This window comes from Scleropages formosus, chromosome 8 (assembly GCF_900964775.1).
Source record: "Scleropages formosus chromosome 8, fSclFor1.1, whole genome shotgun sequence".
NCBI lineage: Eukaryota > Metazoa > Chordata > Actinopteri > Osteoglossiformes > Osteoglossidae > Scleropages > Scleropages formosus.
This window is the reverse complement of record NC_041813.1, coordinates 13197598-13341776: the sequence shown is the minus strand read 5'-3', so window position 1 is coordinate 13341776 and position 144179 is coordinate 13197598. Positions and strand designations below refer to the sequence as shown.

Genomic DNA, 144179 nt, shown 5'->3' with positions numbered 1-144179 from the left:
AGGCTAATTCACATCAGCTGAGTCCTAATCAAAATCAACACTACTCCCACAATGGAAACCAAAGCAAACAGATGCCATTTTTGTCGAGTTGACAGAGAAACGCCCACTCCACTAAAAGGGGCATAGTATTTTTATTTTTTAGGTTCCTGGTTGCTGCAGTTGCTGGTATTAAATTTAATAAACTCCCAGTTTCATATTTCAGTTTACATTGTGCAGGGAATTGAAAAGTGTGAAGATGGTGAAAATATTGCCTATAGTGTGGTAAATGCACAGCAGTGACTGATCAGAACAATATTTTTTATACATTGGTAGGCTGCAGAGGATGTGCCAGTATGCGTATCATGTTCACTGCTTGTTTATAATTAAATTTTAATATTAATGAAACACATAATAAAGACAAAGGAATGCACATTTACATTTACTGAATCACAGATGTAATACTACATAATCATCAAATAATTTCTTACAGACTACATAGTAGATGCTGTGGAAGAATTTTGCATAAACCAACTTAACATAGGACAGGAGAAAGTTTTTGCTACTGGTGTCCTTTACTTTGGCCAAACGGAGAGCCCCACTCTCTGGGTAGAAATAAGGAAGTCTCCCTGAACAATAAAAACTCCTACAATTTACAGCAAACGTCATGCATATTTGATTTACACCAATCAGCCACAACATTAAAACCACTGACAGGTGAAGTGAATAATGATTATCTCGTTACAGTGTCATTTGTCAAGGGGTGGGGTATATTAGGCAGCAAGTGAACAGTCAGTTCTTGAATTTGATGTGTTGGAAGCAGGTAAAATAGGAAAGTGTAAGGATCTGAGTGACTTTGACAAGGGCCAAATTGTGATGGCTAGATGACTGGGTCAGAGTATCTCCAAAACAGTAGGTCTTGTGGGGTGTTCATGGTATGCAGTGGTTAGTACCTACCCAAAGTGGTCCAAGGAAGGACAACTGGTGAACCGGCAAGCAGACTAGTGAATAGCTATGACTTTCCCATGTTATTCAGCAGTGATGCACCACCACATAAACAGAAAATAGACAAATATTACCTTACTGGTTCTTCCTGTTGTTTTAAAGATTAAAGGCACAATCACTTTTCCCAAATAGGTGACAATAAAATGGTCAACACTGAAATCTGGGGTTTTGTGAATTGTGAAATGCCCCCCCCCCCTCCCGACTGGTTCTTGACCGCCCCGTGCCACCTCATTGAAAAAAAACCTGGAATTGTCCCTGACAGCAACAGGGTTATAGGTACCTAGGGCTCATTGATGGGTGTGGGGAGCGGAGGCTGGCATGTCTGGTCCAATCCCATAGAAGAGCTACTGTAGCACAAATTGCTGAAAACCTTAATGCTGGCCATAATAGAAAAGTGTCAGAACACATTGTGTATAGCAGCTTGCTGCGAATGAGGCTGTGTAACTGCAGACCGGTCAGAGTGCCCATGCTCACCCATGTCCACAGCTGAAAGTGCTTACAATGGGCACGTGAGCATCAGAACTAGACCATGGAGCAATGGAAAAAGGTGGCCTGGTCTGATGAATCACGTTTTCTTTCAGATCGTTTGGATGGCCGGTGCATGTGCATCATTTACCTGGGGGAGCAGGATGCACTAACTATGGGAAGAAGGCAAGCCAGCAGAGGCGGTGTAATGCTCTAGGCAATGTTCTGCTGTGGGTCCTGGCATTCATGTGGATGTTACTTTCACACATACTCCCTACCTAAAAATTGTTGCAGACCATGTATACCCCTTCATGGCATCAGTATTCATTAATGGCAGTGGCCTCTTTCGGGAGGATAATGCACCCTGTCACATCTGAAAAATTGTTCAGGAATGGCTTGAGGAACAGGGCAAAGAGTTCAAGCTGTTGACTTCACCTTGAAATTTTCCAGATCTCAATCCAAAACGACTTGGTGCCATATACCATAGGACACCTGCAGAGGTCTTGTGGACTCCATGCTTTGACAGGTCAGAGCTGTGTTGACGGCACAGAGGGGACCTACACAATATTAGGCAGGTGGTTTTAATGTTGTGGCTGATTGGTGTATGATCAGCTCATGGTATACATTCCATTGGCTACAAGGTTGTTTACCTTTTGCCGATTTATTACATTTTATTTACACAAGCAGTTCTGGCAATGGAAGTCTCTCCTTTCCTTAGGAATTATCTTATCTCCTAAGGACTGTTCTCATCTCATAACCCTGTAGTCCTTTCTCTATTTTACCAAGCCACCACTTTTCTGGCCTTTGTCTTGCAGGCAGTTATATGGTTTAACAACTGCCTGAGCTTTACAGTTTACAATTTACAACATCCCTGAGTAACAACATTCTGCCCTGTAGCTATATTGCTCAGCACAATTTTCACACTGCACACGCAGTGCTTCTCCATAATGAAAACACATACACAAATGAATTTTTCCTCCACAGTGCTGTAAAAAACATTGCCCTGGCCCATTTCTCTCATTTGGCAATATAAGCTTAATAGGAAAAGAATTGTTAAAGAACTGGATAAAAATGGTGAATGTTGAGTTTCTGCCCAATTTTTATGCAAGTAAATGAAATGTGAGTGTTTTACCAACTGCAGGATGGGGATTCACTACCTGCCAAAGGATCTACAATTAACTGTTAGAATATTTCAAGCCCATCCATTTGGCTGAGCAAATGGCATTACGGGACTTTTCCTCATTCCCTCTGGCTGGATTCAGTTATGGGGTTTGAGAGTAAATTTCTGTCCAAATGGTAGACAAGAGGCCTCTGGTGAATTTCATCGCGCTCACGCACTCACGCACTCACCGCTTGTCCCAAGCACGGTTGCGGCAAACCGGAGCCCAGCACAGGGTTGGAGGGCACCCCAAGGGGGCTCAAACCCAAGACCCAGCAGAGAACAGGAAGAGGCTAAACCCTCTGCACCACCACACCCCTCATGTTATTAATTTGTTTTTAAATATGTAGGCACAGGACAAAGCTGCTGCGCCACCCCACCCCCTCATTGCATTCATTTGTTTTTAAATATGTTCTAATATTTAACTGCAAATGTGCTCACATATCCCAAACGTGGAATAAAAATCATTATTAGTGGAATTAAGATAGCATGCCATATGGAATACTAATTCATAATAGATTTGTTGTGCATCAGCACAATATTTTTCTTTTTGATTTCTCCCTTGGCTTTTTTTCTCTGAATGCCAAATGTCAGATCTGAGGACCCATAGCAGCATCTGAGTTCAATAAAGCTGACTGCTTAATTTTCATAATATGTGTTATGTAACACCATCTGCAGCAGCTGATGGCATAGTGGATAGAGCTACTGTTTTCAGAGGCAAAGCTTGCTGATTCAGTTCCCACCTACTGCTGTAGCAGTACCCTTGATCAATCATCAAGGTAATTACCCCAAAATGCTACAGTAAAATTACCCAGCTCTATAACTGGGTAAATTATTGCCAGTAGTTTAAAACTGTAAGTTTCTTTGGAGACAAGTATAACCCAAATTAATGAAAACTTAGGCAGTGGTGGTTGATATACCTCTGCTTGAACATCATACTGTACACCTACCGAAGGTCCTAACTCAGTGGCCCTCTTGCCTTACTATATACTGTCTCAGAATACCTTATCTACATCAGTATGGGGGAGGGCAAGATGGCTACATGTGCAGACACAGTGGCTCAGGTCTCCCTCAGAACAGCAGTAGCTCGCCGCACATATTACCAGTATACTGACACACCCCATATTCACACAAACACACACACATTGTCTGAAACCGCTCATCCCAAACGGGGTCACAGTGAACCAGAGCCCATCCCAGCAATGCAGGGCAAAAGGCTGGAGGTGCGGGGGGGTCACACACCCAGGATGGGATGCCAGTCCATCACAAGGCACTTCAAGCTGGACCCACCTCAGACCCACCAGAGAACAGCACCCAATCAAACCGGCTGGAAATTCACATTCTGTTTGTGAAGAATGTCACCCAATGGTAACATATAGAGTGAGAACAGTAATGGCCCTAACACAGAGCCCTGTGGGACACCATACTGAACCATAGTTGAAATGGAGGGTGTGCAGTCATCAGATTTCAGTACAAATTGTTCACAGTTAGCTAAATACAAGTCAAACCACTTCAGAACGGTACCTCTTAGTCCATCCAGGTTTTCAAGTCTACTCAGTAGGATATTACGGTCAACAGTATCAAATGCAGCACTCAAGTCAAGTAACATAAGAACAGAGATCTGACCAGCATCAGAAGAGGTGAGAATATCATTAACAACACATGTGAGTCGAGAATATCATTAACAACATGTGCACTGTTTCACAGCAGCTGGGTATCACAGTGTGACAGATTCAGGCTATGTACTTTGTATTGGGACAAATTTTACTTTTTGTCCTGCTGTTCATGTGTAGAAGAGCGTTAAAACAAGAAAAGTGCCACATTTGGCCTCAGCTGGAATGAAATGAAAAGGTATCAGAAAATCAGCTTAACTGCCTCAGCCTTTCAGATATTTAAATGTTAACTAATAGATGGACAATATAATGTTGCCAAGTGAAAATATTAGAATGAGGAAAAAACACTATAATAGAATTGTGCTTGAAATTATGGTAAAGCTTAAGTGTGATTTGTGTAGGTGACCTTAAACTGACCTAGGCAAGAGTAAACACAGCTCAGGTATATGCCCTGTGATGAGGATACGTTTAAACCAGTTTCAATCAAGGGGATCCCTTGAGGGAAATTTTGCCTGTAAAACATAATAGTGGAGTAGTGAGAACAGCACTTGAGGAAGTAGAACCCCAAACTTACGATCCATGTCAAAGTAAGAAACAGGCAGACTATGCAGTAATACCTCGCCCTACATCATTAATTGGTTCCAAAGGGCGCGACTTAAGTCAAAAAACGATGGAAAACGAAAAAACCGCTAAAAAAAACTATTTAGACCCCTTATAAACCCCTAATAAGCATTCCCCTTAAATGTATACACTTCACAAATTTTACATGAGTGATGTCTATGTCCCCCTCCGCGAACCGCCACCTTAACGTGGTGGAGGGGTTTGAGTGCCTGAATGATCTCAGGAGCTATGTTGCCTGGGGCTATATGCCCCTGGTAGGGTCTCCCAAGGCAAACAGGTCCTGGGTGACAGACGAGACAAAGCGCGGTTCAAAATCCCCTTATGACTATTAAATCAAGGATCTCGTTCACCCTGCCCGGTATGGGGTCACCGGGTCCCCACCCTGGAGCCAGGCCTGGGGGGGGGCTTGCATGCGAGGGCTCAGCCCGAAGCCAAGACGTGGAGCTGCTCTTCGGTGGGCTCACCACCTGCCGGAGAGGACATAAGAGGCTGGTGCATTGTGATATGGGCGGTGGTCGGGGCCGAGTGCCCAGCCAACCCAAACCTCGGGCGCCAACTCCGGCTTTTGGGACTTGGAATGTCACCTCACTGGCGGGAAAGGAGCCTGAGCTGGTGCAGGAGGTTGAGAGATACCGTCTAGATATAGGCGGGCTCACTTCCACTCACAGCTTGGGTTCTGGAACCACTCTTCTCAACCAAGAGTGGACTCTCCACTATTCTGGCGTTGCCCAGGATGAGAGGAGGCGGGCGGGTGTGGGCTTATTATTAGCCCGCCAGTTTAGCTGCCATGTGTTGGAGTCTACCCCGGTGAACGAGAGGGTCGTCTCCCTGCGCCTTCGGGTCAGGGAACGGTCTCTCGCTGTCGTTTGTGCTTATGCGCCTAGCGGCAGTGTAGAGTACCCGGCCTTTTTAGAGTCCCTGGGGGGCGTGCTGGAAAGCGCACCCACTGGGGACTCTGTCGTTCTACTGGGGGACTTTAATGCCCACGTGGGCAGCGACAGTGATACCTGGAGGGGCGTGATTGGGAGGAACGGCCTCCCTGATCTGAACCCGAGCGGTGAGCTGTTATTGGATTTCTGTGCTAGTCAGGGTTTGTCCATAACGAACACCATGTTCATGCATAAGGGTGTCCATCAGTGCACTTGGCACCAGGACACCCTAGGTCGGAGGTTGATGATCAACTTTGTAGTCGTTTCTTCTGATCTTCGGCCATATGTCTTGGACACTCGGGTGAAGAGAGGGGCTGAGCTGTCAACTGATTACCACCTGGTGGTGAGTTGGATTCGAGGGCGGGGGAAAAAGCTGGACAGACCTGGCAGGCCCAAATGCATAGTGAGGGTCTGTTGGGAACGTTTGGCGGAGGGCCCTGTCAGAGATGTCTTCAACTCCCACCTCCGACAGAGCTTCAGCCAGATCCCGAGGGAGACTGGGGACATTGAGTCCGAATGGACTATGTTCCACACCTCCATTGTCGGGGCAGTGGTTCGGAGCTGCGGCCATAAAGTCTCCGGTGCCTGTCACTGCGGCAATTCCCGAACACGGTGGTGGACACTGGAGGTAAGGGATGCCGTCAAGCTGAAGAAGGAGTTCTATCGGGCCTGGCTGGCTCATGGGACTCCTGAAGCAGCTGACGGGTACCAGCAGGCCAGACGGAACGCGGCTCTGGCAGTTGCCGCGGCAAAAACTCGGGCCTGGGAGGAGTTCGGTGAGGCCATGGAGGAAGACTTTCAATTGGCCTCAAAGAGATTCTGGCAAACCATCCGGCGACTCAGAAGGGGGAAGTAGTGTTCCACGAACACTGTTTACAGTGGAAGTGGTGCGTTGCTGACCTCAGCTGAGGATGTCCTCGGGCGGTGGAAGGAGTACTTTGAGGATCTCCTCAATCCCTCCGACACGCCTTCCGTAGAGGAAGCTGAGGCCGGGGACTCAGAGGGGGACTCGTCCATTACCCTGGCTGAAGTTGCTGAGGTAGTTAAAAAACTCCTCGGTGGCAAGGCTCCGGGGGTGGATGAGATCCGCCCTGAGTTTCTCAAGTCTCTGGATGTTCTGGGGCTGTCTTGGCTGACACGCCTCTGCAGCATCGCGTGGAGTTCGGGAACGGTGCCTCTGGACTGGCAGACCGGGGTGGTGGTCCCTCTTTTTAGCAGGGGGACCGGAGATTGTGTTCCAACTATAGAGGGATCACACTCCTTAGCCTCCCTGGGAAAGTCTATGCCAGGGTACTGGAGAGGAGAATCCGACCGATAGTCGAACCTCGGATTCAGGAGGAGCAATGCAGTTTTCGCCCTGGCCGTGGAACACTGGACCAGCTCTATACCCTCACTAGGGTGCTGGAGGGTTCATGGGAGTTTGCCCAACCAGTCCACATGTGTTTTGTGGACCTAGAGAAGGCATTCGACCGTGTCCCTCGTGGCATCCTGTGGGAGGTACTTCGGGATTATGGGATTCAGGGTTCGCTGCTACAGGCTGTTCGTTCCCTGTATGACCGGAGTAGGAGATTGGTTCGCATTGCCGGCGGTAAGTCAGACCTGTTCCCGGTGCATGTTGGACTCCGCCAGGGCTGCCCTTTGTCACCGATTCTGTTCATTATCTTCATGGACAGAATTTCTAGGCGCAGCCAGGGAACGGAGGGTGTCTGTTTTGGTGGCCGCAGGATCTCGTCCATGCCTTTTGCGGACGATGTGGTCCTGTTGGCTTCATCGAATCAAGACTTACAGCGTGCACTGGGGAGGTTTGCAGCCGAGTGCGAAGCGGCGGGGATGAGAATCAGCACCTCCAAATCCGAGGCCATGGTTCTCAGTTGGAAAAAGGTGGATTGCCCCCTCCGGGTTACGGGGGAGTTGCTCCCTCAAGTGGAGGAGTTTAAGTATCTCGGGGTCTTGTTCACGAGTGAGGGAAAAATGGAGTGGCAGGTTGACAGACGGATCGGTGCGGCGTCCGCAGTAATGCGGTCATTGTACCGGTCTGTTGTGGTGAAGAGGGAGCTGAGTCGTAAGGCGAAGCTCTCAATTTACCGGTCGATCTACGTTCCTACCCTCACCTATGGTCATGAACTCTGAATCATGACCGAAAGAATGAGATCGCGGATACAAGCGGCAGAAATGAGTTTCCTCCGCAGAGTGGCTGGGCGCACCCTTAGGGATAGGGTGAGGAGCTCAGTCACCCGGGAGGAGCTCGGAGTAGAGCCGCTGCTCCTCCGCATCGAGAGGAGCCAGTTGAGGTGGCTCGGGCATCTGTTCCGGATGCCTCCTGGACGCCTCCCTGGGGAGGTGTTCCGGGCATGTCCCACTGGGAGGAGGCCTCGGGGCAGACCCAGGACACGTTGGAGAGACTATGTCTCCCGGCTGGCCTGGGAACGCCTTGGGGTTCCCCCAGAGGAACTGGAGGAGGTGTGCGGGGAGAGGGAAGTCTGGAGGACTCTGCTCGGACTGCTGCCCCCGCGACCCGGCCCCGGATAAAAGCGGAGGAAGATGGATGGATGGATGGATGGATGGATGAAGAACACATCTGCATTTCTCCTGGAGGCTTACTACAGGAACCTTAACATGTGTACTTGGCATCTAGCAGTACCCCAGCAGCACACAAAGAGTTCTGAAGATTACAAATAAACACTTCAATGTGTGGTTTTTAAAAATTTTTTACTCCCAGATTGCCAGAACAGAAGTTTTCTTTTCTTGAGAATGATGATGCTGTTACACAAATGATCTTGCAGCCCATAGCACGATGGCACACAGTGCTGTATAAATAGAAACACCTGATCCCACTGGTATCGGTAAACCTGGTATGAAACAATGTAGTGAAGGCAAGAGCAATTAGCAGATCAGCTCACTCAGGTCGTCTGTTAAAAGGTGACCATGTGGCATTCCTGTGCAGTGAGGCAACCAGACACACAGGATGGGTGTTCCCCATAGCAGAAGAATTGTCAGAAACCACTTGTCCCGAGCAGGGTTGCGGCGAGCCGGAGCCTAACCCAGCAGCACAGGGCACAGGGCTGGACAGGGAGGGGACACACCCAGGATGGGTGTGAAGGGAGAGGGAAGTCTGGGGGGCTCTGCTTGGACTACTGCCCCCGCGACCCGGTCCCGGATAAGCGGAGGAAGATGGATGGATGGATGATGTCTATGTTGATGGGTGGGGATGACGTGAAAGTTGGATGCTACCTTTCTTTGTAGATCTTGCCTCTTCTCTTGATGATGACGGGGTTCTTCATCCCTGGAGCTTCTTCTGTGGGATAACATTCATGCCTTATCATGCACAATTGATGATACCGTCATCCAACTCAGACCGAAGGCACGAGCTATAGCGGCAACCTTTTGACCGTTTTCATGACGTTTTATCATAGCCACTTTATCTTCCAATGATATAGCATGAGGTTTACAACTACCACTAGCACTAGGAACTTTCTTTGTAGCCATTGGGGGAAAATATTGAAGTCACAAATGCAACGCAAGCGAGAAATTCCGAATAGCACAAACACAAGTTTGAATCGACGCCACGTGGCGGAACTCGACGTTATCGCTGCCGAATGGCAGGTAAATAAGACCTTTTTTTTTATTATTTTTAAGCTTTCAATTGATTTTATAGATTACAGTTTACACACACACATTTTCTGAACCGCTCGTCCCATACAGGGTCGCGGGGAGCCGGAGCCTACCCGGCAACACGGGGCGTAGGGCCGGAGGGGGAGGGGACACACCCAGGACAGGACGCCAGTCCATCGCAAGGCACCCCAAGCGGGACTCGAACCCCAGACCCACTGGAGAGCAGGACCCGGGTCCAACCCACTGCACCACCGCGCCCCCTAGATTACAATATATTATTTTATATCTTTTAACATTGATTTTTATTTGATTTTATACTTTTTTCTTCTTTTTAACAATTTTTAATATTTTCGGCTGACTGACGTAATGTCGCGTCAGCCGACTGAAGACAAATTGTATTTTTCCATATATATTTAACAAAAAGCCAACGTAAAGTCAAAATCAACGCAACACAAAACAACATAGGGCAAGGTATTACTGTAATAGGCGTCACTGTGACTGAAGGACCATTAACCAAAACAGCCATTAAAATAGTGGCCAGATCCAAGGGGGATGTGGACCATGTAAGAAAAAAAAAAAGGAGTGTCTGGTTAATACAATACTGTATCTAGAAGTGTAAGTCAATGTGATGAATAGGGTGTGTGGCTGATAACACTACATAGAGTTCATTGGAAGTTCCTTTGGAGGAAATTGTCTGCTAAATAAATAAATGTAAATCTAAATATTAAGAGAAAGAAGTAGGTGTGTGTGTGAGTAAAAGTTCCAGTGTCAGTGAGGGACAACTGTGCACCTCTCCTGAACTGCTATTTAAGTGTATTTAAGACGTGACCCTCTGCGTTAAAAAAAAAAAAAAGACAGAGTTGAAATAATTCCAGATAATGATAAGGTAGTTTTTAAGCAGCAGGCTTGTGTTGGCTAAAGGATACAAGTAGTAGAAAACATTGTGAACACACACACACACAGTGTCTGAAACTGCTTATCTCAAGTGGGGTTGCAGGGAGCCAGAGCCTAACCTGGCAACACAGGGCACAAGGCTGGAGGGGACACACCCAGGACAGGACACCAGTCCATCACAAGGCACCCCAAGTGGGACTCAAACCCCAGACCCACCAGAGGACAGAAAGAGGCTAAACCCTCTGCACCACAACACCCCTCATGTTGTGAACAGCAGCTGAAATTATTGGTGCCAAAAATCCGTTAATAAAAAAGGACATACTTAGAATATCAGTGAAATGGGAGGCTAAGACTAAGGGAACGGGTACACAATGGCCAAAGGGAGGAACTTTTGTTGAGGGGGTGTGTGAGGAAATGGAGGTACTTATTAAAAATTATCAACCAAAAGATAAAAGTAAAAAGAGGGAAGAAAAGAATGCTAAGGAAAGGGAGGTGTTGAGCCTATTCAGGGCAGAAGGAAAAAAGTACTATAAAACAATAAAATGTGTTAAAAAAATGTTAAACAAAGATAGTGTTAAAGTGGAAGAGAAATTGCAGGAAGCTTTATCCAAGCTTCCACCGTATTCAAAATGCAAATAAAAGGAGAAACAGAGGTAAATGATTGATGGGAAAAGTATGCCTTCAGGTGGAGGAAAAGGGGTTCGACATAGCATGTTCAATTACGGGCTTAGATCTTTAGGAAAAGGAATAGATTGTTAGAGAGCAGAATTGGTGGAAGCAGTTGATCGGGAGATAAGAAAGCTAGCGCAACGTATCAAAAAAGCAAAATGTGAAGAGAAGGAATTAAGAGCTAGGTGCGAGTAGGAATTTAGTAAGAATACAGTAGAAGGGAATTCTGAAAGCGAATATGAGGAAATAGGAAAATCGGGCAGAAGCTAGTTGTAGGAGGCCAAGTAGAATTCGAGACAGATGTGCACAATCAGGACAAGGATGAGAGTGGAGAGGATGAAGGAACAAATGCAGGTAGGATGTAGAGAGATAGATCAGTGTTGAGACGACCAGGAAGATATCAGTGTACCATCCTGATTAACGGGGCCCAGGGGCAGTATGTGTCCTGGCAAACTCAGAACCTGGAGGGGCTTGTCAGGCACCTGTCCAATATCCATGAGGGTGCCAGTAAATGGATTAGAATTTTCGAAGAAGAGACAATGGGAAAACCCCTGGCCATAGGAGATCTCAAAGCTCAAGGGTCAAAGGTGGTTGGGGTCCCCAAGATGGAGGAACTCCTAAGTGACTGTGGGCTAATGAGGGCAGCAACCAGTCAAAGGGCCGATGATGTGGAATTCAACCTTCACTGTCCACAGTTATGGAAGGCTCTGCGAACTGAATACCCTGCTCAGCTTGACCCCACAATGCTGAAAGGTGATCCACTTGGGAATACTGAAAACCCTGCAAACTACATCCACCGACAGCTGAAGAGATGGAAGGAAGAAACAGAAGACCCAGAGGGCAACCCACTGATGACCATGCTGTTTCAATTGTCAGTGATGGAGGTGCTGCCCACACCTGTGAAAAGCAGACTGGAAGATGTGGTGGGTCTGACTTCCAGAGCACGGGGCTGACAGAACTGCCCACAGCTTGGTTGGTGGTTATGGACTCAGAAAATTAAATTAAGATGCAACTGAGCAAGAATGGAATGATCTGAAACTCCCCAAGTGTTTGTGAGGGTTTGGTAGGAAATCACAGGAGGCCACCACACAAACACATGATATATGGAACAAACCAAGTTTAAAACATATGGAAGGTGGGAAAATTGTGATGTTTCACATGTATTTCACATTTGAAAGGCTTCACAGGGAAAACCTTTCTAGAGATTCTCCAAGCCTTCCAGTTATCCCCACTTGCAATGGATTGCTCTCTGTTAACTCAACAAATCCACACTTTGCAGGATTCTGTGAGGCTGGGTAATGTATGACTTAAATGTGGTCAGAAATGAATGCAGAACATAACCAGGTGACAAGAATGAATATTACAACTGAGTACATTTATCCAAAGTGGCATTGACTCTTGACTTCAAGGCAAACTAATTTCTCATTGAGCAGTGGAGTCAAACATTAACATAGAGAAACTCATTGTTTTCCTTCTGGCAAACCCTAATTACCAGCAAGGTTAGTCTTGCTCCACCTACAAGCAGTCAACCATGCTAGTGTCCCAAACTGATCTGTTTTGTGGAAAAAAAAAAATCATACTTATGTTTCCGCAATATACTTAACAATTATTCACGAAACAACCATATACTGAAAGCATACATGCATTTTATAGTTAGTAGAAAAGCACAATGAGTATAGCTTCAGCCTTCCTTGGCCCACTTTTGTACTGTTAGGGTTAGGGTGAGTTTGCTTGCCAAATCATATTCTTATGCACCTCATTTTTAGGAGTATTTGATCTGTCACACTCACTCAGGACATTTCCTAGATTCTGAACGTTTAATTGTCAGTTATGGTGTCTAGCATTACCTTTACAGAAAGCCAATAAGATTCTATCAGATAATGATAGCTCTATATGGTGAATTGATTTTTTTTTTTTTAATTGAAGACTTTATTGTCATTGTACTGCTGTGCAATACAACAAAATTATAGCAGTACTGCCTGAGTTCTTTTGACAACAATATAAAACACAAACACTTAAGTATAAAATAGAAAATTTAGACATCACCGCCTGCCTGTCACAGTGATGCCTCCCTTCCAGATGTGCTGAACAACCATTACACTCGGTCTGAGGCACAGAATGACGTGGCGGCGAGGAAAACCACCTCGACCAGGTGTTGTGTCTTACCACGGCTGATGTGAGGAAAACTATTCGCATTCAAGAGTTGCAAGCATATTCTTCTTAATTTTCCTCCCAGTGTGGGTGAGTTTAGGGGGAAAGATTCTACACACCAGCAAAATGTGGTTGGCTGAATTAAATCAGTCATAACTGGTGTTGCATATGTCAGATTGCAGGGCTCTGAGCCTGGTATACAACATTGCATAACTGGGAGAACCGTAATGCTGTGACATGTACTACTATTAAACTGACTGGCAGTAATATGTAATAATGCGCAGGTGTCACAAACAGAAATTGGGTGTGCTACCCATGGGATTCCTGCACCTACCCTAGGTGCATGGGGCATACACATATTTCTCCCTGGGAACAATGCATTCCTTGACATGTTCATTAAGGAGATAAATACTGTACATTGGCTTTGGAATCAAAACACCCTGCCAGGCTTATGAGGGTCACTAGCATAATCATATTACGTATTGTGTGTTTATCCAGTCCAAGTAGTAGTCTATAATATTCAGATGTGTCCATCCAGTTGTAAGGGTCATGAAGGGCCAGATGTCTTCTTGACTGCCAGCACTGCAGGATTCTTCTGGAGATGCTGCTTTCCTTCCCTTGTGATGGTTCTCCACAAATTTCACTCAGCTGTTTGAAGGAGAGGCAGTGGTGTTGAATTAGGAACCGTTGTGCATGCCCCTGCAACACAAAAAAAAGACAAACAGAACAAAAAAAGAAAACAAAGACAAAAAACAGAACTAGTGTATTCACATCTAGGATGCTATCTTAAAGCTTCTTTTGATCGTACAGTGGTTTTATTATTTTTCCTATTATTGTAATTTCTGACCCTAATCTACAATAATCTGACACCTAGGGACCAGTTAGGTAGGGGTAATCTGTTAAAAAGGGAAAACCTATGAGGGAGTCTTCACCCTAGGGTTGGCCCCCAAAGCCTATTGCACTTCGGTTCTTCCCTGGGCTCCTCACTGGTCCGTGTGCTCTAATCTGTCCCTATACGTGATGGAACTACTTTGCGGTGTGAAACATGAGCCCAAGTCTTTTTTTCCTTGACACAATACTGCTGCAGCAGTAACTAGTAACACCTGGTATGGTCCCTGCCATTTAGGCTCAAGCAGTTTACTTTGAATGATCGTATCATTACCCATTGTCCTGCAATGATAGAATGACCACATTCAGGAGGAGGCTGCCAGCAACCAGTTACCCTGTCTCTAGCGGTCTCCACTGCTTTGGAGAGATTCCCACAATATGCTATCAGAGCATATGAGGCAATGTGTACATTGGCATTTCTAAGATCAATGACTCCTGGCATAGACATGGGTCGCCCGATAATTATTTCATGTGGACTGAGTCCCACAGAATGGTTGGGGATGCTCTTATGCTGGATAATACTGCAGGAAGAGCTTCAAGCAAGGGTATTCCTTCTTGATGGATTTTGCTCAGTCAAGTCTTAATCATCCCATTAGTTCTTTCCACCTGACCTGATGCTTGTGGTCTATATGGACAACGCAAATTCCATTTAACTGTCACGTCCCACGGGGTCACTGCCCCTCCTGGTCAGAGGCGGCACCACTCAGTGCCGCTAGTTAACGCTTACCTATCACCTCACAGTCTCGTAGGACATGGAGGTATAAAAGGAGCCAGCGGAGCAGAACTACTTGCGGATTTTTAATCAGCGGTTCTATTGTGCTCTCTTGGCGATTCGTAGTCTCTTGTTCCCACAATCTGTTTCCTAGGTGTGTATATTCCAGTCCCGAGTGCCCGTCCCATCAGTTCCTGCCTCTTGTTCTTCAGTCCTGGTCCATCATTCCTGTCCGGTATTTCGTCACGTCTCGGGGTTGCGGTCATACTCACAGATTAGCGTTTCACTGTTCACCGTAGTTCAAACACCGTGTGTGTTTCCTGGTCTCGTGTTTCCTGTTTCACTTCCACCGAGTGTCTTACAATACGCACAGTACACTTTTAACATCACACTGCACGTGAAGTCATTTTATATTTCGTCTGTGTTTGGACGTAATAGCAACGCGCGTCCGTGTCGGACTACCGTCCGGACGCTACATTAACTTTGAGCATCTTTGCTACTTCCTGTACTATTTCACCTGTGAAGTGTGTACCTTGATCTGAATTAATAAAATCAGGCAAACCCCATCTAGGGAAAAAAAATCATTGACAAGGCATTTAACGGTATGTGTGGCAGTGGCTCAACCGGTAGGATAGGCCTCTACCCATCTGGAGAATTTATCTACTACTATCAAGACATCAGTCTTTCCTCTACACAGTGTCATTGATATGTAATCCACCTGCAGATGTCAAAAAAGTCCTGGTGGGCCTGGGGTGCGTGCTGCTGCTGTGGCTGTTGCTGGGACGTCATTATTCTGTTGGCATGTGATACATCGCTTTGCTGTCTCTATTTCTACTTCTCTGAAGGCAGGGTTCCACCATTGATTTGTGAAACAGTGGACCATTGCTGATGGGTTAATATGACCTAAGTTATGTAGCTGCTGGGCCAGATATTCTAGCAGCGACTCAGGTGCAACATACTTCCCCCATTGGTCCAGCAGCCTGATGAATCAGCTTCAGCTCCCTTGTCTAGCCATGTCCAAGCTTCATAAAGTGGAACATCTTTGTACAGATTAAGGAGTGAATCTAGGGGGTACAGTTGTGCTATGTGTTGTCATGCCAGCACACACCTGCACAGTGTCATATAAACAGGCTTGTTTAGCAGTCGTGTCAGCAAGAGCAATCCCTTGGGCTTCTTTAGTGTTAATTGCAACATGTGCTTTCACCTTTATCACAGCTAACTGTTTAGGAAGTGTCATAGCAAACAGCAAATCTCTGACTAATTCGGTATGCTTAATAGGAGACCCAGAAAATGTGAGGAACTGACGACTCTGCCAGATAATTCCAAAATCGTGAACCACCCCAAAAGCATATCTAGAGTCAGTATAGATGTTTGCTGTTGAGCCTGAGGCCAGCATGCATGCTATGGTTAATGCTACTAGCGCTGCAGCTTGTGCAGAGAAGTGATCTGGTAACCAGCCAGACACTACTACAGCAGACAAAGAAGCAACAGCATATCCTGCTCGTCTGTTCCCTTCAATGACTTGAGCAGAACCATCAACAAACAATTCAAAATCTGCGTTATTTAGTGGTGTTTCCACAATCGCACTTGGAGATGAGTGCATAATCGTAACACAATCATAAGTCACCTCATTCTCATCCTCTAAAGAAAGATCAGTCATAGCAGACATCATACACGAGGATGGACTGGTGATTGGGGCATGTTGCAAAATAACGTTAGGGGCTGTAAGTGTCACTAACCAGTTTTCCCAGGGTGAGGAGGTGACGGGGTGATTTTAGCCTGATTTATTAGTGCAGTATCATTGTGGTATATAAATGGGGAAAGATAAGCACTCACAGCCCAGACATTTAGTTTTTTGCTGCTCTGTCTGTCCCTGTTGTACCCTCAGAAGTGCCTGAGGCAGTTGCCCCAGGGTTTCAGTGCAAAGGGGAGGAGCCACTCCAGGGTTGTAAGCAGGCTAATTAGGGTTATGCTGGGCATTTCTCCTAGTATCTTCTTGCTTTTTCCTACACTCTTTCACCCAATGGCCAGATTTACCACAGTAATTGCATTTGCCCTCTCTCTTTTGAAATCTCTGATTTTGTCTACTTTCTGTGTTGGAATTACTCATAGATGCAGCTGCAATTTTTACTTTTTCCTTAACATCAGAATCTCTTTCCCAGGTAGCCAGTCTTGCTAAGTTAGTTTGCAGATTTTCATTAGACCATGTGAGGTCTAAGAAAGGCAGTGCATTCCTGTACTCTGATGAAAGTGCATCAAGCCAAATTCTGACTAGTGGTCCCTTATCCTCTAACACAGTTCGGGAGTATTAGAAATACCACTGTATGCTGCAGCTGCTTGACACAATCTCTCCGTATATTCACTTACAGTTTCATCCTTTTTCTGTACACAGCTACTGACCCTTGACCAGTCTACTTTTGGCCCAATGGTATTCTTTAATACACTCAGAACTCCCTCCCGTAGGTTTTCTTTGCTAGCACGTCTAAACTCGGGAGTATCAACAGTTTTTTCAAAATTATTAAACTCTGACTCTCAAGATTTGCGACATTAGCTGATTAATCTCAACTAGAGACATGTCATAAAGATGCATTTTCCTGGACAATGCTCTCCTGAAAGTCAGAAAAGTTCACTCATTCTAAAGGCAAACTCTGAGCAACTCTTTCTATTGCCTCAGGGCCTAGCACTCTGATGACTGTTTGGACCTGGACTGTGGGAGGTGCAGAAGGAATAATGTCAACCCCTTCTACTCCACTTTGAACCCATTTTCTTGCTTCACACACTTCGGCTGCACTAACTGCCTTATCCATCCCTTCAGTGTCACTAATAGACACATCATCACCCTCATGGTTAAATAAGGAATGTAAGTCAGGATAGATATTATCTGACTGTGTGGGTTTTTCAAATCACCTTTTGAAGTCTTCTTGTGACTTGACTTCTTAGTGAAAGATGATACTCAGGCACATAGTTCTTTATTTTGGTCTTCTAATTTAGCAATACACTGAGCTTGTTCTTGTGCTATTACTAAACAAAATTCTCTGTGGCAACACATAATTCCCTTTATATTTTTCTTTCTGATACATGCGCCAAGCACCTTTTTGCATTCTTAAGGGGCCATACTTTATCTGGATGAATGCCATATTTCCGTACCAAATTCTGTCTGAGTGTGTCACTATTGCGTCCATGTGTTCTCCCAGAATTGATTTAACTCGCTATCAGTCCATGAAGGGCTAGTAGATACTTTATCCAAGTATCTACAATTCCAAATCACCTTCGAAGTAGCTAGTCCAATTTTCTTAGTTGTGGGGATCAGTCTAGAATTCTCTCTAAACATTTTGATTAGTGTTTCTCTGATGCAACAAGGAACAAAACTATTACAAAACTGCTCTTTGACTGTCACTAGAGCTTCTCTGACTTAGAAGAGGATAAACCAAACTCATCCCTGGCAAAGCAAAGGATAACTTATTTGTTAATACACAACTGTTGTTAACCTTCCCTGATAAAACAGAGGATAAACCAAATTCTTCCCTGACAAAGCAGAGGATAAACTAAATTCTTCCCAGATGAGGCAAAGGATAAACCAAATTCTTCCCTGGTGAAGCAGAGGATAATCAAATTGTTAACACACCCTGCAAATGTTGTTAACCTTCCCTGCTGAAGCAGAGGATGACCTGTTTGCCAACACACCCTACAACTGTGTTTAACACTTCCCTGGCAAACCAGAGGATAACCTAAAATACTGGTCTGTAACAGTTCTTTGGATAGAGTGACACTCACTAAGTCGTAGATGAGCTGAGTAAGTTCAGTCCAGATCGATGTCAGATGAGCAACTCTATCTGGGTCACGGGACCAGAACTGTTGGGAATTCGCAGAGAAGACCAGGAGACTTGGAAGTATCTTCAGCAGGATTCTTTATTGCAGATGAGAGCATCAGTCTACAACATCAGAATGTGCTGTTTCGCGCTCTAGTCATCAGGTCTAACTAAGGAAGACATACATTGTGGTTTTATATGCATTCAGTGGGGAGTCCTTAAAGGTGTGACCTTACACAAAACTTTAGGGATGATACCTTCAAACAAAGCATCAAAGGCAAAGAAGCCTTCACAGGAATCAACCCCCAACTGCTAGCTACCACAAACTTCCTTATCACCAAATGGTTTGACCACCATCTAGTAACAGGAACTGGATATGTCAACATTCTCACTCAGTTTCATTTAGATACAAATAATCACAAGTAATCACTGTGATCACATAAACAGGCAGAGCCATTCAACTGTAAATTTGATCTAATCATCCAACAGATATTGTCTTGAATGCCCACAAGCAATGTGTATTACTCTGATGTTTTCATATGATAATACGGGATAGACAGACAGTCAATTGACCTTAAAGTGACCCTGAATTGTGGATTCCTATAGTACAACAAGTCAGCATACAGAGAGGAGGTGCAGCGGCTAACGGACTGGTGCAGAGCCAATAACCTGTCCCTGAATGTGGACAAAACGAAAAAGATGGTTGTTGACTTCAGGAAAGCAAGGAGCGACCACTCTACCCCAAATATGAATGGCTCCAAATTTCTAGGTGTTCACCTGGCTGAGAACCTCACCTAGTCCCTCAACACCAGCTCCATAGCCAAGAAAGCCCAGCAGTATCTCTACTTTCTGCGAAGGCTGAGGAAAGCCCATCGACCACCCCCCCATCCTCACCACATTCTACAGAGGGACTATTGAGAGCATCCTGAGCAGCTGCATCACTGTCTGTTTTGGAAATTCTACTGTTTCAGATCACAAGATCCTGCAGCAGACAGTGAGGACAGCTGAGAAGATCAACAAGGTCTTTCTCCCCTCCATCACAGACATTTACATCACACGCTGCATCTGCAAAGCCACCAGCATTGTGGATGATCCCACACACCCCTCAGACAAACTCTGCACCCTCTTGCTGTCTGGCAAAAGGTACCGAAGCATTCAGACTGTGTAACAGTTTCTTCCTGCAAGCCATCAGACTCCTCAATACCCGGGGACTGGACTGACACCAGCCTACATACACATGCACGCATGCACACACACACCCACACTGAACACCATTCCACTCTTGTAATTTTTTCCACTTTTCATCTATTGTACTAACCAACTGTATTTTTGGATGCTAATTAGTTTTTTTATATCTATAGTATTTATCATTATTTTGTAATATTCTCAGTTTTTTACTGTGTTCATTGTTTTGTTTAGTAATAACTGTACTGTATTGTGCTGTTTTGCACACATCTCGCACACATGCACTTTATGTAGGCCTGTGTAAGTAGCTTTGTGTTTAGGGTCTTGGTCCTGGAGGAACTTTGTTTCGTTTCACTGTATACTGTACCAGTTGTATATGGTTGAAATGACAATAAAGCCACTTTGACCTGACTTCACTTGACTTGACTGTCAACCACCGAATTCTACTTTTCTCTCTTGGACAGCTTAGAGTCAAAGGAAACATGCTGAAATGGTCTTAGTCCAACCTGTCAGGTAAAGATTACTAAGTGGTCTGGCGTGGCTCCCAGTCATCCCCTCAGGGTCTCTCAACTGGTGTTCCACATTGTTGGGTCCTGGGCCACCTAGTCTTTTCTATCTACATGTCTTCCCTCTTCCCTTCCCTGCTATACTGATATCGCCAAGTTATTCTTCTTTTTTTCCCCCTGAGTAGGATGTTTCACTGTGCATCATGGCCTGCTTCTCAGACATCTTTGCCTGGATGTCTGATCAACACCTCCAACTCAATCTCTCTAAAACTAAAATACCTACCAGCTGGTCCATCCTCCTGTCAAGAACTCTCTATCAGACTGGACAAGTCAATACTTTCACTTACTTCATAGGTAAGAGCCTAGCAGTAATGATGAACTCAAGTCTGTTCTCTCAACATATCAAAGCCACAACCCAGTCTTGCAGATACATACCACATAACAGCTGCAGTATATGTCTTTTTCTCATAACAAACTCTAAAGAACTTTTGGTCCAGGCCATCTCATCCCAGCAATTAATTGTCTTTAAATCCTAGATGGTAAAATCAACTCAGCATACAATTAACTTTATGCCCAAAGTACAGTCTCTATTTATGAAAGGATATAACGGATTACAAAAGGGCTGAACCATCTGCATTATGGGTGCCCCATATGCAACTAAAATATTCTGGCTTTCTGAGCTCTGAAAATCAAAATGGGGCAGTAAAAAAACAAACCAAATTTGAATCCAAGAACAACAGGTGTGACATTAGGCCCCATTTTCCTGTCAAAACAGAGACCAACAGCCTGGGAGAGAAATGGACTTTGTTGTTTTCACTTGGCTGTCTTCCAGCCTACTGCTCCCTTTCTTTTAGTCATCTTGTCACTGTGCTGTGCACAAGATAGTGTTGGCAAGCCTTATTTAGTAGTGAAGCAAAGCATTCCAAAAGCACCCAGGGACAGCCAGGGTAAGTGATGGTGAGCGACACAGAGAGTTCCTCGCTTGGCAGATGACGACGTGGAATATGTTCCTAAAGTTGTGAATTGACATCAGGAACTGAGCAGTAAGATGAGTGGGAGATGTATGTCTGGGCCAAAGCAATCAGTAAGTGTGGAACAATAACAGGAAGGAGTTTGCATTAATCCAAAGTGGCCTGAATGCTGATTTTGAAACAAACTTTTTTTTTTTCATTATTTTCTCAGGAAAACACCCTGAATATTACTGGGCAGTGGTCATCCTGCCAGTATTCTTTTCTTTTACTTATTTCTGTGATCTGCATGTTATGGTATGATTCAGAATACAGAACGCCTGTGTAACTTTTTTTTTTTATTTTCCACAGGCCAGGAATGTAACACTGAAAGATCTTGACTATTTTTTGTTTTAAGAACATTCTTATAAGTAAGTTTCAGGCTGAATTACAAGACATAGCAGACTTGCTGGGGCTCAAGCTGCAAGCACACCGGAGACAAGCTGGACACACAGGCGCATTAACATCAGCAGCTATACATCCTTTGAGAAGTATGTGCGTACATCTGTGATGGGTAACACCTGCTGAAATTCTTCAGAACACTAATAAAACCTTTATAAAGTTTTAGTGCGACACTCATCAGTGAGACTCCAAGGAACTAAAAATTGTCTAAAAAGGATCACTTCTAAAAGAAACTGTATGTTTCCTTTATGAGAGGTGTGGTGGCGCAGTGGGTTGGACCACGGTCCTGCTCTCTGGTGGGTCTGGGGTTCGAGTCCCGCTTGGGGTGCCTTGCAACGGACTGGCATCCCATCCTGGGTGTGTCCCCTCCCTCTCTGGCCTTATGCCCTGTGTTACTGGGTAGGCTCCGGTTCCCCGCGACCCCGTATGGGACAAGTGGTTCTGAAAATGTGTGTGTGTGTTTCCTTCATCCCTTACATTACACTAGTATATTTGGCTATTTTATTTTTCTAGCATACAACTGAATAAATAAAAGTGCATCCTGCAACAGACCAGAGGGCTTAGATGCGTACAGATGATTACTGATGCACAACTTATTTGTTACTCCTGTTATCATAGTGCACATACTCAGCTCTGTGAAGTTGGCCCCTCTAGAAACAACACAAATGAATATTTATTTATTTCGGAAGTGATGTCACTCCAGCTCCCCTACAATGCTGCAGGAACTGAATTTGGGTTCATTCATTTGTGCTACATTTGTGCCGATTTGTGCCGTTCAAACCGCCGTCCTATCTCTTTTAATAAATGTTAATATCTCAAAAACTGCAAGGGCACAAATTCTAATTTTTACAGCACAAAACGGCATAAATGTAGCACTAATGAATCATACATTTTTTTCATTTGTGCTGTTTGTAGGGGGGCCAACTTCATGGAGCTCACATATTCTAGTATGTGGGTATTGAAGTGACATTCAAATTAGGAAAACAGAGAAAGAAGTTGCAGGTGGTGAAGAACTTTCTTATGAAGGCTTCAGGAGATTATGAAGGAAATGGATCCAAAAAAATCTGTTTTGAGACCCTTCTTGCTGGGATTCAACAGTTCTGAGAGACAGAGTGCATTCATTCCACCACATTAGGCCAAAACTGAAAACCAACTCGCAGACAACAGGGGTGGAGTGTAGCATTCTCACTGGAGTGTAGCAAGAGAAAATGTTCTCTAAGTACTGTGCTGATGGTTCTTTGTTTTGTGGGGTGTAATCAGAGTCTTCAATGTAATGTGGGCAGCTACAGGAAGCCAGCAGAAAGACAAGAAGGGACTTACTTAGGAACACTTTGACAGGTTGAACAGAATTTATGCCACTGTGTTTACATTTACATTTATTCATTTAGCAGACGCTTTTCTCCAAAGCAGCAGACATCAGAGAAAATACAACGTGTGCATTACATTTGCATAAAAAGATACATGGATGCAGACGCGTGATTCTTAAATGTAGTCAGTTTGTTTCTTTCCACCATATGAATCAATGTTCATCAGATGAGTACTTGCATAAAACTTTATCCAAGTATCTAGAATTCCAAATCACCTTCCTAGTAATTTTTTTAATAATATATCTCAAAAATATTTTATAATATATCTCAAAAATATTATAAAAAATATAGACATTTACATTACATTACAGGAGTAGCTTTGTAAAGGTTTATCCAGGCATGATCTTAAAAATTATAGTGCATGTGTCACGCCTTCATCCGCCGGTCCCTTAGTGACACCTGCTGCTGATCAAGACGTGACAGGATAGAAGGGCATCCCAGAAGCTCTTCGATGCAGAACCTCCCAAAGAGAAATCCCAGTGCTTTGTTCCTGTTTACTTCCTTGTTCCCTTTGTTAGTGTTTCCCTGGTTTTTGACTCTTTGTTTTCACTTGTTGATGACAATTCTGGTTATACTCCTTTGGACAACATTTGCACCTCGCCTAACCTTCTGTTCTTTGACCATTCTTTTGCATGACGCTCATTAAAAGCCTTCCGAGCACTGCACTTGAGTTCGTTGCTCAAATCCCGCCAGCTGGCATTACAGCATGAACAAGTGCAGCGTGAACAATGTTATGAAACAGCTGAAGAGGCTTCCTGGCAGAGGCCGAAAGACAAGATTGTAATATTCTAAGTAAGGTATCACGGCCTGGACCAGGAGCAGGGCAGACTGTAATGTGAAGTACTGGCAGATTTAACAGGTTTTAAAGAGGATATGGATGAAATGTTTTTAGAAGCATAGGATAGAGCAAAATTTTTACTCTCATGCTTTGACTCTAGATTGTGTTATGATGAGCAACTTTTCCAATTTGATAAAATAGCTGTTGACAAGGTGAAGAACCAGCAGGGATACAGAGGATATCAGTCTTGTGGAAGTTGAATTCTTCATATGCCTTCTACCTCTCCTTGGGCATAGGCCACTAACCATGGCTCTCCAGTGGTCCCTAAGAGGTGAGATGTCATGAAGTTTCCTTGTTGGTGTTTCTGTAGCTGGCAAGGTTTTTACAGTGTGGGGTAGCTAGCCCCACACCCAACCTTCCTCCTTTCTCAGCCAAGCTTGGGACCATCCATGGTAAAGTTTGGAAGCTGAGTTACAGGTGATTATCATGCTACAGAGATATTTATTCTTTTAACTGACACTTTTTTCCAAAGCCACTTACAAAGTTAAGATTTCAATTATCAATTGAAACTGCAGCCTTTGGATCCAAAGGTAGTAATTGTAACAACTACACCACCAGCTGTCCCATATAGGGAGTATGCTGCAATGTCTGAAGATATATGTGGTTGGTGCAAAGGAATGAAAGAACTATGTGTCATCTAAAGAGCAGTAATTAGACAAGCAGAAGGGGATAATAACTGAACCACAGGAAGTGTCACCTGGAACCGAGGACACGGGGATGGCTGGATCCAAGTGCAGGATCGTTCGTCAGGAACCAAGGGGGTCTGGCAAGTTCTCATTGTCAGGGACGAGCAAAGAGTCAGTTGACTGATGGTCAGAGTGGGAGTGAGTATTCATGGACGTGGTCAGGGGACGAGGTGAATAGTCGTAAGCCGGGGACTGGAGACTAGACGCTAGGGATGCCGCAGACCAAGCCATAGACACATACAGTCCGGTTGTCTCAGTGAGATTCCACAAGTGTGGAGGGGCTGAGGAGGGTCTTTCAAAGGTGAGTGCTCTGATTGCTGTCAGGTGCTGTCGATTGTGGTGCGGGCATGGATGTGACAGGAAGAAACATATACAGAAAATAAATAGCCACGTATTGAGTCTGGTGGGACAACCGTTGACAGAGGATGAAGAGAAGAGAAGACAACAGCACAGATAAACAGCACTGTGGTGCAACATGTAGTGCTGGTGTTTCAGTAGCTGGGCTGTGTAACTGAGTGTAGGTTTCATCTCTGCTCAGGTTGTATATGTTTGCTCCTAAAGACACACACTTCATTTTAATTGGTGACTCTAAATTGCACCCTTTGAAGGAATGTGTTACATTACCTTTCTGTATAATTGGGTAAATGATTGTTTTGTGTATCTAGCATGGAAAGTCACTTTGGATAAAGGTGTCAGTTAAACAGTATGTGGTAATTTTTGTTTTTTGCATGTCTTTCATTGGTTTAACACAAATCACAAACATTTTTTGTATCATTTTGCTAAACACAACAAAGCAAAACTCTGTCATTTGTTCAATGCTCAGTTACACATGGTATGTTCTCAATGAGCCCCAAATTGATATCTGCTGATTTAGTAATACACACAACAAAGGAAATGCAAACTACCTAATTGGTTACACAGTTATCACAAATCCTACAACTATAAAAGGAGAAAAGAAAAAAGACAAAGAATAAGAACAAGAATGAGAAGGGGAAAAGGAAGACATGTAAGAGTGAGAGGTGGTGGAGAGGGTAGAGGAAGATGAAGAGTGGAAGAGGTAGAGGGAGATGAGGGGAGAGGAGGTGAGGATGTAGGAAGAGGAGAAGGGAGAGGAGAAGGGAGAGGAGAAGAGATGGGTAGAGTGGAGGGCAATGGTGTAGTGGAAAGAGCAAGAGAAGAAAATGTAACAAGACATGAGCAGAGAGGAAGGGGACAGCAGGGTAGAAGATGCAGAAGGACAGGGTACAGATGAGTTTCAAATGAAATGAGGGCCACCCTAATTGACCATGTCATAAATCATGGTCTCTCCTTCGGAGAAGCTGGGCAGAGAGTTCAGCCCAGCATAAACAGATACACAGTGGCTTCAATTATCCGCACATTTCAATGAAAACCGGTAAATAACCATACCATTGTACTGCTATAGTTAGACTCTAGTACTCTAGTTCTCTGCTATAAACGTTCATACTCATCCTAACATTTGTCAGAATGGAAGTTTGACAACATTCAGGTGGATGAACAAGACTCTTATCAATTGAACAAGAGCATGCCATTGTTGACATGGTGGTCCAGAACAACACCATCTGCCTCAAAGCAAAGAATAATACAGGACAACCAAGTATTCCAGAATATTCAGCAATGCACTCTTGCCACAACTGATCGTGTTGTAAGGCGAAATGCCATCCGGATGAAGCAGATATACAAAGTGCCCTTTGAGAGGAATTCTATCAGAGTGAAGGAGTTGCGATTCCAGTTTGTTCAATTACGTGTAAGCCACACAATTACTGCACTTTTACCGTAAATACAAAGATATTGTCTATATACTATTCCACTGCAAGTGGAAAAATTCAGGCATCTCTGGGCATAGTGCTGTGTCAAAAGAAGATCACAGATTGTTCTGCAACAGTTACAATATAAACTTTGCAGTCGATGGCATTTCTTTAAAAAACTCTAACATTGTATTGTACCTTGTGTACAATAACAACTACAAAATCTCGATCCATTTGCTTCTGGTCAACCTGCGGGAAGAGGAATTCCTTGAGAACATACCATGTGTAACTGAGCATTGAACAAATGACAGAGTTTTGCTTTGTTGTATTTTGCAAAGTGATAAATAAATGTTTGTGATTTGTGTTAAACCAATGAAAGACATGCAATTGCTTTTTTCCTGATGTATTACAGTTCTGGTTGGCTGTATCAACTGTTGTGCAAACATTGTAGAATTGTGTGCACAGTGTTCTGGGAAAAGTATGCGTGTCATTTGTAAGTAGTATGAGATAGACAAGAACTTACGATCTATTTAGGACAATTACGAAGTGTTCAGATGGCTGTGTTAATTGTTTTGAGAGCAGTGACCAGAGTTTCGAGTAATGTTTCAAATTGATTGAGAATAATTTAATACAGCAAAACTGTTGATTTCTGAATTTGATTGTTTGCTAGCTACTGAGGAAACAAATACCTGACTACTGAATAATCAGATGCAATAAGGGTAACTTTTTTTCCGAGCTAGCTAACAATAAATAATTTCTGAAATGTAAAATCCATTCATTCATTTTTTTAAGTTCTTATATTAGCTGTTACATAAACAATTAACAGACTAAATACAATAAAGCTATTTGCACTTCTATTTATACTGGCCTTTGTCAGCTATTTCATAAAGTAATGAGAATAAATAGGACAAAGTTGTTGATTTTTTCTTTTTTGGTTTGTGTCCCTAAGAGTCCTCAGCTGAGAAGACCTTTGTGGCCTCTCTAATTAGCTGGGATACCCAGCCCAAGGACATGAGGAGAAGGTCTAATTATTGAGTACGACCAGAACTGTCAATAGCACACATCAGAAGAACATGTGCACACGTGTGTGTCTCTGTGTGTATACTTAACAATGAATGATTTGGGGTTGAACAAGTTGAGGAAGCACCACAGAGAATTCAAAATATGTTTAAAGTAAGAATAATTCCACCTCTAGACAGAAACATGGCGCCAGCACGAGGCAACGTGTTGATTGCTTCTCCTCACAGACTTGTTAGTTTAGTGTATATTTTTTTGTTTGTGTCACTATTCCTCCAGCCAGTTTGTTCTCTTATTTCTTATGACCGCCAAACACTTCTGCAAATACATGAAACAGTGCGATTAGATGCAATTCTTAGCGTTAGAGAGCCCAACTCACTACCTTTTGCTCTGCTGTGAACAACATCGTGACCGCATCCCACCTGAGACCACACAGAAGACGTGATTTTGGAAACGGGGCCGCAGGGCCGACGTTCAGGTGAGAGCAAAACGCCGTGGACTACGACCTCCGATGCCCAGCATTTTCCTGTCCAACGTTCAGTCTCTGGACAACAAACTGGATGATCTCATAGGGCAACTTAAATTCCGAAGCGATTTACGGAACTGCTGTGTTTTCTGCTTTACGGAGATGTGGCTCACCGCCAGCACGCCGGACCACGCAGTCCAGCCCAAGGGCTTCTCAATTTACCGTGCAGATCGGACTGATTCATCGGGGAAAAAGAGAGGAGGGGGGCGTATGCTTTCTTATTAACAACGCATGGTGCACGAATGTGGAAGTGATTGCACAGAACTGCACTCTGGACCTTGAATACCTACTGATCAAATGCCGACCGTTCTACCTGCCCAGGGAGTTCCTGGCTGTGCTCGTGGCCACAGTTTACATCCCACACCAAGAGAACACACACAGCGCACTGAACAAACTGTACCATGTCATCACTAAGTATGAGAACAAGCACCCAAATGGACTGTTCATTATCTCTGGGGACTTTCACCAAGCCAATTTCAGGAACGTGTACCCCAAGTACCATCAGCACATCTCCTGCCCCACCAGAGGCTCAAATACCCTCAACCACTGCTATACTTCACACAAAGGTGCGTACCGCTCCCTGCTGCGTCCATACCTCGAGCAGTCAGATCATGCCTCGATCCTGCTGCTCCTGGTCTACAAGCAGAAACTCAAGCGAGAGGAGCCTGTGACCCCCATTGCAATGAAATGCTTTGAGAGGCTGGTGCTGGGACACATTAAGGACACCATCCCAGACACTCTGGACCCACTGCAGTTTGTCTCCCGCCACAACAGATCCACTGAAGACACAATATCACACACACTGCACACCATTCTGTCTCACCTGGATAATAAAAACTGCTATGCAAGGCTATTGTTTGTAGACTATAGCTCAGCATTTAACACTGTCATCCCAACCAAGCTGATCCAGAAACTATTAGTGCTGGGACTGAGTGCCGCATTGTGCAATTGGATCCTGGATTTCCTCACCAACAGACTCCAGCGTGTGCGGATTGGCAGTAATACCTCCTCCCACTGATCCTCAACACTGGCACTCCACAGGGAAGCGTCCTGAGCCCAGTGATATACTCCCTGTTCACATATGACTGTGTGGCCAGTCACAGCTCCAACAGCATCATAAAGTTTGCTGACAATACTACCATTGTGGGTCTGATCACCAACAACGATGAGACGGTCTACAGAGAGGAGGTGAGGCTCCTGGCACTGTGGTGCCGGGACAATAACCTGTCTCTCAATGTCAGTAAAACTAAGAAGTTGGTGATTGACTTCAGGAAACAGGATACGGTTCAGGCACCCATCTACATAGGAGGGGACATGGTAGAGAGGGTCAACAGCTTCAAATTCCTTGGGGTCACCCTCACTGCCAAACTCACATGGACTGAGCACACAGCATCAACCATCAAACAGGCCCATCAATGCCTCCACTTCCTCAGGCGTCTGAAGAAAGCCCGGAAGTCCACTACAGTCCTCATCACTCAGAGGTCCTCAGAGGTGTGCTGTGGAGTCTGTCCTCACAGGGTGTATTACATCCTGGGGTGGCAGCTGCTCCATACAGGACAAGAAAGCCCTACAGAGGGTGGTCAAAACGACTCAGGAAATCATCGGCACACAGCTACCAGTAGTACAAGACACCTACACCACACGCTGCCTCAGAAAGATGATGCGCATCATGAGAGACCATAGTCACCCTGCACGGGCACTTTTCTCTTCCCTACCATCTGCAAAACGGCTTAGGTCTATTCGAACCTGCACAGCTAGGTACATGAACAACTTTTACCCCACTGCTGTAAGAGTGCACAACACTAACCAATGTGCTACCTTTAGCAACTAGAGTTGGACTGCTCCACCCAAGCACATTGGTAAATTACACTGCCACTTTAAGCATTCTCATTCTCTCATTCTGAGTTCTCTGACTGTCAACTGGCATTATTGTTACTACTGTTACCATTATTTATTGCTAATGCTGTTGCACTACTCACTGTCATTGTCATTGTTTGTGCAGTATTTCTATTGTCTTTGTCCATAGTCTGTGGAGAAGCATTCAGGAAGATTTTCATGATACATGTACATGGTACTTGTATCTATGACAATAAACTTGAAACTTATAATGAGACTCGTTAGATCTCCCTGCTGACTGATTTTCTTCCTGAGTAAAAGTCACTGCCATTATGAGGCAGTACAATTTTATTTAGAGAAGGTAATATTCATGACTGTCCAAGCTGAGCTTTCATTATCGGAGGAACTGGTATAAAACCAGAGACACCAGACACAATTTAGTAATTAATTGAAAGGACTCCTTCAATTCAGAAATTAAAATGTTGTATGCTGAACTTCATGTCATAGTAATCTACATAATAGCTCAAGAATCCAAAACCTTGAAGGTAAACTATGTTTCCATTTAGTCACAGGCTTGTCTTTTATCAACACAATTTTATGGTAGTAATATATAAGTCACAGATGCAGACAGGAGATAAGGTTTGGACCCAAATGCAGGTTTTTATTTCGGGACAGGACACCGGAATAGACAGGAAGCAAGGGCTTGGGCAGGCGTGGGTCTTCTGAGGCGCGGACGTCTTTTCAAGGGGTGAGACAAGTATTAAAACCGAGTGGATGGGCAGGAGGTTGAAAGCCAAGAATGAGGGACATGGGATGTAGAGGAGGAAGAAGCCATGCTGACTCACAAGCCAAGCAGATTGGCTCTGTAAAATTCCACAAGCCGGTAAGTTGACAGCACTTCTTTTGTACCTGGTCAGTCTGATCTATGGCAGGTGCGGTCACTTGGCTCGATGGCGTGGGCGTGACAATATAATTGCGTCCATACAGACTGATCATTAAAAATTTGCAAAAACTTAAAATTAGCTTAGAACACTTTTTACACTAATTGTTTGAAAAAAAACAAAAGACTCAATTACAACCCTATCAAAACTAAATACAATGTAAGTTTTTCACATAAAAACCATTTTTGCCATAATTGTTTACTTTACAGAAGTCTCTGCAGATATATCAATAATGCTTATGCAGAAGCAGGGCCTTAAGTGCTTTTCATTAAATACAAGTGCTTCACTTATGTAGGAGTTAATAAAGTTTCCATGGCTTATAGTCACAGTGAAATGGAGAGCAGTGCAGAACAATGTGGAACCATATGGAACAGTGCACTAAGGGTGCAAACCAGAGTTCCACTTTTCACATAATGATTAGCATCTCCAAGGGGGGCACGGTGGTGCAGTGGTGCAGTGGGTTGGACCGGGTCCTGCTCTCCTGTGGGTCTGGGGTTCGAGTCCCGCTTGGGGTGCCTTGTGGCGGACTGGCGTCCTGTCCTGGGTGTGTCCCCTCCCCCTCTGGCCTTACGCCCTGTGTTGCCGGGTAGGCTCTGGTTTCCCGCGACCCTGTCTGGGACAAGCGGTTCAGAAAATGTGTGTGTATTAGCATCTCCATTGCAGGAAGTCACTGTTTCTAAACAAAGGTGTCAAGAAATCTGACTGCATTGAAACAGAAACTACAAATGAATTTTAACAGCATTTCACAGTGCATCACTGTGTTCCTTTTGTTGTTTTTCCCATTATTATTTTTAATGGAATTATTATTGTTGTTATAAATTATAATCATTTTCTGCTGAACTCACAGTACTTTCCCAGGCTACTTTTTTCTTTTTTAAAATAAGAATATTGTATTGATACTGGGGGGCGCAGTGGTGCAGTGGGTTGGATCACAGTCCTGCTCTCCCGTGGGTCTGGGGTTTGAGTCCTACTTGGGGTGCCTTGCGACGGACTGGCGTCCTGTCCTGGGTGTGTCCCCTCCCCCTCCGGCCTTACTCCCTGTGTTGCTGGGTAGGCTCCGGTTCCCCGCGACCCCGTATGGGGCGAGCGGTTCAGAAAATGTGTGTGTGTGTGTGTGTGTGTGTGTGTGTGTGTGTGTGTGTGTGTATTGATACTGGGACAGAGGGGCTTGCTGCTCAGCAGAGTTGCAGTTTCAGGGTTTAGTCTTCTGATACAAAAACAACAAAACCTTCAGGGAACAAACTTATTTGACCTAGATTCCTTCAAAGACATTTCATGGCTTTTTGTGTTCCGAAGTGAAATTCAGAAATAAAAGGGATGTTCGGATGTGCGGAGCACAAACCAGGTCCTTGTTTGACATTTAGTTGCGTATTAGCTAGAGACAGCCGGCACAGTTTAATTGGAACCATTTATTTGGAGATAACTGAAGAGCACTTGTAGTTATCAGCGTAAAAGATAAAAATGAAAATGAGATGTGCTAAAAGGCACAGAAACTAAAGATGTTTTCATTCTGATTCTAAAAGCCAAAAGGTTTTTAGGTATTGCAGATAAGTTAGACCCTCACTTCCTTGGCTGTGTGTCTGTCTGCAGCAGCCTGGAAGCACTGAGATGAGTCCTTTTGCCAATTCTGTTTTCCCATTAAAAAGTCATTATGATTCATTCTGAGCTCATCTACAGACACAGAAGGAACTATAGAAGCTTGTGGCTACCCTGTCAGGACCAGTTCTCCCTTCCTTGCTTTTGAGATGGAGAGCCTTTTGTGGTGTTAAAGTTTAAAAGTTATAGAAATTCAGCATGGTAAATGGAAATATTTTTATGCTGGGTTTAAGGCTGTGCTCTGTGCTGTAGAATGTAAGACCATTGTGTGAAAAGCAGGCTGTACCAGACACCAGGTCAGGGGTTATCTGAGATAGGCATGGACATGAAGAGCATGTCATAAAAGGCTGGTGGTCCTGCCTTGCCTGGAGTGAGATCAGTTTAAGGTAAACTGGATGATGGGGGTTGGATAGTTCAGCTTTAGGGTGAGGAGTTTTAAGCAAACAATGTTCACACAATGGTGAAACAGGTAATAGTGGCACGCTTCATGAACATCCAAACTACAAACACACCTATTGTAACACCCTGTAATGAATTATGTATGAGCTTGGCAAATAAAAGCAGGCAATAAAGACTGATCAAGAGACACCCATCTGAGGCTCTCTCACTGGCTGATGTTGCTGTAAAAAAATCTTTGTTTGTCTGAGTGTTTCTTTCAGTGTCTCCTATGGCTGAAACAGGAAAGGGAACAATTTCTTTCACACTTTTGATAATTAAGAGAGTCCAAGGAACCTTTACAATAAATCCTCATTTTATTTTTCTCTTATGAAACCATTTATTTTTCTCTTACCATAATTATTTTTTCCATTCCCTCCTCACATTATAAAATTCATTTCACCGGGGATTTTTCTATTTAGAATCTGTGTTAGAAAGGTGATCACTCATAATTCAACTTCACATTATGTTATGTTGCTGTACAAACAATCACTTCATTGATTGTTTCCAGTTCTCTGGCAGTCATCCACAAGGATAATTACGTGTGAGGAGGCAAATGACTTTTGAAACACACTGCTGTGAGTCATGTTCCTGTTGTTTTTTGTTTAGTGTGCACCTTCGCACAATAGCACAATTAAGGCACTGGCCACAGTGGATGTTCGCGCTGACCCAGCATTCAGCGCTAAACACAATAAACACCAATAATAAACTCTACGTGACGGAGACAGAAGAAATCCGGTTTATGAATCATGAAGTCTATCATGCAAAATGTGAAACTGCAACGTAAACTTCATTTTACACTGCAGCAGGTAATGCATTACGATAATAAATTGGGACAACTAACTACTGCCGGATTAGCACGGAATTGCTCAATCAATCATCACATAAAACGCCGAAGACACAAATAAAGTGCTCATAATACTGACAAAACAGTATTGAACAAGTTCAATTACAGAAATTGCGTTTCAAACTGCTTTTAAAGATTACATGGAAACTAATAACCACAACCACGTGTTACACATCACTGCTGCAACACAGAATAGGCATTGACAACTTTTTCCTAGAACGGGAAACTCAATCCGCATTATGGGAGTGTCAAAATAAATGTGTCACAATAAAAGTCCCAACTCGAACTAAATTTAAGAGTCCAGCACAAAGGGAGAAATCCTGATCTCGTCAGGCAGAGGTTTTTTTTTTTTTTAAAAAAAAAAAAAAGTACAGTAAGAGTTATTGTTCTTATGCCTACATGCTGTAATCAAGCAATGTTCACACAATGGTGAAACAGGTCATTAGTGGCACGCTTCATGAACATCCAAACTACAAATTTTTGAAAATACAAACATTACAAACACAGGTGCATGGCTGTTATCATGCTTTTTGAAGTTGACAGTGGCCACATGCTGACAAACACCTCTTTATAATGAATCAGTTGCTTCCTCTTGGCCAATAAAATATTTATTTTATTTATTTATTTTTATTTTATAGAGCCAGGATGTTGAGGTAGAACACTTTCTAATACTTTCTCAAACTGATTCCCATTTCTCCACTCTACACTGTTTCATTCTCCTGTGGCACCTGTGGTTAGGTGGTTGTGGACACTGTGTATTTTTTATTTTCATTTTAAAGTAAACAACATTAATGCTGCTTAATGTTAATAAACCAGTCCCTTAGACTTTCTGGCACCATACTTGACATGCTGTAGAGTCTAGAGTGTAGTCTGCATTACAGTTTTTCTCAATTGTTTTGACACATTTCTCCAAATGAATATAATTGCTCTCAAAACAATTAACACAGCTGACAAAACACACTCTTACCTTGACCAAACAGTTCAATTCCACTACATAATGAAGTACTGCCTTTTATTCTACTAATGCATTTACTAAAAATAAATACTAACATCAAAAGTACAAGTGTGTGCTCTGTTGATTGTATAACGTAGTCTGATGTACACACACAAATACATGAATGCAAATACACGTTTATCGTGAAGTTCTCTACTGAGGAGTTCTGTTGTATTACAATGAGTTTCCTGAAAGAATATATATATATATATATATATATATGCACTGCAATCACTGAACTTCATTGATCATGCCTCTCATTCACATTTGGCCAGAGAATTTCATCTACATCACAGCATATATTCTCGTGAGCCATGCATCGTGGGAAAAACGCTGTGAATGTTGAATCCATCTTTGACAAGCTACTGCTTCAACATCTCTACAGGCTTCTTCCATTGCTTGAAGAAGACTTACTTGGCTGTAAGGGTTGCGATTATACACTTTCCATCTCCGACAGGAGAAGAACTCCTCAACTGGATTCAGGAAAGGAGAATATGGTGGAGGGAACACCATCCTGGAATGTGGGTGATGCTCAAACCACTCCCGCACCAACGCCGAATGGTGGAATGGCACATTGTCCCAAACAACTACAAAATCTCGATACATTTGCTTCTGGTCAACCTGTGGGAACAGGATTTCATTGAGGGAGTTCAAAAAAATTTGTATCCTTTCGGTGTTGTATGGCCCCAAGATAGCATTGCGTGCCACAACACCAGTAGCTGAAATTGCAGCAGACATGGTGATGTTGCCTCCCCGCTGTCCTAGGACATTGACTGTGGCACGATGGCCAATCACATTCCTCCCTCTTCACCTTTTTTGTTAAGACTGAAGCCAGCTTCATCAATATATTGGTACGCAAAATGAGTAGCACTGCCATCCAACTCTAAAATCCTCTAGAGTAAGAACAGAAGGTACAATAAGTAATGTTTTTTAAAGAAATGCCATTGATTGCAAAGTTTATATTGTAACTGTTGCAGAACAGTCTGGGTTCCCCCTTTGACACAGCACTATGCCCAGAGATGCCTGAATTTTTCCACTTGCAGTGGAATAGTATATAGACAATATCTTTGTATTTACGGTAAAAGTGCAGTAATTGTGTGGCTTACACGTAATTGAACAAACTGGAATCGCAACTCCTTCACTCTGATAGAATTCCTCTCAAAGGGCACTTTGTATATCTGCTTCATCCGGATGGCATTTCGCCTTACAACACGATCAGTTGTGGCAAGAGTGCATTGCTGAATATTCTGGAATACTTGGTTGTCCTGTATTATTCTTTGCTTTGAGGCAGATGGTGTTGTTCTGGACCACCATGTCAACAATGGCATGCTCTTGTTCAATTGATAAGAGTCTTGTTCATCCACCTGAATGTTGTCAAACTTCCATTCTGACAAATGTTAGGATGAGTATGAACGTTTATAGCAGAGAACTAGAGTACTAGAGTCTAACTATAGCAGTACAATGGTATGGTTATTTACCGGTTTTCATTGAAATGTGCGGATAATTGAAGCCACTGTGTATCTGTTTATGCTGGGCTGAACTCTCTGCCCAGCTTCTCCGAAGGAGAGACCATGATTTATGACATGGTCAATTAGGGTGGCCCTCATTTCATTTGAAACTCATCTGTACCCTGTCCTTCTGCATCTTCTACCCTGCTGTCCCCTTCCTCTCTGCTCATGTCTTGTTACATTTTCTTCTCTTGCTCTTTCCACTACACCATTGCCCTCCACTCTACCCATCTCTTCTCCTCTCCCTTCTCCTCTCCCTTCTCCTCTTCCTACATCCTCACCTCCTCTCCCCTCATCTCCCTCTACCTCTTCCACTCTTCATCTTCCTCTACCCTCTCCACCACCTCTCACTCTTACATGTCTTCCTTTTCCCCTTCTCATTCTTGTTCTTATTCTTTGTCTTTTTTCTTTTCTCCTTTTATAGTTGTAGGATTTGTGATAACTGTGTAACCAATTAGGTAGTTTGCATTTCCTTTGTTGTGTGTATTACTAAATCAGCAGATATCAATTTGGGGCTCATTGAGAACATACCATGTGTAACTGAGCATTGAACAAATGACAGAGTTTTGCTTTGTTGTGTTTAGCAAAATGATACAAAAAATGTTTGTGATTTGTGTTAAACCAATGAAAGACATGCAATTGCTTTTTTCCTGATATATTACAGTTCTGGTTGGCTGTATGAACTGTTGTGCAAACATTGTAGAATTTTGTGCACAATGTTTTGGGAAAAGTATGCATGTCATTTGAAAGTAGCATGAGGTAGAGATGAACTCACAATCTATTTAGGACAATGAATGAAGTGTTCAGATGGCTGTGTTAATTGTTTTGAGAGCAGTGACCGGAGTTTGGAGTAATGTTTCAAATCAGTCGAGAAAAGCTACACTTGTTAACCTCCCTTTTCTCTAAAAACCCCTCAAGTTATGGTAGAAAATACTACCTATAAATGGCAATTATTTTTATCAATTGTATAAGGCCATCTGGAAAGGCTCAATGTGTGAAGGGGGTCACTGATTTCCATTTACATTTACTCTTTTTTTTTTTCAAAATGATGGTGCACATGGACTTGGCTTGGTACTCCCGTAAATCTATAATTTTTTTTGTTTTGCACAGCAGCACAATGACAATAAAGTCTTCAATTCATATAGCAGAATGAATGTTTACTTTCCCTTTACTGATTACTGACATCTGTACTAGAATCATTTAACCATGCATTGGGTGGGGTGTAAGACGTTTATGAAAATTAATGAATTAGTTCACCTTTCTGGGGCCTGGCCTGTATGGACATTGTGACCTGCCTTTCCACTTACTGACTCAAACACATACAGTACACTCTTCCTAGACAATGAAGAGCAGGTGATGCAAGGAGTAAAAACCATAGTAGCTACAATGTCAGTGCTTGCAGAGCTTTTTCAGAGGCAGCCAATAACAGAACACTATGTTAAGATGGCATAATAAGAGTGGCCAAGCTAAACAAATGTTACCCAGTCTTTGTAGATCAGAAGAAATTAAAGGCCGTGCACAGGCATATAACATTTTTTGCATTTACAACAGCTGATCTAAACTCAATAAGTACTTTAAGAACATTATACAGGTGGTCCCCGAATCACAATCGTTTGACTTATGATTTTTTTTACTTTACAGTGGTGAGCTGGTGATAGACATTCAGTAGAAATTGTCCTCCAAATTTTGAATTATGATTTTTTTTCCAGGGCAACCAATATGCAGAGCTATACTCTCTCGCGATACTGGGCAGTGGCAGCGATCAGCATCTCCCAGTCTGCCACACAGAGGTGTGTATTAGGTGTATTAAAGGCATTTTTGGCTTATGATACTTTCAACTCATGATGGGCTTCTCGGAATGTAACCCCATCGTAAATCGGGAACCACATGTATAAATGTATTACATATTCCAAAGTAAAATGTATTTTACTGTAATGTCTTCCACATGTAGCCAAAAACACATAAGCCTAGCTGCTCTGCTGCTGTCACGCCCCAGGTGGTACGCCCATCCTCTGCACCTGGAGGCAATCATCAGCAGGCAATAAAAGGAGCAGCCTGTTTGAGGACAGACTGCAGAACCTCCTTGGACACAGCTCACCACTTGCCTGTGCATTATTGCTAGCATTGCTGCTTTCCCTCTATCCTGCTCCTATCCCCATGTTTACTCTCCCTGGATCCCTGACCTCTGGCTTTCATCTTTCTGGCTTCCAAGTATTGTGATATCCCCTGGACAACGTTCGCCCCTTGATTGACCCTCACTTGTACCCTGACCATTCTCTTGTCTCGGCCTCAATAAAACACAGGCACCTGCACTTGGGTCCAGTCTCCTGTCCTTTGCAGTAATTACAGTTGCTTTGCTTGTTCTATGCATGGATGAAGCAAGACACCCCACCGTAAGAAAAAAGTGATTTCCAGTCATTGTAATCTTATTCTATTATTGTTGTTTCATTTTAACATAAATATGAAATTCAACCTGGGGGGCATGGTGGCGCAGTGGGTTGGAGCAGGTCCTGCTCTCCGGTGGGTCTGGGGTTTGAGTCCTGCTTGGGGTGCCTTGCGACAGACTGGCATCCTGTCCTGGGTGTGTCCCCTCCCCCTCCAACCTTACACCCTGTGTTGCCAGGTTAGGCTCTGGCTCCCTGCAACCCCAAATGGGATGAGAAGTTCAGAAAGTGTGTGTGTGTGAAATTCAACCCTTTGTGTTAGGTTCATTAAATGCAAAGACATCTCAGAAAGAACAAAGAAAAGTGATGGCAGTTCACATCTTTGTTACTTCTTCATGTCACGGTGTTCCTCCGGGACGGATGTGTCAGACCCAAGCGCGGAGCACAGGAAGAATACTCATGGGGCAATCCAAGAGACATGGTCAGGGAAACAAGCAAAATGGTCACCGATGGGCGAACGAAATCCGAAGGTCAAATCCGAGAATTGTAATCCAGTAGACAGGCGAGGAGTCATGGTAAACCAGGAAGTCATAGACGAGGAGCAGGAGATCAAATACAAGAAGCACGAGTGAATAGCGAGGCTGAACAAGGTTCCATATTTGTGTGCGTTCCATACTTTCCTTTTATACATTCGTCCCCTGATCAGCTGCAGGTGTCCGTCATTGCACTGAGGTGGAGGGCGTGACACTTCATGTTAAGCAACTTCCTTTCATTGACAGGCCTACTGAGCAGTTGTTCAAATGCATGCTGACAAGGGAAACTAAGCCTAATAAAAAAAATTGCTAGGAAAATCAGTACATTTCTTTCTTTTCCCGTGTAAGATGCTGTCATGCTCGTCAACCGGCAGAGAGGCGACAGACCCAACTGCAGGGTCAATAAACAGGCAGAAAGTTAACGAGGAGCAAACATCATTTCAGGGAGAATCCAAAGGGCATAGTCAGGAAACAAGCTGTGGGTCAGGGAAACCGGGGAGATGAAGGAACTAAGCAGACAAACATGGAAACAGAGGAAATCGAGTGCAAAGCTCTGGCGCTGCAGTGGAGGAAAGCTGAAGTGAGGTTCTGCAAGCCGCTGTGTTCGGTGCAGCCCTTTATGCCCCCATTTCTTGATCAGCCGCAGGTGTATCTGAGTTGTGTTGGAGTGGAGACATGCCAGACGCAGTAAGAATGGAAATGAGCCCCCAACATAAGGTTGGGGTTGATGAGTCCTGAGCTTCATGAGGCCTTTGACTTGACATAGAATACCTCCACACGCCAAGTACAGTATTTCTTCATCCCCCATTATCCACAGCATCTGCTGTGCCATGTGCAAGGGAGCCTGTGACTCAGGAGTACTTTAACTATTGGCAGACCACAGAAAAATTTCCAGAGAATATTGCTAATGTCCAGGGGGTGCGGTGGCGCAGTGGGTTGGACTGCAGTCCTGCTCTCCGGTGGGTCTGGGGTTCGAGTCCCGCTTGGGGTGCCTTGTGACGGACTGGCGTCCCGTCCTGGGTATGTCCCTTCCCCCTCCGGCCTTACGCCCTGTGTTGCCGGGTAGGCTCCGGTTCCCCGTGACCCCGTATGGGACAAGCGGTTCTGAAAATGTGTGTGTGTGTATTGCTAATGTTTTCTTGTGTGTCTCTGACCTAAGCTCAGCCATTATATTGACAGCTCCTTGCCAAAAAAGTATCCTTGTCAAATAAAGTTGTTCTCAATGGTAATGGATCACAAAGCCACCGGATTGTGACAGATTTGTGTTCTCTGTCTGAATATAAAACTGACATCAGAGATGTTGGCACTGGCATTGCCCCTACCACTTGGGTTGCAACACTTGACTTAAAACAGTTTAAAGTCAAGTACTGTCACATTCACTCCCACATCACAATTGACAGCACCTGACACCAGTCAGAGCACTTGCCTTTAAAAGACCCTTCTTAGCTCCCTTGCACTTGTGGAATCTCACTGAGACAACCATCCCACCTGTGCCTATGCTCTGGGATTCCTTGTCCCTAGCTTCCTGTCTCCAGTCCCTGGCTTTTGACCATTCACCTCGTTCCCTGACTACGTCCATGGATCCTCGCTCTCATTCTGACCGCCAATCGACCGGCTCTTCGCCTGTCCTTGACAACAAGAACTCACCTGACCCCTTGGTTCCTGACAAATGATCATGCACTTGGGTTCAGCTGTCCTCCCGTCCTTAGTTCCATGTGACAGAAGATTCCGCCTTACACATGGACCCAGCAGCGATCAAATTCCTAAGCACTCTGAAAGTGCTCCAATATTCATTGCGTCCGGAAGCAGATCCCACAGCCAAAAAAAAAGAAATGCAAGCTTTACTGCTATACCCCAGATCACCACCAGATGTTGCCCTTGTTCCACAAACGGATCCTCTGGTCCCCTCACAAGGCAAAGACCAGTTTTTGGATCAGTTCATACATTTACATTTATTAATTTAGTGGATACTTTTGTCCAAAGCAATGTACATTTCAGCAAAAGTACAATTTATGCATTACATTGAGAGAAGCAGACATAGCTGCAGACATGAGTCTCAAGCAAACCTAGTTTGTTCCCTACCACTTGCTACACTGAGGTTCATCGTTCAAGTAGGTACATAAGACACAGACAAATCCCGATACCCACACCAATTTTTTTTTTATTAAATATTATAAGATACACAAATGAGCAGTACAATACCAGAGTAATGGCTGAATAAAGGTTGTATCTGGGGATGCTTCTGGAGTTACAATACGTGAACAGGTACATCATAGATGATCTGAAAAGATCTTGGGCAAAGTGGACCTAGAAAAGCTAGGTTTTCAGACCCTCCTTGAAAACAGACAGAGTTTCTGCGCAGTTCTGAGTGACAGGGGAAGGTCATTCCACCACAACGGACCCAGAACCGAGAACCTCTAAGCTTTGCCTTTCGTGCACTGGACCACCAAGCAAGCAGAAGTAGATGAGCGAAGGGGCCTGGCTGGGGTGTACCGGTTGATCAAGTCCTGTAAATAGCCGGGAGCAGTTCTGTTGATGCATTTGTACACAATAACCAGGGTTTTGAATTTGATACGGGCAGCTATAGGAAGCCAGTGCAGAGAGATAAGTGATAGAGATACATGGAAGCACTTTGGCAAATTAAACACAACTCGTGCAGCAGCGTTCTGTAGACGCTGCAGAGGTTTGATGGCATTAGCTGGAAGGTCACACAGAAGAGAGTTGCAGTAGTCCAGACGGGAAGTCACCATGTCCTAGACAAGTAGTTGGGCGGAGTCAGTAGTGAGGTAGGGACGGATCCTACGAATATTATGCAGGATGTATCTGCAGGACCGGGTTGTGCTTCAATATGTTGAGAGAATGACAGACTCACATCAATCATAACTCCCAGACTCTTAGCAAAGGAGCTAGGCGAAATGAGTGAGTTGTCCAGTTTGATCGAGAGGTCGTGACTGGAGGACAGGCCAGCTGGGAGATAAAGAATCTCTGTTTTGGAGAGGTTGAGTTAGAGGTGGTGATAATACATCCAAGAAGAGATGTCTGACAGGCAGGCAGCAATGCGTATGGAGATGTCTGACGCACTAGGTGGAGAGGAGAGGAAGAGCTGGGTATCATCAGCATAGCAGTGGTATTTGAAACCATGGGAGGCTATGACCGAACCGAGGGAGGATATGCAGATGGAGAAAAGAAGAGGACCCAATACCGAGCCCTGCGGAACACTGGTTGAGAGAGGCAGAGGAGAAGGACGAAAGCTCCGCCAGACCACTTGATAGGATCTGTGAGATAGGTAGGACTCAAACCATCTGAGTGCCGCACCTTTGATCTCAAGCTGGTTAAGAGAGGAGAGTAGAATCCGGTGATTTACAGTGTCGAATACTACAGGCAATTGTCCTGGATAATCTGGCCCGTGAGCATTTGCTACAGCCCCAGCCCTTGCAGGTTGGTCGAAGATACCTGGCCTCCACAGACATACAGAGATGCTTCCGAGAGGGCCTTTGCCTCTACTGCCGTGGTGCTGGTCACTACTTAGCAACTTGCCCTGAGAGGCCTGTCACAGGAAGACCCCAAGCACAACAGTCTAAGGTGAGTGACCCCCTCCAGGCATTCCCTTAGCTCACCTTTCCCGTAGTCCTAAAGTGGGGGAGGGGTGCCTGTCGGTTGGTTACACATGCATTTATATATTCTGGAGCTACTAGCAGCTTCATGGATACTGCTTTTGCAAAGTCACACGCAATGCTGTGACGAAACGTTACAGGTTAAGGCGCTTGAAGGGAAACCACTGGGGATAGGGGTGGTGGAATCCCAAACAGCGGAGATAAGTCTTCAGCCAGGGGCATGTCATATGGAGACCATCTCCTTTTTTCTTATCAAATCCCCTGACACACCAGTAATTCTGGGGTCCACCTGGCTGGCCTTGCATGATCCAATGTTCTTGTGGAGTTCTAGGGAACTGATATCATCGGGAGAGCGGTGTGCCTCCTCTTGCCTTTCTTTGCCACGTCGGTCGAAAGCTCTGACTCCACACAGCCTATGACTGTACCAGAGGAGCATACAGACCTCATTAAGGTCTTTAGTAAATCACACTGATCTGCCCTACCGCCGCACTGTCCATGGGACTGTGCTATCAACTTCCTGCCAGGAACCTCCGAGGGGCCGGGTTTACCCACTTTCTCTACCTGAACAGAAGGCCATGGAGAAATATATGACAGAGGCCCAATTGTTGGGTATTATTAGGCCATCCACCTCACCTGCCTCAGGAGGGTTTTTCTTTGTGGAGAAAAAGGACGGTGGTCTATGACCCTATACTGACTACAGAGGTTAACCAACACCCTCTCTGTATTCCAGGCTTTCGTTAATCATGTGCTGGGAGATTTGGTGAATAAGTGTATTCATGTACCTCAATGACATCCTGGTGTTCTCGCTTTCTATGGCCGAGCATGTGACACACATAAGACAGGTGCTCAGTCACTTATTAGCTAATGGCCTCTTTGTTAAGGTTGAAAACTGTTTGTTTCACCAGGAGCATGTGTCTTTCCTAGGCTTCATCCTTGGCTCAGATGGGGTGGCAGTGGACCCAGTTAAGGTCCAGGCAATGCTGGATTGGCCCCCTCTGACCTCTGTGACCTCTACAATGGTTTTTGGGGTTAGTCAACTTTTACTGCCGATTAATTCATAGATTTGGTAGCCTCGCTGCTCCCCTCACCTCTCTCCTCAAAGGTAAAAGGTCCCAGCTCTCCTGGCAGCCAGAGGCCCTTGAGGCATTCCAGGATCTCAAGCAGCGTTTTACAACTGCTCCGATCCTGAAGCACCCTCATCCATTGCTACCTTTTGCTGTTGAGGTAGACACCTCGACTGTGGGTTGGTCCAGAGCAAGGAAGAGTGTCCAGAGCGAGGCAGAGCATCCAGAGGGAGGAGTTGAACACCGGTAGCTGAGACAACATCTTTCAAAAGAATGGAATCCCTGTTCAATGTAAGTTCCATCCTGAACTGCGGCACCCCTGTGTGTTCTGTATCATGTAACATTGTTGGACATTTCATTTGCTCGAAATGCATGACAAATAATGACTTGGTGCAGAAGGTCCCCGATTTAGAAGAGCGCATTAAGAATTTGATTTCTTTCTGAGAAATGGAGAGTTGGTTGGACTCGGTGTGTCCCAATGACTCCGTAGTGTCAAACTCAGCGTCAACACTTACAGGCCCCTGTACAGCTAATGAGAAGCAGGGTACCCAGACCACTCTCACAGCGACTGGGTTACTGTTCGGAGTAAGTCAAATAAAGCAAAGCCTAAGGCACGGGTTCCTAGTTCAGGTTCTCCCGTCCAAACCCAAAATAGATATTCGGCTCTAAGCACACACACATTTTCAGAACCGCTTGTCCCATACGGGGTCGCGGGGAACCAGAGCCTACCCGGTAACACAAGGCGTAAGGCCGGAGGGGGAGGGGACACACCCAGACGGGACGCCAGTCCGTCGCAAGGCACCCCAAGCAGGACTCAAACCCCAGACCCACCAGAGAGCAGGACCGTGGTCCAACCCACTGCGCCACTGCGCCACCGCACCCCCCCAGCTCTAAGCAATTCAACTAATAATAATAATAATAATAATAATAATAATAATAATAATAATAATAATAATAATAACGTGCTTATTTTAGGGGATTCGGCTATCTGAAATGTTAAGTTTCGGGGGCCTGGGAATCAAAGTGTAAAGGTGAAGTGTCTCCCATGGGCATGTGTGTCTGACATGGAGGCTCGTGCCTGTTCTCTGGCCGATAATGCTGTGTTGGCTATGATGGTGCATGTCGGTGGTAATGATATTCGTTACCAGCAGTCTGAGGTGTTAAAGAGCCGCTTTATTTCTGTGTGTAATAAAGCCAGAAGGAAATGTCGTAATCTAATAGTGTCTGGTCCTTTACCTAGACTCTTTATGGGGCACATAGTCTACTGTAGACTGTTGTCCTTTAACAGGTGTTTGGAGACGTGGTGCCACTCTAATTGTACATCATTTATTAATAACCGGGATGATTTCTGGGAAAGGCCCAGGTTTTTCACATATGATGGTGTCCACCCCAACTGGAGGGGTTTGTTTCTTTTGTCCCAGAACTTTGCCTGCAAGCTGCAGGACTGACTCATCCATGGGTCATCTCCTTAAGCAGCTGTGTGTATTGGTGGGTCTGTTACTCATTCTGGTACTAGTGGTTGTTTCTCATGTGATGGGGTTTCATGTGCCTTGTCCAGCGTGGGCCTCAAAACATCAAATAAAAGCATTAAGTGCAGCTAAAACATTCAAACCATTATAAGGCCACGGCGTTAAACTAGAATTAGTGATAACAATATTTGCACCAGAAACCTAAAATACATTAAAACAAACATTCTCAATTTACCACCGATGCCAAACTGTAATATAAAATGTTGTCTGTTAAATATTTCTTCACTAACAAGTAAAGCTGTTCTAGTAAACGACTTAATCTTAAGTTACAAGTCCGATCTATTCTTTCTTACTGAAACCTCGCTTAGTCAGTCTAATACAATTCCGCTAATAGAAGCTACTCCGGATGGATATAATTATTTGCATAAATCTCATTCTGTACGTCTTGGAGTTGGAGTCGGCATTATTTTCAATAATAGATTACAAATAACACAGAGAAATCATGATAATTTTACCTTGTTGGAAGTTCTACAGCTAAATTTCAAGTCAAAACCCAATATGATTATATTCTTTATCTACCGTCCACCTGGACAGTACTCTTCTTTTCTTGAAGAATTTAATTACTTTATAACCAATTTAGTCATTACTCGTGACAAAATAATCCTGATGGGTGATTTCAATATTCATATAGACGTGTCATCGGATACTCTCGCTAATAGTTTTACATCTCTCTTAAACTCCGTCAGTTTTACTTAAGTTGTTAACGGTCCTACTCATTCCCATAACCATACGCTCAATCTCGTCATAACCTACGGCATAGATGTTCATAATGTTGATATTATTCCTTTAAACAAGGCTATTTTTGATCATGATCACCTTTGATTTATACCTGCCAGTGCCGTCCGACCAGTGAGACCAAAATCATGCAGCCTATTGATGAAAATACTACTGATAAAATTGTTGATTATATTAGAAGCTCTGATTTTGGAACGAGCATAGATATTGATCAAATGGCTTTTGATTATAATTTGGTGGTGAAATTCGCCCTAGACTCTGTGGCTCCACCAAAAACTAAACTTATTGGAACTGTAAGAAACTCGCCATGGTTCAACGAATCAACTCGTGCAATAAAGTTAGAATGTCGTAAATTAGAGCGTAAATGGCTTTCAACTAAACGTTTATTATGTAACCTGGTCTGATTGTCTAAGAAAAAATATAAAAAAGCACTTTTTCAAGCCAGATCTGAATACTACACAAAGTTAATTGATGAAAATCAGAAGAACCCTCACTTCCTGTTTAATACCATCGCTTACTTAACAGGTAAACACAAAGATAAACAGTGTATTTCTGCTATATTTACTAATGATGAATTTAGGTTGTTTTTCAATAATAAATTAAAGAGTATCCACGAATCCATAGTGCCCTCTAGTTCGGTTTTAGCCAGCATAAGCACTTCTGACAATGATAATATTAGTTGGCCGCACCATCTCAGCAGCTTCGATATAATAAATGTAGAGGAAATTACTGTGCTAATCTGCTCTATGAAAGGTACTACCTGTCCTTTAGACCCAATCCCCACTAAATTACTGAAAGCCGCAGTTTCCATGCTTGTAGAACCTATTGTTAATATTGTTAATATGTCCTTACTAAATGGCTGTGTTCCAAAAGCTTTTAAAATCACCGTTATTAGACCCCTACTAAAGAAATTGGATCTGGATTGTAATAACCCATGTAATTATAGACCCATGTTTTAATCCAAAATTCTAGAAAAGATCGTAGCTTCCCAAATAGTAAAATATCTTAATCATCATAATATATTTGAAAAATTTCAGTCTGGTTTCCGAACTGGTCACAGCACTGAAACGGCGTTCACATGTGTTGTTAATGATATTATCATCTCTTCTGATGGTGGTCAGATCTCTATCCTTATGTTACTGGACTTGAGTCCTGTATTCGATATTATAGACCATAGTATCCAACTGAGTAGACTTGAAAACCTGGTTGGACTAAGAGGTACCGTTCTGAAGTGGTTTGACTTGTATTTAGCTAACTGTGAACAATTTGTACTGAAATCTGATGACTGCACCTCCTCCATCTCAACCGTGGTTCAGTATGGTGTGCCACAGGGCTCTGTGTTGGGGCCATTATTGTTCTCACTCTATATGTTTGGGTGACATTATTCACAAACACAATGTGAATTTCCATTCGTATGCTGATGACACACAGCTATATGTATGGTTTAAGCCTGATGATTTGTCACATGTGGTGTCTTTAGCTAATTGTTTTACCAGTATAAAATTATGGATGAGTAAAAATTTTTTATCTCTAAATGCCAGTAAAACAGAAGTACTTGTGGTGGGTGGTGATTCCAAAACTCTTGACACAATCACGCCAATCTTTACAACAAATGGTATTAGCTTCAAGCATGCAGATTGCGTCAAGGATTTGGGTGTCCTTTTGGATGGGAAGTTGTCATTTGTATCTCATGTAAATGCTTTGACTAAGTCATGCTTCCTTCAGTTAAGAAACATAGCTAAATTACGGTGAGTGCTGTGTAGACGAGATGTTGAGAAACTAGTTCATGGATTTGTTTCAAGTAGGCTGGACTACTGTAGTACTTTATTGTCGGGTTGTCCATACCAGACTGTGTCCAGGCTATAGTTGGTACAAAATGCTGCTGTGAGAATTGTCACTAGAACTAGGAAGTACAACCATATAACACCGGTATTTAAAACATTACACTGGCTTCCGGTTGCATTTAGAGTTGATTATAAAATCCTTCTTTTGACCTATAAGGCAGTACATGGCATTGCTCCAGCTTACCTTTGTGAGATTATTGATTCCTATATCCCAGGATGATATCTTCGTTCATTGGATGCAGGTTGCCTTAAAGTACCTGTGATCAATAAGACCTCAGTAGGAGGTCATGCCTTTAGTTATAGAGTACCTAAACTGTGGAATAGTCTACCAGTTACTGTCAGAAATTCCCTGTCTGTTTCTGTTTTCAAATCCAGAGTACAGACTTACATTTTGAGGTGGAATACCCGAGTGAACATGTAATTCCACTTGCCTTGGTTGTTTTTACCACCTTTACAAAAATGCATATTAAATTGACTTAAGTTACATATTACTAACTCTGTTCTTTCTTCTTGTTGAGCATTGCCTCGCTACATAAGACTTGAGGAGGCCAGCCGGTGGTGACAGACGAATCCCATGCTGACTAAAGATGACGACCAACTGCCGTGATGGACCACACGTATCATGCTGAGCTGGAGATTCAAGATACCATATAGCAACAATATCATTACAGGCACTCCTCACACCTAACAACCAAGTTTCGTTCCTACGACTAAGTCGTTAAGCGTATTTGGTCGATAAGCGAGAAGCCATCCCTTACCGATATTTCAAGCATACTATATGCATACATACATAATGCTTGACCGAGGATATAGAGCAGTTGATGAACTAACCCTCAAATAAAGCTTGCATCATCCATGCCTTGTTATTTGCACGATGGTAAACGGGCAGCGTGTACTTACTATAACCTGCTTCAATGCACGTGGGTTCTCAGAGTGATAGATGAGGAAAGGCTTTAACTTGAACCCAGCAACATTTCTTCCAATTGTTTTAGCTTCGGGGGCGCGGTGGCGCAGTGGGTTGGACTGGGTCCTGCTCTTCTGTGGGTCTGTGGTTTGAGTCCTGCTTGGGGTGCCTTGCGATGGACTGGTGTCCTATCCTGGGTGTGTCCCCTCCCCCTCTGGCCTTATGCCCTGTGTTACCGGGTTGGCTCCGTGACCCCGTATGGGACAAGCGGTTCTGAAAGTGTGTGTGTGGTTAATAATTAAAGAAACTATGGCCATGGGCGGGGGTGCAGTGGCGTGGTGGTGCAATGGGCTTAGCCAGGGCCCATTGTGTAGCGGGTCTAGGGTTGAGTCCTGCTTGGGGTAACTTGCAACAGACTGGCATCCCATCTGGACTGTGCCCCCCAGCCCTGCTCCCTACACCCTGCATTGCTGAGTTAGGCTCCAGCTTGCCGCAACCCTGCCTGGGACAAGTGGTTGTACACATTGTGTGTGTCGCCATATAGTCACAAATCCTTATATTTTACAGTTCATTGCAAACTCTGCACTGCTGTAGGTATGAATGTCATGTTCACTCACACTTAAGTTTAGCAGTTAAAGTATTTCCTAAGCTCGCCTGTTCCATGGATACTGTGTGGGAGCTCCAGGTTTCCAAGGAAAGGGTTCTCCACCAAAGTATTCCAGAATGCATGATATTAATAGAGGGGTGGTTTAATTACTCTTACTACAGATACTTCATGGTGAGTCATTCCCCCAGAAGGATCCGAGTGCTAAAGACAATCAGTCAATAGCAGATCAAGAATCCCAAGCCCTTAGGCAGCTGGGGAGATGGTCTCTATTTGCACTGCTGCATCATCCCCTTTCCATCAGACTCTCAGTTAGAATCACCAATGATGCATGAGAGGTAACAATCAGGGAGAAAGTCTCAAATATGAAAATGTTATTTTTCTGGGAGGAGGTGCGATGGTGCAGCGGGCTTGGCCGGGTCTTGCTACAAGATGGGTCTGAGGTTTGAGTCCTGCTTGGAGTGTCTCGCGGCAGACTGGTGTCCTGTCCAGAGTGTGTCCCCTCCCCCTTGGACCTTGCGCCCTGTGTTACCGGGTATGCTCCGGTTCACCGTGACCCCGCTCGGGACAAGTGGTTTCAGACAGCGTGCATGTGTGTATTTCTCTGGGCAACAGTTTCCATCTCCCTTACATTACATTTGTGCATTTGCGAGATACTTTTCTCCAAAGTAACACGCTGCTGAGAGTCAGTGAAAGTGCATATCACAACAGACAGGGGGTACTATTAATTTCTTTACACATTTATTTAAATATACACACACAACTAGCTTGCACCATATCACTGTTGCCATAGTGCGATTTTTCTAGTACTGTACGTAGATTCACACATTAGGCACAACCTTTTTTCAAAGTTACATACAGCACAGAGTAAACAAGTGCACCCCATAACAGAGGTTTTAGGTGATTAGATGATTACGGAAGCACAGTTCAGCTAGTGCACGTATTCCAGCAGTTGATTACTGAACTGACACACAAAGAGGAAAATAGGGAGATAAAAACATGTGGTGATGGAATAACTTACAAATTTTTAGGAGCTCAGGAGGAAAATGCACACAAAAGAGATGGCTTCGAGAGGGAGCCAGCAGCTCTGAGGAATAGAGGGAGCTCATTTTACTACATCAGAGCCAAGACTGAGAACTGATAGGCTTTGGATTTTGGACCTTTGTAAGGAGAACAAGCAGTAGGCCACAGGGAAGAGTAGCCTCAAAATTCCTCACAGTCACTTGGCATTTAAGGACCCTTTCAGTTTATTGTACTAAATCAAATGTTGCTGGGCTGGACTGTGTATGAAAAACCAGATAGTGGGAGAGCAAATAAAGAATGATCACTATTAGAAACTTGTGGTCTTTAGAGTGCTTATGTAACAAATCTCACAGTAATGCCCTCTGCAGGATGTATTATAACAATGTTAATTCCACTTTGTTAGTAAAATATATCAAGTATTTGCACTAAGCTTGTTCAGAGAGCACCTGTATGTTGAAAACAAATGCGTACTTTGGAAAATTCAAATTTTCCACTGATGAAGATTTTGGGTGAGTGCAAAAGTACGTTGCACCCAGCAATCCTGGGAAAGACCCCTGACTGATGATACCCTGAGCAGGAGAAGTGATTCAGGAAAGCAAGTGAGTGATATCAAATCTACATTATGAAGGAATGGTGCAACAAAGAATGCAAAGCAACCAAGAAGAATCAAGTACAAATTTAATTTCCCCATGGGGATCCAGTATGTGAATTCAGAGTACAAGAATCACAATGCTAACTGGCTAGAAAGTTTAACAAAGCAAAACAAAGCCACAGGCAAAAACAGATAGAATTTCTCTGCCTAAGTAAGTGTCAGGACAGCCCAGGTCTAGCACTTTGTATTGCCCTGATTGTAGTAACTAACAAGTTACATGTTTATTAACACCTTTTCAGAGATGGTCTCTACATTTGTTTTTATTGCTTTGACCAAATTTTAAAAGTCTTCAAACATAATTCCTTAAAAGGCAGTTGAATTTCTGCACATAAGTCAACAATAGCATCCCTGAATGTAATACTAAAGATCATTAAAAAGAGAACTAGGAAACAAAAAAAAAAAAAAAAAAAATCTATTTCAAACAAGTTTAAAAAAATAATTTCAGTTTGTTGATTCTGATTTTGTTCTCACAATCAGTCTCCTCCAGCAAAATGTATGGCTCTGTGGGTAAGACCCAAACAGCATCTGTCACCCAGACCCTCAAACATCTCCCCCCTCCCATTTCAGGGATGGTTTGGCTCAGCACAGAAAGTCTTTAGAACCCCCCCTCCACCACCACCTACTCCACAGCAACCCAAGCAAACTTAGTCACGATCATCATATAAATGAGAAACAAGCAGCTCTTCTCCCTATCAGCTGTCCTGATAATCTTTGACCAGCAGAACTGTGTGCTGCCCTCCACTGGACACAGACAGAACTTTGCGGTTCTGCAGCTGCTTGCCGGTCATTTCCACTGGGCTCCACTCATCATCTTCCTCCCCTGTGCCAAGCTGCAGGTTGGTCCCCATGCCCCAAGCATATGCTGACCCTTCAAACACACAGATGGGTCACTTAGCATTGCACTGTGAAAAATAGTCACTGGTTGCTTGAGAAACTAGAACAGTCGCTTTGGAGAGAAGCATCAGCTAAATGAAGTAATGCAGCAGTTCTGAATTCTTGATTTCTTAAAGAAAGATTTCTACACAAAAATCCACCAGCAACTTCAGTCTGCATTAATGCACCAAAATGAGCCCTACTTGATAGAGCACTAGAGATGAGCAAGTACCTTAGGAGTGTGATATCAACTATGTACTTTTACACAAGTATGCGTGGAGTTATAGTGAAGACTGCAAGGCTTCTAACAACTTTTATGATTCAGAGTTCAACCCATAGGATTGAGTTTGCAGTTATTTCAACATCTGACAAGGACAGAGCACATGATTTCGTAACCGGTGATTAAGTAATGGCTTATAACTGAAATTTACAGACATGACTGCTGTGACATAGGACATCAACCTGCAACCCCTGGGTTACAAATGCAGTAAATGCCAGACATTGGCTCTCACCTTGCTTAGTGACAGCATAGCTGACCGATGCACCACAGGCCACAGACTGTACCCCGTCCATGCCGGAGATTCGTGTGGGTTCACTCTTTTCTTCTGTTCCTTGCCCCAGACCCAGCCGTCCGTACTCTGCCCGACCCAGGCTGTACACCTGGCCTGGGTTGAAAATATAATTCTTCAATCATACCATATGCAGTGTTGTAGTCTGAAAATCACATTAAGGGTACACAAGTTCTGACCATGCTTTTTAAGCTTTAAATACCTGTAAATCTAATATAAGGAACCAGTTTGGCATGTGTACCAGGCAGCAGGAGAGGGTGGGGTGGCGCGTGGCATCGCAACCCCTCGCAACAAACTGGCTCTTGGCACGTGGAATGTAACCTCACTGGGGGGGAAGGAGCTGGAACTGGTGCAGGAGGTTGAGAGATACCAACCACATATAGCTGTGCTCACCTCCACTCACAGTGTTGGCTCTGGAACCAAACTCCTCGAAAGGGGGTGGTCTCTCTCCTATTCAGGAGTTGCACAGGGTGAAAGGCACCAGGCGGGTGTAGGGATAGTCACAAGCCCCTGGCTGGCTGCCATATAGTTGGAGTTTATCGAGGTGCACAAGACGGTCGCCTCAATAGGACTTAAGGTCACAGAGAGGAAAACTTTGACTGTTGTGTGTGCTTATGCACCAAACAGCAGTTCAGAGTATTCAACCTTGCTGGAGAGGGTGAATGCGGTTCTAGACAGGGTCCCACCTACAGACTCCATAGTCCTGCTGGGGGACTTCAACGCTCACGTTGGCAATGACCGGGAAATCTGGCAGGGGGGTGATTGGGAAGAATGGCCTGCCCAATCTGAACCTGAATGGTGAAATGTTATTGGACTTCTGTGCTTGTCATGGTTTGTCCATAACAAACACCATGTTTGAACAGGCTCATAAGTGTACTTGGTACCAGAGCTCCTTCAGCCAAAGGTCAATGATCAACTTCGCAGTCGTTTCATCTGACTTGAGGCCACATGTTCTGGACAGTCAGGTAAAGAGAGGTGCTGAGCTATTAACCAGTCCATGAGTTGGATCAGATGGCGGGGAAAACTGATGGACAGACCCAGTAGGCCCGGATGTTTAATGAGGGTGTGTTGGGAACAAATGTCGGAGGACCTTGCCCAGAATGATTTTAACTCGCACCTCTGGGAGAGCTTTGCCCATGTCCCGGGGGAGGTAGGGGACATGGAATCTGAATGGACCCTATTCAAAACCTCCATTGTGGAAGCAGCCAGGCACAGCTGTGGCCAAAAGCTTGTCGGTGCCAGCCATGGCGGCAACCCAAGAACCCGCTGGCGGACACTGCTGGTGAGGAAAGCCGCCAAACTGAAAGAGGCAGTCTTTAGGGCCTGTTTGGCTCTGGGGACTCCAGACTCAGCAGACAGGTACTGGCATCCAAAAAAGACAGCAGCAGAAGCAAAATCCAGGGCATGCGAGGAGTTTGGAGAGGTTATGGAAAATGACTATTGGTCGGTCTCAAAGAGGTTCTGGAGAACCATCAGGCAGCTCAGGAGGGGTCGGAGGAGCTTCGCTCAGGCTGTGCTCCGCAAAAGTGGAGAAACTCTGACCTCTGATGAGGGCATTGTCGGGAGGTGAAAGGAGCACTCTTAAACCCGAGAGATATGCCTTCCTTACAGGAGTCAGGGCCAGAGGCTTCCGGGCTGTCAGAGTCCATTTCCCTGGTGGAAGTCACTGAGGTACTTGGGAAGTTCCATGGTGGCAAAGCACCGGGGGGGATGGATGAGATTCACCCGGAAGTGCTTAAGGCCCTGGATGTTGTAGGGCTGTTATGGCTGACACACCTCTGCAATGTTGCTTGGAGCTCGGGGACAACGCTTTTGGATTGGCAAATTGGGGTGGTGGTCCATATCTTTAAGAAAGGGGACGGGAGTGTGTGTGCCAAATATTGGGGTATCACACTTCTTAGCCTCCCTGGGAAAGTCTATGCCAGGGTGCTGGAAAGGAGGCTCCAGGCGATAGTTGAACCTCATATTGAAGAGGAACAATGCAGATTCTGTCCTGGCTGTGGAACAGCAGACCAGCTTTTTACCCTTTCACAGATAACTGAAGGGGCATGGGAGTTCGCTAATCCAGTCTATGTGTGTTTCCTGGACTTAGAGAAGGCCTATGACTGTGTTCCCCGGGAAATTCTGTGGAAGGTGCTTAGAGAGTATGGGGTACCAGGGCCAATACTGTGGGCAATTAGGTCTTTGTACACACGGAGCAAAAGCTGTGTCCGCATACTCAGCAATTAAGTCAAGCCCGTTCAATGTGGGTGTTGGACTCCGCCAAGGTTGTGCCTTGTCCCCACTCCTGTTTGTGGTCTTCATGGACAGGATATCAAGGCGCAGTCAAGGCCAAAGAGGGCATTCTATGTTTTAGTCTGAAAGTGACATCTCTGCTTTTTGCAGATGATGTCCTTTTGGCACTGTCACATGGTTGCCTCCAAGACGCACTGGAACGGTTTGCAGCAGAGTGTGAAGCGGTTGGGATGAGGATCAGCACCTCAAAGTCTGAGTCCATGGTTCTCTCATGGAAAAGGATGGCATGCCCCCCCCCAAGTAAGGGTAGAGAATTTGCCCCAGGTGGAGGAGTTTAAGTATCTTGGGGTCCCATTCACGAGTGAGGGGAGAAGGGAGCGTGGGATCGGCCGCAGACTGGAAGCAGCAGCAGCAATGCGGTCGCTGTACCGGACTGTAGCGGTGAAGGGGGAGCTGAGTCATAAGGCAAAGCTCTCCATTTACTGGTCAATCTACATCCCTACCCTCACCTATGGTCATGAACTTTGGGTAATGGCCAAAATAATAAGATCGCGGCTACACGTGGCTGAAAATAGTTTTCCCCGCAGGGTGTTGGGACTCACTCTCCATGATAGGGTGAGGAGATTGGACATCTGGGAGGAGCTCAGAGTAGAGCCACTACTCCACCACATTGAGAGGAGCCAGTTAAAGTGGTTTGGACATCTGATAAGGATACCCCCTGGGCACCTCCTTTTGGAGGTATACCAGGCACGGTCAACTGGGACAAGGCCCCGAGGTCAGCCCAGGACCCGCTGAAGGGATTATATCTCACAGTTGGCCTGGGCACGACTGGGGACCGCCCAGGCTGAGCTGGAGGAAGTTGCAGGGGACAGGGGCAGCTGGGCCTCTCTGCTCTCCCTATTGCCAAGAAAATGGATGGAACCAGTGTTTTTATAATAAAATATAAAGAGTCTAAAGCGCAAATATTAATTTAAGACCAAACCTCTCCCCACCAAAGTCACATGGCTGTCAAGCAGTTTTCAAAATCCAGGCCAGTACATACAGCATGTGGAGGGAGCACTTGTACTGTCAATGTACTGTACACCCCTACACAGACTCACCTTCAGAGTCTAGGCAAACCGTGTGGTGTTGGCCCCCTGAAAAGCCCACCCAGGAGGTTGTGGAGTTCTTAAAAGCTGTGAGCTTAATGGGAGCAAAGCAAGTTGTAGTGGCAGCAGTTCCTGAAAAGACAGACAAAAGTATACTTACAGGTGAAGTAGGGAGTACCCAAGGTGTCCTGCCCCTCCAATATCATTACCTGCTGAAATCATGAGAACAAACTTTTGAGTGCAGTGTACCCTTCTACTGTCATCCTTATCTTAGTCACACCTGCTTGAGAAAGTCTTTAACATTAATGCAGTAGAGCGTAATAAACAGCACAATTTCAGAATCACCAATATGTTCTCAGGAGCTGTCTCTGACCAGCACCAGCCTCTGAAGAGGACTATTAAAAGGATTAATGTGACACTGATATTCACACTGGTCAGCAAAAGGTGTCATCTGAAAGTTGTAAATCAAACTTATTTCAGTAAATATTGTGCATACATCCATTTCATGTGCTGTTCCATTAATCTTGAATAAATTATGTTTTAGTGCCATCTCTCCTGCCAAGTTTTCCATCGATGTGGCAAAGCTCACTGCATTATGACATCAATGCTTCTGCCTTTCAGTTTCACTTTGGTTTTTTAGGAGACAGAGCAGACTTGGTGTGGCCAGGTGAATAGAGGGTGTGGTATCTCAGGAATGTTCTTCCCCCACAGAGAGTAAAGAAACAAACAGATGATTGGTTCTGCACCTTGAAAATATTCATCTAGAGACATATCAATTGAAGTTTAAAAAAAAAAAAAAGAAAAAACCTTAAGTTATTTATACTGTACTTATTATATTTGATTTGTGGTTTTTACAAACCATTTGTGAGGGACTACAGTCTACACCCAGTTCAGACAAACACCACTTGACACTTTCAACCCAAGCACCATACAGCGTTAAGCTACCTTAAGCCTTAAGCTACAACGATTCACTCACTCACACAGGGGCATCATTTTTACTGGGGCAACTTACAGTAAGTATTTTGCTCAAGGGTACTACAACAGTAGGTAGGATTTGAACCTGTGACTTAAGAGCCCAAAGCTGACAGCTCTAACCACTATGCCACCTGTTGCCCCAAGGTGGGCACATCCTGTTCTCTGTGACTCACAGTAGATAAGTTTTCTTTACTCAGAACACCCGGATAAAAAAGATGACAACCAGAAACTACATGGATGGACTCAATTATATCAACAATGGACACAACCCTTTCAAGCCTAAGGACACAAATGGTGGACAAAACATTCTGGAAGCACTCAATGTGGTTACCAAAAGTCAAAATGCACTCAGTGACACTAAGTGGTGGCCACTTGGCCACCAAATTTTTGCCTCCATCCTTGATGACTAATTGAGAGACACAAACTCTAGTGCACACTTGCTAAACTTGTGTAATGACAGGTGGGGGTTCACCACGCAAACTCCTGTGTGGTACAGGCACAAAATAAGTAGGAGCGCAATTATTACTAATTTGAGATAATACCTCTGCAAGGGGAACTCACCTAATTGGTGGTAGTTGGAGAGTCCAAAGCCGTAAACATGCCCCTCTCTAGACACAGCAAAGGTGAAATATGCACCGCAGAAGACATCAGTAAAACGCACTTTACCTCGTGACCGAACTGGGACCATCTGAGGTACCAGCAACCGCTCTGCAATCACACAGAAACACAGGAATGTTTAGAATTAACAGAAACTCATGTTTATCACAGCACATGCTCAATGTCAGTATAACAAAATAGTCCAGGAAATACTAGAAATTTACTTATTTTTACAACAGCCTTATTAAGCTGTAGGTGAAACATATTGCCCAGGGTCCAAACATTCAAGTGAGACTCAGATAGGAAGATGACAAAACCAAAACTTCATTAATATTTAGAGCCAATTCAGGTGTTAGAATACGAGAGACAGGAGTCACAGTAGCCAGTGAAAGAAGGGCTACAGACGTGAAATCTTACCCAGACCTTTCCGCCCACCCCTGTTGGCAAAGCGCTCTGGTACCCTTCCAAGCTGCCCTTGGTCCCCACAGCCCGAGCTATACAAATCTCCGCTCAGCGTCAGGATCATCAGGTGGTCATTGCCTAGGGTGGTGGAGCTAGAAGTGAGCAGAAGCTACAGGAGACACACTACAACCACACTTCACGGTCATTCAACCTTCATCGCACCTGAAGCTATTTTAACCACAGGTTCCACCAAGGGAACCTTTACAGGTAAAGTGCACTTTTTCATGGGTTCCAGTAGACCAATCACTCCATTGTTGTCCTAAAAACAAAGAGCAAAAACATGACCCGTCATGAATTTGTCAACTTTTTTCACATATCCTTCTCATGTCAGCTCCTGCAGACAAATATTACTCTTGAAATAACAGCACTTGCTTGACAGTGGATGATATTTGGAACTCCATCCATGATATTTCTGAGTACAAGAATGAGGTTCAGCTGTTCCACTCTGCTGCATGGGTGGAGTTCCCACATCGGTGCGTCTCACTCACCCTGAAAGAACCCCAGACGTAGACAGCCCCCTCCTCAGTGAGGGCTGCCGTGTGACTGTCACCTGCTGACACCTGGACCACTTTCTCTGCAAGCTCCACCTTCCCGGGTCTCATCTCAGAACCCTCTTCCATCGTGTCACGGCCCAGAGCCCCTTCATCATTGCAGCCAAACGTGTAAACCTGGTGGTGGGGCAGGGGCAAATTCAGTTACCCAACGACACTGAAGCGAGAGCAGCATTAGGCACCATGGACACCACACAGAAGATAAAGTGAAGGTAAAGAAACTGGACATATAATCACATGACTGCAGGGTTACTGCCTAAGATGTTTTTAATCTGTACTGTTTCAGTATCCAGCTGAATGTATAAGCAAATATATTTTCTGTTTTACAAACAATACTACCTAAAAATTAAAGTCAGCGCAATGTACAATTGTGAATACGAACCCTATTACACAGGAAAGTACTGTTACTAGACTACAAAGCATTGGGATGCACACTCTGTTTAGCACAGAAAACATGAAAGTGAAGAACAAAACCTCAGTGAAGCAGCCCATGGTGGGCTCCAGCCCAGCTACTCACGTTGCCCGAGTCACTAAGGCACACAGTGTGCATGCCTCCCGCCACGGCCTGCACCACTGGCTCTGGGAAGGTCACCAGAGCTGGTTTCTTCCTCTCCATCACATCCTCGCCCAGACCCAGCTGTCCCACGTCCCCCTGGCCCAGGACAAGCACCAGTCCTTTCTCTGTGCCATGACTACTGTGGGTCACTGGGGAAGGTGACAGACAAGCAGTGAGGGCAAGTGAAAGACTGACAAGAAATACACAAAGCATTAATTTTTGTCACATATTCAACATGTAATGTGGGATCAGATTTGATAAGTTTTACCCATCAATAGGGAGCATGATCAAAACATTTTTTCATTTTTCTTTTACATATGTGAACAAAGTCCACTTCACATTCCAAAAAATTCACTTATGTACATCCATTGCAAATTTTATGGACTGAAGTATGAGGCTTAAAATATGGATATGATGTAGACTGTAACCCTGCAGGCTATTCAGCAGAAAGTCTGAAGCATTCTTTCTTTTGTGGTACACCTGATTAAGGTACACACCCTGAAAGGATACAGTAACAATACTTTGTGGCAAAAATCTGTAAATTACTGTGAAATTCAATACCTATCATTGGAAGTTACCTTCAGTAAAATATCAGTTTACATTTATTGGCTTGGCTGTTGCTTTCCTCCAAATCAGAGGAAACCATATCTGTTTTCAGCAACAGTAAAAGGTTTCAAATATATTGAAATACATGAAATAACTTCGGTTAGGTTGTAACCTATCGTTCTGACACTTGAAACAAATGGAAGTACTGACAAAAAAGAACAAAGTGAACAGAAGACAGCTTCTCAGTAAGGAAGAACAGCCAAAGAACTGGAAGAGACCACCCAGGCACAAGTTCACCTTTCACTTTCTTGGGGGCCTTGGAGTCCTCCGTTGGACTCGGTCTCTTCCCAGCTTTCTTCCCAGGCATTTTAACTCCCAATACTGCAAATTTATCACAAATATGACGGCTTCAACAACAGTTGTTCATCTTTTCACCCCGTCCCCGGATAACACTGACTGAAGTGAAGAGCTACAAAGAAACACATACACACACAGTGGACTCTTGTCTTGACTAGCAGACTTTCCGAGTTCCACTGGCACTATACAATCACGTCCGAATCTTAGCTCTGAACTCAAAGAAGAACCAGAACACCGGCTCTAATCTAGATAAGACTGCAAACATCACCGCAGCCGGTTCACAAACTCCACACAACCCGCGCGAAAAAAAACAAGTCAGCCCAAAATTTGCGACATATCAACAAGAGATAACTGTGGTACGGTTAACGGGGGGAAAATCGTATGTTTCGAAGGAGTTCAGGATACATTCTTGCCTAGAATCGAGGAAAAAGATCGCTCTGAAGTAGATGCTGCTCAAGCGCGCCGACTCCGTGTACGTGTGCGTGCGCGTGCGCTCCCTCCGTCTCAGAAAATACGCGTCACGGCGCCGTGACAGCTGATTGGTGAGTTTCGGAAGCGCGCGGGGAGCCATCAGTGACTGAAGCCGAAGGGGAAGGGAAACAGGGAGTAGGCGGTGCTCGGACCGAATCAGGCCGCGATCACTCTACTCATTCAGTGGGCTTTTGTGTGTGCGAACACGTGTGGTTGTAGGTTCGCAGCTGCGTTAAGACAAAAGACTCCCCTTAAACGCTGAAAAGACCTCATTCAGGAACCGCTAGCTGCCAGTGACAGTGAAACGTATGAACATAACCGCACAAGATACCAACAACAACACAATTAATAATTACACGTTGCTTTGTGTCCGAAAAGGGCGGACTGACGGACATGTATGATGTATCAACGCCTAAGATAATATATTCAACTGTTACTTTAAACGAAATACACTGAGGGGGTGACCCGGGCCGGTGGAGGGACTAAGATCATCCTTGAACTTCGGGGCTTCGTGTTTTTTCTCGTTAGGTTGTGTTTTAAAAGTTGTGACAGTTTAGCATAGTGTGCTACTGTTAGTAGTTGTGCCTGTCCGAGTTGCTGGGTGGTTAATTTTCCTCATGTTTTAGCGATCATTGTTTTACCACCAACTGTAAGTTACTGCTCTGACCCGCTCCTGTTCAGTATCGCTCAACTGAAATACTAACGTAATTGCGCATAAATCCAAACGTAATCTTATTTGGCTTAACCAACGACAGTTTTATATACAGACAGTCTCCGGGTTACGAACGTCCGACTTACGTACAACCCGTAGTTGCAAACCACCCCTGTAAAGCCTATTAAAAATTCAAGTTACATAGAATGGTTCATAATAATACGCTACTTTGCAACGTGCATCAGAAATTGGGCACGTCTACAGTGGTTTGTTGGCTCGTGGGTGTGTGGGCCCTGGGTAGGACAAGGACCACGTTGCTGTTAACAGTGTCTTGTGTGTTACTGTTTTTGGCTTTATTTTTTTTGTTTTTACCCTTGTAACCGTAGCACCAAAGCATAAATGTGATGCAAGTGATGGTGATGCATCAAAGAAAAGGAAACAATCACGAAAAAAACTAAAGTGGAAATAATAGCACGATCGGAAAAAGGTGAAACGCCAACAAACATTTGGAAAAGCGTCAGGCTACAGTTGGAAAAATTTTTAAAGGGCAAGGGAAAAATAATGGAGCATGTAAAATGCTCTGTCCTGATGAAATCTACAATTATCCAATTTACATACAAATTTGACTTAAAGACACACTTAGTAACGGATCTCACTCATAATTTGGGGACTGCCTGTATAACTATAATGTACAGTAACACGCTTGCCCCCTGGGTGCACAGTTCTGTTGGTATTCCCCCTGAAATAAAAGTGTTCCTGAACTGTGCCTAGAGGAATGACTAACTCCAGCCAAGTTGCTAAATATGCAATAAAAGTCGCACCTCTACTCACCAAATATATAATAGAGGTACAAATCTGCCATGCACTATGAAAATATATATTCTTAACTGATAATAAAATTAACAAGTAATGATAAAAGAGATGAGGGGGAAAAAAGGGACCATCAGAAAATTAATATAATTCATTTGTATTATAGCGCATTATTCACAAGGGCGCTGTTTGTTGTAAGAGCAGTCATTTGAAACTTTTCTATACCATTCATTTACATTTTCATTAAATTATTCCTGTTAAAGGGGGTGCGGTGGCGCAGTGGGTTGGACCACGGTCCTGCTGTCCAGTGGGTCTGGGGTTCGAGTCCCGCTTGGGGTGCCTTGTGACGGACTGGCGTCCCGTCCTGGGTGTGTCCCCTCCCCCTCCGGCCTTACGCCCTGTGTTGCCGGGTAGGCTCCGGTTCCCCGTGACCCCGTCAGGGACAAGCGGTTCTGAAAATGTGTGTGTGTGTATTCCTGTTAAACATCAAATTTAATGCAATCTTTACTTCCTTCTATAATCAACATTTTGCTAAAAATGGCATGTGGCATGAAATACAGGCTCAAGAGCTATCATCATTTGTCTGTTAATTCAGCTCCATACATGGTTATTCAAAAATTTTGTTTAATTAAAAGAACAAAAATAAATATCAAAAGGACAAAAACATACACATTTTAGTAAGCTTTTAATGATTCTGGCGACCATGTTCAGTTACACAGAGAAATTGCTTTCAGTCTAATATTTTATGACATTTCTTAAAAAAGAAACAAAAACTATACAACTAAGACAAAATAGACCAGGTATAATATTTATATCCCAGTTCTCATAGTGCTGTTGAATCATACACTATTTTTTGTGCTTACAAAACAACCTATAATACCTTTATTATATTTAAAATAGTATTTAAAACAATAGAAAGACAAGATATACATGACAATCAGTTGAATCTACAGTCTATACAGCAGAGGATGACCTGGCTTTCTACTGGCCCATGAGCGGTATAGGATAAAACATTTTAAGTACAAATACACAAACTTCCTGCCGAAAGATTTTCCCTCTCCACCATCAAAGTAAAGTTCTATTGTAGTGTTTTGTCTCTGTAGAGAGAAATGCATCAGACCTTTAATCTTACACTAGTTTGAAAAATATTTTAATTTTATAGTTTGAAATATACACTTTGAAGAACTTAAGGTGCCATGCTTTATGACCAATAAAACTAAGGTTTTTCAGTTTGCACTAAGGGTTGTGTAAAATGCAAAAAAAGAAAAAAACTGCACGTGATGGGCACTTGGATTTATATGTAGGGCTGTGTCAGCACTGGGCAGGTGATATGCAACAGCTCTGCTCTAATTTATCAGTGATAATGCAAATATGGCTGCAAAAAACAGACAGACAAACTTTTGTCATTACTTTTTCTACTAGAGCAACAGGCATCTAAAAACACTGAAGCCCCAAATACCCAGTTGAGTGGAATTCCCCATGTTCTGACCCCCAGGGAAAACCCAGCAAAAGGAAAATTTCAAAATAACTGAAAATGAGGGAAAATGCACATTAAGGAATTCTTCATTGTTACAGCTTTCCAGGTTAATAGTTATAGAAAAATTACTGTAATCTATACACATAAACAAATGCACAATTCTTTCAGAACGGCTCTGGTCTGAACTCCCTTCTAAGGCACCCTTCACTTCACGAGTCTCCAAGTCCTCCCTTACATTGTCTCATTGTAACTTTCCTTCCAGTCAGTTTTCTTGCAATTATTATTATAGGTTATGTTGTCATTATTGTTGTTACTATTGTTATGATTATTATGCTTCTTGTTAAAGAAGGAAAGAAAATCACGTTTCATACAAAATGAAAGAGAGAAGGCCACCCAGATATTCTTTAGAGAGAAGAGGAGGGCAGGCAAATGGGTGGGAGCTACAGCACCCCTGGTGGCTGAGTGACAACAGGTTAGTCCCTGATCATCCATTACCTCTGTACTAACAATCTTGGCACATTTTTTTCCACCCCTGTTCCCCAAACGTCCTGGGGCAAAGTACTGCAATTATGCTCTATGCATCATTGTCAGCCGCCATCATCATTTATAGATGTGGCAGCTAGAATTGGCTGTCAAGCAGTGGGTTGCTCTCTCTGTGTTCCAGGTTTTCTGATGAGCAGTGACATACATTCAGAACAATGAAAGACAGTCCATTAAGGGAGCACCAAAACCTTGTAGCTCTGTTGGCGAATCACAAACGTGTTCTTACTCCCAGTGTGCGATTAAGCGCTGTTTTCCAGTTGAAAGGATTCTAAGGCCGATGAAATCTACACAGAAAGAAAATATGGATTCACAAAAACAGTACAAATCTGAATAAACTAGGGCACAAATAGAAACAACAATTTTGTGGAGGCAATTGAGTGGGGGGATTTTTTACAATAATCCTTTTAAGGCAGTTGAAAGGTCTGCTGGGAGCTACCTTGTGTAGATCCTGCTCTCCTCGTGGACCTCCATTTCAGAGCTTTTGAACTCATTCAGTTCTTTACGGATAGCGGCCTTAGTAAGGGAAAGGGATATATGGAAAGGTATAGAGTAATGAAGGATGGAAAATAAATCTTGACTAAATCCAGCATTTATATTAGCAAAAACTCAGTGTTAAATGTAATGATTACATATTCCTACTGCTACAATATGTCAATACAAAGGCTAATACATTTTTCCATAATATTTAACATGTAGTTATGTCAATAATATTCATGTTGCTGTATTAAAGGGTTACAATAGAGCAGCAAGGTAGGCTTACTGCATTCAAGTTCTTGTCCTTTCCTATTGAAACTCAGTGATTTTCACAACCATTAACATGCAGAGCTACTGTTTCCAGGCTGCTTTACTTTGTCAGCAGGTGTAAGTTTGGTCCAGGGCTTGTCAGCACGCCGGTCATAGTCCTGGGCGCTGGTAACCTCCACATACTCATGGAACCGCAGAATCTTCCTGGCCTGCAGCTCAGCCACTGTGGGTCTCTGGCTCAGCTAGAAGTGGAGCAGGGATACATATGCATACAAGTATAGAACCACTGGTCACAAACAGGTGGAATAGTGGATGAGGGCCCACACTTCCGTCAACAGGTTGCAGGTTGATTCATGATTTCCTCTGGTTTCTTACAATTAAGGTATATGCCAAATGATTCTGTAAAATTTCCCATCATTTATAATTATCCATATTACACTTCATCCTCATTCCTAAAGTACAGGAGTAGGCAGAGAAAGGCATCAATGTGCAACCTTGCCGCATGCAATCAGCACCATGCCAGTCGGGGATGAACCATCTTACCTTTCTGGTAAGCCTCCTCTTGATCTCCCTCACCTCTGCCTGCCTGTCTGCCTCATTCTTGGCTGGAAAGGAGAGGAAGTTGGTCAAAGTGGGTGCTCTGGGCCTTCCTGAATTTCTCTGTCTTGGAGGAACTTGCAGTGGATCTCCAGCCTCACCAACATCAATAAACAGGATGGTGACTAGATAGAACTGTTCCATCTTCTTTAAGGTGTTTACAAATGACAAGTACAGTTTTTTAGCAACTGAAACTTCTCAGGACACTTCAGTTCACACTGTTCAGACAAAAATCACGATCAACTGGCTTCTGTGCCTTACACATGCCTATACTTTGTGGCCCCATCTCATAGGGGTCAGACTAGTAACACAGGCCAATTGACTTCATGGTAATAATAAATAATGTTTGTTTCAAAGATCTGGTCAGATGTGAGCAGAATTGCCATGAGGACTCTATCCTGCGTGACAGAACAGATCAGAGTGCTCTGTACAGTGGAGCAGGGCATACAGCGCTTCATTTGCAGCAATGTGATGTAGAGGAGGAAGAGAGATGGAAATGATAAAATGGGGAATGAAAGAAATGATGAGAGCAATTAAGGAATATGATAAGACGGAAGTGGACATGGAGGAAGAAAGGCAATGAGGAGTACTCACGCTGTAGAATGTTTCTCTGCTCCAGCTCCTCTGCTGTGGGCCTCTGGCTCAGCCGCCTGTGAGAAAGATGGTACACAGTCTCATGGTACAGCATAGACTAGGACCATAGTTGCCCAGGGACACTCACATTGTATACAGCATGTGCTTTCAAAAATCCAGGGAATCAATTTTGGTTTTTAATCTTTGAAAACTGCAGTGTATATTTTAAAAGGGTGTAGACAGTATGTCTTCAACACAACAATCAGTAACTCCCTTCCTTCCCTACTGTCTGTGGAACTTCATATGTCCTTTTACCTCTTGTCTTTCACACAAGTCAGCAGTTTCAACCTAGTGTAAGCTCTCTCTACAGCAGCACTTAACTGCTTAACAGCAGTGAACATACTTAACTAAACAGCAGGGAAAAAAAAAATCTCCAAAGAAACATTAAGCAGTAACAGTCATCCCTCATGCGCACTTCAAACATCTCATTTTCAAGCAGTGCATTTTGTTTGCCTGACTAAACACATGCAGTGTTTGCTGACTGACCCCTGTATGAATGCCTTTCTAAAACTCTTTACATTGCCCTGCATATGTCTTGCATATCCAAATTCATTTGAAAGATTTATGCTTCAGAGTTTGAGTGTCACTGCATGTGTGGATGACCAACTGTGCAAGTGATAACACAAGTTTATGTTGATAGGTTCAACCCTGAAGCTTTGGGCTTGGAAGTAAGCCCAAAGTGAATTTATACAACTGTGAACAAGAATATGTTTGTACATGACTACATAGCAATATGTAGGGAATTACCGCGTGAGCGCCGTGCCAATTTGTGTGCGCACTGCCTCCCACTGTTCACGACTCTCCCAGATCAAAGACCCCAGCTCCTCTTTGGCCTGGCGATCTGGGGCTGAGGGCCGGCTGCTCAGCTTCAGCGCCAGGGTATCCTTCCGTTTCACCCTGCTGGCCAGTGCACCTGGAAAAGATGCACAGGCACAGTGTCAGGGTACAGTTTGTGTAAAGAGAGGAGCTTATAACCAATGATCAAAAATGTAATCATATGTGTAGCAAATTTCCTTTATTAGATGTAATTTATTTAACCCTAATGTAATTGTGAATGAGGAATAACCAGAAATCAGCAGAGCTCCCTCGCCACAAAGAGTGTCATGGAAATAGGAGGTAGGGAACAAAGAGGTATTTGAGTTGGGAGAAACGCACTGGAATGGAAATCATCCTCGTCATCAGAGTCTTCATCTTTGTAGAGCACTGGCCCATCTGAGTCACTATCATCAGCTTGTTCTTCCTCCTCAGCTTCCTCCTCATCAATGTCCTCCTCTTCACTACTGGCAGGCCCTTCAGCCTCAGGGATGATGCTGACACTGAGGTCACCCACCAGGCACCTGCGGCTTCGAGGCTCCAGTTCTGGCTGTGGGGGAGGGAGGTGCTCCGGAGGCAGTGGCAAGTCGTCATCATCCTCATCCTCCTCCTCTTCTTCATCAGTATAGTCCTCCTCATTCCTGGATGAGGGGAGGGAAGGAACAAGTTCTCGTACCACACAACGCTAAGAAAGCAGAAGGAAAGGCGACTACAATTCACCATTAAGTTCACAAACACAGATCATTAACTGGCTGTTGCTCATATATTAATGCCATCCAGTGATCTGTACAGTGTGCAAAAAAAGCATGTTATGGCAATGTCAGGTAGAGAACAACCGACAAATACTGGGGGGGGGGGGGTTCTCTCTAAACGTCAAGATTTTTGGCAATAGGATCTCATCAAGACTTTCTGAACAAAATAAGACAGTAAAAATAATAAACAACAAATCATGAAACCAAAAGTGGCTGAACCCCTACTTTTCATGTAAAATTCAGCTGATTTTTAAAGCTGATCTTTGTTTATTAAGGACATTGTGAGGTCTTAAGTTGGAAAACATAGCAAAGTGTTTAAAATGGTCTGAGTCCTACTTATCAGGTAGATCTTACCAGGTTGCCTGGTGTGGCTCCATCTTCTCCTCAGCCTCTCCACTGCTGTTCCATAGGGCTCAGTATTGGGCCCCCTACTCTTCTCCATCTACACCACTTCCCTCAGCTCTGTCAGCACATCCCATGATTCTCCTACCCTTGCTATGCCGACAATACCCAGCTCTTATCCCCCTGCTGCTACAGACATTTCCTCGCGGATCACCAGTTGCTTCTCAGACATCTCTATCTGGATGTCAGATCACCAGCTACAACTCAAACTCTCCAAGACCAAGATCCTTCACCTCCCAGCTGGTTCGTCCTCCTGTAGAGAACTCTCTGTCAAAGTGGACAGAACTTCATTGGTTAAGAGTCTGGGAGTAACAATCAACTCGCATCTCTACTTCACTCAACACATTCATGCCTAAATCTGATCCTGCAGATAAGCCCTACATAACATTTGCAGGATCTGCCCATAACTCATAAAAAAAACTCCCTACAGCTTCTAGTCCAGACCATGGTGATTACTCGCCTGGACTACTACAACTCCCTCCTGTCTGATGTGCCAGCCTCCTTCATCAAATTTCTCTAGCTGATACACAATGCCGCTGAATGAGTTGTGTTTAACCTGTCAAAAACGTCCTTGTGTATCTCCATTCCTCACCTCTCACCCTTCGCTTCCTGTAGTTGCTGCCTGTTCCTGTAATGGCCAATTAAACCATCAATGGATCTGCTCCCCAGTACCTAAAGGACCTGATCGTTTGCTATGCTCCTCCACTTTTGGCTGCTTGATGGTCCCACACACCTTTCTTTCAGACTCACTTCTCTCCGGATCTCTTATGTACTCAATAAATTTACATTATATTATTTGTAACTGCGGGGCGTGGTGGCGCAGTGGGTTGGACCGGGTCCTGCTCTCTGGTGGGTCTGGGGTTCGAGTCCCGCTTGGGGTGCCTTGCGACGGACTGGCGTCCCGTCCTGGGTGTGTCCCCTCCCCCTCTGGCCTTACACCCTGTGTTGCCGGGTAGGCTCTGGTTCCCCGTGCCCCATGTGGGACGAGCGGTTCAGAAAATGTGTGTGTGTGTGTGTGTGTGTGTGAGAGATATCTTTGTATTTCCTATTGATTCTACATTCTGCTACTCATGTCATTATCTCTTTTAAAAATGTTTCACTCTACCAATTATACATGCAGCTATTCATATAATGCATTCAGGTTTAAAGGGTGACATCAGACAAACTGAATGTACTTCAAAAATAACATCTGCATCTGTGTGCGTTAGTGAAATGCACTTTTGTTCTCAGTGAATTGTAGGTCACTTTGGGTAAAAATGCCTGCTACATGAATAAATGCAAATGGCTGGATGTATGTGAATCTGCAAGCGTGACAGTAAATGTTCTACTCACAATTTCAGGGGCTGGATGGTGACAGGTAGAGTGCAGCCTCGGCTCCCTGAATCGCCATGGAACTCATGAGGGGTCTCAAACAGGAGGGAGTGCGCACGCTGGGGGCCATCAGGGTTGGCCATTGCAGGCCCAGGGCTGGTCAGCGCCCGCTGGATCATGATGTGCAGTGGGACGGACGGCTGCCGGGCAGGCTCTGAGGTTGGGCTGGGTGGATCATATTGGAGGGGTGGTGGCAGGGGGTGAGTGTATGAGTGTTGGTGGGCCAATAGGAGGTGATGGTGGTGCTGATGATGATGGTGGAGGCGCGGTGGGGACGGTGGGATGTGGGTGGGTAAGGGAGGGGATGGTGGTGGCGGTGGCACTGGGGGCAGTTGGAAGCTCCCAAGGCTGCTAGTGAAATCTTCCTCAGGCAGCACACTGTGGACAGGAACTGAAGGGTTGGATGATTCCTCTGAATTGCGCTTGGTGATTGGAGTGGTCCTCCTGGGAGGCATGGGTGGGGAGGGCTTGTTCAGTCCTTGACCCACAACACCAGTAGTATGGGAGAGCTCTGCTGAAAAGGCAAACAGTGCTGGGTCACACATTGCCCCCTGGTGGAAGCACAAATTGACACAAAGTGTCAGACCAGTACTGTCAGTCAATATCAGTGTAATTCTCTGAGCAAATAAGGTCAACCTGAGAGGAACATCACACAAGCATGCAGATGACATAGGGTCTCCCCAAAGGTAAACAGTTTAAGGAAGAGTCGTTAGAGTCCACCAACGCTGCATGTGACTGGCCAGGTACTTTGGCATTAGTGTTGTTAAGTAGCTGAGTAGACTGAGAAAACTGGTGCCAAGACATCTGTTAGTTTGTCCCTCCAAGCAGCAACTTCTCTACATCAGTGCAGTTAAATCTGCATGGTCCACATGAAAGTCTTATTGTGCATTTGGGCTCATCTGACAAAAGCAAACACAAGTTGAAGATGACATGGAAGACAGAGTAGCAGGAAATGATTTTAGCAAACTGCCGAGGTGTGCAACAATCAGCATTCATTTGTTGTTTTACTCTTCTTAACCAAATATAGTTCAAGAAAGTCCAGTACAGCTCATATATCAAACTGCAGCATTTAGATAAACAATCCCCATCTCACTGACTTGAAACAAAAATTGTGAAATGCCCTACACTTTCAAAATTAAAAACAGTTTGAAGCCTCAGTGTAAGGACAGGTGGAATGCCATGTCTTAGGGCAATGTGGTTATGTCACCTCTGTCATCAACAGGATGACACACAAGCAGTCGTTGTTGTTAGGGCAACACTGTTATGTCACCTCTGTCGTCAACAGGTTGACACGCAAGCAGTTCATGTAGTTAGCATGCCATGGTCCGGAGCTGCCAGGGAAAGGGAGGGTAGGGCAAACATCATGTAGTTTGTCACCTGGAGAGTAGGGAGGGAGGGGGGAATTTTTCCAAAAATTTCCTTTTTGGCTGCTTCCAGAATCAGGGGTTAGTCTGGCCTCCAGTCAAAATGAGGCATGCGATGATGGCATCAGGCACCACCCCCAAGGTGTGGGTAGTTGTCAGGTGGGGCTGCTGTTGTTGCTGCAGCAACAGTGGCATAAACCTCACGTTTACCTGAGCAGGGGGCTCCGGCCCGTCGGCACAGGTAGACGGGCAGAGAAAGGTAGACGTCGTACTCGCCCTCCCGCTTCCAGCAAGACCAGTTCAGAGGGAAGTGTGCGTTATCCCCTGTATGCAATGTGGAAGGCGGCACAGATGAGTGGGGACTGGGAAACAGATACCAGAGTGCAACCTTCATATCAGTGTGGACAGTATGAAGGCCAAGGGCAGCCATCCTGGACTAGTCTAAGTAAGTCTTCAATAACAATCCAACCTGGACAAATCAATGTGATATAGAAGAAGTATATTGTATCTTTGCTAACTAATGAAATATTTATAGCAGGGGTCCCAAATTACCCACTTTAACAGTGGAAGTGAGGTAAAACATTTTTTTTATCCATTTACACACACTGGTGTAATTTAGGCAATTCACTCACTTATTTTCGACAAGTCCAGTTCCATAAAATATGCAATCTTTCTTCAGATGTTTGCATTTACATTTATCTGACGCTTTTCTTCAAAGCGACTTACAATGGTAAGGTAGTTACAATTATTTACCCATTTATACAGCTGGGTAATGTTACTGCAGCAACTTTTTAAGGGTAAGTACCTTACTCTGGGGTACCCTAGTTGGAAACAGGGATTGAACCTGCAACCTTTGGCTCCAAAGGCAGCAGCTCTAGCTGTCCCCATTTCATTTAATTTCAACTAATTAGCTGTTAAACACTTTTGGCTAAAGCTGCTTATAGCATTTGGTGTATTTATATAGTTGTACATATTTGTGAACAATTAAAAGAAAGTTCCTTGACCAATGGAACTACATCAGTAACAGTGAATGAGACTTTAACTGGCAATTTTCAAGTCAAAACAACATTGCCATAAATTGCTATGCTACCTACTGCTTAACTTTTAGTATTTGCTATATTGTTTGCAGTCTTGTAGTGTACTGCACCTCTTTCAATTTTTAAGCCCAGATTATTGTCGGCAAATTATTATTAATATTAGGGATGATTGGTTAAGATAAATAAAGTGTTCAGTGCACCTTGTGTGTCTCTAATGTTGTCCGTAATTACAGGACCTTATGACTGCTGCTGATGAATGTGAATGTTTTAGTTTGTCCAGAAGGGAGCAAATGAGGCCTCATTTTTAAAATGGTATTCACCAACTGAGCTGAACTTTCTAACTTAAGTTGGAAATAAAGCTGCGGTAAAGGCTTAACCATGGCTTAACCCTGAGGCACCCCTAAGTGGCTGCTCATGCTTCTGATCATCCCCCAAGCCCACCTGAGACATCACCCTGGTGAAGATGGTCTTCTCAGCCTTCAGCATGCTCAAACATATAAGGAAAAAACGCTCAGTCCCCCTGAGATGTGTAAAGATGCTCTTGGAGAACAAACGGTGCCATGCTATACATTTATGATTTACAGTGCCTTGCAAAATTATTCAAGCCCTTTCATACACACACAGGCTGAAACTGCTTGTTCATCACAACCCTGCTCAGGACCGGACCCTAACCCAGCAACACAGGGGGCCAGGCTGGAGGGGGAGGGGACACACCCAGAACGAGACACCAGTCTGTTGCAAGGCACCTCAAGCAGGACCCAAACCCCAGACCCACCAGAGAGCAGGACCTGGCCAAGCCTGCTGTGCCACCGCGCCCCGACAGCGCCTTTCACGTTAGCTCCATTTTCTGGATTTCAAAAGATAAATACATATTCTTCCAATAAGTGTTGTAACAGTTTATGTTCAAAACCAAAGTAAATAATTTGTCAAAATATTAAAAAAAAAAAAAAAAAAAAAAGACATTAAACAGGAAAACTACTGCTTGCATAAGCATTTAAGCCCCACATGCTAATATTCAGTAGAGCCCCCTTGTGCCACAAAAACAGCCTTAAGTCTTTTAGTGTAAATGTAAACCAGCTTCGCACACTGCTCAGGAGTGATTTTGTCCCATTCTTCATTGCAGATTTTCTGCAGATTATTCAGGCTGGCTGGATGGCACTTCTCGACTGAAGTGCCACAGATTCTCAATGTGGTTCAGGTCAGGACTTTGAGCAGGTCACTATAGGACTTATTTTATTGTTCTGAGCTACTCCAGTATTGTCTTGGCCTTGTGCTTGGGATTGCTGTATTGCTGGAAGGTGAATCTTTTCCCAAGCCTCAGTTTCTGAGCCAACTGAAACAAGTTCTCTTCCACTATTTCCATGTATTTAAGTCTGTCAATTCTTCCATTAATCTTAACAAGATTCCCAGTCCCTGCAGATGAAAGCACCCCATATTATATAGCTTCCAGCACCATACTTCACTGCAGGGATGGTGTTTTTTGAGGCATGAGCAGTGTTAGGTTTGCGCCAAACATAGCGCTTTGAATTCTGACTGAAAAGCTCTATCTTTGTTTCATCTGATTGCAACACCTTTTCCCAAATCCTAGCTGGGTCCCTCTCATGCACTGTGGGGAACTCCAGGCAAACTTTAAGAATATTCTTGAGAAATGGCTTCTTTCTTGCCACCCTCCCAGACAGGCCAGTCTTACAGAGAGTTCTTGAAATTGTGGACTCTTGCACATATACCCCAGTTTCAGCAACAGCTGTAGCTGGTATCTTTGTCTATTCCCTTACCAGTTTACGTCTTGCATGGACACTAAGTTTTGGATGGCCTTCTTTACACAGCAAGTGGGTGGTTTGATAAACTTTCCACTTCCTGGTGATGGATCCAGTAGGGAAATCCAAGCACTTAGGCATTTTTATACCCTTTTCCTGACATGTATTTGCATTGCTTTATCTTTTACTTTTGTGGTATGCCCTTCAGTCTTCCTTTTTTTTTTTTTTTTTTTTGGTGGGTTCACAAGCTGGTTAAAGACCCCTACACAGAGTGATTTTTATATCCAGAAAATGTGACCTTCACTTTAATTTCTCACTAGTAGAAACTAATTATTCAATTAAGTCCAAATAAGAGCCAAATGTGTCTTATATGGGAACAATTTCCCACTTTAAGGTTTTGGAGCACAGGTGGTTAAACAGGAAAGCAGCACATTTCACACACACACACACACACATTCTCAGAACCGCTTGTCCCATACAGGGTCACGGGGGAACCGGAGCCTACCCGGCAACACAGGGCGTAAGGCCGGAGGGGGAAGGGGACACACCCAGGACGGGACGCCAGTCCGCCGCAAGGCACCCCAAGCGGGATTCGAACCCCAGACCCACTGGAGAGCAGGACTGTGGTCCAACCCACTGCGCCACCGCACCCCCTGCAGCACATTTCAGATTTACATTTTACTTTTAATCTGATGATAAATAACATTTTGTTTTTTTAAACAGATTTAGCTTGAAGTAGATTTCAATAAAAATAGTGATTACAACATTTGTATGTGTCTTTTTAAATCCAGAAAATTGTGCTAACTTTCAAGGAGTTTTAATATTTTTGTAGGGCATTGTATCCCGCTGTAGATGTCAATAAGTCACACGTGAGTTAAAACAAGCATGGATAAAAAAGCACACTTTTCCTGCAAGGAAGACACTTAATATGTTGATAAAAAAGCTAACAAAAATGCTACAGTTTAACAAGGTGGGAATAACAAATTAAGCAATTTTCCAGTCCAACAGGAAGAGAAAAAACACGAAAAGCAGCAGAGGTGCATGTGGGGCTTCAAAATGACCTATTGCTACTTGGACATCTGAGGACAGCAGCAAGTAGAAAGTGTCCTCCCTAGAGTAGTGTGTGCTTGGGACTTGAACTGGCAGTGTTCAAGTCAAAACAGCATTGCCCTTAATTGCTACGGTACCTACGTGTGAAAGAGAGTTATTTGAAAATTTAAAAATACAAAGGAAGCCAAAGCTGAACTAATAAGCAACTGTATGCAGAAGTTTGTGTCCTTGCTCAACACAGCGGTACAGTGATTCTCAGTGTGGCACAAGACTGGGCACAGAGACCAGCAGGAATCACAGTACGACTGTACATGCTTGCGACAAAAACCATTCTTATTATATGTGATGTGTAATGAAAATAGTACCGCTAAATTTATCGATTACAGGAGCAAATCTGATTTTGGAACAACCACAAATATAGATGAAATGGCTTTTGAGTATAATTCTGTGATAAAATTTGCTTTAATTCTGCAGCTCCACCAAAAACTAAACTTATTCAAACTATGGGTGGGGGTGCGGTGGCGCAGTGGGTTGGACTGCAGTCCTGCTCTCCGGTGGGTCTGGGGTTCAAGTCCCGCTTGGGGTGCCTTGCGACGGACTGGCGTCCCGTCCTGGGTGTGTCCCCTCCCCCTCCGGCCTTACGCCCTGTGTTGCCGGGTAGGCTCCGGTTCCCCGTGACCCCGTAAGGGACAAGCGGTTCTGAAGATGTGTGTGTGTGTGTATTCAAACTATGAGAAACTCGCCGTGGTTCAACAAATCAACTCATGTTATAAAGTTAGAATGTTGTAAATTAGAGCATAAATTGAGTTTAACTGAACATTTATCATGTAGCCTGTTCCAACTGTCTAAAATTATATACAAAAGCACTTTTTAATGCTAGATCCGAATACGACGCAAAGTTAATTGATGAAAATCGGAACAACCCTCGTTTTTTTGTTTCATACCATAGTTTATTTAACTGGTAAGCACAAGGATAACCAATGTATTTCTGCATCCATTACTAAAGATGAATTTATGTTGGTTTTCAATGATAAATGAGAGAATATCCAGGCATCCATCATCCCCTCTACTCCAGTTCAGGGCAACGTAAGCGGTTCTGTCGATGATATTAAATGCTGTCCGCACCGTTTCAGTAGCTTTGACGTAAAAACTGTAGTGGAAATTATTGTGGTAATTCATTCCATGAAAAGTACTACCTGCCCTTTAGGCTCAATCCCCGCTAAATTACTTAAAGCTGCAGTTTCCGTAGTTTCTTGTGGGACTAATTATCAATATTGTGAATATGTCGTTACTTAATAGCTGTGTCCGGAATGCTTTTGAAGTCGCCGTTATTGCACCCCTACTAATGAAATCAGATCTGGATTGTAATAACCCAAGTAATTATCTACTTCTCTCTAATCTACCATTTTTATCCAAAATTTTTTTTTTGTTTTTTTTTTTCAGAACCGCTTGTCCCATATGGGGTTGCAGGGAACCGGAGCCTACCTGGTAACACAGGGCGTAAGGCCGGAGGGGGAGGGGACACACCCAGGACGGGACGCCAGTCCATCGCAAGGCACCCCAAGCGGGACTCGAACCCCAGACCCACCGGAGAGCAAGACTGAGGTCCAACCCACTGCGCCACTGCACCCCTTTCCTATCCAAAATTTTAGCTTCCCAAATTGTAAAGTATCTTAGTCATCATAATCTAATTGAAAAATTTCAGTCCGGTTTCCACACTGGTCACAGCACTGAAACGGCGCTCACATGTTGTTAATGATATTCTCTTCTGATGTTGGTCATATCTATTGTTATGTTACTGGACTTGAGTGCTAGATGTCTGGTTGGATACTCTCACTAATAGCTGTTATGTTGCTGGACCAGGGTGTTGTGTTTGATACTGCTGACCACAGTATCCTACTGAGAAGACTTCAGAACCTGGTTGAACCAAGGGGTACTGTTCATATTTAGCTAACCGTAAACAATTTGTACTGAAATCTGATGACTGCAGCCCCTCCTAATCTATGCTTCAATCTGGTGTGCCTCAGGGCTCTGTGTTGGGTCCATTATTGTTCTCACTCTATATGCTACCATTGGGTGATATTATTAGCAAATATAATATAAGTTTTCACTCATATGCCGATGACACACATCTACATGTTTCGCTTAAGCATGATGACCATCACATGTGGTGTCTTTAGCTAATTGTTTCAACAATATAAAATTATGGATGAGTAAAAATTTTTTATCGCCGAATGCCAGTAAAACTGAAGTACTTGTGGTGGGTGGTGATGCCCTCCCTCTGTATTAAACTATCTAATTTCTTTAAGGTATAAAATAATAATTTCTGAAAGGGTGCAGTGGCGCAGTGGGTTGGACCACAGTCCTGCTGTCCGGTGGGTCTGGGGTTCAAGTCCCGCTTGGGGTACCTTGCGACGGGCTGGCGTCCCGTCCTGGGTGTGTCCCCTCCCCCTCCGGCCTTACGCCCTGTGTTGCCGGGTAGGCTCCGTGACCCCATATGGGACAAGCGGCTCTGAAGATGTTTAATAATTTCTTCTTGTTGAGCATTGTTTCCCTCCAAGAATACTTGGGGAGGCTGGCCAGCCGTTACGCAAGCACCCCATGCTGACTGAAGCTGATGACCAACTGCCAGAGGTTTTTTTCCTCCCTTTACTTACAGTTGGGAGTTTTTTGTTCCTACCCAGTAGGCATACTTATAGCTTTAATAAACACATTGATAATGTGTTACACCAGTCTGTAGTAAACAGTTATTTGTTTCTTTGCCCCTTTGCCTTTGTTCAGTGCTCTGTGTCACAGTGTGAGAACAGTGCTCTATACAAATAAACTGAATTTACTTGAATTATACATCGGTCTACTCTTTAAATAAAGAAACACACACTGCCCCAATATGAATGTGTGAGTCTAGTCTTAGATATCCCCAGAATGAGATCTTAAACATCTGTCATCCATGCATTATCATTCATTATTAATAACTGCTTGTTCAATACAGATAGCAGTATCACGGTAGTCCAGAGCATATCCTGGAAGCACATGTTCACACTGTACTGAGATTCTTCATGTTACAGGCTCCTTCAAAAATACTTCTAGAACAATTACAAAATGACTAATTAGGATTTACCTGATGCCTTTGTTTAAAGTGACTCAAAATGCTAGAAAGACCACACTAAATTCCCTACAATGACTCATCTATCATCATCATCAGCACAGCAACATAACACAAGTATGCATACGCACGCACACACACACTACAGGGAATTTAGAGCTATCAGTTCAGTTGAAACATGTCTTTGAACTATAGGAGGAAAGTGCAGCACTCACAGGGAGAACATAAATTCCATGTAAACTGAACCAGATTCAAACCTACACTACATGAACTGCAAGGCACTTGCACCACCTGCTGGACCTACTATGCGACACATGATGCTGTAACAGCAAACTGTCGAAAGGTAAAAAAATGCTGTATTCTTATTTACCAAGGACAATATCAGTTTAAATGTGTAAATCAAACATACTACCAGAAAACATTCCTCCTCTTTAAGCCCAAAGTACAAAATCTTGTAAGGAGAGCTAGAAGAATAAAATTAAATTCCTCCTGTAAATAATGGGGTATCTAAGGGCAGAAATCAGAGTCTTTTGCCTCCACACTGATATATTAATGTTACCACAAGCGCGAAGTGCTGTATTTTCTACACTACAGTATAGTGCATTACGCCCTCTGAGGCATCCTCTGAGATGTACAATGCTTTGGAGAAAAACATCTGCTAAATGAATAAATGCAAATGTTGGGGATGAAAAAAATTAACACTGAGTAAATAGCACGCATCCAGTATGTACTCCACCTCGCTCTCTGTGCTCCAAGGACAGGCTCTTGATCATTACAATCCAGGACTGGACAAGAATTTATTGATAAGCATGAAAAATGTTCTGGAAGAAGGATGCTCAAAGTCACGCACTCTTCAGTTTTTACATATTACAACAGACAAATATGTGCCCATCAAAACAACTTCCAACAACAACAAAAACGATGTCACAGATGGAAGCAGAAAAAAGTAGAGCACCTTTGTTAATAATTATGGCCTATACTGAACATGGCATTCCGTGACACCAGATTGTCACACCAGTTACAAAAAAGTGTGTAATAGTCCTTCTGCAGGGTTATTTTGACCAGCAGCTCATTCTCATAGACAGCTGAGATGGGTATCACTTGCTTACCAATATGAGTGTTTGGTGAGCACATTACTGCCAGTCAGAGAAGACACTTCCAGCACAAAGAAAAAACCCTAGACTGATACAGTTATGACAGTAGGATTGAAGCTCCATAGGGTGTTTCTCTTTAGTATTCAATCTTTGTGACAAGCACAGTAACCAGTGCTGACATACATGGAGCCAGAACATAGCAACAGTGGTGACTACCAAAGTTGGTTTCATCACAGACTTCAGAGGGTTGGCAGAGCAGCATGTGATGGCTGCAAGACCAGTTTGAAGGCAGTGGCAAGCAGTGGTGAGGAGCACTCACCTAGCAGTGTAGAGTTGCTGTTCCGGGTGACAGGCTTGGGCGGAGGGGCAGGTGGCTGCTTGACAGGCTGGGGGGTTGGGCCGGCGACAGAAGTGGTGGTGGAAGTGGGCAAGAGGGGCAAGGCCATGCTGGTGGGCACCGCAGAGCTGGCACCATGTGTGCCCATAGCCCGGGCGGGTTTAGCAGCAGCACCTAAACCTGAGGACGTGGATGAGGAGGACGAGGAAGAGTACGTCTGCACTGAGACAGTGGTGCAGCTGCTGATGGGCGTCCGTGCTGGCAGATCACTGCCTGGCTCAGAGGTGCAGCTCACAAGCCATTTTGGGGGAAGAATAGGCTGCTTTGGGGGCAGTGGCTCCCTCAGTGTGTCTCGTGGGGCCTCAGGTTCCAAGGGACCATGGTTGCCATTGGTCTCTGGAGCACAGAACAACATTAAATTACATGTATAATATACAGTTTAAATCTTGAAGGGTGCAGGAAAATGGAAACACACACAGTGCTCAGCTACCTCTCCCTGTTACAGAATAAGAAGCTTAGCTGGAGCAGACCCTTAGAGAGAACCAGGGTTCTTGCTTCCAGCTCTAGCTCTACAGGTGGAAGGGAGGGGAGCAGGCGGCTCACCTCGACAGGCCCGCCCCTCCTCGGCGGACGAGTGCCTTGGCAAGACAGGTTTCCAGTCTGATTCGGAGGTAGGCCGGCTCCTGTGTCCGTCCTCTGATGGCGCCTTCTGCAGAATTGCCTTCTTCTCAACATCTGGTTGTGGTCGGCCCATCCGGCGTCCCTCATCTGCTAGCCAGAGCGGGCCAGCCTTGCGTTCTGCATCCACTAGGGGCCAGCCACGTCTGCCCTCCTCTTGACAAGACCCGCGGGGTCCAGGGCCTGTTCTCCGCTCCTCAGCCTGGGGTAGCCAGGTTGAATTCACTCTGTAGTCCAGTTCAGAGGGGGGGCGGCCCTGCTCCAGGCCTGTGCCCACAGTCCCACCCCCACCACCAGCAGGCACTGTGTGGCCATTCTTCAAGTAGGGCAGCTTGGACATGTGAACGTCATCTCTTTCTGCAACACATAGGCATATGATGATTTACGCAGAAGCAACATGAGTTAATTAATACTTTCCCATCAACACAGGAGCATGTCTCCTTCACAAGTGTGAGCACGCCAAAGCTTTGGCACCACATTCAAAATAATCTGAAGGACATTCATTCTTTTATAAAGAATCAGGTCTATGTAAAGGCACCAGATAGAGTGGAGCCCAAAGTGGTAGCACAACCAGGGTGATGACTGCTGTTAATGCCAAGTAACAGTAAAACACAGTGCACTGCAGACTGAGTCATCTCCAAGCACTGCTAACACCTGTAAATTCCAGTAACAATGTTTTTGGGAGTGTCACTTGGTTACAGTAATATTACTGTGTAAGAGGTGGGCCTGCAGAGTGAACCACTGTGACCAGTCATGCTGTAACAAATGGTCCAGGGAGAACAGCAGCTGTCCCTTTAACAAATTTCATCTGTGGTTTTCTGCTGCAGGGTGGCACTTACTCTGCATTTGTGGACTGAAGGCAGACATTTCATTTTCAGAAAAGTAATTCTATTTCAGCCCTTATCGGTATTTAGAATGCTGAAATCTTCCACTATCTATGGCAATACCTGGATGACTTCCAAAACATATCATGACATGATGCAGCTCCAGTTTCTTTGCCATAATCACTGGAAAATAAGATGTGTTCTCTGTGATACTATATACGCAGAGAATTAGAATATTATGATATATGTGTCATCTTAGTACTCTTAGATACTAGCAGTTTGTTACACACTGGCAGTTTTGGCAGTTTCAGAGATTAAAGGCATGATTCAGGGTATGGTGAAGGTCAGAGATTGGGTCCTCATTCGCAGAGAGCACTAACCATTTTCCAGGACCTCCTTCAGAACTCCCTTCTCAATCAGCTCCTGCCGAGACCTCCTCATCGACATCTTTCTTTCCAGAACTGTAAGGTGCAGAGCATTTTCAGATATGTCATCTTATTTCATTAACACAGCCATTCTTCCCTCAAGTGTCACCACACATTGATAGGGCCCTTAACTGCCCTTGTGGCCCATAAAAAATTTGGAGCACATATGATCTGCTCAAGAGATACAGGAAGTCTATGACAGGTCAAGTTTATTTGCTTAAATTAATAAGTTATATTGAAAATACTTCACTGAAGAATTATTACCCAGAACAACCAAATATAAAATCACACAGCCACAACAGTTGATTTTAAAATAATTTTACTACCTTAACCTGCAATTTTTACACAGGGTGAGTTCTTGACGAATACATAGAGCACCCACTGAGAAAATACGATAGCAGTGAGATGTAGCAGACAAGATGCTGGGAATAGATTGTGACTGAAATGTGAAATGCCAGCTATACACACACACATTTTCTGAACCGCTTGTCCCATACGGGGTCGCAGGGAACCGGAGCCTAACCCGACAACACAGGGCGTAAGGCTGGAGGGGGAGGGGACACACCCAGGATGGGACGCCAGTCCATCGCAAGGCACCCCAAGCGGGATTCGAACCCCAGACCCACCAGAGAGCAGGACCCGGTCCAACCCACTGCGCCACCGTGCCCCCATGCCAGCTACACATTTTCGGTAATAAAATTAAATCATCTTAGGACATATGTGCCAAGGTATTTAATGCAGAGTACTTCAAAACATCAATGTGAGAGTTATCATTAAGCAAAAGATCAGTATATAACAGACACCCTGTATTTTGCAGATTATATCAGAGTTGAAGTATACAGAGCAATGATGCTGAAGGCTATTATATATCTGATAAATGACCAAGCTGAAATATACAGGATATTGCTCTGATGTGCGTGACAATGGCCACACATTGTACCGCCAGCATAACCAGCCAAAGAAATGTAGCAAAACATCCTCTTTCTGGAAGAAACAGGAGACATAGGAAGCACGGAGTGTGAGATATCACAACTAAGCAGGGGAAAAAAATAACCACCTTCTGAAGTTTCCTTAAACTTCTCGCTGCTTTTCTTCTTCCTCCACTTCCAGGGCTTGAAAAACTTGCCCAAACTGGAGAACTTCCCCTTGCGCTTGGTTGGCGGAGTGCTGTCCCCAGAATTGCCCCCCTCGCTCCCCGTCGTGCTGAGCTGGTGGTCGACTTCATCATCTGACAAAAGAGGCAGAAAAGAAACAGAGGCTGAGAACAACAATTCAGTGAACTGAATTGTAGGACCTTGAAGACAACAGTGTTTTACAGAACCAGTGTGTCCTACATACTGGGGAAGACAATTTCCACAGGATGACATGCTGATCACACCTTGTGCACTTTAGCTTCACGTTACACTTATATACTGCCAAGTTCTAGTGCGGCACAAATGGCATCATGAAGAAAAACTAGTAAACTGGCCATGTAACTGACCTATATTAGATGTATCTGCCTGCTAATGATCCCAGGTTGAGTGAAAAGTACCAACCTGCCTCCAGAGAACTGCCATGCAGAAATTGCAGAGCGATGATGGTTGAGCACTGTACACATGTCAAACAGTTGAGGAACCACTGACAGCACAGAAATTCCCACGTTTATTTAAAATGTGTTTCAACAGTGCCAAAACCATAAATAATATTGCGCTCATGGCTGATGACCTAATGCTACAATATCATGCTGGCGGCATGCAAACTTCTGCAGTGCCTTGCAGCCCTGGGAAAATAAGACGTGGAGCTGAATTTGTGGAGGTAAACAAATTGCCGTCACCACAACAAACATTCAATGTACTTTAAAGGACATATCACACTACACCAGGTTTTAGAAACAAATGTCAGATTCTCCCATTTGCCCATCAGTCTTTACCTCATCCTTTTCATGCATGCAATCTACACACACATACGCATGTGCACTCAAAGAACAGAAATTTATATTGTATCACTGTTTCCAGGTATACATTTACATTTATTCATTTAGCCGATGCTTTTCTCCTAAGCTACATCTTCTTCTCTTCTTTTTCTTGGCTTGATTTTGTGAACAAAGATTAGAAGGGATAGGATCCATGTGTGCTGCAGGCACGCTGGTGACTGATGAGGCCAATGCGAGACAGGGAGAGTCTGCCACAGTGGCTGCATGGGAGGGATTGGTTTTTGATTGGTGCTGAGGAAGTAGGGTTTTTCTGCTTTCTTTTTTTCTCCTCCATGCTGGTGCTGCGGTTTATCTTGAACTGTACAGTGGCCTGCCAGACTGTCTACCAGCACAAGTCTTTGCTAGGGGCCTGGAATGCCCACTGATGGTGATCTGTACCACAGTACGTGAGGGACTTTTTCAGAGTATCCTTGTATCGCTTCTGTGGTACCCCGTGGTCGTGAGAGCCTGTGGACAATTCACCATAGAGTAGGATCTTAGGCAGGCAATGGTCATCCATCCTGGAAACATGCCCTGCCCAGCACAGCTGTATCCTGAGGAGCATGGCCTCTATGCAAGTGCACTCTGCTCCTTGAAGGACTTCGGTGTTGGTGACATAATCCATCCAATGTATGTTGAGTCTGGCATGGAGACAGCGTTGATGAAAGCACTCAAGAAGTCGCAATTAGCGACGGTAGATGACCCAAGACTCAGTGCCGTACAACAGGGTGGTCAGAACGATGGCTTTGTACACCTTGAGATTCATGTCGGCTTTCAGGTTTTTGGAGTTCCAGAAAAGCCCTGTTGGCTTTGGCCAGTCTGTTGTCCACCTCTTTGTCAATTTTTGTATCAGAGGATATCACACACCCTACAGAGCAGAACTGTAGAGCTGATTTTAGCTCTGTCTGCCCGAATGAAGATGCTGGAGGGCTTATACTCTTCTTTGGGTGTGGGTTGATGGCAGACTTCTGTCTTTTTGAGGCTGACCTCCAGGCTGAAGAGCTGGGCAGCCTCTGCCAAGCAGGATGATATGCCCTGCAAGGCTGATTCAGTGTGAATTTCAACTTCACATGCATTTAAGCAGTTTTAATTACGCTCCATTGCGAGGACTGTCTTGGACACAAACACACGCACAAGAAATAATACTTACCCGGGGCAATAATTGCGTAGGAGGGATCACAGACCTGCCCATCAAAATAGGATGTCCTGGTGACCATGCTGCACCCAAAAAAGGTCCACTTCTGTGGCAATGGGGCAAGTTGACATGTAGTGGCTTGTTAACATGAGTTCAGCAGATCTGTCAACAGCTACAGAGGAGCCACCCCAGGCACCCTTCAGGGAAATGTGCTTTGACTACACTTCAAACTAGCCATCATGTCCCTGCATGAACTCATTTACAGTCCCAAAAAGTTCATGCAGCATTCTTGCTGTAGAAAGTTTTCCCTTGCTGAAAGTACAATGAATGTTTGCACAATGGGCAGCAAAAACTCTGCCCACAAACATCTTCTGCAGCTCTCAGTGAGACAAGGAAAAACAAACCAAAATTAAGAATGACATCCACGAAAAAACTGAAACTATGAATCTCCTGAGATCGTGTCACCACCCATTGATGACAATCAAACAAACTGTGAAACAGCACTAAGTCACAAGCGTCGACCTGAAGGAAGAGAGAACTAGCTTTGGGAATACTGCCGACCTGAGCTCCACCCACAGAAGATGCAGCCATAGAAACAGACAGCCATGGAGAACCTGCCCAGAGCAATATGTCAGGTCCCAGACCTATAGAGCGCTGTGGGAAAGTGAGGAGCATGTGGGCAGAGCAGTCCTAAAGCCCAATAGGAAGCTCACTCTAAAAGCAGATTTTCTAGCCCAGGCCCCACAGCGACTTTCGGTAGGTCTTCCCTCTAACACAGCACTGATCAGTCCAATCCCCTATGCCCGGGGAACAGGATCCAAGCATGGAGCATAGCAAGCCTAACAGTGTACCAGTGCTCCACCACTGAGCCCAAGCAGTACATCGAGTGTAGTACTGAGTAGGAAACAGCAACACATAGACAGCTCAGGGGAGTAGGGGGAGTGGAGAAGGATGGGGGAGAGGGGGCAGAGCCTGGGAAACAGCAACAGAGCACAGCTAATGGGAGTGAGAGAGGAAATGGCACCCCACCCCAGGACAGGGACACACACAGACATGCACTAACAGAAAACAAGTGTACTGACACAGTGCTTTCAGGACTGAATCCCAAAGACACACAAAAGGATATGATGACATACTTTAGGGTTTTTACAGAATTACAACATAGCACAACTATTGCGTGGAAAATTATAAATTATATTCTCAGCCAGGCATGCAGCATCTACAAAAATGCCAATAAGGACAGTTCAAATGTTTCCGTCTCAAACGCCCAGTTTGAGCATAACTGTAGATCACAAACCCTAGAAGAAGCTATGTCCCTGCAGGCTCCAGGGACTTACAGCTGGAGGCACAGGTGAGTTCCATGCAAAAGCCAGAGGAAGTGTGTCAGAGCCAGAACAACTTCCTTCATGAAGGTAACACTTCTGGTGGTCCTTATGACTTCAGTCTTCTTCGGTTTTCTCCACTGGCCTCCTTTTCCGTGTGGACCCAGACTAAGAATCACAACAGACCCAGTGCCTCTCCACCCCTACCCCCAGCCCGCTTTCCTCACAACTCTTGCCCAAAACAAAATACCATTGTTCTCTAAAGAGAGAGAGAGTGCACACTTGCCACAATTATATGCATAACACAATGGAAGCAGCTTCAGCCACTCTTGTTCAGAAACACTCACTGTGAGTGTGTATCTTCATGCATTTGTGTAAAAGTACAGATCTCTGTATCTACTGTCAGTTTATTTGTGAGTGTGCTCATGCATGTGTGTTTACTACTGGAAAAAGTAACTTTTAAGACACAGGGTCACAAAGCTTTTTAGTAAATATATAATAGAATAGTGCTTGTTAGTGATATCAATGGTGAAAATCATGTCATGGGTGAAACACAGTTAAATAAACTTACACTGCAAAATACGAGGCAAATGGAAAAGGGATGCCAAACATATACATGCATCCTTCAGGAATCATATGAGCATATCAGTTTTTTGGCTTGTTTATCACTTACACTCATACACCTGCATTAACTGCTCTCATCACCTTTTCTCAAAGAAGAATTTCTGGAACAGAAGTCTCCTGGGCCTTGCACACACATTGGCAAGATGCCAGGCAACAGGATGGGCTGCCTATTGCAGAGAGTTTCTCCACAAGCATGCAGTTTCAAGCATAATGCACACTAGCAGCCCCTCATCGTGTCCTTTCCTGAGCTTCCCAGGCATGACGAGTCTACAGGGAGCCCATCTGGTGTCCTGGGACCAGGGATACATCAGAGATAAGGATGCTTTCAAAACAACTAACAGCCTACTATGTATGGAGGTGGTGAATCAAACAGGGTGCAGTCATTTATTTCTGAACATCCAGTCATTTATTCCTGAGCAGACATTGCTTACTGAATGGCTAGGTGCAGTTTCCTTTGGAACAATTTAAAAAAAAATCTATCCATCAGTGTTGTACACCGAGAACGAACTCTACAGGTGGTCCCGGATTTACGATGGGGTTACGTTCCCCAAAACCCATCATAAGTTGAAAATATCATAAGTAGAAAATGCATTTAATACACCTAATACACACCTCTGTGTGACAGAATGAGAGATGCGGATTGCTGTCGCTGCTCAGTATCGCGAGAGAGTATCGCTCCGCGTATCACTTGCCCAAGAAAAAAATCAAAATTCAAAGTACAGTTTCCACTGAATGTCTATTGCCACCTCAGCATCGTAGTCGAAAAAATTGCAAGTCGAACCATTGTAAACCGGGACTACTTGTACGGATGCCATATGTTGTTTAGCCACCCAAAGACTTGTGAGAAGAGCTGAGGAGCAATTTGCAGATGATTTATTCACTCTCTCTCTCTCTCACACACATTTTCTGAACCGCTTGTCCCATACGGGGTCACGGGGAACCGGAGCCTAACCCAGTAACACAGGGCGTAAGGCCGGAGGGGGGGGGACACACCCAGGACGGGACACCAGTCCGCCACAAGGCACCCCAAGCGGGACTCGAACCCCAGACCCACCAGAGAGCAGGACTGTGGTCCAACCCACTGCGCCACCGCGCCCCCTTTCTACCAACCAACAATTACTTGTAAAGCATCGACTAGCGGAGCAATTTAGTGTTTTCTTTGCAAAGGAGTCTAAGACTTAAAACGCTGCATTGAATGAAACTGAAGGAAGAAAGAATGAAAATGTGGACTTGTGCTGAACACTTCCTAAACACAATTACACATACATTCTCAAAGATTCCAAAAATCTCATTAGGTACATCTGATACTTTGATCCCCTACAATAATTGAGTTGCATGGTAAAGCAGACTGAGTCAAGAGGTGGAGTTACAGGGCTTGATTCCCTTTAATGACTTCTGTAGCTGGCAAACTTCCAATGTTCTAGGGAGGTTCTCATACAACTGTCTTGACTCAGCAGACAAGCACCCATGATGCCTGCCCCCTTCTCTTCCTCAAAAAACTCATTTTCACTGGTAATTTTGCAAATGTTCTCATACAGCTCAATATATTCATTAAGCAGCTCAGAAAGACAATTACCATAATATGTATGGATGAGTGACCCATTGTTAGTAGTGTATCTAGCAGTATAAGTCACCTTGGTGAATAAGGTGTGTGGGCTAATAACACTACATAGTATCCATTGTAAGTCGCTTTGCAGAAAAGAGTCTGCTAACTGAATAAATGTAGATGTAAATAATGTGTCATTACTACTGTAAGTGATGTATAGGAAACACTGAATTTCAGGGACCCCTGAGGCAGCCTGGCCAGAATACAGACACCACCCATGTGGCTGTGGCAACAGCTAAACCTGGCCCATCTGGCTTCAATCACACAGCAGCGGAAAGTCCCACAAGTTAGGGGACCCCCTCTATGGGTACTTTCAAAACAATGTGCACAGAAACACTATGACCTCCCAACTCTTTCAAACCATAGCTACAACAGAAAAGTAAAGACAAGAGGGGCCACTGTTCAGTGATACAGTGCCACATTTCACAACAGATTTTTACTTTAATGTTCGGGTGGCTATACACACAAACACACACATTTTCAGAACCGCTTGTCCCATACAGGGTTGCGGGGAACCGGAGCCAACCCGGTAACACAGGGCGTAAGGCCGGAGGGGGAGGGGACACACCGAGGATGGGACGCCAGTCCATCGCAAGGCACCCCCAGCGGGACTCGAACCCCAGACCCACCGGAGAGCAAGACTGTGGTCCAACCCACTGCGCCACTGCGCCACCGTGCCCCCACTCTGGGTGGCTATTCCAAAGTTTTATTTATTTATTTATTTATTTTTTTAAATGAAAGACAGGGGGCGCAGTGGCGCAGCAGGTTTGGCCGGGGCTCACTGTGTGACAGATCTCTGGTTCAAGTCCTGCAGACTGGCATCCTGTCCAGGGTGTGTCCCCTCCCCCTCCAGCCTTGCACCCTGTGTTGCTGGATTAGGCTCCGGTTTGCTGTGACCGCACTCGGGACAAGCAGTTGTAGGCATTGTGTGTGTGTGTGTGAATGAAAGACTGGAATCTAAGCAAACAAGACTGGACATTTAACATGTAAGGTAATGTTAAAATTAACATGTAATGTAAGGCTCTAAAATGAATTTTCAGCTTCAGCAGCAAGGGGTTAGAAAAAACTGTCTGCAGCTGACAGGTCACCACACAGTTCTTTTAATTTCCATTTCAAACGTGAGAGAAATTAAGCTTATATTCTGCACAAATAAAAAGTCAGTTAGCCACACTCGCTTATGAATTCAGCACAACTGTAAATCAAATCTAGTTGTAGTTGGAGGCTTTGATCCTCATCATTTGTTCATCGGACAGAATTCCTTCCCTTTTCAACATTAATGCTGCTTCTTAGTACACTACAGTATATCAGAAGTCTAGACACCCTTACTGAAATTGCAGGGTTTTTGAGGTAACAGCTGAAATTAAGAAAATCATGCCACTTTCTTACCTTTAATAAGATCTTGCAACCAGCAATATTTAAGCAAAAAACAAATTAATCAATTAACAGGGGACAAAAAAAAATCAAAGGTAACGAAAGATTAAGTGTGCACACCCTTTATAAAAGGATTTATTTTTAACTAGTGTGGTATGAAAATATGTTCAAGTAGTTAAGATGTTCAAGTGATTAATATGTTTCAGTTAATAGTTTATAAAATGTATGTTGTCTTAGCTTCATGCTCTGCGACTGCTTAACGCAATGGAAAATGTTGGTAGGGAAACGAGACGCAAAGAAACTTTGTTAACCTTTAGGATGCATCCCGACACACTTCTTAAACAGGGACAAATTTTTCAGAATATAGATTACTTTTGCATCGGACACAAGAGAAGTTTCGAAAGTGTTGCCACGCCTTATGATGACCTATGTATGAGTCTGCAATGCAAACTGATCGGGGAGACATCCAGCTGTACGGAGCACTCCCATCGGCCAATGTTGTCGTAAAAAGTATCTACGCTTCTGAGTGTTTAATATGGATCTCCTGCAGCTGATCAGTTCCCAGAAAAGGAAAGAATTCCTTTCACACCATCATATATAAAGGTTATCTGATTTCTCCTGGCATCAATTGAATTATGATTAAAAACCAGCTGTTCCTTTATGATTTCATTATGGCATAGTGGTGCAATGGACAGCTTGGTTACAACATAGCACCTTGGGTTCAATTCCCACTCACATCTGTGTGGAGTTTGCACGTTCTCCCCTTGTACATGTGAGTTTTCCTCAAGGAGTTCTAGTTTCATTCCACAACCCAAAAATAAAAAAAAAACATGAACTGGTGGCTAAATTCCCTTAATCCATACATCTGGACATGCACCTGAACACATCGTCAGTGGTGTAACTCGGGGCCACTGGGTGTTTCAGGTCATTCAACAAAAGACACCCTTACCCAAGTCAGGCCCCAGACTGCATCCATATGGAGCTACTGTAAACCCATGGCCTACCTCTCCTGTTCCACTGCCATCTAGCTACCCTTTCCAGAACCTCTGTAGCAACTTCCATAGCCTTCCTCCTCTGGTTGCCTGCGATACCCAACATAGTACAAGCCCTATACAAAGACTTACACTTACATTACTTCATTTAGCAGATGCTTTTCCCCAAAGTGGCTTCCAATGAACACTATGTAGTGTTATCAGCCCACACCTTATTCACCAATTCATTGCTTTACAATGCTAAATACACAACTTAAAATGGGTCACGCATCCGTACATCAGTGAAACACACTTTCTCTCACTCACTATGGGTGATTTAGAGTCACCAATCTACCCAAACAACATGTCTTTGGTCTGTAGGAGGGAACTGGAACACCCAGAGGAAACTCATTCAAACACAAGGAGAACACACTCTACATAGACTAAGACAGAACCCAGGGATCGAACCCACATTCTAACACACCACCCAGGTGCTGTGAGACAACAGTGCTCCTCGCTGTGCCACCATGTTGCCCCGCTTCCCTGCAGATCCCACTGCAGCTTGCTTCAATGGTACACACCTTCTCCTCCAGCCTTCTGAACAGCACTGCTCCACCAGTCCCTCATATTTGACTATTTTCCTTTCATTAACCCCTTCCACCTAATCTTCCAAAGGAATCATAAGCTCCAAGAAGATGACTTGCTGAGAGATATCCAACAGTAGCAGGGTGTCGGGCCTCATAGATGTCTCTGTGATGGTGGCTGGAAAAAAACTGCCTTCCTAAGTGAACCATCAGTTGCCTATCTCAAGCTGTCACCAGGACCTCTGAGCTAGCACTGCTTGCTGATACTGCCCTTTCACCTTCCTTGAGGAAAAACTATGGCCCATGGAGTGTGAGTCACTGGGTTACACTGCTCCTGGTGTTAGGTTATGCTAGGTTGCTTAACATAGTGCATCTGTCACTGTAAATCACCTTAGACAAAGCGGTGTGCTAAACAAGAATTAATAATTCCCTGAAGCTTTCTTGGTTGCATAATAGAGAGATAATTATGGTTCACAAGGCATCATCAGAACATCTTTGAGATACCATTGAAGAAAGGTACAGCTCAAGAGGAGGAAGAAAGATTTTTGAAGGCATTTTATATATATATATAGAGGGGGGCGCGGTGGCGCAGTGGGTTGGACCACAGTCCTGCTCTCCGGTGGGCCTGGGGTTCGAGTCCCGCTTGGGGTGCCTTGCGACGGACTGGCGTCCCGTTCTGGGTGTGTCCCCTCCCCCTCCGGCCTTGCGCCCTGTGTTGCCGGGTAGGCTCCGGTTCCCTGTGACCCCGTATGGGACGAGCGGTTCTGAAAATGTGTGTGTGTGTGTGTGTGTGTATATATATATATATATCATACAACACCGTATATATAAGTTGACTACTGTATATCTGTAGTCAAATGTCTGTTGTATTTGTTTCTTTGCCTTATGCCTTTGCTCAAGCATTCCATGTAACTGCATGAGAAGAGCGCTCTATAAAAATAAACTGAATTGAATTGAACACATTGCGGGGTGCGGTGGTGCAGTGGGTTGGACCGCAGTCCTGCTCTCCGGTGGGTCTGGGGTTCAAGTCCTGCTTGGGGTGCCTTGCGGCGGACTGGCGTCCCGTCCTGGGTGTGTCCCCTTCCCCCTCCGGCCTTACGCCCTGTGTTGCCGGGTAGGCTCCGGTTCCCCGTGACCCCGTAAGGGACAAGCGGTTCTGAAAATGTGTGTGTGTGTGTGTGTGAATTGAACACTGTGAAGACCATCATTAAGAAGTGGAGGACATATGGCATTACAAGTACATTGGAGACATCAGGATGTACAGTATGTCCAAAACATATGGCTAGGTGTGGAGGAAGCTCATCAGGGAGGCTACATATCAGCCAAAAGCAACCTTACAGGAGCTGCAGGACATACTGGCTATAACAGGCCATTCTCTACATATTATCAACATTTCTTAACTGTGGGGTATTGCTATTACTCACAAAAATATCAAGAATGAATTAAATTTTTCAGGGAAAACACATACAGTTTCCTTAAACCATACAGGAAAATGTTTTATGTTGCAGTGAGGCTAAGGCAGAACTTTTTGACCTTTATTCCAAAAGGTATGTTTGGTGCAGCTCATTATCTGAAGAACACAATACCTTTCAAGAATGATGGTGACAGCATCATGCTACAGGGTTGCTTCTCTTCGGCAAGGATTCTGGTCATGATAGAGGAGAAAATAAATAGATCAAAATACACTATATGGCCAAAAGTATGTGGAAACCTGACCATCATACCTACGAATGAGCTTGTCGGCCAACCTGTTCCAAAACTTTTTCCATTAATGTGGCGATAGCCCCCCAGGATTTAGGTCATGGCTGTGTGCAGGCCACTTGAGTTCCTCCACAGCAAACTCGTTAAACCATATCTTTATGGACCTGGTTTTGTACATAGGGGCATACAACAACACACATGGTAAGATGTTAAAACCCTTGTACTAAAATTATGGGTGCTGGACATAAACCAACCATGCCGCTAGTACTCATTTCCTTCTCAATACCTATACCTCAATCCACCAATCATCATATTTGATTTTTAACTAACTATTCATACCACCCATAACTCTTCAGAATATCTCCATCTACCTGTAGACCAGCACATATTATGGATGGACACTACCCTCCCCACCAGGAATCACTGCGAGCACTTCACTGGGGTTGTCAAGTGGACACCTTCCTTCATTGGTGTTGCATTAATTTGAGCCCATGATACCTCCAGAAGGCTCAACAGCGAGATGTGGCATCCCAGACCCACCCCTTCCACGCCCGCAGTGCAGTCCCGGTGACTCAACCCGACAAAAGCCTCCCATTCCAACCACCTGTTGACCACCCTCCAACCAGCACACAACCAACACACTACATAAGCACATGAAGGTGACAACAAGACCCAACATTCACATAAGCGAATACCCCCATGCTTAGGTCTGCTTCCCCCAAGCATTCTGCTGCCTCCTAAGCCACAACCACTGGCTAGATCTTTCTGCTACCTCAGACAAGTTTTTAACCGCTGCCTTTAATGACGACCCCTAAAACCAAACTCCAACAACAGTGACATGGTTGATTTCGCAACAAACCCCCTTGCACCTACCTCCAGCGGTCCAATAAAGCACTGCCAGCCTCGCTCCTTCACCTCAGCAGCCAAGTCAACATACTTCAACCTCTTCCTCTCGAAGGTGTCCTCCATTGCATCTTCGAAAGGTATTGTTAACTCGATGAAGTATACTACTCGTGTCCTCGGAGTACAGTACAAGATCACGACTCAGTGCTATAACCATAATGCACTGTGGCATCTGAAGCTGTATTCCCATGTCAGCTACTAACTTCCTGTGTCACCCTTCACCCCATTTAGAACCCAAACCACCACATCCACACACTTGACACACAATACTTGCCCCCTCCCACACAAAAGAAACTGCATTACTTCTCCTGCACCGTGAGAGAGAGTTAGCCTCAATTTGTTTTGCTTCCAACAAGCAAGCCAGGGATTCTAACACCTCATTGTGCCTTCACGTATATCTGCTCTGAGATAAACTAACTTTACATGCGGACAGAATATGCCTCAACGAGGCTATGCTACCACACAAACTGCAAGCCAGCTCCGTACCTACTCAACAACTGAGATTCTGTGGAGTAGGAAGAACTTGTAGGTTGCTCCATTAACAAATTCAATACAACTGGCATCCATCACCCATACAATGCCACACCACTCAAACAGTGAGGAACACCCAACCATTTCCTTGTACCCCTAGGGGCACAAAGACTTAATGCTGGTATCACAGCAAAAGGTGTTTCCACAAAGTATTATGCAAACAATCAGTTTTATTTTTCTTCCATGCTGTTGGCTATAAAATCATATTAAAATTGAAAAAGGTCAGACATGACTTGTCTTGATTTCAGATTTTACATGAACAAAAGGCAAAGCTAAAAATTCAGTAAGGGTGCGTAGATTTTAGATGCCCACAGTAAGTAAAAGACTCCTTACGCAAAATCATCAGTATAGCAAAGAACATGCACAGAAGAAAGTTTCACTTTCACATTTTTTGGCAGTGTTGAGGGGGTTCAGATGGCAAAAACTGAATGGGAGATAGCAACAATTCCCTGACAATCATGTTTAAACCTGACAGCACTATCAAGGTACCTACTATGCTAAGAATAATACAAATTTAGATGAAATCGCAAATATAGCTTATTCATCCTATCAGAGTCTAAAAAACTGCAAACACTGTATAAACAAGTTTAATAAAGAATACTGCCAGAACCACCTTCTCTCACCAAAACTCAATGATACTGTGTTTCATTACATACTGCAAACATACAGTGCCTTGCTTCGTTGGAGAAAATAACTTCTGGCATGTGTGTATTCAATTCAATTCAGTCAAAATTCCCAGTTCAACATGCCAATTAGTGGAAGGCTCGGCTGTAAGAAAATTCCAAATAAACAAAGAGAGGTCCCCGAGGACCTGGAGGACTTATTAATGAACTGTATCCTGAGAGAGCAGTGGGAGGGGCTTCAAACCTGTCACCATTCCTACATAATGCAGCCCAAATGCTGAGTTAGGCTCCTAAACAGGTGTACCACACCAGATTTAGACTTTGAAACACACAGTGAGCCAGTTTAAACTAACTGGACACATTATTTCAATAAAAACACATTAAATCCATGGTAGAACAAAAACAGGTAACCCTGGGGTCCCAGTGCTGGAGCTGCATATTCAAGGCTCAGAGTGTGTGGAGTTTGTATGTTCTCTCCATGTTTGTAGTCCAAAGATGTGCATATGAAGGAAAAGTAAACAACAACCGTCTTCTCTTTTTCCATGAAAAACCACGTATAGGCAACATGAGTTAAATTTCACAAAAAAACCAGCATACAGTGAGGCTCTCGAGGAGCTGGCTTTTTTGTCCCTGACATACTGCTTCCCACTCTTCAGATGACACACTTACAAAGCCAGATTTCTAGTGAGACAACCCAGGCTAGGTAAGATCTTCAAGCATAATTATACGAATCCCCATCCTACATTTGAACTAAAACCTTTTGAAGTCCTATTCCTCGATCATTTCATTATAAGTTGCCTTCCTCCATACATTATCGGGAGCATACATTCAATGTGTTTTAATCATAGCTGACAGGAGGTGATCAAAAACAGATGTCTCTCATAGTGCTCAGCCAGGCCTGGGTTCCCCCGTCCCATCGTGTATCATACAGCATAACCTGTGTTCAGTGCCAAGGCAGATTCTCAGGATAGACTTCTTCACTGCAAGCACAGGGAAAGCTATGGCAGCAATGAGCAAACATGCTCAGTCCCTTCAGCTGTTCCCAGCATGTCACTGACCTCTGTGACTAGCTTCCACATTTTCAACCCAGGCATAACAGTGTGATACACTTGCGTCAGGGACTAGCTAAAAACAGAGACATCAAGAAGGGCAGCTCAGAGAACCAGGTTTCAGCTCTACATTTACATTTATTTATTTAGCAGACACTTTTCTCCAAAGCAACTTCCAATGAACTCTAGTTATCAGCCCACACACCTTATTCACTAAGGTGACTTACAATGCTTAGCTACACTACTTACAATGAGTCACTTATCCATACATCAGTGGAACACACACTCTCTTTGTCACTCACACACTATGGGTGTACCTGAACAGCATGTCTTTGGATTGTAGAAGAAAACCAGAGCACCCGGAGGAACCCTACGGAGACACGGGGAGAACATGCAAACTCCACACAGACTGAGCAGGGATTGAACTCACGTCCTCTCGTCCTCTCCTATTTGCAGGCAAAGCAGTAAAGTCAGCAAACTCCAGAATTACCAAAATTGATGGTGTGACAGGTCAACCAGGAATCTGTCACATGGATGCAGGAGGAACACGAGCTGCACACCTCTAATGGCAATACATGGCATTGCTCCGGCTTATCTTTGTGAGATGATTAATTTTTATATCCCAAGATGATATATCCGTTCATTAGATGCAGGTTACCTTAAAGTACCTGTGATCAATAAGACCTCAGTAGGAGGTCGCGCCTTTAGTTATAGAACACCTAAACTGTGGAATAGTCTACCAGTTACTGTCAGAAATGACCCGTCTGTTTCTGTTTTCAAATCCCGACTAAAGACTTACATGTTCACTCAGGCATTCCACCTCGTAATGTAATTCAACCTGCCTTGGTTGTTTATTTTATCACCTTTACAAAAATGCATTTTAAATTTACTTAAGTAACAAATTACTAACTCTGTCCTATCTTCTCATTGAGCACTACCTCGCTACATAAGACCTGAGGAGGCCGGCCGGCCAGTGGTGACAGACGAATCCTGTGCTGACAGAGGATGATGTCTATCTGCCGTGATGATCGAGATGTTCCATGCTGAGCTGGGGATCCAAGATGCCATTTACCAACATTATAATTACTTGTTAAACACTGACTTACAAATTGTTACTTTCTAGAATGCCCAGGAGGGGTGGGCAATCACTGGCCCGTGGACCCCCAAAGGTTTTTTTCTCCCTCAACCTTCAGTTGGGAGTTTTGTTCCTTTCCCCGGTGGCCAGTAGGTATACTTATAGCTCTATAATAAGTTCTTCATTATGGTAGCCATTAGTTGACTATCTTTTTTGTTTGTATCAATTTTTCTTGCTTTATCCCTGTGTTAAAGCGCTCTGTGTCACTGCGTGAGAAGAGAGCTCTATAAAAAATAAAAATAATCATAATGGCACAGGGGCATGCTCAGCTGCACAGCACACTAAAAGGTAAACAAATCCTTGTAACTGAGAGGGGCAAAGCAGGAACCTTCTAAGACCCTTTAATTTTACCTAGCACCTGGTTACCTCTGAGGGAGAGTGGTAAAGAAGGAAGGGAGAAAGGAGAGAGGGAGAGGAGCTCCTGTCTTGCAGGAAGCTCATTATACCATGCTGAACGGAAATACACAAGTGAGTGTCAGAGTAATACACACCATTTTCAGTGTTGCTACAAGCCCGAGGCAAAGCCACTCAAGCACTACAACAACCTCAGACCACAGGGTAAACCCTGTTAAATCACTGAACTTTACTTAGCTTTGCAATTGGACCATTGCAAATTTCATAATTCATATTATTCTTTTCTATAGCTAGCTGTGGTCAAAGTATTTGGGTCCATATGCTTCCAGCAGTACAGAAGCTCAATTTTACAGCAGGGCAGAAGCCCGCTAACTGTGGGAGGGCTCCAAACCTCTGTCTAGCCCATGACTACTCCCACACCATTTAGCCAAGCCCATTGCAAATGACCTGTAAATGATCAGTTACTGCTAGGGAGAGAAAAAAAAATTTCCAGAAATCCTATTTCCTCTATTGCTCTCAAAAATGTGTCAATATTTTCCATTGTCAACAGCAAAATATTCACCACTATGAATGACCACCTTTTTTTTTTTTTGCTTTGGGGATAAGGAGCTTAAGTATGAACATACCACAGGCTCCCTCTTCCTCCCTTTTTCCTTGCACGCACACATACATATGTTATTTTCAGGTCCTCCTCCACAGATCTCAGTACCCCTGTGCAGCCCCACAGAGCGAGTGCACGTAACGCAACATTCCCGCTTTCACAATTGCCACATTCCAGAGGCTGCCACATTCCCCACCAGCCCAGCCAAAAGCTACCTCCTCATGAACACACACGCAAAACACAATGGAGATAAAGTGAAATGAGTGAAGAAAAAAACAGAACAAATACATGCTTTCTGAAATGCACACATATAAAAAATGTCAGTGGAGAGACACAAACGCGACAGACACCAAAACACACATTCCCACTGTCTCTCTTTCTCCGTAGACTTACCAGCATTCTGCACTGGCTTCTCAGCTGCAGCTTCCAGACGGACAGCCTGTCCCATGCTCCTGCCCTGCTCAGGGAAGAGCTGTGGAGGGCAGGACCACAGGCCTACTCCTCTGCGCTCTGCTTGTGGCTCAAGGCTGTCCAGCGTCACTCCAGTAACCCAACACTACCTCTCTCCCCAAGCTCTTCCCTCACTCCCTCCCTTCTTTAACTCTCTTCTATTTGCTCCCTCTCACTCCCTTCATACCCTCCTGACTATTCCTGTGCCTCTATGAATGACTCCCTCCCTTCCTCTCTCCCAACCCAAGTGAAAATCTGTGTCCATTAAAGAGGTAACATGCTAGCCTAACACACACATGCTTATCATTCCTGAATGTGAAGGTTTTAGGTCAAAGGTCATATGAGAAATTTGGGGAAGGGAGGCAGGGTGTACCAGGAACTGGCTAACAGTCATTTCCTCATCTGGGTGAAGAAGGGCATCAGAAACAGGGTGCAAGGAAAGAACTGAGGCGTGTGGGAATAAGGAAACCTGACAACGTGAATGTGAGCCACAGCTAGGAAAAGAGCCAATTTGTGTAAGGAAACGCAGAAGTGACATCACAGCAGGGTCTTGTGTCCTGCAAAACCTCAGTACCAACTTCCATTGCCTGTCTCACAGGTTTCCGTCACAGTGAGCTGACATTCCAGGAAGCTGTTGTCTCGCTGGCCATTTAGGTGCTTATGCCACTGGGGTGTCTCTTGTTGATGTTATTCATAGTCGGCCATGACAGAGAGGGCCTGCCTTCAGATTACTGGTCCTTAAATATTCATCACAAATGAGCAACATAGATCCCAGGTTGATGTGAACTGAGAGGAACAAAAACTGCAGCAGTCCACAAGTTGTAGGAGTATAAGGTATTGGTGAGTGAAGTGTTGTTAAAATTACCCATTCAACATCCCTCATCGAATCTGTAAACACAGGGACTGGCTTAGGATGTCCTTATGGACTAAATTTGAAGTTCAACAGTTTAATGCCATACCCCAGAAAGACAAGGAGAAGTACACCAATGTAATTATGGAGTCTGGTTAAACTAAATTCATTCAGATTCACTTTCCTTCATGACCGGAATTTTCTCACTGTCCTAAGGGGAATTAAAAATTTCACCAGTAAAAATATCTCAAGTAGATTATTCCAAGTATAGTTTAAGCTTTACAAACTGGATTCAGAACCACAGAGTACTGGGTCATTGTTTTATGTGAGACATTGCTGTGGCATATTTATGTGTCCTGGAGCTCCTGTGGGAACACCACAGCATAACATACATCATCGTCTGTAAGCAGCTCTGCCTAACCAGATCCTGTTAGAGAGGTCCTGGGATTCAGTTGCTGCTAACCTGAACCACCTCTGCTTGTAGTACCAACAGCCTCAGGGACCAGGTGGCTACTGGGAAATTGCAGACCAAGACCTGTTACAATACAGCCAAACTTGGGCTATCTGGCACCCTCTGCTGCTGGCTTGGTCTAACTTGTGATACTACTCCCAATGAAGAGGAAAGGCCACCTGGAAGCTCTTCTCTGTCCTGCACACACTCAAAGCAGAAATGCGGAAACGTGTTGCCAAGAAGGGAGGCTTTAGTGGCCAAAATTACTGTATTTTGCAACTTACTACAAATAGGTCACTTTAAGCTAAAGGATTTCTGTTTTGGAGTTTTACTGCACATCTGTTATAATTCCAAATGAAGGTAATTTCAGAAGCACATAATTTCTAAAAACAATAAAGAAATAAACAAAAATTATTGAAATTTTTCTTGCTGAAATAGCTGGTCCTTTTAAATTGGTTCCCACCCAGTATGGTACTGTTTGAGGTAGATAAGGCCACAGGAGACCCAAATTAAACCCAGCACCAAGTCATTAACTAGGCAAAAGAATTATCATTGCAAAGCTCAAAAACATGCACGAACAGAAAACATAATATTCTCAAAGTAACATACCAGCTTTTTACACCAAAACATAACAGTTTAATTGCAACCTGCTTTTCCTCTCAAGAGGTTCACAGTGCTATGGCATACAGTAAAAAATAGCCAGATTGTAGGATTCCTGGTATTTAAGATTAAGCGTTAGTTATATGACAACAGATACAAAGCAGTATTCTGGAAGTTCTAATGGCTGCAGAAAAAAAAAAGCAACATGACATTCTTGATTTGCCTGTGCTCTTCCAGTCTTCAGATGGGTTACAACAATTCTTATGGAAAAATTTTACAACAAGTAAAAAAATGCAAAAAGAAACTCTGGAGGTGGACAGGCATGCCTGCCGAAACGATGACCCTTAGCCACCCCGTAGCCGAGGAGCAGAATCCCATACACGCTAAGCTGAGGAACAGAGCCACTATAATGCAGTAGCTGGCTGTGGGGATTCAGCACAGATCCAATCAGGGACACTGAGTGTGTCACACAGGGCATAGTGGAAGAGAAGGGAAGGCTTTGGAAAACAGATGCTGGGAGGGTGATAGAAATAGAAGGAAACAGCAAAGACAGAAAGGAAGTGAAGAAAAAGGAAGTAACAAAAAAGAGAAAGAAGGAAGAAAGATGCATGGTACGACCTGAGCGCTGGATGGATACAGGGAGGCAGAAGGAAATAAGAGTGTTATGGAGGAAAGCAATGAAAGGCAAGAGGATCCCGAGGAGGCTCAGGGCGAAAGAGTAGGAGTAGCCTTAGGCTTTCATCTTCTCACACTGTTTCCTCAGCAAATCTTCACTGGACCCCACATGCTAATTCAGTAACCAACCACTGTAGCTCATGAGAATGTTTATTAAATCTTTATGGGGACACAATCCAGGCAATATTTTTCTGCAGCAGATGCAATGGACTCCTAAAATCTGGATCCATCCATTTGTACCATAGTGGTGCCCCAACAGCTCAGGAAAGGTAGACCTTACACAGCATTCATTGTGAAGTGCTACCTTCATCCTAGTCACATTATCAGCTCTACTTCTGGAGCCTCAAAAATAAGCAACTAATAGCAGGTTTTGATAAACAGTGATATGGCTGCATGGTTGGACCCCTTCCACATCCACTGAACTACAATCTCCTCTCTGCAGGGCATGCTCCTTCTGCTAGACACCATGGACATGCCCATATCAAGGCTGAAGACATGTTTATCTAAAACATGTTATATGTTTCCTGTGTGATCAGCATAATTTTTATTAGACCTATGAAATTATACCACATTTTCCCCTGCAGTGCAAAATAAGAATGCTGTGGCATATTTATGTCCTGTGGCATACTGTGGCATAGTGATGTGTCCTAAGAATGAAATGAACACCAACAGCCAACATTACAAAGACCAAGCCTGAATCCATAAAGCAAGGCTTTCACTGAGCTGTTAAGGTCCCACTTTCACAGAAAGAGAGAGCAAAAGAGAGGAATGCTAAGGTTATTTTCACTGAGATGGAGTAGAGGAGCCAGTGATGATCTACTTATGTAATCTCAATTGACCTGGTTAATCAGGATCTGGAAGTAAATAATCATACTGTTCTTCCTCAAATGGATACCTGGCACAAACAAAGTGTGCTGTCTTAGATGACAAGAGCCCGCAGAAGAATATTCAGCCTATGCGATTACAGTCAATTCTGCTGTACCATCACAGGAGGTTGCTCAGAATTGACCTGAATGACAGAAGGGAGTGCTTGATGGTTTCTAAAGCTAGAAACTGTGCATCTGGTTTCCACTGGAAGCACTGGTCTTGCAGCACTGTACTGACCATTGCCTTTTCCACGCTGCCCCATTTACTTCCACCCATATTGGCAACCACTAGAAAGCCATCCAGCCGGCAGCGCACACCACACACTGTGCTTACTGATGACTAATCCCACTTCTAATATCCACCTATTTTTAAACTTGGAGAAAGAGGTCGATAGCAAACTAATGACTTTGTACCACAAGCATTACATTCACAGACAGCCATTGTCACAGTGTGGAGTCACCTTCCTCAAGGCCTGCCAGATTCAGTACTGCTGCCAGAAGCTGACTTTTGCCCCATAAACAGCATACATAGGCCAGTATTCTGGATGAGTGGATGGGTGTGGACAACGAAAGAGCTCCCCTCCAGCAACACAGTGCAATACCAAAATAATGTGGTGATAATGAAGCAGCAAGCTAATGCAAATGAGAATGCTGTCTGTTAGCAGGTTAACAGTGTCAGCGCTCCAATAGGGCCACAACACAGTTGAAAACTGGAATACGAAGCTCCAATAAAGCAATGAGTCCCACACTGACAAAGGTGCAAATAGTTTGACTACTATATGTGAAACTGAAATGCATGGCCTGTATTTCTCAGTATATTAATAAGTAAGGCTTTATTCTTTGCCACAATGAAAATGTCAAGCTGATACATGCAGAAATCATGATAAACACTGAGATAAGAAGAGGACAAATTTGGGGAAGTTCAACTTACCACGATTTTCCATTACAGAGTCTGAGGAGAGGCAATCAGTAACTCTACAACAAAAAGAAGGGAAAAGTTAGTAAACTACAGATAGCTAAGGTGGAAGACCAGCAGGAAGATAGCACAACTGCACAAGATAATCTGTGGCAATTTTCAAATAAATATTCAATATTTAACTAACATAACAAAAGGAAAAACAAAAAGAAAATTTAAATTTCAAATGCATTCTTGATCAGAAACATTTACTGTACATATTCACATCATTTAGATTTACTCATGTATTATTTTTCATGTCGACAGGTTGTACACTCAAAACAATTGTTGAAAATCCTTGTTCTTATTAGAAGTAAAAGCATCAACAGTGAGTTCAAGTTTGACCTCAAGGTGTTAAAACAAATATTGTTTGTTTGAACATTCTTAGTCATCTGTAAAGAACACCTGAAAACATGAAAGTGTTGTCTGAGTGAGTATCTTCAACCTTACTTACTGATAAATGTCAGCAGGGATCATGGTTCACTGTGGTTACATAAATTTCTTCCTTGGAAATGTATGCCCAATTGATAAAGAAATGAACAACATGCATCCCCAAACAGAAAGAAATCTTTTTTACTGCTATCAATAAACATGTAAAACTAGCTAATTAATGGGTTTGGCATTACATCATCTATTTGTCTGTAGCAATACACTGGGGTACACTAACGGATTGCAAGAGATAAGAGGGCACTTAGCTTAGCAGCCATAAGCTTGGCATGGTTTTCGGGTGTTAGGTAAACCACCTGTTAAAAAAATCTATACTGTAAAGGTTTGCATAGTGTTCTTTGAGGTCAGGATGCTCCAGTGAGATGGAAAGATGAAAATTTACTCTTTCTTATCTCTCAAACACTAACCTAAGCGATTCTGCTTTGTACACAAAAGCAGCATATTTGATCTTTCATAGGCTACAAAAGGCTTTTAAAGGAGAATCTCTAAAAGATCATACTATTAGGGTGGGAGGAGCCTAATTTATACTCTTCGGCCTATCAAGAGATCAAAATCTGAAATTAACTGAGTGTGAGTCCTTCTTAACGTGTCATCATAATGTTCCCAAAGACAGAAGTCTAGAAGTAGTTACTGCATTATATTTAGTAGCATGTATTACATTCGCACTGGAGAATCGCCGCTGCAGTTCAATGTATTTCATGTAAGTTTGTTTGCTACTGCTATATCCTGCATACACTCTTCTTGTGCAATTCTGCATATAGATCGAAATAACCTGCTGTTGTGCATTTGTGCAGTTCTTGACTATTTTATGTATTTATCTGTGGTTTCTCAGAGTGCTCTGAAATTCACCTGCGTCGCATACTGTAGACTGCATGTCATTCAGGCATTCAGATTAATTGTACCATCCCTTTGTTTTGGTTCTAATTACAGAGTAGTTTCCGTTTTGGCTCTCAGATTATGTAAATTAGCCATCTTCAAGTTGCAGCAGGTGATGCATAGCAGCAGCCCCAAGATGCAACGACTCAGGGTTCAAAGACAAGGGAGTCTATTTGAGGAGTCCACCAAGGGAGGCCTCTGCCACTACATGAGTTCTGCAATCAACACTGTATTCTGTTAGGGAACAGGTGCCAGAAATATCTGAAATCAAAGCTGTCTACGGCAATGAAACTGTGCGATATCATCAGAGACCCAGGCGCTCCTGCTGCTACAGCAACCTGGTTTATCCTCATCTATCAAGCCCTCCATCCTGGTTCAACTTCTACATGGGACTTTGGAAATAACAGTCTTAAGGCAGACTTCATCTAGGCCTGGGCCTGAACCCTCTTGCTGGACCTCCTGGCCCCTGACAGAAACCTGGATTACCCTGGATAACACAGGCACATCCGCAGCCCTCTCCACTAACTACTCCTTCTCCTACATCCTTTGTACCTTTGGCAGAGGTGGAGACACAGGCAGTCTCATCTTTAAACAGTGAGAATATTCTGTTCTCCCTCTCCACAATGTCAGATGCTCTCCAGTCGGATAAAGCAGCCTCCCTCTCCTCAGTCCTCATCTTCCTCAACCTGACTGCAGCATTTGACACTGTTAACCACAAGATTCTACTCCCCTTTCTTGGATAGCTTGGCATCAAAGGAACTGCACTGAATTGGTTTGAGCTGTAACTATCAGGCAGATCCTACCAACTGGTCTGGTGAGGCTCCCGATCATCCCCTCAGCCTCTCTCAACTGGACCTTCTATTCTTCTCAATCTACACCTCTTCTATGAGGTGAGTGGATGCCCCTGTCAGCCCTGTTATTGCCTTCTATGGATTCCTTCTCATATCACTGCTACGCCAAAGGTAAACAGATATAAGCTCTACTTTCCACCTGGAGCTACAGACGTTTACATTTACATTCATTCATTTAGCAGACGCTTTTGTCCAAAGCGATGTACATCTCAGCAAAAGTACAATTTATGCAATACATTAAGAGAAAGGGACATAGCTGCAGACATGTGACTCAAGTAAACCGAGTTTGTTGCCTACCACTTGCTGCACCGAGGTTCATCATTCAAGTAGGTGCATAAAACACAGGATAGACAAATCCTGATACCATCCATCCATCCATCTTCCTCCGCTTTTATCCGGGGCCGGGTCGCGGGGGCAGCAGTCCGAGCAGAGTACTCCAGACCTCCCTCTCCCCGCACACCTCCTCCAGTTCCTCTGGGGGAACCCCAAGGCGTTCCCAGGCCAGCCGGGAGACATAGTCTCTCCAACGTGTCCTGGGTCTGCCCCGAGGCCTCCTCCCAGTGGGACAAGCCCGGAGCACCTCCCCAGGGAGGCGTCCAGGAGGCATCCGGAACAGATGCCCGAGCCACCTCAACTGGCTCCTCTCGATGCGGAGGAGCAGCGGCTCTACTCCGAGCTCCTCCCGGGTGACTGAGCTCCTCACCCTATCCCTAAGGGTGCGCCCAGCCACTCTGCGGAGGAAACTCATTTCTGCCGCTTGTATCCGCGATCTCATTCTTTCGGTCATGATCCAGAGTTCATGACCATAGGTGAGGGTAGGAACGTAGATCGACCGGTAAATTGAGAGCTTCGCCTTACGACTCAGCTCCCTCTTCACCACAACAGACCGGTACAATGACCGCATTACTGCAGACGCCGCACCGATCCGTCTGTCGACCTGCCGCTCCATTTTTCCCTCACTCGTGAACAAGACCCCAAGATACTTAAACTCCTCCACTTGAGGGAGCAACTCCCCCCTAACCCGGAGGGAGCAATCCACCTTTTTCCGACTGAGAACCATGGCCTCGGATTTGGAGGTGCTGATTCTCATCCCCGCCGCTTCGCACTCGGCTGCAAACCTCCCCAGTGCACGCTGCAAGTCTTGACTTGATGAAGCCAACAGGACCACATCGTCCGCAAAAAGCAGAGACGAGATCTCGCGGCCACCAAAACAGACACCCTCCGTTCCCTGACTGCGCCTAGAAATTCTGTCCATAAAAATAATGAACAGAATCGGTGACAAAGGGCAGCCCTGGCGGAGTCCAACATGCACCGGGAACAGGTCTGACTTACTGCCGGCAATGCGAAACAAGCTCCTGCTCCGGTCATACAGGGAACGAACAGCCCGTAGCAACGAGCCCCGAACCCCATAATCCCGAAGCACCCCCCACAGGATGCCACGAGGGACACGGTCGAATGCCTTCTCCAGGTCCACAAAACACATATGGACTGGTTGGGCAAACTCCCACGAACCCTCCAACACCCTAGTGAGGGTATAGAGCTGGTCCAGTGTTCCACGGCCAGGGCGAAAACCGCATTGCTCCTCCTGAATCCGAGGTTCGACTATCGGTCGGATTCTCCTTTCCAGTACCCTGGCATAGACTTTCCCAGGGAGGCTAAGGAGTGTGATCCCCCTGTAGTTGGAACACAATCTCCGGTCCCCCTTCTTAAAAAGAGGGACCACCACCCCGGTCTGCCAGTCCAGAGGCACCGTTCCCGAACTCCACGCGATGCTGCAGAGGCGTGTCAGCCAAGACAGCCCCACAACATCCAGAGACTTGAGAAACTCGGGGCGGATCTCATCCACCCCCGGAGCCTTGCCACCGAGGAGTTTTTTGACTACCTCAGCAACTTCAGCCAGGGTAATGGACGAGTCCCCCTCCGAGTCCCCAGCCTCAGCTTCCTCTACGGAAGGCGTGTCGGAGGGATTGAGGAGATCCTCAAAGTACTCCTTCCACCGCCCGAGGACATCCTCAGCTGAGGTCAGCAGCGCACCACTTCCACTGTAAACAGTGTTCGTGGAACACCGCTTCCCCCCTCTGAGTCGCCGGACGGTTTGCCAGAATCTCTTTGAGGCCGACCGAAAGTCTTCCTCCATGGCCTCACCGAACTCCTCCCAAGCCCGAGTTTTTGCCGCGGCGACTGCCAGAGCCGCGCTCCGTTTGGCCCGTCGGTACCCGTCAGCTGCTTCAGGAGTCCCATGAGCCAGCCAGGCCCGATAGAACTCCTTCTTCAGCTTGACGGCATCCCTTACTTCCGGTGTCCACCACTGTGTTCGGGGATTGCCGCCGCGACAGGCACCGGAGACCTTATGGCCGCAGCTCCGAACAGCCGCACCGACAATGGAGGAGCGGAACATAGTCCATTCAGACTCAATGTCCCCCACCTCCCTCGGGACCTGGTTGAAGCTCTGTCGGAGGTGGGAGTTGAAGACCTCTCTGACAGGGGCCTCCGCCAAACGTTCCCAACAGACCCTCACTATGCGTTTGGGCCTGCCAGGTCTGTCCAGCTTTTTCCCCCGCCATCGAATCCAACTCACCACCAGGTGGTGATCAGTTGACAGCTCAGCCCCTCTCTTCACCCGAGTGTCCAAGACATATGGCCGAAGGTCAGAAGAAACGACTACAAAGTCGATCATCGACCTCCGACCTAGGGTGTCCTGGTGCCAAGTGCACTGGTGGACACCCTTATGCATGAACATGGTGTTCGTTATGGATAAACCGCGACTAGCACAGAAATCCAATAACAACTCACCGCTCGGGTTCAGATCAGGGAGGCCGTTCCTCCCAATCACGCCCCTCCAGGTATCACTGTCGCTGCCCACGTGGGCGTTAAAGTCCCCCAGTAGAACGACAGAGTCCCCAGTGGGAGCGCTTTCCAGCACGCCCCCCAGGGACTCTAAAAAGGCCGGGTACTCTACACTGCCGCTAGGCGCATAAGCACAAACGACAGTGAGAGACCGTTCCCTGACCCGAAGGCGTAGGGAGATGACCCTCTCATTCACCGGGGTAGACTCCAACACATGGCGGCTGAACTGGGGGGCTATTAATAAGCCCACACCAGCCCGCCGCCTCTCACCTTGGGCAACGCCAGAATAGTGGAGAGTCCACCCTCGATCGAGTAGAGTGGTTCCAGAACCCAAGCTGTGAGTGGAAGTGAGCCCGACTATATCTAGACGGTATCTCTCAACTTCCCGCACCAGCTCAGGCTCCTTCCCCGCCAGTGAGGTGACATTCCAAGTCCCAAAAACCAGAGTTGGCGCCCGAGGTTTGGGTCGGCCGGGCACTCGGCCCCGACCACCGCCCAAATCACAACGCACCGGCCCCTTATGGTTTCTCCGGCAGGTGGTGAGCCCACCGAAGAGCGGCTCCACGTTGTGGCTTCGGGCTGAGCCCGGCCAGGCCCCGTGGGCATAGACAAATCCTGATACCCTCCTACCAAATTATTATTATTATTTTTTTAAATATTATAAGATACACAAGCAAGCAAAAACAATGCCGGAGTACTGGCTGAATAAAGGCTTTATCTGGTGATGCTAACGAAGTTACGGTGCATGAACATTTACACTATACGTGGGTTGGAAAGATCTTGGGCAAAATGAGTCAGGAAAAGGTGAGTTTTCAGACCCTTGTTGAATGTAGACAGAGTTTCCACAGTCCACATTTCCATAAGCACTGCGTCTTGTCTCTTGAACATCTCTGTCGGATGCCTGATCACCACCTACAAGTCATGTCTGATCTGGTGAAGCATTCACATGTATGTCAATGAACCCTTCCTCACTGGCTTCCTATAGCTGCCCAGATCAAATTCAAGACAGCTTACAAATCCATCAACAGATCTGCTGCCCGATATGATCAGATCACTCGCTACGCCCCAACCAGAGTGCTAGCTCTACCCGCACGGTGGTCACAAAAGTCTTCAGTTCTGGCTCCAATGTAGTGAAAAGACCACCCCCTCAATTCAGAACTACTGAATCACTACATTTAAGAAGAATTGCACCTCTTTCTGACTCACTTCTCCCCTCATCTCTTAAGTGCAAGATAAACGTATAAATATCTATGTTGACTTCTTTTTTTCTAAATAAGAAACTGTTGAGCTTGAGGACAGCTGTGGTGGTTAGAGCTGCTGCCTTTGGACCCAAAGGTCAGAAGATTTCTACCTCTGACTGTAGTATCCTTGAGTAAAGTACTTAACCTGAATTGCTCCAGTAAAACTACGAAGCTATATAAATGGGTGAATAATTGTAAATACCTTAACATTTGGAGAAAAGCATCAGCTAAATGAATAAATGTAAATTTAAATGGTGAATAATGGGTCAACCTTTAACGGGGGTGCGGTGGTGCAGTGGGTTGGACCACAGTTCTGCTCTCCGGTGGGTCTGGGGTTCGGGTCCCGCTTGGGGTGCCTTGCGACGGACTGGCGTCCCGTCCTGGGTGTGTCCCCTCCCCCTCTGGCCTTACGCCCTGTGTTACCGGGTAGGCTCCGGTTCCCCGCGACCCTGTATGGGACAAGCGGTTCTGAGAATGTGTGTGTCTGTGTGTGTGTGTGTGTGTGTGTGTGTGTGGGTCAACCTTTATGCAGCTACTTGTGGGATGTACACTAGTTCATTAGTCCCTGGGTTGCAAAAGTGCGACTTATATGCAACCCATAGTTATGAACCACCCCCTTACTGACCGGAAGTTAATTTGTTGTCACCCTTAAGTAACAATCAAATGTAAACTTCATATTACGCCTATTATATTAAAAATTCAAGTTACGTGATTCATAATAACAAACGGCCGCTACTTTGCGACGGGCATAAAAAATAACATATCTACATTGGTTTGTCGGGTCATGGGCAGGGCGTGTGGGCCCAAGGTAGGACAGACTTCATTCTTTTCAGTTGGACTACGTTGCTGTTAAGTGTCTTGTGTCTTACTGTATTTGGCTTTAATTTTTTTGTTTTTACCTTCCTAACCATGGCACCAAAGCATAAATGTTATGCAAGTGATGGTGATGCATGAAAGAAAAGGAAAATGATCATGCGGCACGGTGGCACAGTTGCACAGCGAGTAGCGCTGCTGTCTCATAGCACCTGGGTGGTGCCCTATGTCTGCGTGGGTTTCCTCCGGGTGCTCCGGTTTCCACCCACAGTCCAAAGACATGCTGTTCAGTTTCCCCCATAATGTGTGAGTGACACAGAGAGAGTGTGTTTCGCTGATGTATGGATGGGTGACCCATTGTAAGTAGTGTATCTAGCAATGTAAGTCACCTTGGTGAATAAGGTGTGTGGGCTAGTAACACTACATAGTATCCATTGTAAGTCACTTTGGAGAAAAGCGTCTGCTAAGCAAATAAATGTAAATGTAAGGTAAATGTAAAGTGGAAATAAAATTATCAGAAAAAGGTGAAATACCAACCAACACTGGAAAAGCAAACATTAAAGTTTCTGTAATGTTTTGCACGCGCATGCACACAGACACTCTCTCTCTCTCTCTCTCTCTGTCTCGACCATTCTTGCACCTCAACCAGCAGCTTCAATTGGAGCACTCTGCTATAACATACACTTCTTCCCAATTCCAGAATCTCACTCCAGACAAACGTCCCCTCTGTATTCTCAAACCTACCTCACTTTGCTCTTCCAAGTCCTATCCCTTATCGTTCGCCAGTCCCGTTCCACGTCTCTTTCATAACGACTGCCCCTCTTGTCCCTCGACCATGATTTTGGAACCTCCCCTCTGTTCAGTTTGCCGATCAACTGACCATTCACCTGTCCCTGACCACTTGAAAACATCTAGTCCTTTGATTCTGAATAAATGATCCTGTACTTGGGTTCAACCTCCTCCACATCCTCTGTTCATCATAACAGTAGTTACATTTATTACCATCTCTTTCTATGTCTCTCCCTATGATAAATACTGTAGACATTAATTACATTAATTTTTTATTATTATTATTATTATTATTATTATTATTATTATTATTATTACTACTACTACTACTACTACTACTACTACTACTACTACTACTACATCATTATATTCTGGGGTGCGGTGGCACAATGGGCTTGGCTGGGTCCTGCTCTCTGGTGGGTCTGGGGTTTGAGTCCTGCTTGGGGTGCCTTGCAACAGACTGGCGTCCCATCCTGGGTGTGTCCCCTACCCCTCCAGCCTTGCACCCTTTGTTGCCAGGTTAAGCTCCGGTTCGCTGCAACCCTGTTCAGGACAAGCGGTTTTAGACTCTGTGTGTGTGTTTCAATACATTCTCTTACTGTTAATATTATTATTATTGTCTTGTTATATTAAAGATGGGGGGTGCGGTGGCGCAGTGGGTTGGACCACAGTCCTGCTCTCCGGTGGGTCTGGGGTTCGAGTCCCGCTTGGGGTGCCTTGCGGCGGACTGGCGTCCCGTCCTGGGTGTGTCCCCTTCCCCCTCCGGCCTTACGCCCTGTGTTGCCGAGTAGGCTCTGGTTCCTCGTGACCCTGTACGGGAAAAGCGGTTCTGAAAATGTGTGTGTGTGTGTGTGTGTGTGTGTGTGTGTATATTAAAGATGTTTAAGTGAATCCGAAAGTGTTTCTTTAATGTATTTTATGCATAGAAAGGTACATGATATACTATAAACAAAGACAACATTTGACAAACTGATGTTAGATATCCACCATACTTAACCGTTCCAAGTTAAGTCAAAATCCGCCTTAAAGACAGACTGAGGACACGGAACTCATTCGTAATCAGAAACTGCCTGGACTCTAAAATCACGTGCCACATTGTATTTTTCTCAATGATGTACATTGCTATTAAGAAAAGTGTCTACTAAACGAATAAATGTAAATATTTCAATATTTTTGGTGTCCATTCACTTTCAGAAAGATACCTCCAGAGGTATGAGAAACATTGATCTTACTCAATAAAGGGAATATAAATATAAATCTATATTACACTGTCCTGGGCCACCTCGCAGAACCTAATCAAAGTAACCAGGCCAGTCAACATCACTACGAACATAGTCTATGCTGGCCAGCTCTACCACATTAGCACTACAACAGAAATTGCATACAAATGTTCTGAGCTTGTTGCAATAAGCTTGTTTTTTAGGTAGTGCAGATTTCAGTGTTGCATACTCAAAAATGCAAGATTTTTCTAAAATACTGTAATTTCTGTAATACTGTAAATTTCTAAAATTTTGTAAGTGATAATGTGTATTCAAATACTACGTTCAGTGTGTACTGTACATACAGTACAGTTGTACTGTAAGTAGTGCATATGTCTACTAACTGGGCCAATTAAGACAGAAAAATCCAGCAACCAAGTTCAACGCACATGAACTAAGGACTGCATATCAAGGAACTGACTGTACTGAGCAGGCAAGACACTGAACACATACATACATACATACATACATACATACATACATACATACATACATAGATGCAGCACTATTCAAAAGTACAAGTATACCTGGGCAGCCTGGGCAATCCTTTCCAGTGTGGCACAAACTGTACAGAAAAGTGAAATCGAACCAAACCACAAGAACTCCACATCTTTAGAAACTGCTGCAGAAGAACTTGGTGAAATTTGATAGCGAAGCGCCTTGAAAAAATTTTCCCCACAAGTATACTCAAATTTTTTGACCTGTACCTGTATTGTACATGGACTTCTGTCAGTGCGGATAAGCACAGAGGCCTCAGAAAACGCATACAGGTTTTCTAAATAAGCACATCCCTGAACTCAGTAGTAGCTCAACTAACACAAGAATCTCACCTGTTCCTCACATACATCAGCCCTCACCAAAAGAGGCCAATAGTGCCTCCACTTCCTACAGCGACTGAAGATGGCAAGCCTCCCCCCACCCATCCTCACTACCTTCTGCAGAGGTACCATAGAGAGCGTACTGACCAACTGCATCACAGCCTGCTTTGGGAACTGTAAGGTCTCTGACCGCAAGTCCCTAGAACCGATAGTGAACATAGCAGAAAGGATCATTAGTGCCCCCATACAGGACATACACCATATACGGTGCACACGGAAAGCCCTTACCATCACATCTGACCCCACCGACCCCACCCACCCCTCCCAGGGCTACTTCGTCATTCTGTTGTGTGGAAGGAGATACCAAAGTATCCGGACCTCCTCCTCCAGACTGTGCAACAGCTTCTTCCCTCAGGCTGTGAAAATACTCAACAGCACGACCCCCCGAGCCATCCACACACCCACTTCCTGACACAGTTGATTTGTTTTTTTTGCGCACATATAAAAGAAGTCTGCACTAGTCCTGAACAAAGCATATGCCTCTTTGTAGAAGGAATACGTCACTTTAAGCAAAAAACATACTCAAAACTGTTATTTAACTTATTACTGCTCCTGTAGCTACCTGTATAGTGTCTGTAGTCTACAGTGTCTAATGTTTAATTGTTATAGTTTACATTTAAATTACATATCCTGCATAGGCTTTTTGTATTTATATTATACATAAATCTTTTTATAGGACTGTGTACATTGTCTGCGTACCTTATATATTGTGTTTGTTGTCGCCAGACTCTGACCTGTGTACTGCACTGTCTTGTCTCATTTCTGCACTGGTCTGTTGTATTTATCTTTTTTACAAACTGCACTATATGTTTTATGTGGCATGGAGGTCCAAAGAGAAATGGAATTTTGTTCTCCTATATGCATAACTCACCTATAGGCAGTATGACAATAAAGTTGACTTTGACTTGACAAGCTACTTTTGCCACTACAATGGTTAGCGGTATAAAAGGCATTGAAACACCTTTGCACAAGGACCACTAGGAACAGCAGTGAAGACCTAACATGACACAGGAATTTTCCTGCCCAAAATGCAAGACTAGTTACATAAAGAGTTCAAGCAAGATCTCATGAAAATAAAACCGCTTTGTTACTGCCTGTTGCAACTGGGCTTTGTTGACACAGGGATGGAAAGTGTGGACAGCAGGTCTACACTACATAATAATTAACAAGAACAAGGTTTGGGTCACAAACCTGTTGAGCTGCTATTTGCTGTAAACAATGGCTATGGCAAAGAAGCTGAATCGAAGAGATAATGTTCACATGTTGTGTGTGTTCTGTCTCCCCACATGCCACACTGGCCTTTGCGCCGTGTCTTTTTTCAATAACATTTCTCTAAAGCTTTTGAACTTACATGTTTCTAAAGCAGTCTACAAACCAGTTTTTGAAACATGCTGGCTGAATTTTTACAGGATGTTTCAAATGAAAATAAACACACACACATTGACTGAAACCGCTTGTCCCAAGCAGGGTCGTGGCAAGCCGGAGCCTAACCTGGCAACACAGGGCTTAAGGCTGGAGGGGGGACACCCAGGACAGGATGCCAGTTCGCTGCAAGGCACCTCAAGCAGGACTCGAACTCCACACCCACCAGAAAGTGGGACCTGGCCAAGCCCGCTGCGCCACCACACCCCCCGAAAATAAACAGTAACATACAACTTCTGAAAAGACATTGGGATGTTTAAGTAAAGTCACTGCAGAGCGATAAAATTGGAAAGAAACCCATCTTGTGTCTGACGTGCTCCAGTAGGATTCAGCTTTGTGATTCCAAACTACTGTATCCATGATACATTTTCATCAGCAATGTCTACTATATGACATATACGCCTCATATACTCAATCAAACCTCTAAATGTCATGTACATAGCCCACGGATTAAAATGAATTTACTGGGAGGGGCTTAATGGCTCTGTTGTTTCAATTACAAAATTCAAATAGTTTTTTGCCCATCTCTCACTGCCAGCAATAAACCTCATAATTCTGGTTAAAGAAATGTTCTTTAGAGTTCTGGCATGCCTCCCTATTGCTGCTCTCTCGATGAGGCCTCACGTAGCCTTTAGGGCTCCATTTCAAAAGCAGCTGCAAATCACTAACAATGCTACAGGCTACGGAAAGCAGACAACATGCAAGCCCAAACTGCAGTACAGACAAAAGTCACCTTGAGCCAGTTTCCACAATTTTATCTTTTGAAATAAATCACATCCATTCTGAAAATTAATAGTGAGAACTTTTAAAATAGCACATGACACATTTGTCAGGAATGATACATCTTAAAACAAGAAAAAAGCCATACTTTCAGAGGGTTGTAGGATAAGGAGGGAGAGAGAATTAAGCTGCACTTTGGAGCGTAGAACTAGTGTGCTGTGCCAATCTGCTCAACACCTCGCCTTCAAACCTTTTCCTCCTGCCTGGATGCAACTGTGCTAAGACACACAGACAAATGTTACATAATAAAACTTTATTATCACTTTTAAACAACAATGCTTTGTGTTTTCTTGCAAAGGACCAGTGCTTATAATACTACTGCTAACCATATCCATGTGCAAAATAAAATTTGGCAAATCTACAAAAGTATATCAGTCAATATGGATGATATGACTGTTGAGCTTGGGGACAACTATGAGCTTCTACTGACCTAAAACCAATATTGCCGAAAAGTGAATTACAATTTTCACAAATTAATAGATATTATTTTACAGGAGAAACTTAGCGTAAGTACCTTTTTTAAAGTGTACAAGAACATCACCTGTCAGAGAGCAGCAATCATCTTTTGGGTGACTGTCTGCACCCCTAATCACTGGGCTACACTGGCTTTGAAATGCTATACAATGAAATGTGCCAAAATATACTAAGCTGTAAATATGAGAAAAACCAAAACTGCACATTTTGCAAAGGACTCAGTTCACTGATTATGAATGAATACATGCAGAGTGAAATTTCAGTGTACAAAGCAAGTTGCCTCAAAATTTAACCATAATCCACTGAGCAGAGCAAATGCCTCTACATTTCACTGTGCTCCACAATGCAACCTACATTCACTTGAAGGTCATCTGGCTCGTAATGGTGCATGCTACAGAGATGACTCTCTCAATACTCCAAACATTCAAGAGCCAGTCGATTTCTGACTGTCCTCTGTGATTACGTGTCTGTGAAAGGAGAAAAAAGATTTAAATTAGACAAGACTGAAAATGCATGAACTTCCATTTCTCATTACTTTGAGAACATTATGGCAAAATGAATTTCATAAACAAGCCCCCGGCTCAGTTGAAAAAACATGATAAATTGAATGCTCTGAGACCACCTGAAAGAAAGGAGAAGGGGGACAGCTGGTAGTCTAGTGGTTAGAGCTGATGCCTTTAGACCCAAAGGTTGCAGGTTTGATCCCCACTTCTAGCTGTAGTATCCTTGAGCAATGTATTTACCTTGAAAATTGCTAGAGTAAAATTACCCTGCTGTATAAATGGGTAAGTAATTGTAGGCAGACTGACACTTAAGTTGCTTTAGAGAAAAGCATCAGCTAAATGTAACATAAATGGTGAAATCCAGAGTGCTAGCTATCTAGCTGCTGTTAAAAATAAAGTCCCTAACTGCTTACCATAAGGGCAAAGAAGGATCAGCAGCAGTATCTGAACTGAGCTCATCATTAGCAGGGCTGCTGACTCTAAAAGAGGTGCAGCTTTTCCTCTGGGAATGTATTGAACATGCATTACTACAGCTCACTCTCTGTGTACCACACTTCCCAAAATGTTTCAAGGGCAAGAGAGACTAATAGCTGAAAACTTTGTCAGAGATAAACAGGAAAATGACTTCATGGTGCTGGATAAGTGATTGCTACAAGAACCCATGTTACAAAGATTAAAAGCCAGCACAATTCTGAATTTATTAGGTAGTGACAGAAAGGATGAGTTAAAAAAAACACATGACTTCTTCATTCACATCACTGCAGAAGCGCAAATGCTAGTAAACACTGACATGCACACTGTTGACAGTGCCTAAAACACAATATTGCAGCTGCATCCCAAACATGAGGGTAACAAAACATGAGATAACAGACAAATGCTCACATGACTATGAACCACCCTGATAAAACACCTTCATGTCAACACATGCAGCCTCCTGTCCTCAATGAAGACTATTTATCACCAACTAGTTAGATGGCTTTTTTATAAGGGGAGAGTGGTTCCTTAGGGCAGGCTAGAGACCATACTTCATACCCTCTAAGGCCAATCTGGACAACCAGCAATAAAAACCAGAAACCTCTATACCGCTTCAACCAAGCCACCAACCAGCTGACTGCCAGTAAAAACGGCAAAATACGAATTACCCAAGTATAGCTTCAGCTCAGGTATCACTCTAAATAGTTATGCACTGCTAAATTTATACATACTGCAACTAAACATATAACCCAAAAATGTTTTCCTAACACATGAAACTTATCTCTATCACTGTCCCAATCACTCTTGTGGTTGTCCTTTATCGCTGTCCTGGTCCTCTTGGCCGCATCTTGGATGACCTTGACATCTTGTTGAGCTCTCTGCCAGGGGACAACTCTCCGCTGATTCTCCTGGGTGACTTCAACCTGCATGTCGATGACATTCATGCAAGTGGCCTTCTGTTGCTCCTACAGTCCTTTGATCTCTCCCTTTCTCAATCCCCTGCTACTCACAAAGCGGGCAACTGTCTTGACCTTGTATTTTCCCGCAACTGTGGCTGTCCCGTCCTCTCTGTGACTCCGCTGCATGTCTCTGACCACTTCTTCATTTCCTTTCAACCCTCCCTTACCACTAACTCTTTGTCTCTTCCTGCACCCGTTGTCACCTTTCGCCACAACTTAAAATCTCTCTCACCTTCCTGCTTTGCCTCTGCTATGCTGTCCACTCTCCCTTCTGCTCCGCAATTCTCAGATCTATCTACAGATGATGCTATAATACTTTCCTCTCTGCCCTATCTTCCTCCCTTGACTCTCTCTGTCCTCTGTCTTCTAGACCAGCACGCCCCATTGCTACCCCATGGCTGCTAAAAGGACCAAACTACGGGCTGCAGAGCGAAGATGGCGTAAATCCAAAACTGAATAGGACCTGGATGCTTACCAGTCACTCTTAGCTGCTTTTCAGTCTGCTGTCTCTTCAGCTAAAACCTCCTTCTTCCACAACAAAATACAGTCTACTTCCAAAAAAACCACATAGACTCTTTGCCACCTTCTCATCCCTTCTATGTCCCCCGGCACCTCCTCCTCTCTCTTCTCTCACTGCTGAAGACTTTGCTTTGTTTTTCAGAGACAAAGTCAAAAGCGATCACTGATAAATTCTCACCATCAAACTGCCCGGTTCACATTGGTCCTCCCTGAGAAGCTATCCTCTCCAACTTCAAGCTGCTCTCCGAATCTGAAGTTGCTGACCTCCTGATATTGCACAGAGCCACCACCTGCTCACTTGATCCGATCCTATCATCACTCCTTCAGAACATTTCTCCGCAACTCTCCTCCTTCATCTCTACAATCATCAACTCCTCACTCTCCTCTGGCTGTTTCCCAGCTGCCTTCGAAACCGCTCTAATTTCACCTCTGTTAAAAAAAATCCTCCCTGGACCCCAATCTGCTTGAAAATTACAGGCCGGTCTCTTTCCTCTCTTTCCTATCTAAAACCCTAGAGCGGGTGGCCGGTGATCAACTGTCTGATTTCCTCCCCCGGAACCAACCCCTGATGGTTCTCAGTCTGGTTTCAAAGTTGGTCACTCCACTGAGACTGCCCTTCTGGCGGTATCTGACACTCTCCAAGCTGCTAGAGCTGCTTCCCTCTCCTCGGTCCTCATCCTCCTCGATCTGACTGCAGCGTTCGACACTGTCAATCACTGGATTCTATTCTCCTCTCTTAACCAGCTAGGGATCAAAGGTGCAGCACTAAGATGGTTTGAGTCTTTGGGACAGCACGGCCCCGATTCCGACCTCTGAGGCGTCCACCTCCACCACGAACGGCAGTGTAGGGTCTGGGTGTCGTAATTGCATTTTGCGATGGAGGTCCGTCGCTGCAGTTTGAGGTGTTTTGGGTAGGTGTTTTGTTGCTACTGCTTTTTCCCGACGCGCATTCTTGTTGTGTAGCTGTGTGGATAGACAGACACAATCGGTTGTGTGTCTGTGTAGTTGTTGTGGATGGTATTTTTATTTATTTGTTCGTTAACTTGTATTTAGTGGTTTGTTAAGGTGCACGTTCACCTAAACAATTTTGTGTCCTGTACTGTGGAGTGGGCATGACTCCATCAATCGATTAATCACGTCTGTTTGTTTGTTTTGGTTACCATTGTTGTTGTTTTCATTTTGATTAGGAATCTCATCTGATAGGAATTAACCCGGTTTACATAGTGGCTGGTGACCCACAACGGTTGCGGCAGCCTCTTGGTGTGAAAACTCGGGGTGTTAAGATGAGGGAGTCTACCTGTGGGAGTCCACCGAGGGAGGCCACCGGCATCCTGTTCCGTGAGGGATCATGCGTCAAACATGTCGACCTTCAAAGTGGTCTACGGCAACCGAGCCGTGCAACGTCACCACCACTGGACACCTCTTGCTCTCGCTGCTACAGTAAACCTGGTTTATCCTCACCGGTCAGACTCTCCATCCTGCTTTAATTTCTCGATAGGACTCTGGGACTGCCAGTCTGCTGACTTCATACCAGCCTATGCCTCCCATCTCTCATTGGACCTCCTGGCCCTAACTGAAACCTGGATCACCCCAGACAACTCAGCCACACCCGTAGCTGTCTCCACTAACTACTCCTTCTCTCACACCCCTCGTCCCTCTGGCAGAGGTGGAGGCACAGGCCTGTTCACCTCTCCCTGGTGGGAATATTTTATTCTCCCTCTTCACCTGCATGATCTGTTCTCCTTTAAATGGCACGCTGTCTGTATCACTGCCCCAATCACTGCCCCAATCACTCTTGTTGTGGTTGTTCTTTATCGTTCTCCTGGCCCTCTTGGCTGCTTCTTGGATGACCTTGACATCTTGCTAAGCTCTCTCCCTGGGGACAACGTTCCATTGATTCTCCTGGGTGACTTCAACCTGCATGTCGACAACATTCATGCAAACGGCCTTCTGTTGCTCCTGCAGTCCTTCGATATCTCCCTGTCCCAATCCCCTGCTACTCACAAAGCAGGCAATTGTCTTGACCTTGTATTTTCCCACAACTGTGGCTATTCTGTCCTCTCTGTCACTCCGCTGCATATCTCTGATCACTTCTTCATTTCCTTTCAACACTGCCTCACCACTAATTCCTTGCCTCTTTCTGCACCCGTTGTCACCTTCCGCCGCAACTTAAAATCTCTCACACCTTCCTGCTTTGCCTCTGCTATGCTGTCCACTCTCCCTTTTGCTGCATAATTCTCGGATCTATCAACCGACGATGCCACTAATATTTTCCTCTCTGATCTTCCACCCTTGACTCTCTCTGTCCACTGTCTTCCAGACCAGCACGCCCCAGTGCCACCCCATGGCTGACTGATACGTTGCGTGCTAACAGGACCAAACCCTGGGCTGCAGAACGAAGATAGTGAAAATCCAGGACTCACTTGGACCTGGATGCCTACCAATTATGCTTAGCTACTTTGCACTCTGCTGTCTCTTCAGCTGAAACCACCTTCTACCACAACAAAATACAGTCTGCAACTAAAAAAACCACACACTCTTTGCCACCTTCTCATCCTTACTGTGTCGTCTGCTGCCTCCTCCTCTTTCATCGCTCATTGCTGATGACTTTGCTTTGTTTTTCAGAGACAAAGTCAAAGCAATCCATGACAAGTTCTCAACATCACCCTGCCTGGTTCGCGCTGGACCTCTCCAAATTCAAGCCGCTATCCGAATCTGCAATCTCTGACCTCCTGATATCATACAGAGCCACCACCTGCCCGCTTGATCCAATCCCATAGTCACTCCTACAGAACATTTCCCTGCAACTCTCCACCCTCATCTCTAAAATCATCAGCTCCTCTCTCTCCCTACCCAGCTGCCTTAAAAACTGCTCTCATTTCACCTCTGTGAAAGAAACCCTCCCTGGATCCCAATTCGGTCCAAAAGTACAGACCAGTCTCTCTCCTCTCCTTCCTGTCTAAAACTCTAGAACGGGCAGCCTGTGATCAACTATCTGATTTCCTCACCTGGAACCATCTCCTCGATGGATATCAGTCTGTTTTCAAAGTTAGTCACTCCACTATTACGGCACTTCTGGCGGTGTCTGATGCTCTCTGATCTGTTAGAGCTGCCTTCCTGTCCTTGGTTCTCATCCTTCTCGGCCTGTCTGCAGCATTCGACACTGTCAACCACCGGATTCTACTCTCCTGTCTTGGTCAGCCTGGGATCAAAGGAGCAGCACTAAGATGGTTTGAGTCCTACCTATCTGACAGATCCTATCAAGTGGTCTGGCGGAGCTCTCGTTCTTCTCCTCTGCCTCTCTCAACCGGTGTCCCGCAGGGCTCGGTACTGCATCCTTTTGTCTGCTCCATCTACACCTCCTCATTTGGTCCGGCCATAGCCTCCCATGTATTCATATACCACTTTTATGCTGATGATACCCAGCTCTTCCTCTCCTTTCCACCTGGTGCAGCAGACATTTCCCTACACATTGCTGTTTGCCTGTCAGACATCTCTTCATGGATGTATGATCACCACCTCTAACTCAACCTCTCCAAAACAGAGATTTTTTACCTCCCAGCTGGCCTGTCCTCCTGTCACGACCTCTCGATCAAACTGGACAACTCACTCATTTCGCCTAGCTCCTTTGCTAGGAGTCTGGGAGTAACGATTGATGGAAGTCTGTCATTCTCTCAACATATCGAAGCCACAACCCGGTCCTGCAGATACATCCTGCATAATATTCGTAGGATCCGTCCCTACCTCACTACTGACTCCGCCCAACTACTTGTCCAGGCCATGGTGACATCCCGTCTGGACTACTGCAACTCTCTCCTGTGTGGCCTTTCTGTTAATGCCATCAGACCTCTGCAGCTTCTACAGAATGCTGCTGCACGAGTTTTGTTTGATTTGCCAAAGCGCTCCCATGTATCTCCTCTACTCATTTCTCTGCACTGGCTTCCTATAGCTGCCCGAATCAAATTCAAAACCCTGGTTACTGTGTACAAATGCATCAACAGAACTGCTCTCAGCTATTTACAAGACTTAATCAACCGCTACACACCAGCCAGGCCCCTTCGCTCATCTACTTCTGCTTGCTTGGTGGTCCCGCGCACGAAAGGTAAAGCTCGGAGGTTCTTGGTTCTGGGTCCGTTGTGGTGGAATGACTTCCCCCCTCACTCAGAACTGCGGAGAGACTCTGTAAGTTCAAAAAGGGTCTGACAGTTCACCTTTTCCGGATCCACTTTCCCCAAGATCTCTCCAGCTCATTTACGGTGTAACTGTTCATGCATCGTAACTCCATAAGCATCCCCAGATACAACCTTTATTCAACCACTACTCTGGCATTGTACTTGCTTAGGTGTATATTCTAATATTAAAATAAAAATAAAAAAAAAATTGGTGGGAGGGTATTGGGATTTGTCTATCCTGTGTTTTATGCACCTACTCAAACGATGAACCTCGGTGCAGCAAGTGGTAGGTAACAAACTAAGTTTCCTTGAGACTTTCATGTCTGCAGCTATGTATCCTTCTCTTAATGTAATGCATAAATCATACTTTTGTTAAGATGTACGTCGCTTTGGACAAAAGCATCTACTAAATGAATGAATGAAAATGTAAAACAGTAAGTACTGTAAATAGTGCATGCTGATAAGACTGTGGAAATGATCACAGACTGAACAGCCTGCCTGAAAACACACCTCCCCACAGGGGTACCTTGTATCAGTGGAGATCTATGATTCCAAGGGTCAGTCAAGCTTTTCACTCTTTGTGAAAACTCAACTACATTTATATTTATTCATTTAGCTGACACTTTTCTGCAAAGTGACAGTGAAATGTTAGTCTACCTATAGTTATTTACCCATTTATACAGCCAGGTCACTTTTACTGGAGCAAATTAGGGTAAGTACTCAAGGGTACTACAGCTGGAAGTAAGATTCAAACCTGCAACCTTTGGGGCCAAAGGCAGCAGCTCTAACAACTACACTACCAGTTATCCCATGAAGCTGTCCTGACAGTGTACACACAGGAATTATTCACAGCCACAGAACAGAGCAGCAAGTGTGTGTGAGGTGTGAACGATTGTGTCAGAGTTAGAGACATGAGGGCATCCATGAGGTGGATAGGTTGGTACAGAGATATACGTAGGGCAATACTTGTTTGTATGAGCTTTCTTTTACAGCGAACACATGTGAACATGATGTGTGTGATGCGCAACTTGTTATGAACCAGAGAGAGACTGACACTTCAGTTTCTGTGTGTGTCTGAGTAAGAGATGGATTCGTATGGTTAGGAGAAAATGGGACATCTGCACAAGTCTCAAGTGTGTGCCAGAACAGACTGGAAGAACTGCAAGTAATAGGAAGTGTCTGTACAGGAAAGACCACGACATCCGCTTTTCAGTCCAAAACCAGAACATTCCAGAAATTCAGACCACACAGACAAAGGGACTCAATTAATCAAACAGGAAAACAAACAGAAGGAACCATTATAAACAATAGCATTTCTCTGTTGTGTAACAGCACATAATGCTTTAAGCACCAAATCCACAACAATTTCAGTGCTTGTTAACAGAATAGAGAGGGGAAAGGTGAGAAACACAAAATCTAAAAATAGTTGTTTTAAAAGTATTACAATGTGACCAGATTAATACACTTAACAGCTACTTCATGCCATGTCACGCTAAGTTTCAGAAGAAACAGGAGGATACACAGCAAATGTCTGTGTTTTATATATGTGTGTTTATGTAAAAAAAATTAACAAGATCACAAGAACTCACTGGTGAAGTATGGCACTGGAAACTCCTAACACTCCTTACAGCTAAGTACTGCTTACATCACTGACCCCTCAATGGCAAGCCTATACACACACTTCCACGGACTCTGAAACTAGTAAATATTATGCACATCTGCTTCTATGGCCAACTGCATCATATGCAGAAAGGCTTACAGTGGCAGCAAATTTCCAGCTCCTGTAAATACTTGTTACTCGACTTGCCAGTGTCCAGTCTTTTTAAGTTGTGCGCCTTCTTCCCACAAAGTGAAGCCTTTCTACTCAAGTGCACCATCTTAAAAAGCTAAAAACATAATCTTTATGTGTACTGATCTATGGAGATCATAACATCACTGTGGGGCCACTATAACCTGAGTACAGATGGGACTAATCCTCTCATTAATCTCTTTAGAACAAGTCAGAGATAAGTAATTAATGAAAAATAACAAAGTGGATGCGACATGGACTGAAGACAGCTAACTGACTGTCAGCCTGCATGTGCTGTGGATGCCATTTCAATGCAGTGATTCACTGGTGAGTGGTAGCCAGTAGGCAAAGGAGGGAACCGCATTTCCTCCCTCTTCCAAGTGGGACAGACAGTGGGTGTGTCTAGCAGGTACTGGCAGAGGTTCTGGTGAGTGTAGGTGTCTATGTTTGTGCGTACTTTTCGGATGACTTGGCTACTGCCATCTCCCAGTAAGGATACATACAGTCCAACAAGAGTTGCCCTCATTGTGACTGTCCATCCCACCCCCTGGACTGCATAGATGAACATGACCTAGTTCCACTTTCTGTTAACCCATCGTTCTCCAGAAAATCTATGCTAGTACCAGTACCTTCAACAATTTGTAAAGGGACAAAAAAAATAATAAAAATCCACAGCAAAGTCACAGTTACATGCAACACAACACATCTCTGAAGAGAACAATAACTGGGCACTGGACCCTTAACAGAAATAAAAGAAGCACTTGAGCAGAAAAGCATCATCTGAATTCAGTCAATCAGTACTGGAGGTGCTGGGTCAAATGTCCTGGGTAAGTACTTTATGAAAGACGGCTTGACCAGCCTCAATTCAACTTGTTCCACAAGCACATCTCTAAACCTACAGGCTGCACAGAATGATTTACTCTGAAGTGGCATAGTCAGAGGACAAGAGCTCCAAATCCAGACATCCAATTCAACCTGTGTAGAAAATCTCTCTGCATCAAGCATGGAACAGTACCCCACTATGAAACCAGATTCCAAAACAAGCACCTTGCCCATGGCAAATCTGCGTAAAAGTTTACATCTAGTAGATAACACCTTTTCTTTAGAATCACTGATTCAATTGCAAAGATGCTCTAGTCAAAGGACCTGCCACAGCTGTTGCAGTTCTTAAAGAGCATTAGGCAGAGGCACAGCAAACTCAATTTGGGCTGGGAAACAAAGATTCAGTTGAGAGGAATTACCTACACACAGTAGTGGCACTCATAAACCACTTGGTAGACATACATACAGATAGACATACTCACAGCTCCAGCAAAGGTGGTGCATCGCTGTCAAAACACCCCAAAATGTGTAGCATCAAGCTCAACCTCTCTCTGTCTCTCTCTCTTTCTCTTCCATGTATCTGTGATCCCCCCACCTATGTTGAAACTAACTGGCCGCGCTGTTTGTTCCCAATCCAGGCTGAGCGGACGTCATCTCAGCTCCTGCCCTAGAAAAGCTCCGTTCACCACTGGGACTGCTGGCCCAGTTCTGAAGGAGTCCAACCACTCCACGTCTCCCCTCTTTTCATCTCCCTGTGCCAACTTCACTTTTCTTCAGCGACACAGAACTGCCGCAGGCCCGTCCCACTGTGTCCAGAACTCATGTACAGTGAGTGCAGGGGCTGCCGTTCCACTCCCCTACCACACCGGCTACCACAAGTGTGCCAGTGGACTACCAGTTAGGCTACCACACACACACACACACACTTAATGATCCCCCACATGTAGTAAAGGCTTGAAGTACTTCAACCACTCAACCATAACAGCTAGACTCCCTTTCAATGGGGTAGAAGCTACAGATGCATCCTACCCATTGCACTTGCTGCCAGGCCTCCATTTCCCCGGCAAACTTGCAGACACAATAGGGATTATGTACAGCAGTGTGACTCCCTGCTTTCTCGCACTGTGTGAACCAGGTCAAACAAACTCATGGAACCAGGTGCCCTCTTCACTAACCAGCAAAAGATAAGGAGTTTAACATGGGTTTATGATTAGGCCGTTATTATAACTCGAAATGATCCAAACTGCCTCTGCCGAATCCAACTGAATCTAGGTCCTTTTTCAACAAAACTACAACTGTATTTGGCAGTATTTTTATCTGACACTAAAAACCCATTACAACAAATGAAAAGATGCAGTTTATCCAGCTTAACCTGCTCCAAACTTAACTCTAAGCCTAAAACAGTGGGAGGGACCATCTTGCTTAATGATAAGATGTGACTAATGGTCGATCATTCCACTTCAGCAGGACTTTTTAGCACCTTTTTTTATAACCAGTGCCATACATTTGGTAGAAATAAGCATCAACACAGGAAGCAGTACAACACTGAGTGGTTTGTTGAATCTATTTCAACAAGCTTTACATTTTTATGAGAGAACTCACAAATTACTGAACAAAAGAGAAAGTGAACATTCGTTAAAACAGGAAATATTATATAATCTCATCCAGAAATTAGGTGATTTTTTTTTTAAAACCACATTAGGAAAATATTAAGACTGGGCTTAGAGGATAAGACTAACAATATCAAATTGAAAATCTCCTGATATTTGAGTAGGAAATTATACAAAACTTTGAAGAATGCACCCTATTTACAAAAAATAACTAAAGCTTGCTTGAAAAGGCAAACTGTTCCAATGCACAAACAAAAACAATGCCTTGGGGGAGGTGATAGCGGAACTGATGGTGGGGAACTCACACACTCAAAGCAGACCAAAAGCATCTTGCATCAAGGTACTTCCTTTTATAGTGCTGGAAAATTCCAGAATATGTGAAGCTCTTTCTTCCCCCACATGCCCGCTTCTGATAGACAGAGCGTATTTAAAACCCAGCACCACTAACTACAACATCAACACACCACTACCCCTCCCGGAATCTGCCCAACCAAAAGAAATGCATTCTCCATTACATCCTGCAACCTGGGGATGCTTTGCACCAGAAACCATCCAGGGACTTATGCCTTGTGAATTACCAAAAGAACACATTTACCAAATGGGGTTACTGGGAAAGATGCCATATTGCTACCAAATGAACTCCTCAAAAAAATGTTATATATGCACATGAATTACAGAGTCGCTGACAAGCTCAGAGGACAAATGACAGAGAGTCGCCACACCTGAGGTTAATAACAAACCCTATTTCTACCCCTGTGCCCGACAGTGAGGGAGAGGGACGGTGAAGGAGACTTAGAGCACGTGCACAGAGCATGAGACAGCAACCACCTCGCCCAGTCCCAAACAAACCCAAAGACTCCCCGTCATACCAGTTCCCGATTCCGCCCTTACCTCCTGTCGGTCTGTCTCAGGGGACCGATGAACAGACACAAGAACACGCACCTGAGGTCTCTGGCGTCTTGTGTCACACATGGCAAAAGCTGAACACCTCCAGTACAACAAACAGGGAAACCAGACCATAAAAGCAGTAGAGAAGGTGTCCGAGGCGACTTATACATTTACATTTATTTATCTGGCAGACACCTTTCTCCAAAGTGACTTCCAATGAACTCTACGTAGTGTTATCAGCCCACACACCTTATTCCCCAAGGTGACTTACACTGCTAGATACACTACTTACAATGAGTCATTCATCCATACATTATAGCCTTCGTATTTACATTTACTCATTTAGCAGACACTTTTATCCAACGTGATGTACAACTCATTGAAAATGTAAGTGTATGACACCAACAGACAGAGAGATATAGGTGCAAACGTGATTCTTCAAGTACAGTCAGTTTATCTGATATCACCATTCAATTCAGCACACATAACGAGTAGATGCATACACAATGAGTAATTTTTTAAAACAGGTAACGTTAACAGTAACATTACATGAGCAGCAGAACATAGAGTTGATAGGAAATACAAAGGTATTTCAGAGAAATGACAATGTTATTTTATGAAGTAGAAGATCTGGAGAGAACTGAGTCTAAAGCAGATACGTTTGAGACCTTTTTTGAATGAGAGAGGGAGAACATTCTATCACACTGGAGTCAGAAGCAAGAGCCTTTGGGTTTTTGATTTTGAATCTCTTGTGCGTGAGACCACCAAGCATCCAGAGGTGCGTGATCAGGTCCTGTAGGTATCGAGGAATACCCTCAGCAGTATTCCTCATTTTGCAGGGAAAATCAATCAGGGCCAGGTTTTGCCATGCTCCTGTAGACCAAAAGAATCATGGGAGAAACTCAGATGCAGAGCAGTAGAAAGCAACAGCCTGGGATGTGTCTTTCTTGCTGGGATACAACTGTCACTGTGGAAGTTCCAGTGAAACACTTAGAGTCACCTTCCTGGAGCCCTTCTCCTTGAGGAGCTGGCTCTCCATAGCTTTTATAAAGGAATATGAAGAGTGGCGTTTTCCAAGACAGCTTACTGCCTGCCACTCAGAAAGGCTGGCAGGTGATTTTTAAGATTAGGCTTTGCCAGCTTTCAGCAGTACCTGGAAATCATGTCAGTAACATCAACACCACCAAAACACAGACAATACTTTTCTCTGAAGATCGTACTTCAAACTCATCATATCAGTATTAGCACAGTTTGTAATTAGAGCAGGGCAGTGATACTGCACTATGCAGTCCAGTTTCAGTTCCACCTCTTAAAGTGCAAATATGTTCTTTCTTTAGCCTAATACTTGCATCAAATAGTCTCCATGTGAGTTTACCCCTTTTTCTCATCCAGTTTAGCCGAAGCTGATCACCAAATTACTATGTTTCCAATCATAACACCCACACTAACTCAAGGAGGATGAACACAGCCACCTGCTCTTCTCACTGTATGGGCTGTAGGCTCCACTGCACAATTTATTGCATTTGGAGGAGGATGTCAGGCACATGTCCAGCTACAGAGGTGGCTATGCACAATGGGACAGAACAGAAGTCCTCACACCCACCCAAAATAATAGATACCACTTTAACATTAAAGGGCCTCCTTGCCAAAGATGGTTAGTGGCACATGGTGGTGGTCATGGTGAGCCAGAGCCTATCCTGGAGACATTGGGTGCAAGGCTGAAGGGGAAAAGGGCACACCCTGGATGGGACGCCAGCCCATCTCAGGACCACAACTAGGTACCCAGGCATACAGCCAGGTGAAGGTACTGGAGCAATTGCAGGGTAAGCACATGGGTCAAGGGCACTACAGCCAGAGGCGGGAATCAAACCAGCAACCTTTGGAGTCAAAGGTTGCTGCTCTAACCACGACGCCACCAGCCATCCTTCTCCAAAACAACATAAAACAATTAACTGGAATTTAGCTGAGCTGGATACACTACATTAACTATTCCACAATCATTCACCCATTTACACAGCAGAGCAATGCAACACATGTACAGCCATTTCCCAACATACGTCTGAGTTCTGTTCTGACCGAATGGTCGGCTCTCAAAATGGACGTAAGTCAGACGTATGTTAGCATGACATGTAGAAGTCGTATACCTGTACAACATTCTTTCATCCTACTTAATTTTTATCATGATTATCTAATTTTTATTAACCAGGTTTACAGAAATTTTATATGATTCTGCAGTTTTTTGCCTTTTATTTAAGATTTTTTTAGTTGATGTCTCATCATTTTTAATATTGTCACTTGCGCCCCTGGCACACCCAACGACTGCGCACCTAGCAACCGCATCAATAACAACCACTACAACCCCCCGGTGACAACCCTAGAGACGCAGTATAAAAGCACCCACTCCGACACACCTGGCCGCGGAACCTCCAGCTGAGAGATGTTCTCCTCACCTATCTTCCGAGGCTCTCTGTTCTGCGGACGCAACCCTCATGTGATACAAATAAAGCGACTTAAGTATCAGCATTTGAGTCTGCTCCCCTGATCTCCTACACTCATCATGGCAGAAGGTTCCGCCTCTTATGCAGACTCAGCGATGCTTAACCAGCTACATCATGCTGTCTCCTCGCATGGCGCCCTGCTGGGTTAGCATGACCAATCCCTGTGCCAAATGGAGGAGACCCTCCAGGAGATAGTACAAGTGTTCTGGACCAGTGGCATCACGCGATCTGCCAGGATCCCCGCTACAGCTGTGGCTCCAGAGCCATGCGAGTCACCAGACTCAGTAATTATTGGACCCCCAGCCAGGACCCCCCACCTGGCAAACTCGGATAAGTACGACAGACAACTGCCACAGCTTCCTAATGCAATGTGAGCTCGTGTTCCCTAACTCTCCGCGAACCTATCAAGTGGATAAAACCAAGAACATCTACCTGAACTCCCTCCTCACAGGCACCATGTGCTGCTGGGCCACGGCCGGGTGGAAGTCCCGCACCCCCTCCACCTACGAAGCTTTCAAGAAACGCTTCGAGGAGGTGTTCGACAATCCGTTTGACTATCCGTTCTCCGCTCAAGCTGCCAGTGACCACCTGATGAAGATCCAGTAGGGTAACTGCTCAGTGGCCGAAGACTCCCTGGAATTCTGGACCCTGGCCGAACAGAGCAGGTAGAACTCCGCCCCCCTCTCAGCCAGCTTCCAGAATGGGCTCCACCCCCAGATCCAGGTAGAGCTCGCCTAAAAGGGGAGGATTGGACCTTCGACTGCTTTGTAGAGAGAGCAATAACCATCGACAACCTCACTCGAGAGAGAACCCTAGAACATTGCCCTGCGAAGCAAACTCTTGAACCGATGCAAATCGGCCGAGGCCGGCTGGACCCCAACAAGAGACAGCACCTCTGTGACCGCCTGTGCCTCTACTGCGAAATCTCCAGTCATTTCCGCACGACCTGCCCAACTCGCCCACCACCACCTAAAGTTAACCCGGACCCCAAGGTTAGTAAACCACAATTCACTGTGTCCGTGACTCTGGAGTGGGCGAGGAATCAGGTAGACACACATGCGCTGGTGGATTCCGGTGTCGCAAGCTGTTTTATGGACGTCAACTTTGTTACTTCAAACGGCATACCCAGGCAGGCTTGTGACGCAAAAATGTAGGTCATTAGCCACAACGCCCCGCCAACAGGGACCGGACTAGTGGACTCGCATACAGAACTGTTACACATGTCGGTGGGGGTGTGCCACCGTGAAGAACTTGTGTTTTGGTTTCATTTGGTTAGCCCTAAACAATCCAGTGTTCCACTGGAGCAGTGGGAACCTGGTTTCCTGGGGACCGCAACGTAAGTGTTCTTGCTTGTCACTTCCCTGCCGGATCACCACTGTTGAGAGTGCCCCAGATACACTACCAGTGGTGGTTCCCCCCAAATATCAGGATTTGAGTGAGGTGGTCCGTAAGGCATGGGTGGCGGTCCATCCTCCGCGCAGACCACAAGACTGAGCCATCGACCTCCTGCCCAGACCGCTCCCCTCCGGGGCAGGTGTACCCCCTGTCTCTTTCCAAACAAAAGGCCATCCGAGAGTATATTACTGAAGCACTGAAGGCAGGCTACAGTTGACCATCCACTTCACCAGCATCCACAGGTTTCTTTTTTGTGGGAAAAAAGAATGGGGTCTGCACCTCTGCATTGACTATCGTGGGTTGAATGCTATTACGGTGCGATACCCCTATTCTCTGCCTTTGATCACTGCAGCCTTAGAACGAGTGCATGGTGCAAAGATTTTCACGAACCTGGACCTTCGGAGTGTATACAACCTAATCCGCATCAGGGAGTGGGATGAGTGGAAGACCGCGTTTAGCACCACCCTGAGTCAGTATGAGTATTTGGTCATGCCTTTCGGTTTGACTAACGCACCCTCAGTGTTCCAGGCGTTTGTCAATCACGTACAAGGAGACCTCATGGATGACTGCGTTCTGGTTTACCTAGACGACCTCTTGATGTTCTCAAAGACCCAGGAACAGCACGTCTGCCAGGTAAGGACAGTGTTAGAACAGCTCCTACAAAATTGCCTCTATGTTAAGGGAGAAAAATGTCTCTTTCACCAGTCAAGAGTGCCGTTCGTGGGCTACATCCTGAGCAACGTGGGCGTGGCTGTGGACCTGGAGAAAGTCCAGGCGGTGATTGACTGGCCACGACCGAGAACTATGAAGGCCCTGCAATGATTCCTGGGTTTTGCCAATTTATATAGGAGATTCATTAGGGGTTTCAGCTCCATTGCTGTCCTTTACAGCAGGTAAGGAGGCCTGCTTGACTTGGGATGAGAAGGCACAGCGAGCGTTCCTGGAGCTGAAGAGGTGCTTCAAACAGCACTGATATACATTTACATTTATTCATTTAGCAGATGCTTTTCTCCAAAGTGACGTACATCTCAGAAAAAGTACAATTTGTGCATTACATTAAAAGAAAGAGACACAGCTGCAGACATCTGATTCTTAAGTAAACCTAGTTCGTTACTTTCCACTTGAAGCACCGATGTTCATCGCCCGAGTTGGTGCATAAAATGCAGGACACATGAATCCTGATAACACACACACACACACATTTTCAGAACTGCTCGCCCCAGACGGGGTCACGGGGAACCGGAGCCTACCCGGTAACACAGGGCGTAAGGGGACACACCCAGGACGGGACGCCAGTCCGCCGCAAGGCACCCCAAGCGGGATTCGAACCCCAGACCCACTGGAGAGCAGGACTGTGGTCCAACCCACTGCGCCACCGCACCCCCTCAGCATCCTGATAACCTTTCTACAATTTTTTTTTTTTTTTAAATGAGGTACACAAACATTCACATACAATGCAGGACTAGTGGCTGTGTAAAAGCTTATCTGGGGATGATTATAAAGTTACAGTGCATGAACATTTACACCACACATGGAACCATCTCCTTGATGGACATCAGTCTAGTTTCAAAATTGGTCACTCCACTGAGATGGCCCTTCTGGCAGTGTCTGATGCTCTCCAATCTGCTAGAGCCACCTCCCTCTCCTTAGTCGTCATCCTCTTCAATCTGTCTGCAGCATAAGACACTCGACACATCAACTACCGGATTCTACTCTCCTCTCTTAGCTTGGGATCAAAAGAGCAGCACTAAGATGGTTTGAGTCCTATCAAGTGGTCTGGCGGAGTTCTCGTTCTTCTCCTCTGCCTCTCTCAACCGGTGTCCGGCGTGGCTTGGTACTGGATCCTCTTCTCTTCTCCATCTACACCTCCTCCCTTGGCCCAGCCATAGCCTCCCATGTACTCAAATACCACTGCTATGCTGATGATACCCAGCTCTTCCGCTCCTTTCCACCTGGAGCGTAAGATATTCCACATGAATTGCTGCCTGCCTGTCAGACAGGCTTATCTGGGGATTATCATGAAGTTACGGTGGATGAACATTCACACCATACATGAGCTGGAGAGATCTTGGGGAAAGTGGATCCGGAAAAGGTGAACTGTCAGACCCTTTTTGAACTTACAGAGTCTCTCCGCAGTTCTGAGTGAGGGGGGAAGTCATTCCACCACAACGGACCCAGAACCAAGAACCTCCGAGCTTTACCTTTCGTGCGCGGGACCACCAAGCAAGCAGAAGTAGATGAGCGAAGGGGCCTGGCTGGTGTGTAGCGGTTGATTAAGTCTTGTAAATAGCTGAGAGCAGTTCTGTTGATGCATTTGTACACAGTAACCAGGGTTTTGAATTTGATTCGGGCAGCTATAGGAAGCCAGTGCAGAGAAATGAGTAGAGGAGATACATGGGAGCGCTTTGGCAAATCAAACAAAACTCGTGCAGCAGCATTCTGTAGAAGCTGCAGAGGTCTGATGGCATTAACAGAAAGGCCACACAGGAGAGAGTTGCAGTAGTCCAGACGGGATGTCACCATGGCCTGGACAAGTAGTTGGGCGGAGTCAGTAGTGAGGTAGGGACGGATCCTACGAATATTATGCAGGATGTATCTGCAGGACCGGGTTGTGGCTTCGATATGTTGAGAGAATGACAGACTTCCATCAATCGTTACTCCCAGACTCCTAGCAAAGGAGCTAGGCGAAATGAGTGAGTTGTCCAGTTTGATCGAGAGGTCGTGACAGGAGGACAGGCCAGCTGGGAGGTAAAAAATCTCTGTTTTGGAGAGGTTGAGTTAGAGGTGGTGATCATACATCCATGAAGAGATGTCTGACAGGCAAACAGCAATGTGTAGGGAAATGTCTGCTGCACCAGGTGGAAAGGAGAGGAAGAGCTGGGTATCATCAGCATAAAAGTGGTATATGAATACATGGGAGGCTATGGCCGGACCAAATGAGGAGGTGTAGATGGAGCAGACAAAAGGATGCAGTACCGAGCCCTGCGGGACACCGGTTGAGAGAGGCAGAGGAGAAGAACGAGAGCTCCGCCAGACCACTTGATAGGATCTGTCAGATAGGTAGGACTCAAACCATCTTAGTGCTGCTCCTTTGATCCCAGGCTGACCAAGACAGGAGAGTAGAATCCGGTGGTTGACAGTGTCGAATGCTGCAGACAGGCCGAGAAGGATGAGAACCAAGGACAGGAAGGCAGCTCTAACAGATCAGAGAGCATCAGACACCGCCAGAAGTGCCGTAATAGTGGAGTGACTAACTTTGAAAACAGACTGATATCCATCGAGGAGATGGTTCCAGGTGAGGAAATCAGATAGTTGATCACAGGCTGCCCGTTCTAGAGTTTTAGACAGGAAGGAGAGGAGAGAGACTGGTCTGTACTTTTGGACCGAATTGGGATCCAGGGAGGGTTTCTTTCACAGAGGTGAAATGAGAGCAGTTTTTAAGGCAGCTGGGTAGGGAGAGAGAGGAGCTGATGATTTTAGAGATGAGGGTGGAGAGTTGCAGGGAAATGTTCTGTAGGAGTGACTATGGGATTGGATCAAGCGGGCAGGTGGTGGCTCTGTATGATATCAGGAGGTCAGAGATTGCAGATTCGGATAGCGGCTTGAATTTGGAGAGGTCCAGCGCGAACCAGGCAGGGTGATGTTGAGAACTTGTCATGGATTGCTTTGACTTTGTCTCTGAAAAACAAAGCAAAGTCATCAGCAATGAGCGATGAAAGAGGAGGAGGCAGCAGACGACACAGTAAGGATGAGAAGGTGGCAAAGAGTGTGTGGTTTTTTTAGTTGCAGACTGTATTTTGTTGTGGTAGAAGGTGGTTTCAGCTGAAGAGACAGCAGAGTGCAAAGTAGCTAAGCATAATTGGTAGGCATCCAGGTCCAAGTGAGTCCTGGATTTTCACTATCTTCGTTCTGCAGCCCAGGGTTTGGTCCTGTTAGCACGCAACGTATCAGTCAGCCATGGGGTGGCACTGGGGCGTGCTGGTCTGGAAGACAGTGGACAGAGAGAGTCAAGGGTGGAAGATCAGAGAGGAAAATATTAGTGGCATCGTCGGTTGATAGATCCGAGAATTATGCAGCAAAAGGGAGAGTGGACAGCATAGCAGAGGCAAAGCAGGAAGGTGTGAGAGATTTTAAGTTGCGGCGGAAGGTGACAACGGGTGCAGAAAGAGGCAAGGAATTAGTGGTGAGGCAGTGTTGAAAGGAAATGAAGAAGTGATCAGAGATATGCAGCGGAGTGACAGAGAGGACAGAATAGCCACAGTTGTGGGAAAATACAAGGTCAAGACAATTGCCTGCTTTGTGAGTAGCAGGGGATTGGGACAGGGAGATATCGAAGGACTGCAGGAGCAACAGAAGGCCGTTTGCATGAATGTTGTCGACATGCAGGTTGAAGTCACCCAGGAGAATCAATGGAACGTTGTCCCCAGGGAGAGAGCTTAGCAAGATGTCAAGGTCATCCAAGAAGCAGCCAAGAGGGCCAGGAGAACGATAAAGAACAACCACAACAAGAGTGATTGGGGCAGTGATTGGGGCAGTGATACAGACAGCGTGCCATTTAAAGGAGAACAGATCATGCAGGTGAAGAGGGAGAATAAAATATTCCCACCAGGGAGAGGTGAACAGGCCTGTGCCTCCACCTCTGCCAGAGGGACGAGGGGTGTGAGAGAAGGAGTAGTTAGTGGAGACAGCTACGGGTGTGGCTGAGTTGTCTGGGGTGATCCAGGTTTCAGTTAGGGCCAGGAGGTCCAATGAGAGATGGGAGGCATAGGCTGGTATGAAGTCAGCAGACTGGCAGTCCCAGAGTCCTATCGAGAAATTAAAGCAGGATGGAGAGTCTGACCGGTGAGGATAAACCAGGTTTACTGTAGCAGCGAGAGCAAGAGGTGTCCAGTGGTGGTGACGTTGCACGGCTCGGTTGCCGTAGACCACTTTGAAGGTCGACATGTTTGACGCATGATCCCTCACGGAACAGGATGCCGGTGGCCTCCCTCGGTGGACTCCCACAGGTAGACTCCCTCATCTTAACACCCCGAGTTTTCACACCAAGAGGCTGCCGCAACCGTTGTGGGTCACCAGCCACTATGTAAACCGGGTTAATTCCTATCAGATGAGATTCCTAATCAAAATGAAAACAACAACAATGGTAACCAAAACAAACAAACAGACGTGATTAATCGATTGATGGAGTCATGCCCACTCCACAGTACAGGACACAAAATTGTTTAGGTGAACGTGCACCTTAACAAACCACTAAATACAAGTTAACGAACAAATAAATAAAAATACCATCCACAACAACTACACAGACACACAACCGATTGTGTCTGTCTATCCACACAGCTACACAACAAGAATGCGCGTCGGGAAAAAGCAGTAGCAACAAAACACCTACCCAAAACACCTCAAACTGCAGCGACGGACCTCCATCGCAAAATGCAATTACGACACCCAGACCCTACACTGCCGTTCGTGGTGGAGGTGGACGCCTCAGAGGTCGGAGTCGGGGCCGTGCTGTCCCAAAGACAAGGAGACCCACCAAAACTGTACCCCTCTGCGTACTTCTCACGAAAGCTGTCTCCAGCCAAGCGGAAATATGACATTGGAAATCGAAAGCTTTTAACCATTAAATTAGTCCTGGAGGAATGGAGGCACTGATTAGAAGGAGCCTCGCACCCCTTCCTGGTACTAACTGACCAATGTAACCTACAGTACCTTCAGAAAGCACGCCAGTTGAACCCACACTAGGTATGATGAGCCTTGTTCTTTACCAGGTTTGATTTCAATGTATCGTATCAGCCAGGCTCTAAGAACACAAAGGCTGGCACCCTGTCACAGCTGTTTACCAGTGGCACCCCAACCGAAAGCCCCGAACCAATCTTATGTAGCCAAGCCCAGTCCACTCGTGATGCCAGAAGGTAAGGAGTATGTGCCCGTGAAAATGCGACCAACACTCTTACAGTGGGCCCATGACTCTCCCACAGCTGGTCACTCTGGCATGCGCCGAACACTGTCGCTCCTCCAAGGGAGGTTCTGGCGGCCCTCCATGCAGGACAACATCCATGAGTACATGGAGGTCTGCACAATCTGCTCCCAATCTAGAACTCCAACACAGAGACCCACTGGCTTGCTGAAACCACTGCCAGTGCTCTCGCAGCCTTGGTCTCACATAGCAGTGGACTTGCTGATGGACTTCCCCCCTTCGGATGGTAAGACTACGACACTAACTTTGATTGACTGATTTTCCAAAGCCTGCCACCTGATCCCTTTGCCACAGTTGTCCACAGCCCTGGAGACAGCGGAGGCACTATTCCAACGGGTCTTCCACCTATACGGTCTGCCTGAGGACATTGTGTCTGACTGTTGACCCCAATTCAGCTTGCAAGTGTGGAAGGCATTCTGGACGAAGTTGGGGGTCTTGTGAGCCTCACCTCTGGCATCCCCAGTCCAACAGGCAGGTAGAGTGACTACAGCAGGGTATCAGTCACTTCCCCCACAGCTACTACACCCATCAACGGCACCAGTGGGCCCAGTACCTGCCCTGGGCCGAGCATGCCCACAGCACCTTGACCCACTCCTCCACAGGTATGTCACTGTTCCAATGTGTTTTATGGTACCAACCTCCTCTGTTCCCTTTGTGCCCTGGACCAAGTAATGTACCTGCAGTCGATGCCTGCCACCAGGCCAGCGGGGAGACATGGCATACCACTAGTGCCCCCTCATCTTCCAGGAGGAGAGAGACTGTGGCTGTTTACCAGGACCTGAGATTACACCTCCCATCCAGGAAGCTCAGCCCCCACTTCATCAGCTCCTTTGAGGTCCTTTGCCAGGTCACGCCCATTTTCTATAGCCTCCAGGTGCCCTCGAACTTGCGGGTCCATCCCACCTTCCATGTTTCCTTGCTCAAACCCTGCAGGTCCTCTGCTCTCCAGGCACCGGTGATGTTGCGCCAAGCCCACCAGCTGAGTCTGCAGCGGTTGATGGGGACACAGTCTATGCCGTTTGGGCGCTCTCAGATTCCCATCGACGGCGAGGGGGCCTGCAGTACCTGGTGGACTGGGAAGGTTATGTCTTGGAGGAGCAGTGATGGGTGCCCGCCCGCAGTGTTCCAGACCCTGTTCTTGTTGCTGATTTCCACAGGTCCCATCCAGACTGGCTTGGGCCCCACCCCAAGGGCTGTCCTCCCTCGTGTTGTAGGGCGGCAGGCGCTGCCCATAGGGAGGGGGGTACTGTCACTGCCTGCTCTGTTCTGTGGGTGCAACCCTCGTGTGATACAAATAAAGCAACTTAAGCATCAGCATTTGAGTCTCCTCCCCTGATCTTAACATTACTTTAAAATAAAATTTAAAAGAAATGGTAGGGAGGGTACCAGGATTTGTCTATCCTGTGTTTTATGTACCTACTTGAACGATGAACCTCGGTGCAGCAAGTGGTAGGTAACAAACTAGATTTACCTGAGTCACATGTCTGCAGCTATGTCTCTTTCTCTAAATGTAATGTATAAATTATACTTTTGCTGAGATGTACATCACTTTGGACCAAAGCATCTGCTAAATGAATAAATCTAAATGATTTCCTACACTTATCATGACAGTTACAAAAGTTCCATCAAGAAGATGTCTGTTTTATGTATTGACATTATTTTAAAACACTATAATGTATTAAAAGATTCTTTGGTTTATTTTTTACCTTCTTACCTTAGGCTTTTTATGAATTCACCAAACACAGTGCAGTAGTACAAGTATCATTCTTTAGTTTCTTGTCATGGAGAAAAGAGGATACAGAGGAGGCTGGACCAAAGTGCAGGATCGTTTATTCAGAACCAAAGAATTACACTTGTCCTTGTGGTCGGGGACAGGCGAACAGTCGGTCAATCTGCGAACTGGCCAGAAGCAAGGATCAGATGTCATGGTCGGCGGACAAGGCGGATGGTCATTACCAAAAAAGACGTGGAGCGGGACTGGGGAACAATGAGGAACAGGAAATGGGAAAAGCAAGGCAAGGCAGGTTGAAGAGCGCAGATGGGCCAGTTGTCTCAAATGAGATTCCGCAACTGGGAAGAGGCTGAGAAGTATCTTTTATAACTGAGTGATTGAGGCCAGGTGCTGCTGGTTGAGGTGCGGGCATGATAGTGACATTTCTATTTTATCATTTTTTAAATACCATTCTTTAGTTTCTATTTCACCATTTTAAAGTATTTTGTGGTAATATAAAAGCGTAAAGGTGACATTGCATTTGGTTTATTGTGGTAAAGCATACAGTTCATAGAAAAATAAAATGTATTGAAAAAATACATCTTATGCAATACAAAAAAAAGTGTAATAGTAAATGGAGGGATGCGTTTTTCCTCTTGCTTGTCATCTTCTTTGGGGTTTAATACAATAATGGTTTAATCCAAAGGGGGTGCAGTGGCACAGCAGGCTTGGCCAGGTCCTGCTCTCTGGCGGGTCTGGGGTTCAAGTCCTGCTTGGGGTGCCTTTCAACGGACTGGCGTTCCCATCGTTGGTGTGTCCCCTCCCCCTCCAGCTTTATGCCCTGTGTTGCCGGGTTAGGCTCCGGTTTGCTCGAGACAAGCAGCTTCAGACAGCGTGTGTGGTTTAATCCAGACAAAAACTAATTAGTTTTACTTGAATAATGCGAGCTTATCAAACGGCAACAGAGAGATTTACACAATGCCAAGATATCATCTGACGGTCACCATCATACACACGCAGCCATTAGCGCTGGCGGACGTACGACCAAGCATAATTTTTATGTTTACATATATTTTTTCTTTATTTTTTAATTAATACAGTTTTTTTTTGGTCATATGTATGGATTGTATGATTGTAAGTAGGGGAGAGGCTGTATACGCATTTACATATTACAGACAATTTAGAGTAACCAATTCAACTGAAACACATCTTTGGACTGTGGGAAGAAACCAAGCATCCAGAGGAAACCCAGGCGGACACAGGAAGAACATGTAAACTCCACACAAACTGCTCGCAAGCATGAATTCAGTTGTGCAGTTTTCATGAATTAATACGTAAACAATGACTATCATATGTATGTCAGTGTGTGTTAAGCATAAAGTATGTAATGGCTACAAAAGAGCTGAATAAGTACAGACAGATAGTCATAGTCTTTCACAGGCAATCTTGAGCAAAACACATCCTACCAATGAAGTTAAATAATATTGCTGAAAATGAATATTGTAAACTGTTAAATTAAATACACAGATTATTTTATCTAACTGTTAAATTAATACTTAGATGATTTTGTGTGCATCTGTATTTCAATATGCTATTTTATAGGTTAGGGGCATAACTCCTAATTTACAATAATACATTATACAATTAACATATAATTAACATTACTCAGGTAACCGTGTCAGTGTGATTTGGTGATATTTTAGCACAAATGGGTATCATCTGTGGGACTCAGGAATTAATAAAAAAAAATTAGTTATATCTATGATTTATGAGAATTGAAATTATGAAGGGTTTTTCAGAAATGCATTTACATTTGTCATGTGGGGAAAAAATGCTCATTTTAACAATGCTTTTTTCCAAAGCAACTAAAAATGTTAAGATACTTAATTATTTAGCCATTTATACAGCTGGAAAAACTTAACATAGGAATTTTTCAGGATAAGTACCATGTTCAAGTGTACTACAGCAAGAGGTAGGATTTGAAGCCAGGCCCTTTGAGTCCACAGGCAGTGGCTCTAACCCCTGCTCCAGTTACTACCCTGCTAAGGGTTCAGTGATGGTTCTCCAATTTGGAGCACTCAACAATTCAGGAGGGTGTCACAGTGGAAGCATCAAGAATTTGGCTGAACAAGAACTTGTTTCTCTCCAACATACAGTGCAGGTTATGGCTAAACACTGGTGTGGGAAGTTGTTGACCTCTGAGTGAGAGTAAAAACAATGCCTATAAATCCAACACAACCACCTTAAAAGACATGGAACAGATAAGTTAAACTGAATATTGCCCGTTAAACAAACGGTTCTGTGTTTCATACAACCAATATATACCACCCAGTACAGATCCATTACTGTCACAAAAACTGCAAATAATTAAAATAAGCCTGAATTTTTATTTTCCATATAATAGCATCTACAGTATATTAGTTCTTCACATGAAAGAAGCTTTGCTTCTGCAAAAACATCTCCATGAGTAATTTAAATTATTAAACAACCACATTTTTAAAAAGCTATATTATGACAAATTATATTATTCCGTAACAAACAACTTGCCATTTCCCAATTTTACATTTCAACTGTGCATGTTAAAAAGCTGAAGTTGTCTGTAATAATCAAGCTGAAACCAAAAATACAAATTGAAGAAAATCAGGCAACAAAAAAGGGTGTTTAAAAAAAAAATAAATAAAAAAAAAAAAAAAAGGGGGACAATTAACAGAGAGAAGAAAGCACTTGAAATGAAAACAAGTTTACTGAAAATGAAAAGGCCATTTCTAGAACACTACAACCTTACTGTATAAGACAAGATGAATGCTACAAAATCTACTAAAATACTGATGAAATTCAGTCCTTGATGTGTTCAGATGCAAAATGCATACCTCTGGAAAAATGTCCTAGTCAGGTAAACATGCCCTGTATCAAAAGTTTCCGGAGATTACCCTATAAGGTCTGCATACTTTGAAAAGTAGTTATTCTCAGACAACCTGCAATGCTTTGCAAACATAATGACACTGCAACAATATCGTAACAGTAGTGTATAACAATATTAAAGGGTTGGAAGAACAGAAGGTAATTAATGTGACATGTGTACATGCTAATTATTCAGTGCATATTTGACAGGGCTGGATAGTCTGCTGTTTTTCTCCAGAAAAATTCTGTGCTGCACTCTTACATCGTACAGCATTAATCTGATTTAACTCCCAAGCAATTCTAAGAATTATATTAAAATTTATTCATTTAGCAGATGCTTTTCTCCAGAAAAACATACATCTCAGAGAAAAATACAATGAGTGCATTACAGCAACAGAAGAAAAATCTTGATGGAAACTGAATTAAAGAAGGTGTACATTAGAATAAAAACTGAAGTGCAAGGAGAATCCACCAAGATCACACACACACACACACACACACACACACACACACACACACACACACACACACACACACACACACACACACACATTTTCAGAACCGCTTGTCCCGTACGGGGTCACGGGGAACCGGAGCCAACCCGGTAACACAGGGCGTAAGGCAAGAGGGGGAGGGGACACACCCAGGACGGGACGTCAGTCCATCGCAAGGCACCCCAAGCGGGACTCGAACCACAGACCCACCGGACAGCAGGACTGTGGTCCAACCCACTGCACCACCGCACCCCCTCTCCACCAAGATCAATGTGTGCTAACTCAGTCTGGCAGCTACTGATGTATCTGTCTCAAGCCAAGAGTCATTTAAACAGCCATTACAGCATATCTGAATGGGAATAGAAGACAGGAGAGGAGAACATCCACAGCTTTGATTCAGTGCTGCCCACTCACTTCCTTGTACTTCCTTCCAAGGATCTCAGAGTTGCATCATCCATCAATTAATCCATTACTGATAACTGCTTGTGCAATTCAGGGTCAACGTAGTCCACAGTCTATCACCGAAGCATAGTGGAGGAGGCAGGGTATACACAGTCCATCACAAGGCAATCTCACACACACACACACACACACACACACACACACACACTCATAACTACTGAAAATTTTGTCAAAATTTCAACCGAAACACAGAAGTCTGAACTGGGACAGTGAGAGCACCTAGAGGAAAACCACACAAAGATGGCGAGAATATACAAACTCCACACATACTAAACCAGACTCTAACCCATAACCAAACACACAGCCCATGAACTGTCAGGCAACAGCTAAACCCACTGTAACACTATGCTGCCCACAAAAATAATAAATCTGCATCCCAAAACAAGCAGCAAGATGGCAGAAGGCCGGGACTTGCCAAAAAAAAAAGGTTTGAGTGCATGCGAGAAACAACCAACATTGAACGGGATGCAGAAGCGATGACCTTCTCAAGCTGAAGGACCCTCAATTGGACTTTACATTCCTGTCTGCCTTGTTAAACATCTCAGCATCTATCAGAACACAGGCTCCAAAGCATCTAACACAGTGGCATCACCCACACCCAGTAGTACCCCTTCAGAATCACACCATACAGATCATCTGTCAGATGTTTCTGCAGTACTTCCAAAGCCACCTTTCGAGCTAAGAAACACATGATATAAGCGATGAGGCCTTCATAACTGCTGCAGACACACGCAAAACACACGCTTTATCTTAAACACACCCACATGCAGCTGTGTATGTCCCATGTCATGTCCTTGAAACAACTAATCTCTGATGTAACAGTCATCTGCCAGTCGAGAGTGACATGGCTCCGTGTACTTTTCCAGTGCTGCCTCTACTGAAACGCAAGCTTGTCTACACCGTACACGCACAAGTGCGTTCCACATGCCATCCAACCCAAACCCCGATATGAGGATTTGATGAATATTAATCAAACTCTACAGTGTGTCTGAATCGATGTGTAATTCACCTACACAGAAAGACACCAGGCAGTTCGTACATGTCAGTCTTCCTTACATGTCGCCGTCCCACCCGCGTGTGTCACTAGCTCGCTGTTGACCTACCAGAGGTGGCATAGCGCGCCGCTCTCGCGCTTCCCTTTTCCACCGACTACTGGAAACGTCTGCAGGCTCCGGAAAAATCATCACCCCCGGTCACCCCCCGGTCACCCCCCGTCACCCCCCCCAACCCCCCCGGTCCTGCGCGCAAAAAACAGATATATACCACCACCTCTGCTCTGCACGTGAGACGATTTCGTTCGTGAAGGCGAATACCAAGTTCAGAGAACCAAATTAAACAGGAAATTATTAATCCGTTATTAGATCTGTCTATCTATGCTTCTGCCATCCGAAGAAGAGCAACTGTGTGAAGCCGGGTGGGTCAAAAGATGTTAATTTCTCAAAGAGACAGTTTTACAAACTGAATCCCCTCGGGCTGTACTACTGTAGCGTGCTGTAATAGACTAGTGCAATAATAACAAATTCACAAACCAAGTGTGTTTCGCTGGGCAAGCCCTGAAAGCCGGGTACACCATTCAAATCTTCTGAGGAAAAAGTTACACCATCCATGTCTACGAAACTGTCCGAAGACATGTTGGATTCCCAAGGCGAGCAGAAAATTTAACCTCCAAGTCAAGTGCGGAGTCAGTGGCCAGCCAGTGTGAACGAGTGACAATGAATAATATGAATCATCCGGCTCGGTAGATAACGGTCCGCTAGGCAGTGCTCACCAGCAGCAGGCACAACGCCTCTGTAAATGGTAAAAATAATGCCATCAAATTACACAAACCGGCGCTAACAAGTTCTGCATAATTATCTTGAGAATTTACTGACTCTCACTCTCTTGTCCGTTTACAACAACAGAGTAAATAACCTCACTCGCTGTTCAGTTCATCATCTGCCCGCAACTGAACTGAACTTCATTGTGTACTGATCACGTTCTTAAGTACTTCTGCTAAATTTGTTACGAATCGCGAAATCGAAACACTTTCAAGCCCTTCTTACCTTTTTTGCCCGACTCGTCGAATTCCACCTTTCTCTATTTCTTTCTTTAAATGTCTCAGTCAATTTAAACTGCGACCGGTCAGTTCGTTGCGATTGGATTCTTTCAACTCAATATTAAACTTTTTAATACACATTTCCGGAAATCGTTCGCGTGGCATTTTGGTACCTGTAGTTTTAAAACGCTCCAATTTTCCTTTAAGCACTTGAGCTCGCTGCAGTGCATAGCGAGGCAAGAGACTACAAATCCCAAAGTGTTTCGTTAATGGAAGAAGAAAGCGCATGCGTAAATCATGTACTTTTGTGACGCTGCTTCAAACTGCCATACCACAGAGCGTTTCAAAACATGATATGATAGCAATATTGTAGCGTCCCCCCATGGAGCTACT

The 144179-nt window shown here is 44.7% G+C and overlaps 2 protein-coding genes across 10 annotated transcripts; both read right to left on the bottom strand.

Annotated features, from left to right (window-relative positions):
- Positions 1 to 50890: 50890 nt before the first annotated feature.
- On the bottom strand, positions 50891 to 60147 carry rcc1 (regulator of chromosome condensation 1). The gene is made up of 10 exons (XM_018754530.1): positions 60069 to 60147; positions 59596 to 59679; positions 58714 to 58901; positions 58134 to 58313; positions 57808 to 57904; positions 57601 to 57723; positions 57148 to 57294; positions 55624 to 55743; positions 52232 to 52384; positions 50891 to 51714 (listed from the first exon to the last, which is right to left on the bottom strand). Exons 2-10 carry the CDS (start codon positions 59663 to 59665, stop codon positions 51539 to 51541), a joined length of 1254 nt encoding a protein of 417 aa, XP_018610046.1. The 5' UTR covers positions 59666 to 59679; positions 60069 to 60147; the 3' UTR covers positions 50891 to 51538.
- Positions 60148 to 62375: 2228 nt separating this feature from the next.
- Positions 62376 to 143905, bottom strand: phactr4b (phosphatase and actin regulator 4b). Of its 9 annotated transcripts, none has more exons than XM_018754753.1 (17): positions 143794 to 143905; positions 114929 to 115041; positions 101874 to 101917; positions 91740 to 91798; positions 81647 to 81817; positions 80545 to 80625; positions 79266 to 79697; positions 78645 to 79058; positions 70495 to 70608; positions 68882 to 69434; positions 66738 to 67036; positions 66330 to 66495; positions 65544 to 65599; positions 64896 to 64957; positions 64457 to 64594; positions 64045 to 64121; positions 62376 to 63892 (listed from the first exon to the last, which is right to left on the bottom strand). In XM_018754753.1, exons 4-17 carry the CDS (start codon positions 91765 to 91767, stop codon positions 63877 to 63879), a joined length of 2607 nt encoding a protein of 868 aa, XP_018610269.1. In that variant the 5' UTR covers positions 91768 to 91798; positions 101874 to 101917; positions 114929 to 115041; positions 143794 to 143905; the 3' UTR covers positions 62376 to 63876. The 9 variants fall into 9 exon arrangements, with proteins under 9 accessions (XP_018610269.1, XP_018610273.1, XP_018610270.1 ...); XM_018754757.1 differs by having other exon boundaries at positions 68882 to 69431; XM_018754754.1 differs by lacking the exon at positions 143794 to 143905 and adding an exon at positions 124295 to 124362.
- Positions 143906 to 144179: the final 274 nt, after the last annotated feature.

Excerpts from the sequence above, each read along its gene's own strand:
- rcc1 (XM_018754530.1), bottom strand. The coding sequence starts at position 59,665 with ATGCCTGGGAAGAAAGCTGGGAAGAGACCGAGTCCAACGGAGGACTCC. Across the intron at positions 58,902-59,595 it reads GGCCCCCAAGAAAGTGAAAG|TGACCCACAGTAGTCATGGC; the intron begins GTGAACTTGTGC and ends CACCTTCCCCAG. Across the intron at positions 57,724-57,807 it reads TGTGGTTAAAATAGCTTCAG|GCAATGACCACCTGATGATC; the intron begins GTGCGATGAAGG and ends CCACCACCCTAG.
- phactr4b (XM_018754753.1), bottom strand. The coding sequence starts at position 91,767 with ATGATGCTGTCACCATCATTCTTGAAAG. Across the intron at positions 79,698-80,544 it reads GAAGGAGGTCCTGGAAAATG|AAAGAGATGACGTTCACATG; the intron begins GTTAGTGCTCTC and ends TATGTGTTGCAG. Across the intron at positions 64,958-65,543 it reads GCAGAGAAACATTCTACAGC|CCAAGAATGAGGCAGACAGG; the intron begins GTGAGTACTCCT and ends TCTCCTTTCCAG.